The sequence below is a fragment of the Mustela nivalis genome (genome assembly GCF_964662115.1).
Source record: "Mustela nivalis genome assembly, chromosome: 18".
Lineage (NCBI taxonomy): Eukaryota > Metazoa > Chordata > Mammalia > Carnivora > Mustelidae > Mustela > Mustela nivalis.
Genome location: NC_139037.1, coordinates 41862518 through 42000898, shown reverse-complemented (window position 1 = coordinate 42000898; position 138381 = coordinate 41862518). Strand labels below are relative to the sequence as shown.

The window sequence follows — 138381 nt, the reverse complement described above, 5'->3', positions numbered from 1 at the left end:
TGGGGTGAGAATAAAACTGGGGACAGGATGAGGTATGGGGGTGGAGGGCAATGGTGGACCATATAGGGCTGTGGAGCAGAGGGGAGACAACTGAGTGAGTGGGTGGGGATCTTGATTGGGTGTAGAGGGTGGGGCATCCTGGGTGAGGTCCAGGGCTCTGGGCTCCGGAGCAGACCTTGAAATGCAGATGTCAGAGAAGGCACAACTCTGGGGGAAATGTTGATAACAATGTGGGACCCTGTGGGTGTGAGGAGTCAGAGAGACATCCAAGGGTTGGCTGAGCCTTTGGCCCAGGGAGAAAGGGACCATGGGATTACCATTAAGATAGCAAATTTGGCGAGATAGCTTCAAGTGTTTCATAAGGGCTGAAAAGCATAAGAAGGTGCCATGGGCTGCTGTAATCCAGGTGGCTTTCCTGGAAGAAAGAACAGCTGCTATTCCACAGTGCCTAATTCTCAAAAGGTGCCATTTTGCTCAAACATTGTCACCCTTCTGCCGTTTGTGGGGTGTTTTGCTGTTAAAAACCAAAATCAGTGGGCCAGCATGTCTGCCATTGGTCTATGAGCCTTTTGAGACTCACAGCACTGGCTGTTACGAGAATGATGAGACAAATCACAGACTGGCAGAAATACTTGCAAAACACATAACTGATGGTGGACTTATATCTAAAATATACAAAGAACTCTTAAAACCCAACCATAAGAAAACAATCTGCTTAAACATGGACAAAAATTATGAACAGATTTCTCACTGAAGAAGATGTACAGATGGCAAATAAGCGTGAAAAGTTGCTAACCATAATGTCATTAGGGAATTGCAAATTAAAACAACAATGGAATACTTCTATACACCTATTAGAATGTCTAAAATCCAAAAAAAAAAAAAAATGACACCAAATGCTGTTGAGGATGTGGAACAACAGGAACTGTCCTTCATTGCTGGTGGGAGTACAAAATGATACAGCCATTTTGGAAGACAATCTGAAAAGGCAGTAAACTCTCTGACCACAAATATATGGCATTCTAGGAGAAGCCAAACTATAGAGACCAGTAAAAAGATCAGTGGTTGCCAAGAGATCATGAGATGGGGGTAGGGATGGAAAGGTGAAACTATTTTGTGTGGTATTGTAATGGTGGATACATGACATGATGCATTTATAAAAAGCCATAGAACTGTACAGTACAGAGTGAGCCTTAGTGTAAAATATGGACTCTAGTTAGTAATAACATTTCACTATTGGTCATCAATTGTAACAAAGGTACCATACTCCTGCAAGATGGTAATAATAGGGGAAAATGGGTGTGGAGGTACAGGAAGTATATGAGAATTTCCTTGACTTTTTGTGTACCTTTCTGTAAACATAAAGCTGCTCATGAAAAATAAAATCTATTAAAAAAATAATTGGTTGAGGGCCCTGGGTGGCTCAGTGGGTTAAAGCCTCTGCCTTCGGCTCAGGTCATGATCCCAGGGTCCTAGGATTGAGCCCTGCATTGGGCTCTCTGCTCAGCAGGGAGGCTGCTTCCCCCACTCTCTCTGACCGCCTCTCTGCCTACTTGTGATCTCTGTCTGTCAAATAAATAAATAAAATCTTTTAAAAAATTGGTTGAAAGTTGAAATATTTTTTAATGAACTATCTACAACCATAATGTAATGACAACTGATCAGATGCACCGTGACTGAAACTGTAACATAAAAAGATTCTCAAAGATTTGGAAGAAAAGCTAAAGCCAAATAAGAGGTAGCTGCTACCAGTTTCCCCTCTAACTCTAAAATTTTTAAAAAGCCACCCAGAGGTTATGAGACACATGCATTCAAGGTGCCTCTGCTTGAGAGCAGAGCTGCTCATGTTTCCATCTCCCCAGCGGCCACTGACGGATCTTCTCTCCACTCTCCTCCAGTCTCTGTGCATGGCTTTGTCATGTATCGGCTTGACTAGGCTGAATGAACTATATCTTAGAATTACCTTCTCCTTATGCGTTCGGTTAGGACAGACCAATAGAGATTCTTGGGCAAGATGTGGAGGGCAGAAGTGAAGCAGCTGCCATTTTATAGATCACACAGGTTGTCGCTGGCTGGCTGCTGGCTCGTCAGGTTTGCATAGGGCAGCAGCGAGGCCCGCAACTGTTTCACCTTTTTCTGGATCTTCTCAACTTCTCCAGCTCTGGGCCAGGTGTGTGTCTGGCTCCATGACGAAGGATGCCAGTTTCTCCCATGGATGCTCATACCACCAAAGGCAGAGGCCAGCTTATACCAGCTTGTCCTAGCTTCTCCCCACTTTACATCTGTTTTCTCTTCCTAACTGCCTACCCTCCGTACTTCGAGTGTCGGCATCTGACACTAAGACCACAATGTTAGGAACTGCTTCATAACTCCTGACTGCATAAGGTTAAATCCAAGCTCATCCATCCATCCATCTATCCATCTATCTATCTGCCTGCCTGCCTGTCTGTCTGTCTGTCTGTCTATCTATCTATCTTCGATCTCCCCTAGTGGTTCAGCCTCTCAGATGGAGCCCTGATACACTCCGTAAGCAGAGACTCTTGGTGTCTGTGGAGTTATTGTTACCTCAAGCTGCTGTTCATGGAGGAAGTTGCAGTGGGTTTCCTGTTCCTCTCCCGCATAAGAAGAGGATGTTTTCTTCTCCATTCCCCAAAAGGCTGACGCAAAAATGTGAGATTGGCATCTTATTCACAGAAAGAACAAGTAGAAGTCATATTTGTACCCCTACCATGTTCAGTCTGTTCAATCTACAAATGACAAAATGATTATCATCCCCAAACTGAGACCGTTAACCTGTATTCTGCTCCTGACCCCTGTTTGACAAGCTTCAAGCTCTCACATGATGCCTGTAATTTGCTGCTTAAAGGTGTTCAAGGATCAGCATCCAGGGGCTTGCTAGAAATGCAGAATCCCTTGCCCCTCCACTCCTGGACTTACTGAATCAAAACATGCATTTTGACCAAATCTGTCAGTGATTCGTATGCATATTGAAGTTTAAGAAGGTGCCATCTACATGACTTTGGGGGGATAAAACCTTTATTAGCATTAATACCCAGAGATGGATTCTTATCACTGGCTTCTTGGATATACAGTTTTAAAATTTATGATGACTATCTGGCACATTTTAGACTATCCTGCTCTAATTTCCTCATAACATTTGGCCTTTTTATGACCATGTTAACTGAAACATGAACTGGGCCAGCTGAGAGACCCAGAAGGTGAGTCTTAGAAAGTGAAGAGCTGGAAAGATGTGGCAGAGGTCACTAAGGATGCTTCAACACCCAAAGCAACAACTCTGTACCAAGTGTGTCCACATATACTAAGAGTAGGAAGTACACACAGGATTGATTTACAGCATCATGAGTTTGGTGGTTTTAGGAATGGAGAGCAGGAAGAAGGAACAGAAGGGGGAAGGGTTTAATTTGCTTCTACAACATTTTATTTCTAAAAAGAAGAGATCTGGTGCAAGTATAGTTAACTGTTTTCATCTGGGAAATGTAGGTGGCACATGGGGGTCTCTTAGACTTATTTCTGCACAATCTGTAGATTTGAAACCTTTATCTAAATTAAGAAATTAGGGGCGCCTGGGTGGCTCAGTGGGTTAAGCCGCTGCCTTCGGCTCAGGTCATGATCCGAGGGTCCTGGGATTGAGCACTGCATCGGGCTCTCTGCTCAGCAGGGAGCTTGCTTCCCTTCCTCTCTTTCTGTCTGCCTCTCTGTCTACTTGTAATCTCTGTCTGTCAAATAAATAAATAAAATCTTAAAAAAAGAAATTAAGAAATTAAACATTTAAAACAGTGTGGGGAGGTACATTCTCGGTGTCTTGTGGGTGGATGATAGGAGGAGACAGGCCACAGCAGGGAACCAGGACAGGTGATGACAGAGTTGAGCAGGGGGCGGTGGGAGAGATGATCTAGTAGAGTGGAGGATGCTTATCCCTCAATTAAGCCCTTTCCAGAGAGGAAAGCAGTGTTCTCATTGGGACATGACATGTCAAGGTTCCCTCTCTCCCACCTCTGGGATTTTCTTCCTCCTCTGTCCCCTACCTCCATCACCCTTCTTCATTATCTTAAATGGCTACCTCCTCCTCCTTCTTTACATTTTACCTCAGATGTGCCCTTCTATGCAAGCCTTCTCTGACCACCCCCCCCCCCACCCCCCGTCTCCAGGTTGGTTGGATTAACTTCTCTGGACTCTCAAAGGTAAGCCGCTCTCTGATGAAAAATGCCCTACGCCTGGGTGGCTCAGTGCGTTAAGCCTCTGCCTTCGGCTCACATCATGGTCTTAGGTTCCTGGGATCGAGCCCCACATTGGGCCCTCTGCTCCACGGGGAGCCTGCTCCTGCCTCCTTGTGACCTCGCTCTCTTTCTCTGTCAAATAAATAAATAAAATATTTTAAAAATGCCCTAAACCCAAAGTAGTGTTTTTTCCTCCCAAACAAAAAAATATCTTGGCACATGTGATTTAGAAAGTGTTCTGGTTGGGGGCACCTGGGTGGCTCAGTGGGCTGGGCCTCTGCCTTCGGCTCAGGTCATGATCTCGGCGTCCTGGGATCGGCCCCCACATTGGGCTCTCTGCTTAGCAGGGAGCCTGCTTCCCCCTCTCTCTCTGCCTGCCTCTCTGCCTACTTGTGATCTCTCTCTGTCAAATAAATAAATAAAATCTTAAAAAAAAAAAAAAGAAAGTGTTCTGGTTTATCCTGATTCAGGTGACGTATGATCCAGAAGCTCAAACACTGGAAGGCAATTATTTTGAGCAAAGACTCTGCAGTCTGACTCAATGGGTTTGAATCCTCATTCCGTCACTCAGGCTAAATGATCTAGAGCAAGTTTCTCATTCTCTGCAGCCTCAGTTTCCTCATTTACGAATTAGGCACAATAATAATACCTGTTTTCAGTATTGTTGTGGGGTCTAAATGAGACGATATGGATAAAATCCTTAAAGAGTGCCTGCACACAAGTTGACACTCAGTGATTGTCATGATGGTGATGATGGTGGTATCACTGGGGACCCAGTGTCTGGCTCCCCTTCCTAGCACTTGGTTCTATTTTGGCTTCTCTTTCATCCTAGCAGTTCCAGGCTCTTTTGCCTGGTGGCAAAACGACTTACCCTCCACCATTTGAAGGGGAGAAAGATGTGGATTTAGAGGGTAACGTAGAAGAGAGGGGGCTTTCTTTCTTTACCAAAAGCTCCAGAAACCATTTATCCAAGTCTCATTTTCTCAGATGGGGTCACATGCCCACTCTGAGCCAGCCTGTAGCCAGAACATGGCTCCCAAATCTTAGAATGACCACTATACCGTGCCTCCCCAGACTAGTTTCTTTCCCACTTCCCCAGATCACACAAGGGCAACTCTGTGATTCCACGTCCTGAGGCCAAAATTCCCTCTCTCTCTTACACCTACATCATGTATCAGCAATTCCTGTTTACTTGTCAAATTCATCAAGGCATTTCCTTTCTTCCCCACTCTGCTCTAATATACCATCACCTCCCATTAGGAAAATCACAGCAGTCTCCCTACTGTCATCTCTTCACCAGATGTCGACTCTCCTCCAGGGTCCTAAAGAGCCCGTTAACACCTGAGCTGGCACATGTCACTTATCTGTTCAATGTCTGTTCATGGCACTTGAAGTAAAGTATGCTCCCTTTGATCTTGCCTCTGTTACTTCCCTGACTTCATCTCTAACCATTTCCTACCTTATTTCGCTTCAGCTATACTAGCCTCCTTACTATCGCTCAGAAATATCAGATGGGCTTCTCCCTCCAGGCCTTTGCACTAGCAGTTCCATCTGCCCGAGACTCTCACCACAGATATATGTTTGGTTTCCTCTCTTAAGTCCTGCAAGCCTTTGCTCAAAAGTCAGATCCTAATTGGGGCATTACCTGCCTCTCTATTGAAATTATAGCTCTTCGCCCATCTCTAATACTTTTTTTTATTTTAAGATTTTATTAATTTATTTGACAGAGAGAGATCACAAGTAGGCAGAGAGGCAGGCAGAGAGAGGAGGAAGCAGGCTCCCTGCTGAGCAGAGAGCCCGATGTGGGGCTCGATCCCAGAACCCTGGGATCATGACCTGAGCCGAAGGCAGAGCTAAAGCACTGAGCCACCCAGGCGCCCCTCTAATACTTCTGATCACCCTTGCCATGCTTTACTTTTTTCTACAGTACTCTTTTTTTTTTTTAAAAGATCTTATTTATTTATTTGAAAGAGAGAGAGAGAGATCACAGGTAGGCAGAGAGGCAGACAGAGAGAGAGTGAGAAGCAGGCGCCCCACCGAGCAGACAGCCTGACACAGGACTCAATCCCAGGACCGTGAGATCATGACCTGAGCTGAAGGAGGAGGTTTAGCCCGCTGAGCTACTAAGGCGCCCCTTCCACAGTACTCTTAATATGTTTCTTACTTAAGTTTATCATCTTTCACATGGCACCAGAATGGCACTGCAGGAGACACACAATAAAACTTTGCTGAATGAAAGAATAAATGAAAGGACAGCTCACAGTTCCATCTGGTGGTGAGCCTGTCTTCTCCATTGGACTGAGGATGTCCCAAGGACAGGGACAGGTTCTGTATTGGTCACTGTTGTGTCACCCAGTGCAAAGCCAGGCATGGAGGGGGTTGGAGGTCCTAAAGATAGACTGCAAAAGATGTCTACAAAAGATTCCTGTGAGTAGATCTTTGTCAGATGAAGGTAAAGACATGTTGGATTTTTGGGTGCTTGGGTGGCTCAGTGGGTTAAGCCTCTGCCTTCAGCTCCAGTCATGATCTCAGGGTCTTGGGATTGAGCCCCACATCGGTGTCTCTGCTCAGCAGGGAGCCTGCTCCCCACCCACTCTCTGCCTGCCTCTCTGCCTACTTGTGATTTCTCTGTCAAATAAATAAATAAATAAATAAATAAATAAATAAATAAATCTTAAAAAAAAAAAAAAGAAGTGTTGTATTTTCTTTTCAGGAGAGCTGGAAAGCACCTACAAGAGTTCTCACAGGGAGGAGAGAACCCCACCTGCTTTGGAGTGTGGGAGAGTGTGACATTACTGACTGCCACATTGGCTTCCTTTTTGTTCTTTGTGATTGCCATTCTCACTCTGGGCACCCTGTTCTCATTGTTCTTGGAACTCTGACACTTGGGCCTCCATGTTTCAGCTCAAAGAACATCTTAGAAAGGCTTGCTTTTTTTCCTTCCTTCCCCTCTCTCTCTCTGCCTTTATATATATTTTTTAAAATTTTATTTATTTATTTGACAGAGAGAGAGAGAGAGACAGCGAGAGAGGGAACACAGCGGGAGAGTGGGAGAGGGAGAAGCAGACTCCCCACTGAGCAGAGAGCCTGATGCGGGGCTTGATCCCAAGACCCTGAGATCATGACCTGAGCCAAAGGCAGACGCTTAATGACTGAGCCACCCAGGAGCCCCTCTTTCTCTGCCTTTCTGATTAATTTATTTGAGAGAGTGAGAGCACTTCAGCAGGAGCAGGGTAAGGAGGAGCAGAGGGAGAGGGAGAGGCAGGCTCCCTGCTGAGCAGGGAGCCCAATGCAGGACTCAATCCCAGGATGCTGGCATCATGACCTGAGCTGAAGGTAGACACTCAACTGACTGAGTCACCCAGGGGCCCCTTAGAAAGGGTTTCTGTGGCAAAGCCAGCTAGTGTCAGCCAGTCTGAGACTACATTTTCCAGAAGTCCTTGCAACCAGTTGAAGTCACGAGACTAATTCTGTCCAATGGACTCTGAATAAGAGATGTATATCATTTAGGGCCAAAACTCTATTAAAAAAATCCTCTTGGATTACTGAGGTATAATTGATGAAAAATATAAGCTATTTAAAGTGTACAACATGATTATTTCTTATATGTATATATTGTGAAATTATTACCACAGCCAAGTTAACTAATACATCCATTACCTCACATAGTTGCCTTTCCCCCACTTTTTTGGTGAGAGCATGTAATGTATACTCTCTTAGAAATTTTTTTTTAAAGATTATTTATTTATTTGACAGAGAGAGAGAGAGAGAGAGAGATCACAGGTAGGCAGAGAGGCAGGCAGAGACAGAGAGGGAAGCAGACTTCCTGCTGAGCAGAGAGCCCAATGCAGGGCTCAATCCTAGGACCCTGAGATCATGACCTGAGCCAAAGGCAGAGGCTTAACTCCCCGAGCCACCCAGGTGCCCCACTCTTAGAAAATTTTAAGTACGGTACAGTATTATTCATCATAGTCATCATGTTATACATTAGATCCTAAGATCTTACTCATCTTATATAACTGAGTGTTTGAATCCTTTTAAAAGCCTGTCCCCATTTCCCCAGTCCCTGGCAACCATCATTCTACTTTCTGTTTCTGTGAGTTTGGCTTTTTTAGATTTCATATATAAGTGATACCACCCAGTGTTTGTCTTTCTCTAGCGGACTTATCTCACTTGCATGATGGCCTCAAGGTCTATCTGTGTTGTTGCAAATGGCAGGATTGCATGTTTCTCATGGTTTAATAATATTTCTTTATATATAAAGAAATATAGTGTGTACACACACACACACACTATCATTTCATTCATTGGTACACACTTGGGTTATTTCCATATCTTGGATATTGTGAATAATGCTGCTGTAATTATGAGAATATGGATGTCTCTGAGATGTGATCCCCCCCCTTTGGATATATTCCTAGCAGCAGGATTGCTAGGTCATGTGGTAGTTCTACTTTTAATTTTTTGAGGAACCCCCATCTCATATTTCATAGTGGCTGTACCAATTTACATTTCCATCCAAGAGTATATAAGGATTCAGTTTTGGGCTGAGGATTTTAGGAAGCAAGTGGGGGTTCTCCAGTCTCTCATTTGGAGTCCTTCAGAAGACTCCAGGCATTTTAGGAGATGGTGGAATCACCAAGTGGAAGGAGGCTGGATTCCTAACTTAATATATGGGCAAAAAGAAATGCCCACTTTGAGAGGTTCTGTGAATGTGAAATAAACAATTTTGTGAGTACTGAAATGGTGGGGTTTATTTGTTATAGCCGCTATTATGACTCTAAACAGTATACTTCTAGACCTCATTGCCCACTAGCTCACTGTACCTCAGACTATTTGTGGTTGTGCAGTAGGACTCATTTTTTAATCTCTCCAATCTGTCCAATCTCTGTCCAACAAGAGAAGTCTTGTTGATATTGATTATATTCAATAATTATATTCAAGAATCAAGAATATTGGTTTTATTCTTGGATGTCCTGGCCATGTCAAATTTCTGTGAGTTTTGTAATGCTTATTGGCAATCTCTGCACTTTTCTTGTTGCAGACCATTAACATCAGTGGACCAGTAGTGATACTGCTTTAGCTTATTACCCTGTGTTATGTCTCTCCTTACCATTTACCACTCCCTATGATTATCTTGTTTATTTAGAGGTCTATTTGCTTATGGTATTCTTCCCAGTAGAACGTAAGCTCCTTCAGAAAGGAGTTGTACTTATCTTGCTCTGTTGAGTTTCCAGCTCCTAGTATTTTGCCTGGTAGATCCTACATGCTCAGAAATTCTGTGTTGAATAATGAATAAATTACAAACTTTGGTGGTGAGGGGGAGGAGAGGCAACCATACCTGTAATAGATGTTCTCTTCAATTGTAACTTGACCTGAATTCCTATCAGTTTACTGACAACTGCTTCACTCCCTGGCTTTCTGGTAGACCATAAGTACCCAAGATTAGATCTGGTCTCTTATAACTCTCCTCTCTAAGTTTCCCCTACTGGAGATTAGACCACACTAGACTGTCACTGCTTGGTGATATGTCTGTCTTCACCTGGTTTATAAGTCCAGAGAGGGTGTGGTGAATCTGAAGTGGTCACTGATATATCCCCAGTGTCATAGCACAGCCAAGGCCCTTGGTATGAACAGACTTATGGCATGAATGTATGATGTGAACAGGAAGAAGATTCCCTGAGGAAACAGTGCCCTACCATGCCTCCACAGCCCCTATCTCCTGGCAGGATCCTAGGGTTGATCCTGAACTTTGGTCCAGTGGACTGCCCAGCTCCCCCTTTCTTACTCCATCAACTACCTCAAGATGCTGGCTCAGGCTCAACATTTAGCAGTCCAGACATTTAAAGGTTTTCCCATTTGGCCCAAATGGATACTTAGAGCCAAGGTAAGTATCACTGTTGTATATATTTGGTAGTTTGCTGAAAAGGAAGTTAACGAGGAAATAAGTCCATCATGAGGAGTATCAAGATGGTGAGGGTGATGAGGCTTCCTAAAACAATCCCCAAGACTGCAATGTAGTAGGTTTGGTGGGAGGTCTCGGCTGCCAAGGCTCTGTTATTCCACATGTTGCTGTGCCTTGTCTGGTTAGAGGGAAGAGTCAGGGCAGGAATAGTTGGCCTTTAATGGGTTATTGTAATGGCTGAGCTATGGGACTGAAAGGACCCAGGGTGGGGACTTGAACCCACAGGAGGGACAAAAGAAAGAATTTGAGTCAAGGTCAAGGCCAGGATGAAAAGGGAGTACAGGAGGAGAGGATTGGCATGATACGGTTTCCCACCTGGACAGAGAAGATCAAGGCTACAATGCCTATGGGAAAACACAGGAGGAAGGCGCAAATCGATAGGCACATGTGGTCTTTGGGGGGCTTGTCCCGAAAAATTTCAAATGCCTGTGGGCGGGGAGTGGGTCATGGCTCAGTATGGATTTTGGACTGTGCTGTCCCCTCTAACTCTTTTTCATGATAACCTGGCTCCTATAAATTCTTTGTTGACCTCCTTTAAAACTCATACTGACTCCCTCTAATTCCTATCATGTCCCCTGTAACCTGTCATTATTGCCTTTATTTAATACCTCCTTCTACCCTGGATCTCCCAGCCCCCTCCACTCCTATGCTCTATAATGCCTGCCTGTGCCCAGTAGCCCTTTCCCTGTCTCCTATAACCTCCTCCCTGTCTTCTAGAACTGCCTTGCTGGTCTCTACAGCATGTCTCACTTGGCCCCTAACACCACCCCCACAAAATCCCTTGCTGACTCTGATGACTCTCACTACCCTCCCTGGAGCCACAACTGAGCCACTATCACACCTTGTTCCTGTAACACCGTCATGGTCCCCAAAAGCAGCCTTTTGCCCCTATAAAACACCTACAAAGAACAACACTTGAACACTGCTTTCCATCTATAGAACCTTGTTCCATCATAAAGCTCTCACCCTATAAAACTGTGTGCCTACAGTACCACTCTCTTGATCTCATTTGCTGTCTCTCTCACTCTGTCCCGATGGACCATTGTCTGTTATGAGCCTACTGTTTACCCATGAACCCCCCCCCCCCATGGCCTCTCTGTTGGCTCCTCTAAGACCTTCCTTGACCAACTCTAAATTCTAAGTCCTCTCCATGTCCCTTTGTGGCCTCTTCTCTGTCCCCTTATAAAGGCCTGTCCTTTCTCCCTTTGCCACCTTCTCCCAACCTCTGAAACTAGCGTCTTGATCCTCTGAACCCTTCTTTCCTCCACTCATAGCAGCTTCCCGGTTCTCCTAAAGCTGTGTTCCCTCTAAATAGTTCTTATAACACCCTGTCTCCTCTTGAGACCCTTCTTTCCCCCTCATTCTGCCATTCCTCACGCTTTCTTCCTCCCACCCTATCCCCCCATAAGTTCCCTGCCCCTTCAAACACCCCCATTAAGGCATCTGGGTCTGGGTACAAGGAGCTTCTTCCTCATTCCAACGTGCCAGGGGTTACCGCGGAGACCATGCAGGCTCCGCCTCCTAGCCTGTCTTTCTATTATTATTGGCTGATTGAGCTTGCATGTGATAGGGTGGGGAATCCAATACTCACATGGCTGCTGATTGGTCTGAAGGAGTTCAGACTCTTCCTACTCTCTTAGGTGACTGGTCAATTCCGGGAGTTGTTTTTATTAGTTTAGTTTCGAAGGCCGTTTATATGTTTTGGATACAAGTCCTTTCTCAGATATGAGATTCGCAATTGTTTTCTCTGGGTCTGTTGTTATCTTTTTAATTTTCTAACAGTGTCATGTGCAGAGGAAAGTTTTTAATTAGTATTAAACTCAATTTTTTCTTTTATGGATGTGCTTTTATTGTTATGTCTAAGAGTTTCTCTGCTTAATCCAGTGTAAGGAAGATCTTCTATGTTTTCTTCTAAATATGTGATAGACTTACATTTTACATTTAAATATGTGATCCATACTGAGTTCATTATTGTATAAGGGGTAGGGTTTTCTTTTTTAAAAGATTTTATTTATTTGACAGACAGAGATCACAAGTAGGCAGAGAGGCAGGCAGAGAAGCGGGGTGGGGGGTTTGGGGGGTTGGGAAGCAGGCTTCCGGCTGAGCAGACAGCCCAATGTGAGGCTCGTTCCTAGGACCCTGGGATCATGACCTGAGCCGAAGGCAGAGGCTTTAACCCACTGAGCCACCCAGGCGCCCCTATGGATGATCATTTTTGATAGGTATAATTTTATTTATTTCAATGTATTTATTTTTAATTAATTAATTAATTAATTAGACACAGAAATCACAAGTAGACAAAGACGCAGGCAGAGAGAGAGAGGGGGAAGCAGGCTCCCCGATGAGCAGAGAGCCTGGTTCGGGGCTTGATCCCAAGACCCTGAGATCATGACCTGAGCTGAAGGCAGAGGCTTTAACCCACTGAGCCACCCAGGCACCCCAATAAATAAAATTTTTAATAAAAAAATTTCCTATGGCTCAAAAAAGAAATCAAAGGAAAATTAAAAAGCATTTTGAGGGTCGCCTGGGTGGCTCCGTGGGTTAAAGCTTATGCCTTTGGCCCAGGTCGTGATCCCAGGGTCCTGGGATCCAGCCTCACATCGGGCTCTGCTCAGTGGGGAGCCTGCTTCCCCTGCTCTCTCTGCCGGCCTCTCTGCCTACTTGTGATCTCTGTCTGTCAAATAAATAAATAAAATCTTTAAAAACAAAGCATTTTGAGCTGCATATAAGTGAAGACACAAAATGTAAAAATATATGTGAGTTTGTCAAAGCAGTCATTAAAGGGAAATTTATAGCAATAAATGGCTATTTTAGAAAAGAACAGTGTCAGTTCACTCAGGTTGCTATAACAAAATGCCACAGCCTGGGTAGCTTATAAACAACAGAAATGTATTTCCTACAGTTCTGGAGACTGGGAAGTCCAAGATCAAAGAACTGGCATATTCAGCATCTGGTAAGAGCCTCACCTTCCTCCTAGACAAGAGTCTTCTTAGTGTAATCTCATGGTGGATGTGGCAAGGGATTTCCCTCAGGCCTCTTTTATATTGGCACTAATCCCTACATGAGGGTTCTGCCGTCATGATATAATCACCTCTCAAGGCTCTACTTCTAAGTACCATTATGTTAGGGATGAAGCTTAAGTGAATTTTGTTGAGACACAAACATTCAATTTATAGCAAACCATCTAAAATTAAGGCTGTCTGCTTTCTCTTTAAGCATCTGGAAAAAAGAAGAGAAAATTACCCTAAAAGTAAGCACAAGGGTCTTTTTCAACAAATGGTGCCAGGAAAGCTGGATATACACATTGTAAGAGAATGAAGTTCAATCCTTACCTAATCCCATCAAAATTAACTCAAAGTGGATCAAGAAAATATTTGCTAATCATATATCTGATAAAAGGTTAATATTGGAATACACAGGGACGGCTTGGGTGGCTTAGTCTGTTAAGCTACTGCCTTCAGCTCGGGTCATGATCCCAGCGTCCTGGGATGGAGTCCCACATCGGGCTCCTTGCTCAGCAGGGAGCCTGCTTCTCCCTCTGCCTCTGCCTGCCTCTCTGCTTGCCTGTGCTCGAGCGCTCTCTCTCTCTCACAAATAAGTAAATAAATAAATAAATCTTTTAAAAAATTTAGAATATATAAAAACTCTTGCTACTTAACAAAAACAAAAATAACCTGACTTAAAAATGGGCAAAGGACTTGATTAGACATTTCTTCAAAGAAGATATGCAAATGACCAATAAGCATTTGATCAGCATCACTAATCATTAGGGAAATGACAATCAAAATCACAATGAGATGTCACCTCATACCCATCAAGATAGCTATTATTAAAAAAAAAAAAACCAGAAAATGGCAAGTGTGAAGAAGGTTGTGCAGAGAAATTGGAACAGCAGTGCATCATTGGTGGGAAAACAAACTGGTATAGCTGCTATGGAAAAATCTATGGTGGTTCCTGAAAAATAAAAAATAGAATTACATATGATGCAGCAATTCCACTTTTAGGTATATACCCAAAAGAATTGAAAACAGGGTCTGTAAGAGGTATTTGTACCTCCCTATTTTTACTGCAGAATTATTCACAATAGTCAAAAGGTGATACTAACCCAAGTGCCCGTTGGTGGATGGATAAATAAAATGTGATTGAGTTTCTTTGATTTGCTTCCCTCTTTCTTTCCCCCCCCTTCCCATATGTTCATCTATTTTCTTAATTTCCACATATGAGTGAAACCATATGGTATTTGTCTTTCTCTGACAGACTTATTTCACTTAGCGTAATACACTCTAGCTCCATTCATGTCGTTGCAAATGGCAAGATTTTATTCTTTTTGATGGCTGAGTAATATATATATATATATATATATATATATATATATATATATATACCACATCCTCTTTATCCATTCATCAGTTGATGGACACTTGGGCTCTTTCCATAATATGGCTTTTGTTGATAATGCTGTTATAAACATTGGGGTGCATGTATCCCTTTGTATCTGTATTTTTGTACCCTTTGGGTAAATACCTAGTAGTTCAATTGCTGAGTCTGAGGGTACTTTATTTTTAACTTTCTGAGGACCCTTCATACTGTTTCCCAGAGTGGCTGCACCAGTTTCCATTCCCATCAGCATTGTAAGGTGAATCACTAAATTCTACTCTTTTTAAAAAAATATTTTATTTATTTATTTGACAGACAGAGATCACAAGTAGGCAGAGCAGCAGGCAGAGAGAGAGGGAGAGGCAGGCTCCCCGCCGAGCAGAGAGCCTGATGTGGGGCTCGATCCTAGGACCCTGGGATCATGACCCAAGCCAAAGGGAGAGGCTTTAACCCACTGAGCCACCCAGGTGCCCCAACTAAATTCTACTCTTGAAACCAATATTACACTATATGTTAACTACCTAGAATTTAAGTAAAAATTTGAAAGAGACAAAAAAAAAATGATATCCTTAAAAAGGAAGGAAATTCTGATACATGCTATGACATGAATGGACCTTGTGTACATTATGCTAAGAAAAATAAATGTCACCAAAAGACACTATATGATCCCACTTATATAAGGAACCTAGAGTAGTCAAATTCATAGAGACAGAAAGTAGAATGGTGGTTGTCAAGGGCTGGGGGGAGGAAGGGAATGGAGAGTTGTGTTTATTTTATTTTTGAGATTTTATTTATTTATTAGAGAGGGAGAGAATGAGCAGGCAGGGCAGCAGGCAGAGGGAGAGGGAGAAGCAGGTTTCTGGCTGAGCAGAGAGCCATTCCTGGGGCTCAATCCCAGGACCCTGGGATCAGGACCTGACAGAAGGCAGATGCTTAACTGACTGAGCCAACCAGGTTCCTCAGGAGTTGTGTTTAATGAGTATGGAGTTTAGTTTTACAAGATGAAAAGGCTTCTGGAGATTGGTTGAAAATATGAAAGGTACTTTATAATACTGAACTTCAAAGATTTTAGAATGGTAAGTTTTGTATTATGTGTATTTCACCACAATTTCTAAAATGCCATTTATAATAGGGTCAAAAATATTAAATATTTCAGGATAAATCTGACAAAAGGCATGTAAGATTTGTACATTGAAAACTACAAAACATTGCAAAGAGATTTTTAAAAAAGATTTTATTTATTAATTTTATAGAGAGAGACATAGTGAGAGAGGAAACACAAGCAGGGGGAGTGGGAGAGGGAGAGGCAGGCTCCCCACTGAGCAGGGACCCAGGACCCTGGGATCACAACCTGAGCCCAAGGCAGACGCCCAAAAACTGAGCCACCCAGGTACCACTGCAAAGAGATTTTAAAGATGTCTTGAGTAGGGGCGCCTGGGTGGCTCAGTGGGTTAAGCCGCTGCCTTCAGCTCAGGTCATGATCCCAGGGTTCTGGGATCGAGCCCCGCATCGGGCTCTCTGCTCAGCAGGGAGCCTGCTTCCTCCTCTCTCTCTGCCTGCCTCTCTGCGTGTTTGTGATCTCTCTCTGTCAAATAAATAAATAAAATCTTAAAAAAAGAAAAAGATGTCTTGAGTAAATGGAGAGATGTGCCATGTTCACGAATTGGAAGACACAAAATATTGTTAAGATGTCAATTCACAAATTGATTTATAGAGTCAGTGTAGTCCCAATGCAGGCTTTTTCTTTTAAAATAAATTTATAGGCTTATCCCTAAATTCAGATGGAAATTAAAAAGAACTAGAATAGTCAAAACAACTTTGAAAAGGAAGAGAGGGAAGAACTCACACTGTTTCACTTCAAGACCTGTTATAAGTCAGAAATTAAGACAGTGTGGTATTGATCAAGAAAGACAAATAGAGGGGCGCCTGGGTGGCTCAGTGGTTTGGGCTGCTGCCTTTGGCTCGGGTCATGATCTCAGGGTCCTGGGATCGAGCCCCGCATCAGGCTCCCTGCTCCGCAGGAAGCCTGCTTCCCTCTCTCTCTCTGCCTGCCTCTCTGCCTACTTGTGATCTCCGTCTTTCAAATAAATAAATAAAATTAAAAAAAAAAAGAAAGACAAATAGATCATGGAAAAGGGTAGCCTATTCTTAGTTCAAAGATAGATCTTAACATATGTAAGCATTTGAGGTTTTTAAAATGTGCAAAAACAATAGAGTGAAGAAGGCTAGTGTTTTCAACAGATGTCCTGGGATTAATTAACTATTCATATGCAGAAGAACACACTTAGATGCATACCTTATGCCAATAAAAATGACCTCAGCATGAATCCTAGATCTAAATGTAAAACCACAACCATAAAACTTCTAGAGAGAACATAAGAGAAAACTCGAGTTAATCAAAGATTTCTGAGATTCAACAACAAAAGCATGATCTGTTAAGGGCAAAATTGGCCTCATCAAAGTTAAAACTTCTGCTCTTCAAAAAATACTGTTAAGGGGCGCCTGGGTGGTACAGTCATTAATGTCTAACTCTTGGTTTTGGCTCAGGGGTTGTGATCTCAGGGTCATGAGTTTGAGCCCGATGTTGGGCTCTGCACTCAGCACAGAGTCCGCTTTAAATTCTCTCTCCTTATCCTTTTGCCCCTCCCATTTGCACGCTCTCTCTCAAATAAATAAATAGATACTTTTAAAAAGACACTGTTAAGAGAATTAAAAGACAAGCTACACACTGGAAAATATGATAAAGGACTTGATTCCAAAATAGATTGGGGACTCTCAAAATTCAATAATAAGCCAAACTGATAAAAATTGGCAAAAGACTTGAACAAAAACTTTACCAAATATGTATATAAATGGTAGATAAGTCCTTGGAAAGGTACTATCATTAGCCTTAGGGAAATGCATATTAAAATCATAGCGAGATACCACTGCATTCTAATTATGGCTAAAATTGTAAAAAGTAATCATACAAGTGTTGGCAAATATTTGGAGCGATTGGAACTCTCATACCTGGCTGATATGAATGTAAAATGGTACACCCACTTTGGAAAAACTTTTTGGCAGTTTCATAAATGTTAAACATACATCTACCATATGATTCAGGCATCCCACTCCTAGTTATTTATCTAAAAGGGATGAAAGCATATATGCATACAAGAACTTGTCTATGAGTGTTCACAGCAGCCTTGTGTGTGTGTGTGTTTGTGTGTAACTTCCTGGAAGTGTCCTAAAGGACAGGTCCACTTTCCCTTCCTCTGTCTCACTGCCTTGGATGCACATGTGATGGCTTGAGCAGCCATTTTGGGCTTTGTGGATGAGTGCCCCAGATTAGAGAACAGGAACAGATGGATGGAAGGAGCCTTACCTTGACATTCTGAGAGGCCTTCAGGCCAGTCCTAATCACCAAACTCAAGACTTTTATGTGAGAGGGAAATGCCTCTACCTTGTGAAAGTGTATCTGTGGTTTCCCGCCTGGCCCCCTGCTCTGTTACTTGCTGCTGAGCCTCAACCTAATTAACAGTTCATCTCACTGTTTTTCTGGTGAATGAGCCTGGGTCATCAGTGTTGCTCCTAAAAGAAAAAAGCCACCTATTTTTACCAGAAAATGAGTTTTTTCATTAATAGCAGGGGAATTGCAATTCGGGACAAGCAAACTATGGTGAATCTTAGGCCAGTCCTGAGAGCTGGTTGGGGGGGACAGGGGTTTACTTTTATAAGAGAAAGGGGGAAGCTGGGAAGGGCTGTTTTCCTGAGTTCTCATTGGCTGGGCTTCTGGGAGTGGTAGGAGCAACTCTTCTCTCCATTCCTCCCCCGCTGCTGGGATATTAAGGCAAGCTTCTTCCTGTTGGGGAATGAATATTTGCTTCTTATGGCAAGTGGCAGCCAGTGACAGCCTTCTTTTTAGGGCCTCCCAACTCCGTTTAAAATACTTGTTTTTCACATCGGCATCATTTTTTTTTTTTAACACTTGTCAGAGAGAGAAAGAGAGAGAGAGAGAGTGCACAGCAGGGGGAGCAGCAGGCAGAAGGAGAAGCAGCCTCCCTACTGAACTAGGAGGCTGACAGAGGACTCTATTGCAGAACCCTGGGATCATGACCTGAGCCAAAGGCAGACACTTAACTGACTGAGCCACCCGGGTGTCCATTCACATCAGCATCAGAAGTTGTGGGGTTAACAATCAAAACCAGTCAAAAGGCCGTGCAGTTCTGAAGTCTCGGGGGTTTGCTCTGAATTGTAGGGAAAGCATGGGCTCTGTTCATCCTCACAGCACTCCCTGCGGGTTCCGTCCTACAGGTGAGAAACCCGAAGCACAGGAAAGTTAATTAGCTTCAGCACCAGGTCCTGACTCTGGCTTGAACTCAGGCAGGCTGGCTCCAGCGTCCATATGCCTGACCCCATCTGTGTCCAGGAAAGGCCTGGCTGCTCCAGCAGGTCCCATCCTGGGAGGCCCCTGGAACCCGGCCTAGAGCTGGGGCACTGACCAGGCAGAGCAGCATACAGCCCTCCCTTTGCACTTCATTCTCTTACCAGCCCTCAAGCCGGCTAATACAGACAGTTCTCCTTCCTTGGGCTAAGGATCCTGGGTTGGGGATGAAAAGGGTGCTGAGGTCACCTTAGGAGGGGTGTCCCTTCCCTTGGGAGAGGCCCTTTGTCCCGGACTCTTGTTTCACGCTAATAGAAGGTCTGAGGGCCTCCCCAAGGACAGGGAGGTGAGTGGGAGGCCCTGGAGATCTTTGTGTTAGCTGGTCCCTGTCCATGACCGCTGCGGAAAACTGTCAAGAGCAAATTGATGAAAGCGGTGTGTGTAGTGGTGGCAATGGGGGACAGAATGGGCTTGAAACAGAGGGTGGCTCGAGGGGTGCATCACAGAGTCTTCCCAGGGATGAGAGTGTTGGTCCTGAGGCTGGGCCTCAGTAGGTGGGGTGGGCTGTGAAAATTTGGAGAGAGAGGAGCCAAGCCAGAATGCCAGTGGGTCTTAAAGATAAGTGAGGTGACAGAAGAGTGTAGGTCATCTTCACCCTGAGACTGTCACTGCATTGTCAACATCTATGTGGGCTCTCTGTCACTCTCTACAGAATTTTGCAACTGGGCTCCCTCTCAGGGTCTGCAAAATATCAATGGCTCTGTCTGGGGTCTTCATACCAGAGGCCCCTAGATCCACTGGAAGCCATGGTACTAGTTCTGTCCAATCGACCGAGCACAAAAGTGATATATGTTGCTATAAGGCCAAAACTCTATTTTTAGAAAAGGATTTTTTTACTGTATTACTGAGATATAATTGACAAAACTCTAATATATTTAAAGTGTACAACATGGTAATTTGGTGTATATATACCAATATATAATATAATTATATAATATAATATAATATAATATAATATAATATAATATAATTTTGAAATTATTACCACAGTCAAGTTCATGAACACACCCATCACTTCATAGTTACCTTTTCGTGAGAACACTTTATAGACTCCAGCATATTTTAAGTATACAGCCCAATATTGTTAACTGTAATCACCATGTTATATATTATGTCCTCCCATATTATTCATCTTATAACCAAAAGTTGGTACTCTTTTCCCAGGCTGTCCTCATTATCTTCTTTATTCATTCATCCATTGCTGGACAGTTGGGTTGTTTCCAATCTTGGCTATTGTGAATAATGGTGCAGTCATCACAGGTTGCAGATATCTCATTGATTTTATTTCCTTTGGATATGTATCCAGAAGTGGGATTGCTGGATCATGTGGTACTTCTAGTTTTAATTTTTGGAGGCATCTTCATGCTGTTTCCTATAGTGGCTGTCAAAATTTACATCCCCACCAGGAGTACAAAGGGTTCAGTCTCTCACCTTCTGCCTCAATCAAAACACTCTGAGTCATTAGAAGATGGTGGAATCACCAAGTGGAAGGGGCCTGGATGGTTGACTTAGTATGTGGGCTACCAGAGATGCCCACACTGGGAGGATCTGTGAGCATGAAACAAAGTTCTGTTGTGTGAGCTATAGAATTGGTAGTTTGTTATAGCTGCTAGCCTGACCCTCAACAATATACCTTCTAGAACTCATCATCCACTAGCCTAGAGCATCTCGAACTATTTGTGGTTGTAGATATCTCCAGTCTGTCATGGATAGATTTTTGGTCCATACTCCATTGGACAAGACAAGTTTATTGATCATATACTTGGATGTCTTGGCAATGCCAAATTGCTGTTAGTTTCAAAGTAACTACTCGCAATCTCTATAGTTACTTTGTTGCAGATCATTGAGAGTTGGTTATAATACTAAGGTCAACCAGAAAGGGGTCTTATCTTGGTGTGCTGAGATCCCAGTTCCTGGCTCCTGGTACAGTGCCTGTTACATCTTAGGTGCTCAGAAAGTATTTGTTGACTTATGAATAAATCACAAACATTATGGGTGGTGGTTGGAGAGGGTATTAAAAAAAACACTCATAGCCTTACCTGAATTCTAACTTGTTCACTGATAGCGGCTTAACTCCCTGGTTTTCTGGTAGACCACAAGTACTTCAGAGCAGGTCTCCCTTCTTACATTCCCATTACTTTGTTTTCTCCTCTTGAAGATTGGACTACTCTGGACTGTCACTGTCTGGTGATATATGTGTCTTTTACCCTGGTTTATAAATTCTGAGAGGGTATGGAAGGATGTGAAGTTGTCACTGTTAGGTCCCTAGAATCGGGCAGCACAGCCAAGGCCTTTGACAGCATAAATAGAGTTAGGGCATGAATATATGAATGTGGGCAGAGGGATGCTATCCTGGGGAACCAGTGCCCCACCCTGTATCCCATGACCCTCATGCCTTGACAGGATCCCAGTGTTGGTCTTGGGCCCAGGTCCAATAGGTTGTCTTGAGTGACCACTTCTTTCCCCCATTAACCACCTCAAGTTGCTGGCTTGGGCTATCCATACTGGGCAGTCCAGACATTGGCGAGGTTGTCCCATTTGGCCCAAATGTATACTTAGAGTGAAGGTGACTGACACTGTTATATATTTGATGGTTTGTTCATGAGCTGAAAAGGAGGTTACCGAGCAAATACAGTCATCATGATCACAATCCAGGTGTTGAGTATACCGATGCATCCCAAAGAAATTGCTATGACTGAGAGTACGAAGGTTGTCTCAGAGGTCTCAGCTGCCAATTCTGGCTCATCCCTATAGTTATGGCGCCTTGTCTGGTTTGAGGGGAGAAGAGAAATGGGAATAGTTGGGCTGAAAGGGTTATTTAAGCCCTTTTGTAAGGAAGGGTGTAAGGAACCAGGATGGGGGCCTGAACCAACAGGAGGTTAGATCACGGACATAACTGGTTCAGGGTCAGGGCCAGGGTGGAGAGGGAGGAGAGGGCAGGAATGGTTTGACACAGATTCCCACCTGGGAAGAGTAGTACATGGCTGCACTGCCTATGGGACAACACAGCAAGTAGGCCAGGATCGCCAGCACAAGGTAGTCCTTTGGGGGCTCATCAGACATAATTTCAAATGCCTGGGGACAGGGGATAGGTTATCTCTCAGAATGACTTCTGGACTCTCTTGTCCCCTCTGACTACCTCCTGTTTCATGCTAACACATGGCTTCTTGGCTTCTATAAATCTTCATTGACTCCCTTTAAAACTCATACTGATCCCCTCTAATTCCTATCATGTCCCCTGTAACCGTCATTATTGCCTTTGATACCTCCTTCTACCCTGGATCTCCCAGCCCCCTCCACTCCTATGCTCTATAATGCCTGCCTGTGCCCAGTAGCCCTTTCCCTGTCTCCTATAACCTCCTCCCTGTCTTCTAGAACTGCCTTGCAGGTCTCTACAGCATGTCTCACTTGGCCCCTAACACCGCCCCCGCAAAATCCCTTGCTGACTCTGATGACTCTCACTGCCCTCCCTGGAGCCACAACTGAGCCACTATCACACTTTGTTCCTGTAACACCATCATGGTTCCCAAAAGCAGCCTTTTGCCCCTATAAAACACCTACAAAGAAGACCCTACTCAACACTTGAACACTTCTTTCCATCTATAGAACCTTGTTCCATCATAAAGCTCTCACCCTATAAAACTGTGTGTGCCTACAGTACCGCTCTCTTGATCTCATTTGCTGTCTCTCTCACTCTGTCCCGATGGACCATTGTCTGTTATGAGCCTTACTGTTTACCCATGAACTCTCCCCCCCCCATGGCCTCTCTGTTGGCTCCTCTAAGACCTTCCTTGACCAACTCTAAATTCTAAGTCCTCTCCATGTCCCTTTGTGGCCTCTTCTCTGTCCCCTTATAAAGGCCTGACCTTTCTCCCTCTGCCACCTTCTCCCAACCTCTGAAACTAGCGTCTTGATCCTCTGAACCCTTCTTTCCTCCACTCATAGCAGCCTCCCGGTTCTCCTAAAGCCGTGTTCCCTCTAAATAGTTCTTATAACACCCTGTCTCCTCTTGAGACCCTTCTTTCCCCCTCATTCTGCCATTACTCACGCTTTCTTCCTCCCACCCTATCCCCCCATAAATTCCCTCCCTGCCCCTTCAGACACCTCATTAGGGAATCTGGATCACTCACTACCAAGGCTATGGGGAGCCTCTCCCTCACCCAACAGGCAGGAATTACCATAGAGACCATGCAGGTTCCGCCTCCTATTCTATCTTTCTATTATTATTGGCTGATTGAGGTTGCATGTGATAGGGTGGGGAATCCAATACTCACATGGCTGCTGATTGGTGAAGGAGTTCAAACTCTTCTACTCTCTCAGGTGATTGGTGATGTCAAACCGGAGTCTTGTGGGGGCGGGGCGGGGAGGGAAGTACCACTTGGCTGCAAGAAGGATGTAGGCCTAGGAGTCTTGGGTTGCTTCCAGCATCTTGAGAGTGGTCATTTAACAGCTTGGAGTCAGGTTCTTTAGCAATAGGGGGAAACTGTGAGAATTAACATCGTTTCATGTGCATATTTTCTACTGGTATATCCTCTTTGGTGAAGTGTCAGTTCAAATCTTTTTCTCATTAAAAAAAATTGGTTTGTTGTCATTACGGTAAAATAGGGGGTCACTTACATATTTCAGATACAAGTCTTTGTCAGATGTGTGATATACAATATTTTCTCTGGCTCTGTAGCTTATCTTTTCATTTTTGAACAGTTTCATTTGGAGAACAAAGGTTTTTACTTTGAATTGAGTCTTTTTTTTTTTTCTTTTTTACTTTTATGAATGTACTTTTGGTGTAATATCTAAGAAGTCTGCTTAATCCAGGGTCAGGAAGATATTCTCTTAATGTTTGACAGATTTACATTTTACATTTAGATAGATGATCCATATTGAGTTAATATTTGTATAAGATGTGTAGTTTTAGTGGGGATTAATTATGTTTTGCAGATGGTGGTCTAATTAATCTAACACCATTGAAAGAACCCCTGTTCTTTCTTCTATAAATTGCATTTTGATTTATTTTATAATAAACTGATCATATTAATGTGGGTCTCTTTCTACACTCCTTATTCTGTTTTGTTGATCTGGTGTCTATCCATTTGCAGATACCACACTATGTTATTAATGTAGTTTTACAGTGATTCTGAAAATCGGGTAACATGAGTACTCCAACTTTGTTGATCTTTTTCAGAATTGCTTGACTATATTTGTGTAGATCTAGAAATCTTGTTGGTCTTTTAATAGGAATTGCATTAGTGATTCAGATCAGTTTGGGAGAGACATGGAGTTTCCATTTCACCAGCAGGGGAAGCCTCTCCATTTAAGCCTTTTCCTTCCTTCATAAGCAGTTGTAGTTCAACCACAGAGCTGAAACACGTAATAGGTTTAGATTTATACTCAACTTCTTGCTTTGTGAGAACTATTGCATATGATACTATGATGATCATTTTTGATAGCTGTTATTCTATTTATTTATTATTTTGTACAGAAGTATAATTAACATACAGTGTTATGTTAGTTTCACGAGCACAACATAATGATTCAGCAATTCTATGTATTACTCAGTGCTCATCAAGATAGGTGTACTCTTAATCCCCTTTACTTATTTAAATAAATTTGATCAGATTGTTCACTGTTAGCATAAGGAAACACATTGGATTTTTGTGTGTTGATATTACAATCTGTGATCCTGCTTAAACTCATTTTATCCATTCCTGGAGGGGTTTTGTTTTTGTTTTTGTTTCCTGGATTTTTTGTAGATTCCTTGGGGTTTTCTACATAGACAAACATGTCATCTACAAAAAGGGCAGTTTTATTTCTTCCTTCAAATCCCTATGACCTTTTTTTTTCTGACTTGTTGTACAGACTAGGACTTCCAGTCTGATGTGGAAATAGGAGTGATGTGGGAGAGGCCATGCTTGCCTTGTTGCCAGTTTTAGAGAGAAAACCTTCCCCTTTATCATGACATAGGATGTTCGCTATAGGTTTTTTGTAGATGCCCTTTATCAGGATGAAGAAGTTCCCTGTTAGTCCTGGTGTGCTGAGTTTTTATTGTGAATTGATGCTGAACACTCCCAAGTGCCTTTTCTGCACCATCTGATGATGTGGTTTTCCTTCTTGAGATGGTTAATATGGTTTGATTGCATTGGTTGATTTTCTTTTTTTTTTTTTTTTAAGATTTTATTTATTTATTTGTAAGAGACAGAGGGAGAGAGAGCAAGCGAGCACAGGCAGACAAAGAGGCAGGCAGAGGCAGAGGGAGAAGCAGGCTCCCTGCCGAGCAAGGAGCCCGATGTGGGACTCGATCCCAGGACCCTGGGATCATGACCTGAGCTGAAGGCAGCTGCTTAACCAACTGAGCCACCTAGGCGTCCCGGTTGATTTTCTAATATTGAGCCAGCATGGCATTCCTGGGAGAAACCCCTGGTGGTGATGGTTTATATTCTATTCATATACTTTGTAATAGTCCCTTATTTTCTCTTTAGTGTCTTCAAGAGCCTCTAGATGTATTTCCTCCTTGTTTTCTGTTATTGGTCATTTTATCTTCTGTCTTATTTTGTCAGTCTTATGAGAGGTTTATCAATTTTATCTGTTATTTTCAAGAACCAGCTTTTGGTTTCATTAATTTTCTCCATGGTTTCATTGTTTTCCCTTGTCAATTTCATTGATTTTTTTTTTCTTCACTCCTTTTTTTTTAATATATATTCTTAAATTTATTTTTTATTTATTTTCGGCATAACAGTATTCATTATTGTTTCACCACACCCAGTGTTCCATGCAATCCGTGCCCTCTATAATACCCACCTCCTGGTACCCCAACCTCCCAACCACCTGCCAATTCAAACCCCTCAGATTGTTTTTTAGAGTCCATAGTCTCTCATGGTTTACCTCCCCTTCCAATTTCCCCCAACTCCCTTCTCCTCTCTAACTCCCCATGTCCTCCATGCTATTTGTTATGCTCCACAAATAAGTGATTCTCTCTTCTTTCTTCTGTTTGTTTTGGTGGGGAGGGAATTATTTTGCTCTCTTTTTTTTAGTATCTTAAGTTGGAAGCTAAGATCATTAATTTGAGACATTTCTTCTTTTCTTTTCTAAAAAAGATTTTATTTATTTATTTGACAGAGAGAGATCACAGGTAGGCAGAGAGTCAGGCAGAGAGAGAGAGAGAGAGAGAGAGAGAGGAGGAAGCAGGCTCCCTGCCATGCAGAGAGCTCAATGCAGGGCTCAATCCCAGATCATGACCCAAGCTGAAGGCAGAGGCTTATCCCACTGAGCCACCCAGGCAACCCAAGACATTCCTTATTTTCTCATACGAGTATTTGAGGTTGTACATTTCCTTTTAAGCACTGCTTTAGCTGTACCCCACATATTTTGGTATGTTATTTACTTCAATTTTGATCAGTTAAAAGCATTTTCTAATTGCCATTGACAGATGAATTACTTGCTTTTATGTTTTTCCCCCAAGTGTTGGGATGTTTTCCTATTATCTTTCTCCTGTTGGTCCCTACTTTACTTTTATGATGGCCAACATGATAGTTTTCTATTTCTATTTAACAAATCACCATACACTCAGTAACTTAAAAAAACAGCCATTCATTATTGCACTGTTCTATAGGTGAGAAATCCAGAACCTGTATGGCCAAGTTCTCTGCTCAGGTTTTCACAAGGCTGAAATGAATGTGTCTGCTGAAATGTGTTCTCATATGGAGCTCTGGATGCTCTTCTAAGCTCTTGGGGTTGTGGCAGATCGGTTCTTTGAGGGTTTGGGACTGAGGCCATTGTCTTTTCCTTGCTATCAACCAAGATCTATTCTCAGTTCCTAAAATCACATGCATACCTGCATGTGGTCCTGTTCATCTCAAAGCCAGCAAGGGTGAATCTCCCTCCATCAAAGTCTGTCTCACACTTTGAGTCTCTGACTTCCACTGTCTTTGACCTCTAGACCCAGATAAAGACCTCATGTATTTAGGGTTAGGTCCACTGAGATGTCCTTTTCTTAGAGTCAGCTGTGCCATATAACCTAACTTCATCACGGAAGAGATATAGCATCATATTGATGGTTGGGGATTATATAGGCTTATACCCCGGGGCAGGAATATTGGTGGGGGGGCATATTAGAATTCTCCTACCATAGTCAGATAATATGACTTTGTATGTATGGGTTGTTTTGTGTGCTTTCATATGCTTTTTATAATTTTAATTCTTGGGAATTTGTTAGAAGTTTGTTTAATGAGCACAGATATGTTCTATTCTGATGAAGTTCCATGTGCATTTGAAAAGAATATGTATCTGCTGGGGCACCTGGGTGGCTCAGTGGCTTAAACCTCTGCCTTCAGCTCAGATCATGATCTCAGGGCTCTCTGCTCAGCGGGGAGCCTGCTTCCCTGCCCCCACCCCCTGCCCCGTCTCTGCCTGCCTCCCTGCCTACTTGTGATCTCTGTCTGTCAAATAAATAAAATAAAATCTTAAAAAGGAAAGAAAATACCAAATCTGTTTATAAATTCACCTATTGATGAACATTGGATTGTTTTTAGTTTTTGCCTGTTACAAAGAAACCTTTTATAAACATTCATGTACAAGTTTTTATGTGAATGTGCATTTCATTTCTCAGATAGAAATACCCAATAGCGCAATTGCTGGGTTTCATTTTGTTTTTTTTTTTTAAGATTATTTGAGAGAGAGAGGGAGTCGGGAGAGGGGGCAGAGAGAGTCCCAGGCAGACTGCACTGAGTGCAGAGCTGGTCACAGAGCTTGATCTCATGACCCTGAGCCAAAACCAAGGGTTGGATGCTTACCTGACTACGCCACCCAGGCACCCTGCATATTCAGTTTTATAAGTAACTGTTAAATTGCTTTCCAGACTAGGTGTGCCATCTCACACCGTCACCAGCTATGTATGAGGGATCAGGTTTCTCTGTACCTTTGCTGGTATTTGATGTTATCACTACTTTTTGTAAATCTGAGCCACTCTGGCAGATTTGTAGTGATATCGCAGTGTGCTTTTAATTTGCATTACCTTGATGGCTAATGATACTTAGCATCTTTTTATGTGTTTACTTGCCATCTGTATATCTTCTTTGGTAGAAGGATGGGCATGTTGTTGTCCGTTTTCTAATTGGATTTTTAAAATATTTGGTTTTGGTGCACTTTTTATATTTTTAATACAATATTGTCTGCCATATCCAAACACAGTTATACTGGGAGTTAGGGTTTCAGTATATCAATTTTTTAAAAAAAATTTGTTTATTTATTTGGCAGACAGAGATTATAAGTAGGCATAGAGGCAGGCAGAGAGAGAGAGAGAGGAGGAAGCAGGCTCCTAGCCGAGCAGAGAGCCCCATGTGGGGCTCGATCCCAAGACCCTAGGATCATGACATAAGCCAAAGACAGAGGCTTTAACCCACTGAGCCACCCAGGCACCCCTCAATATATCAATTTTGTAGAATTACCTTACGATCTAGCACACACCACTGGATACCTACCCCCAAAGTCAAAAACTAATTCAAAGGGCTCCATGCACATCTGTGTGTGTGTTTTTTTTAAAGATTTTATTTATTTATTTGACAGAGATAGATCACAAGTAGGCAGAGAGGCAGGCAGAGAGAGAGAGAGGAGGAAGCAGGCTCCTCGCTGAGCAGAGAGCCCGATGTGGGACTCGATCCCAGGACCCTGAGATCATGACCTGAGCCGGAGGCAGCGGCTTAACCCACTGAGCCACCCAGGCGCCCCACATCTGTGTTTTTTTGCAGCATTATTTACAATCACCACATTGTGGAAGTAACCCGTGCTTATCGATAGATGAGTGGATAAAGAAATTTTAAAGAATATGTCGTATATATATACAACACACACATACTGGAATATTATTCAGCCATAAATAGAATGAAATCTTGCCATTTGCAACAACATGGATGGAGCTAGAGAGTATTGTGTTAAGTGAAATAAGTCAGTCAGGGAAAGAAAATTACCATACATTTTCACTCATATGTTGAATTTACAAAACAAATGAGCAAAGGGAAAATAGAGAGAGAGAGAGAAACAAACCAAGAAACAGATTCTGAACTATACCCAGTTTTGGAGGGACACAATTCAGTCCATAGCAATGCTCAAATTCACTACTCATCAGAGAAATGTCAATTAAAGCAATAAGGAGCTATCACTTCTCACTCATCAAAGTGACAGAAATTCATAGGATTGAGGATATCATGTGCTGCCAAGAAGGCAAAGAATGATTCTTTCAAACACTGGGGCTGAGGTGTGATTTGATAAAGCCTTTGCAGAAGTCATCATGGTATTAACCACTGAAGCCAAACTGAGTTAAAATATTAGTCCAGCCAGAGTATGTAATCAACATCATGGCCTAGTAAAGGAGCATACTTAGATAGGCATAATGAAATGGAGAGCCTACAAATTGAGTTAAAAAATACTGTTATGCTGAAAATAAAAAATAAATTAAAAAATAAATAAATAAATAAATAAATAAATAAAAAAAAAAACTGAAAAGTGAAAAAAAAAATTGTGATGTTTAGTATTAGGGAGAGAGAATAGTGGGTAAGATTGTTAAATATGCATGTTTCATTATGGTAATTCAACTGATGATGTTTTAAGATACAAGACTATAAACATTGTTTGGTTTTATAATTACATGATGGTAAAAACTATGTAATGCCTGAGAGTGGAATACAGCTTTGGGCGAGTCAGAGAGCCAAAACAGAGAAGATTGACTGGCTTTCCAAGTTTCCTAGCATCATGTGACTTTTTTGGACCTGGCTGTTCATGCTGAAATGGGCCATTCTGACTCCACAGGGCTTTGTAGCTGAATGTGACAGGCCCAGCTTTCTGGGCTGATCTGAGGAGGGACAGGGATGACTGACCCTCAAGACCCACTAACACAGCAGACAACCCAGCATAATCCCCTCTCCAAGTACATTCATAACAATGAGCATTGTCCCATAAGCACATGTAATCTATGAAGATACCCAGGATCATGGAGGAGAGAGACACAGCATCATGTCAGCTAAGATTAAGGTTAACTCTGGACTAAGATCTTTCTTTGTTGTTTCCTTCACTCATTATTTCCTCTAAACTGCCCAACAAGATGGGTCTGTTGGGCATGAATTTCAAGTAAAAACCCCAGATGTACAAGAAATGTAACTCCATTTTCCAGCATCTTCACTGGTTAGGGCAGATTGAATTATAGAATAGATAGACCAGACACATGTCACAATACATACTTTCTGCTCAACCATGGGAGGCAGTTTGGGAAAAAGAGTGACTGTTCCTAGAGTGGTTCAGAGACCAAGGCTGATGGGAGTTCTTCTTGTGACATGTGGCCTTCAAATCACCATGCGTGTCACTTGGCCAGTTGGCTAGGGGTGGAAGAGTGTGGGAGAGAGTGCCCATGGGGGTATTTAAAGACCAGAGTGGGTTGTGGCACACATCACTTCTGATTACATTCCACAGAGCCAAAGACCATCTCATGGCCACACAGGGGAACCTAGGACATGTGGCTGAGTAATGCTCCCAGGGAGAAGAGTTGAGCTTTGGTAGAGTTAGCAGTCTTTTCCACAGCTCCTCAACCTCCTTTTTATTGATAATCCCTGTTCTTCTTGGCTATAGAAACTTAATTCTGCTAAGTCTAGGGTTTCTGGGTCTGAATTTGGGTTTGTTCATGAAGTTAAGGTACCAGTAAGAACCCCTGGGTGTTTTTTGTCCATGATGTCAGTCCAGATTTCTGTTTTCCTTAATTCTGGATGGCTCCCGTGTTATCCCTGGCTCCTCTCAGATAGTCACTCCCACCCTGGCACTTGGCAATCCTGTAGACTCCACCTCCTTTTCACCAAGCTGGGATATGGGCTATCCTACTTGGCTGTCTAGGGCCATTTCTTCCTAGACCACACCATGCAGCACATTTTCTTTGTGATCTTGGAACCTCTGTAGGACTTATTTGTAAAGAAATAATACAAGTGGTATCTGGGATCTTTGACACCTCACCCCTTCCTTAGACACAGACCTTAGGGACCTCCTTAGGGATACACTTGCATCTAATCTCTCTTTCTCTACTTCCCCTATTCCATGAATAGGGTTCCATTTACATTTGACTGGGAGAGAGGTGGTCCTCATCAGCTCTCCCACTAAATCTATTGTTTATTTCTTGAAGTATTTCCATTTCCCCCCAACAGTTTGACTTTGGGATTCCCAAAGCTGGAGGAGATTTCTGTTTTCCTAGAAAAAGCAGAGATAAACACAGAGCCCCAGCATAACATAAGCGCTGACTCAGAAACACGCACATGCACCCATATGAGAAGCTGAAACATCCCCTTCATTTTTATTGGTTTAAATAAATATTTTTCTGAAAGAGAAGCCCAGCATCAAAGAGTAAGGCACATCCAGAGCATGAAAGTGAGGATCCCCAAGGTGGATGAAGATGGCTCTGGAGGCCAAGATGATGAAGTAGTATGATGTCCCTAGGCTAGTGGGTTGCTCAGATGTTGAGTTCCTTGGCTGATAAGTTTCTTGGCTAGAAGATGTCTCAGCTGTTGATTTCTTGCATGGCGGCTGATTTGGCTGGTGTCTTGGTGGGTGGGTCTTATTTGGGGTGGACCTATGGACTACTGGCCTGACCTTCACATAAATAGGGCATAGATATAAATGATGCCTAAACCGATGAGTATGGCGAATACATCCAACCAACCAGTTCGGCCTGAGTTGATGTAAGCGTCTTCCCACTGGCTGTTCTTGTTGGCCTGCCAGGTCTGTAGGGATAGGAGCTTTAGATGTGGCTTCCTGAGTCCAGCCTTGTGACACCCTTGGGGAAGGGCTGGAGACCAATGGGCACTGAGGGGAAACCCCTACCCGGGTCCCAGGATGGAAGCAGGTGCAAGGGGCTTGCAAGAGGGCAGGATGGGCCATGGCACAGGTATTGTTTTACCTTGTAAGTGAAGAATACAGCTATTAATCCCAGGGGAGGGAAAAGAAGTACAGCCAGGATGGTCAAACATAGGTAATTCGGGGCATAAAATGCCATTTCTTCAGGAGTCTGTGGTTCCTTTGGCGGCTTCTCAGGGGTCTCCGTAGCCGGTTTGGCCCCTGCAGCTGGTGGGGCCCCTGCAGCTGGTGGGGCCCCTGCAGCTGGTGGGGCCCCTGCAGCCGGTGGGGCCCCTGCATCGGCTGGGGCTTGTTTTGGGGGCATGATCTTTCCACCCAGACAAAGACAGATCCCGAGTGTCTTGAAAACAGAGAGCCAAACCCACTCTACCTCCCCTCGTTCTAACCCAAGACTCCAGCATCCCAAGACTCCAGTGGTTAAAGGCCACTTCTTCACAATGGAGAAACCAGCACCTCAAGTTCTGATTGGCTGTCTGCGTAACGGGGCGTGGTCTCACTATTCTCTCATTCTCCAGGACTTGCTTAGAGCTGGTTCTATCCTCTATCAGGAGATTGACTCCACCCGCCCTGATAGGGATTGGTTGGGAGCCATCGTGAGAACTGATCCTGGCTCCTCCTTGCTGGGGAACCCTATCTGTGGGCCTCACAGGAGGGCAGTACCCCAGTTGCCTCTCATAGAATGGGGGAGAGAGGAAGTAGACAAGGCCCGTAAGAAAACTAGGAGATTTCACAATCAGAAGGGGAGGAAAAGGAATAGTGTCAATAATAGATTACAAAATATTGAATTAGAAAAGAATTCTTTAGTTCATACTGACTGAAAGAGAAAGGAGGTGAAAAAGAGAACGTGTTTTTTTTTTTTTTTTTTTTTTTTTTTTAAGTAGAATGCCATCTAGTAAGTGTGGATGGAATGATGGAAATGGGAATTCAACATGGTGGTAGGCAGAATTCTAAGATGGCCCCAAGAGTCCTGCTCCCTGGTGTACACACACATGTTCCCTGTTATTCATTCAAGTACTAATCTATGTGCTGCTGTGGAGGGGTTTGGTTCTTGGAGTTAAGTTCCCATCAGTTAACTTTAAGACAGTGAAAGTATCCTCCATGGGACAACCATAATCCAGTGAGTTCTTCAGTGGGACTGGGTCTTACAGGCAAAAATGACTCAAGGCCTGTGATGGAGTGCAGTCAAGGGAGATTCTCCATTCCTAGCTTGAAGATGGAGGAAGCCACATGGCAAGGAATGCAGGCAGCCCCTAGCTGAAGTGGCTCCCAACTGATACCCAGCAAGGAAACAGGACCTATTTTATATCTGTAAGAGCAAGGATCTGAATTCTGTCATAACCATATTTGTTTGGAAGAGGATCCTAGCTCCTGAGACTGGCCAACACCTACCTGGATTTTAGCCTTGTGAGATTCTGAATGTTCTAGAGAACACAGACATTCTGACTTAGAGAACTGTGAGTTAATAAATAAATTTGAGGGCATTTGTTATCCATCATTAGAAAACTAACATCTGGGGGTGCCTGGGTGGCTCAGTGGGTTAAAGCCTCTGCTTTCAGCTCAGGTCATGATCCCAGGGTCCTGGGATTAAGCCCCACATCAGGCTCTCTGCTTAGCAGGGAGCCTGCTTCCCTCTCTCTCTGCCTGCTTTTCTGCCTACTTGTGATCTCTGTCAAATGGATAAATAAATCTTAAAAAAAAAGAAAGAAAAAGAAAACTGGCAGCCATTTCAAACACCTTAGTCATTACTGATTCAGGGAAGAACTATCAATGGATGCTAATGCCACTGGGTTTTAGCTGATATTTCCCTTCGCTGGCTGTTTCAAGGGAGTGGAGGGTGTGAGAAGCCAATCTGTAGAGACTTGTAAGTGGGTAGGAGATGACACAGTGAAGTCCACAAATACAGATTCCAGGGTGATTTGTCAAAGACACAATCATATTGAAGCCCAGGCGTGGACTTAGAAGCACGAAGAACAGCCCAAGGGACACACACTCCAGGGGCCAGGGAAGTCTTCAGGGAATGTCTTCATGTGCAGAGTCTTTCAACCTATGCCTGCCACAGAAGAATAGGCCTTGGGCGTGGAACATTGTCTGACCAAGAGCTAAAAAGCCCACACAGCCTGCAGGGTTCCTCACCTCATGTGGGAATATCTCTCCCTATTTCAGGATCATCGTGTATTCCTTTGTTCTGCTTAAGTGCCTGTGTCCTCAGGCCTGACCCCAGCTTTTAGTATTTCAGACTCCATGAAGGAGGGATCAGGGTTCTTCTGCTGTGGCCCAAGAGGATTTCATAAAGGCCAATTGCACATGCTGCCCAGACACCCACTGTTGGAGCTGGTCCTGTGCTGTCTCTTCTTCACGTGAGCAGAAGTGTCTCCTCCAGTGCTGGACTGTATTGTGTCTTCCTTGGAAACTCTGAGACCAAGATTCAGTGGGCAGAAGTGTTTGGACTTGTATTTCTGACATTGTGATGATCTTTGCTACCCTCCATGTATTTTGAGCCCTCTCCTTTTATTGGTAACTAGTGCATGGTGATCTGCTTGACAGAATAAGTAATTAGCTCAGAGCATTTTAAAAGGGGCAAGCTGGATATTCCAAGGCAAAAAATAAGAGGTGAGGGGAGACAGAACTCAAAGTTGGGTGGGATGAAGAATGCAGATTGGTTTCTGGCAGGTCCCAAGGATGGTGGGAACATTGGATTGGGGATGAGGTGTTCTTGACTAGTGAATCTTTTGTCTGAGGTGGCTTTGATATGGTAACTTGATATGGTATTTCTGAGCTCAGGAATCCCTCATGAGCTGAATCTCTTGACTACTGTGATCTTTAGCTGGTGTGTCCCTTGGCTGGAAGGTTAGCTAACAAGATATTGAAAATAGAAGGTGTATTTATGTGCACGTAATAGCAGGTAAACTCGGGAAAAGCATTTGACCTGAATATGTCCTTGCTGTGTAACAGTTTGCTTCCCAGTTGGCTTTCTTGATCTATTAGGGGATGACGGTGGAAAGAATGAGTGGCTTTGTAGAATGAATTGAGAGTACTATTCAGGATCTCCATCAAGATAAGAACTAGGACATCTTCCACTTCTAGTGCTCATTTCTGGGCAGAAATAGATACAAGAGTGGGGATGGGTTGTATATTCTGGAGGTTAGATCTTGAGCAGTGATGACAGTGCCCAGGCTTCAGAGTGTAGACAGCAGCTGGGATTAACCTGGGAAAGTTATGACGACTAAAGACAGTGGACAGATTTGATGAATATTACCTCTTTACTGTGTATCTATTGTTTCTTGTTCTTTTTCTATTTCATTCTTTTACTTTTTTGGGGGGTAGGAAAAGAATAAATGAAACAACTGGGATGGGGAGGGAGACAAACCATAAGAGATGCTTAATTTCACAAAACAAACTAAGGGTTGCCAGAGGGAGGGGGGTAGGGAGAGGGTGGTTGGGTTATGGACATTGGGGAGGGTATGTGCTATGGTGAGTGCTGGGAAGTGTGTAAACCTGACAATTCACAGACATGTACTCCTGGGGCTAATAATACATTACATGTTAATAAAAAAATAAAAAAAATAAAGAATTCAGTCAAGCCAACAGACACCATAGGTATTTGCAAAAGAGGGGATTTGAAACAGAGGTTGGCCACACAGGGATTAGAATCCTGTAAGAGCAAAAGAAAAAGACTAAGGTAACTCCATTCCTCCTACTCCTAGAGCTGGGAGGACACAACGAAGAGGTGGTGTTACAGGACTTAGAGAAGGGGGAGCTGGGTGGCTGATGCCCAGATCTCTGAAGATAAGGTACGTCCCAGTCAGTAGGTATTAAGGCCACGAGCAGGTGATTCCCTGCAGTTCCTCCGACCTCCAGTGTGTGGCACTGATGGCAGGCAAGGGAGCCTGGAAGCGGGATGCCACCAAGTGCTGATGACGACCCTGAAACATCAGTTCTCAAACTCTTTGGTTTCAAGACCTCTTTCACTCTTAAGTTTTTTGAGGACCCTCAAAAAGCTTTCGCTTATGTGAGTTGTATCTACTGGCATTTTCTATTTCGGGGTTAAAGCTGGAAAAATTAACTTTATTAATTTTAAAATAACAGTAAAAAATATTTGCATGCTAATACAAGTAACAGTGTTGTCATGAAAATAACTCTATGTTCCAAAACATTTGAGAGCAGAGTGGCATTGTTTTACATTTTTGCAAATTTCTTTAATGTCTCGCGGAATTGAAGATAACTAGATTCTCACACCTGCTTCTGCATTCAGTCTGTTGCTGTGTATCACACAGCATGTAGCTCTTGCAAAACTATACGCATGAGAAAATGAGAGTGAAAAAACCAAATTAACATCTGTGTAAGGAAAATCCCAGTATTTCTTTCTGTTTGCCTCCTTTACTACTCATACAGAATACTCCACTTCTGACGCTTATGTTCACCAAATGTGTAGGGATCTTTCTGACAGCAAGCAGTTCGGTGGTGCTAGCTGGATGTCCTGTGATTTAATTTGGTCACTGTCTACCTGGACATAGTATCAGATCTCACAGGTTAAAGGCTCAGTCCCTGAAGACTGCTGCTCTTTGCACACCAATTGCAAGTAGTAGTAGTTTTGCCCAAAACTTCTGCCTGACTTGGCACACAAATTGGAGGTTCTTATGATTTCTTCCCCCTTAGGACCTCTGCACATAAAACTATATAACATCAGTGAAAAATATTAGAGAAGACCCAAATATAAGGAAGGATTAGACCATGTTCATGGATTAGAAACTGTACAATAAAGATATCAACTCTCCCAACTGATGTATATAACCATTTTTTTTTTTTTGGTGGACATTGTTATACTAATTCTAAAATATATATGGAAATCCAGAGTCCTAAGAAGAGGCAAGGCAATCTTTTTTTTTTTTTTTTTTTTTTTTAAGATTTTATTTATTGCCCGACCCATAAGGTCCTGGGCCGGAAGCTTCACTTTCTTTTCCTGTTCTCCACCATGGCGCAGGATCAAGGTGAAAAGGAGAACCCCATGCGGGAACTTCGCATCCGCAAGCTCTGCCTCAACATCTGCTTGGGGGAGAGTGGAGACAGACTGACCCGGGCAGCCAAGGTGTTGGAGCAGCTCACAGGCCAGACCCCCGTGTTCTCCAAAGCTAGATACACGGTTAGATCCTTTGGTATCAGGAGAAATGAAAAGATTGCTGTCCACTGCACAGTCCGTGGGGCCAAGGCAGAAGAAATCCTGGAGAAAAGTCTAAAGGCTCGAGAGTATGAGTTAAGAAAAAATAACTTCTCTGATACTGGAAACTTTGGCTTTGGGATCCAGGAGCACATCGATCTGGGTATCAAGTATGACCCAAGCATTGGGATCTACGGCCTGGACTTCTATGTGGTGCTGGGTAGGCCAGGTTTCAGCATCGCAGACAAGAAGCGCAGGACAGGCTGCATTGGGGCCAAACACAGAATCAGCAAAGAGGAGGCCATGCGCTGGTTCCAGCAGAAGTATGATGGGATCATCCTTCCTGGCAAATAAATTCCCGTTTCTATCCAAAAGGCCAATAAAAACTTTTCAGTGAAATGTAAAAAAAAAAAAAAGAAAAGAAAAAAAAAGATTTTATTTATTTATTTGACAGAGAGAGATCACAGGTAGGCAGAGAGGCTGGCAGAGAGAGAGAGAGAAGCAGGCTCCCCTCTGAGCAGAGAGCCCGATGTGGGACTCGATCCCAGGACCCTGAGATCATGACCTGAGCCGAAGGCAGTGGCTTAACCCCCTGAGCCACCCAGGCGCCCCGAGGCAAGGCAATCTTGAGGAGGAAACACAAAGTTGGGAGACTTACAGTAACAAATAACCAGTCTTACTAGAATTTTATAGTAACTAAGACATTGTGGTCTTGGTGTTGAGTATAGACATGTTGGTTAATGCAACAGAGTCTAGAAACAGACCCAAATATATGTGGTCATTTGATTTATGGTAGAAGTGGCACTGTAGTTTAGTAGGTAGAGGATATAATTTTCAATAAATGGTGCAGGTTGAATTGCATATCCATATAGAAATAATTTATTTTTTTAATTTTTAAAAAATTTTGTTTATTTGAGAGAGAGAGAGAGAGAGAACACAAGCAGGAGGAGGGGCAGAAGCAGAGGGAGAAGCAGGCTCTTTGCTGAGCAGGGAGCCTGATGCCAGACTTGATCCTAGGATCATGAGATCATGACCTGAGCTGAAGGCAGACGCTTAATGACTGAGCCACCCAGGCGCCCCCTACCCCCTGCCCCATTATAGTCTCTTAACACAAAGGACAATGCTGTTTTCAGAGAGGAAAAAACCTGTCATCTATAATGAAAAAGAATCAGATTGGCATTGGACTTAGCACTACTGCATATTAGATCAAGAGTCAGATCAAGAGTCACTTAACTGACTGAGCCACCCAGGCACCCCTGGAAATAATTTAATCTAGAGCCAATCTCACACTGTATACAGAAATAAATTCCAGAATGCTCACAGATCTGAATGTGGAATATGAAGCAGTTGAACTTCTAGAAGATAGCACAGAAGACAATTTCATGGTTTTAGACAAAGCACAGGTATCCTAAATAGGACACAAAACTAAACATGAGGAAAATGTTTGCAAATTGGACTACATTAAAATGAATAACTTCTATTCGTCCCAAAATACCATTAAGAGAGTAAAAAAGGAAAGTCACAGCATAGGAAAATATACTTGTGCTATGTATACGAAGTGCCAATGCTTATACCTAAAAAAAATGTAGAATATCTATACCTTACAAACAAAAAGATATTTGGGGTGCCTGGCTGGCTCAGTCAGTGGAGTGTGCAATTCTTAATCTCAGGGTTCTGAATTCAAGTCCCACACTGGGCAGAGACCTTATTTAAAAAAAATATTCAACAATTAGACATAAAACCTGTTTTTGAATAAGCAAAGGATTTCAATAGACATTTCTCCAAAGAAGATATACAAATGGCCAATAAGCACATGAAAAGATGTGCAACATCATCAGTCATTGGAGAACTGCAGATCAGAGCCACAATGGCATATCACTTCACAGTCACTAGGATGGCTATAATAATGCTTTTTTTTTCTTTTAAGAAAAATAGGGGAGGAGTCAAGATGGCGGAGAAGTAGCAAGCTGAGACTGCTTCAGCTAGCCGGAGATCAGCTAGATAGCTTATCTAAAGATTGCAAACACCTGAAAATCCATCGGCAGACCGAAGAGAAGAAGAAGAGCAATTCTGGAAACAGAAAAACAACCACTTTCTGAAAGGTAGGACCGGCGGAGAAGTGAATCCAAAGCGACGGGAAGATAGACCCCGGGGGGAGGGGCCGGCTCCCGGCAAGCGGCGGAGCAACCGCGCACAAAATCAGGACTTTTAAAAGTCTGTTCCGCTGAGGGACATCAGTCCAGAGGCTAAACCGGGGCGAAGCCCACGCGGGGTCAGCGTGGCCTCAGGTCCCGCAGGGTCACAGAAGGATCGGGGGTGTCTGAGTGTCGCAGAGCTTGCGGGTATTGGAATGGGAAAGCCGGCTACAGAAACAGAGCCGACAGTAAGCTCACAGCTCGGTGTTACCTTGAACCGATCGCAGGCTCGGTGAGCTCGGAGCGCGGCCAGAGGTCAGGCAGACGGGAGTAACTGGGCGCTGTTCTCTGAGGGCGCACTGAGGAGTGGGGCCCTGGGCTCTCGGCTCCTCCGGGCCGGAGACCAGGAGGCCGCCATTTGTGTTCCCGTCCTCCGGAACTCTACGGAAAGCGCTCAGGGAACAAAAGCTCCTGAAAGCAAACCCGAGCGGATTACTCACCCCGGCCCCGGGTAAGGGCGGTGTAATTCCGCCTGGGGCAAAGACACTTGAGAATCACTACAACAGGCCCCTCCCCCAGAAGATCAACAAGAAATCCAGCCGAGACCAAGTTCACCTACCAAGGAGTGCGGTTTCAATACCAAGGAGAGCAGCAGAATTCCAGAGGAGGAGAAAGCCAAGCACGGAACTCATGGCTTTTTTCCTGTGATTTTTTTTTAGTCTTGCAGTTAATTTAATTTTTTCTTTTTCATTTTTTTTTTCTTTTTTTCTTTTTCTTCTCGCCTTCGGGTAAAATTTTTTTTTTTTTTAACTGTTACCTTTTTCTTTTTTAACGATTTTTTACTAGTTTATCTAATATATATATTTTTTCTTTTTTACATTTTTCTCAGGTGTTTTCTTTCTTAAAAAAAATTTTTTTTCTTTTCTTTTTTTTTCTTTCTTCCTTTTTGAACCTCTTTTTATCCCCTTTCTCCCCACTCACGATTTTGGATCTCTTCTAATTTAGTTAAAGCATATTTTCCTGGGGTTGTTGCCACCTTTTTAGTATTTTACTTGCCCCTTCATTTACTCTTATCTGGCCAAAATGACAAGACGTAAAAATTCAACGCAAAAAAAAGAACAAGAGGCAGTACCAAAGGCTAGGGACCTAATCAATACAGACATCGGTAATATGTCAGATCTAGAGTTCAGAATGACAATTCTCAAGGTTCTAGCCGGGCTCGAAAAAGGCATGGAAGATATTAGAGAAACCCTCTCGAGAGATATAAAAGCCCTTTCTGGAGAAATAAAAGAACTAAAATCTAACCAAGTTGAAATCAAAAAAGCTATTAATGAGGTGCAATCAAAAATGGAGGCTCTCACTGCTAGGATAAATGAGGCAGAAGAAAGAATTAGTGATATAGAAGACCAAATGACAGAGAATAAAGAAGCTGAGCAAAAGAGGGACAAACAGCTACTGGACCACGAGGGGAGAATTCGAGAATTAAGTGACACCATAAGACGAAACAACATTAGAATAATTGGGATTCCAGAAGAAGAAGAAAGAGAGAGGGGAGCAGAAGGTATACTGGAGAGAATTATTGGGGAGAATTTCCCCAATATGGCAAAGGGAACGAGCATCAAAATTCAGGAGGTTCAGAGAACGCCCCTCAAGATCAATAAGAATAGGCCCACACCCCGTCACCTAATAGTAAAATTTACAAGTCTCAGTGACAAAGAGAAAATCCTGAAAGCAGCCCGGGAAAAGAAGTCTGTAACATACAATGGTAAAAATATTAGATTGGCAGCTGACTTATCCACAGAGACCTGGCAGGCCAGAAAGAGCTGGCATGATATTTTTAGAGCACTAAACGAGAAAAACATGCAGCCCAGAATACTATATCCAGCTAGGCTATCATTGAAAATAGAAGGAGAGATTAAAAGCTTCCAGGACAAACAACAACTGAAAGAATTTGCAAATACCAAACCAGCTCTACAGGAAATATTGAAAGGGGTCCTCTAAGCAAAGAGAGAGCCTACAAGTGGTAGATCAGAAAGGAACAGAGACCATATACAATAACAGTCACCTTACAGGCAATACAATGGCACTAAATTCATATCTCTCAATAGTTACCCTGAATGTGAATGGGCTAAATGCCCCTGTCAAAAGACACAGGGTATCAGAATGGATAAAAAAACAAAACCCATCTATATGTTGCCTCCAAGAAACTCATTTTAAGCCCGAAGACACCTCCAGATTTAAAGTGAGGGGGTGGAAAAGAATTTACCATGCTAATGGACATCAGAAGAAAGCAGGAGTGGCAATCCTTATATCAGATCAATTAGATTTTAAGCCAAAGACTATAATAAGAGATGAGGAAGGACACTATATCATACTCAAAGGGTCTGTCCAACAAGAAGATTTAACAATTTTAAATATCTATGCCCCCAACGTGGGAGCAGCCAACTATATAAACCAATTAATAACAAAATCAAAGAAACACATCAACAACAATACAATAATAGTAGGGGACTTTAACACTCCCCTCACTGAAATGGACAGGTCATCCAAGCAAAAGATCAGCAAGGAAATAAAGGCCTTAAACGACACACTGGACCAGATGGACATCACAGATATATTCAGAATATTTCATCCCAAAGCAACAGAATACACATTCTTCTCTAGTGCACATGGAACATTCTCCAGAATAGATCACATCCTTGGTCCTAAATCAGGACTCAACCGGTATCAAAAGATTGGGATCATTCCCTGCATATTTTCAGACCACAATGCTCTAAAGCTAGAACTCAACCACAAAAGGAAGTTTGGAAAGAACCCAAATACATGGAGACTAAACAGTATCCTTCTAAAGAATGAATGGGTCAACCGGGAAATTAAAGAAGAATTGAAAAAAATCATGGAAACAAATGATAATGAAAATACAACAGTTCAAAATCTGTGGGACACAATAAAGGCAGTCCTGAGAGGAAAATATATAGCGGTACAAGCCTTTCTCAAGAAACAAGAAAGGTCTCAGGTACACAACCTAACCCTACACCTAAAGGAGCTAGAGAAAGAACAAGAAAGAAACCCTAAGCCCAGCAGGAGAAGAGAAATCATAAAGATCAGAGCAGAAATCAATGAAATAGAAACCAAAAAAACAATAGAAAAAATCAACGAAAGTAGGAGCTGGTTCTTTGAAAGAATTAATAAAATTGATAAACCCCTGGCCCGACTTATCAAAAAGAAAAGAGAAAGGACCCAAATAAATAAAATCATGAATGAAAGAGGAGAGATCACAACTAACACCAAAGAAATACAAACTATTATAAGAACATACTATGAGCAACTCTACGGCAATAAATTTGACAATCTGGAAGAAATGGATGCATTCCTAGAAACATATAAACTACCACAACTGAACCAGGAAGAAATAGAAAGCCTGAACAGACCCATAACCAGTAAGGAGATTGAAACAGTCATTAAAAATCTCCAAACAAACAAAAGCCCAGGGCCAGATGGCTTCCCGGGGGAATTCTACCAAACATTTAAAGAAGAACTAATTCCTATTCTCCTAAAACTGTTCCAAAAAATAGAAATGGAAGGAAAACTTCCAAACTCATTTTATGAGGCCAGCATCACCTTGATCCCAAAACCAGACAAGGATCCCACCAAAAAAGAGAGCTATAGACCGATATCCTTGATGAACACAGATGCGAAAATACTCAACAAAATACTAGCCAATAGGATTCAACAGTACATTAAAAAGATTATTCACCACGACCAAGTGGGATTTATTCCAGGGCTGCAAGGTTGGTTCAACATCCGCAAATCAGTCAATGTGATACAACACATCAATAAAAGAAAGAACAAGAACCATATGATACTTTCAATAGATGCTGAAAAAGCATTTGACAAAGTACAGCATCCCTTCCTGATCAAAACTCTTCAAAGTGTAGGGATAGAGGGCACATACCTCAATATCATCAAAGCCATCTATGAAAAACCCACCGCAAATATCATTCTCAATGGAGAAAAACTGAAAGCTTTTCCACTAAGGTCAGGAACACGGCAGGGATGTCCATTATCACCACTGCTATTCAACATAGTACTAGAGGTCCTAGCCTCAGCAATCAGACAACAAAAGGAAATTAAAGGCATCCAAATCGGCAAAGAAGAAGTCAAATTATCACTCTTCGCAGATGATATGATACTATATGTGGAAAACCCAAAAGACTCCACTCCAAAACTGCTAGAACTTATACAGGAATTCAGTAAAGTGTCAGGATATAAAATCAATGCACAGAAATCAGTTGCATTTCTCTACACCAACAGCAAGACAGAAGAAAGAGATATTAAGGAGTCAATCCCATTTACAATTGCATCCAAAACCATAAGATACCTAGGAATAAACCTAACCAAAGAGACACAGAATCTATACTCAGAAAACTATAAAGTACTCATGAAAGAAATTGAGGAAGACACAAAGAAATGGAAAAATGTTCCATGCTCCTGGATTGGAAGAATAAATATTGTGAAAATGTCTATGCTACCTAAAGCAATCTACACATTTAATGCAATTCCTATCAAAGTACCATCCATCTTTTTCAAAGAAATGGAACAAATAATGCTAAAATTTATATGGAACCAGAAAAGACCTCGAATAGCCAAAGGGATATTGAAAAAGAAAGCCAACGTTGGTGGCATCACAATTCCGGACTTCAAGCTCTATTACAAAGCTGTCATCATCAAGACAGCATGGTACTGGCACAAAAACAGACACATAGATCAATGGAACAGAATAGAGAGCCCAGAAATAGACCCTCAAATCTATGGTCAACTCATCTTCGACAAAGCAGGAAAGAATGTCCAATGGAAAAAAGACAGCCTCTTCAATAAATGGTGCTGGGAAAATTGGACAGCCACATGCAGAAAAATGAAATTGGACCATTTCCTTACACCACACACAAAAATAGACTCAAAATGGATGAAGGACCTCAATGTGCGAAAGGAATCCATCAAAATCCTTGAGGAGAACACAGGCAGCAACCTCTTCGACCTCTGCCGCAGCAACATCTTCCTAGGAACAACGCAAAAGGCAAGGGAAGCAAGGGAAAAAATGAACTATTGGGATTTCATCAAGATCAAAAGCTTTTGCACAGCAAAGGAAACAGTTAACAAAATCAAAAGACAACTGACAGAATGGGAGAAGATATTTGCAAACGACATATCAGATAAAGGACTAGTGTCCAGAATCTATAAAGAACTTAGCAAACTCAACACCCAAAGAACAAATAATCCAATCAAGAAATGGGCAGAGGACATGAACAGATATTTCTGCAAAGAAGACATCCAGATGGCCAACAGACACATGAAAAAGTGCTCCATATCACTCGGCATCAGGGAAATACAAATCAAAACCACAATGAGATATCACCTCACACCAGTCAGAATGGCTAAAATCAACAAGTCAGGAAATGACAGATGCTGGCGAGGATGTGGAGAAAGGGGAACCCTCCTACACTGTTGGTGGGAATGCAAGCTGGTGCAGCCACTCTGGAAAACAGCATGGAGGTTCCTCAGAATGTTGAAAATAGAACTGCCCTATGACCCAGCAATTGCACTATTGGGTATTTACCCTAAAGATACAAATGTAGTGATCCAAAGGGGCACATGCACCCGAATGTTTATAGCAGCAATGTCCACAATAGCCAAACTATGGAAAGAACCTAGATGTCCATCCACAGATGAATGGATCAAGAAGATGTGGTATATATACACAATGGAACACTATGCAGCCATCAAAAGAAATGAAATCTTGCCATTTGCGACAACATGGATGGAACTAGAGCGTATCATGCTTAGCGAAATAAGTCAAGCAGAGAAAGACAACTATCATATGATCTCCCTGATATGAGGAAGTGGTGATGCAACATGGAGGCTTAAGTGGGTAGGAGAAGAATAAATGAAACAAGATGGGATTGGGAGGGAGACAAACCATAAGTGACTCTTAATCTCACAAAACAAACTGAGGGTTGCTGGGGGGAGGGGGTTTGGGAGAAGGGGGTGGGATTATGGACATTGCGGAGGGTATGTGCTTTGGTGAGTGCTGTGAAGTGTGTAAACCTGGTGATTCACAGACCTGTACCCCTGGGGATAAAAATATATGTTTATAAAAAAAAAAAAAAAAAAAAAAAAAAAAAAAAAAAAAAGAATAATAACAAGTGTAGGTAAAGATATGGAAAAATTAGAACTCTTATTCACTGCTGGTAGAAATGAAATGGTACAGCTTCTTTTAAAATGTAGGCTTTAGGGGCACCTGGGTGGCTCAGTGGGTTAAGCCACTGCCTTCGGCTCAGGTCATGATCTCAGGGTCTTGGGATCGAGTCCCGCATCGGGCTCTCTGCTCAGCAGGGAGCCTGCTTCCCTTCCTCTCTCTCTGCCTGCCTCTCCATCTACTTGTGATTTCTCTCTGTCAAATAAATAAATAAAATCTTTAAGAAAAAAAAAAAAAGAAAAATAACAAGTGTAGGTAAAGATATGGAAAAATTAGAACTCTTATTCACTGCTGGTAGAAATGAAATGGTACAGCTTCTTTTAAAATATAGGCTTTAGGGGCACCTGGGTAGCTCAACTGGTTAAGCATCTGCCTTCAACTCAGGTCTTGATCCTTGGGTCCTGGGATCAAGCCCCATGTTGGGCTCTCTGCTCAGCCTCCCTCTGCTCTGCCCCTCCCCCTGCTTGTGCTCTCTCATTCTCTCTCTCTCTCTCTGTCAAATAAATAAAATCTTTTAAAAAATAAATAAAATGTAGGCTTTATTATTATTCAGGCATGGCAAGGCCAACAGATCAGGAGATGACTGCCATCGAAAAGATGGATCCTTACTCATAGTTCCTAAGAGGAAGGGGCACGCCACGCTGTGCAGAGCAACAGAAGTGCCAAGGTTAGCCAGGACACAGAGGAGGCGAGGGGCTGACCTGAGGAAAATGCCTTTCTAGTGGTTTTGGCAGGAAAGGCATGCCAAAGCAGGGCAAGCAGGCTAAAGACTGACTTGTCTGAATAATACCAGTGGGCTCTGGATGTGGAGGCTGTCTCTAGTCGTCTGGATTTACCCCCCTCCTCCCTCGTCTGTCAGCAGGGCTAGTGAAGAGCTGAGCCTTCACAGGGTGCAATTTCCAGTTAGAAGGTAAATAAGTTCTGGGGACATCATGTACAACATAGTGATTATATGTTATATTTATATTATGTTACATTATCTATCATATACTTGAAAGTTGCTGAAAGAGTGGATCTTAAATGTTCTCACCAAAAACAACATAGTAATTATATGACATGATGATGTCAGCCTTTGGCTAGGGTAATCATCTCAGGGTCCTGGGATCAAGCCCTGAACTGGGCTCCCTGTTCAGCGGGGTGTTATGCTTAAATACCTGACTTTAACACCGAGGTCATTAAAAACAAGTGAGAAACTCTTACCGACCAGAGGAGGCCTAGGAGACATGACAGTTAAGTATAAAGTAAGGTATGATAACAGAGCAAATATGTACAAGATGTACAAAGCAGTATCTCCCCAAAAAGTGATTCTGCTAAGTTTGTATCTTGCCCGGCTCATACTCTTAATTTAATATGCAAAAATCCTGCTTCAGGTGCGCCTGGGTGGCTCAGTGTAAAAACACATATGGATACTCAGTGACTTTCAAGATCAAAAGAAATCAAGGCACTGCACAAAAATTAAATTCGTTAAAAGATAGGAGATCAGATGACAAAATATATTATGCTGAAATCAGGAACATTTTGGTGCAAATAGATTACTAGTATTTATGCTATCTATCTGTACAGGAAAATCTATTGAACAGGTAGAAAAGTGAGTAAAGTTCCATACTTTGTAAAAGATGTCTGTATATAAAGCTCTACACTTAACAGAAGGTCGAATCCTTTGCTTACAATAAATGAAAGTTACTTTAAAAATACGTTAGATGAACAGCAAGAGATATGAACAGATGTGCCAAATTTGAATATAAACAAAAAAAGCAATGTAAAAAAATTGAAAATGTATTAATCACTAGAGATTATCATAGTGCTCATCACTTTTATAAGGTAATTAATCGGTGCACCTGGGTGGCTCAGTGGGTTAAAGCCTCTGCCTTCAGCTCAGGTCATGAACCCAGGGTCCTGGGATCGAGCCCGCATCGGGCTCTCTGCTCAGCAGAGAGCCTGCTTCCCCCCTCTCTCTCTGCCTGCCTCTCTGCCTACTTGTGATCTCTGTCAAAAAAAACCTGTAATGTAATTAATCAATACAAATTAAGTAGATTATAGACATCCTAGCTTTACATTGAAGTGGAGATATGAAAAATTAAATTATCTTAATTTTTCTTTAAAAATTGTTTATTAGAGAGGGAGAGGGTGTGCATGAGCAGGAGGAGGGGCAGAGGGACAAGCAGACTCCCCTCTGGGGGCAAGCCCAATCCAGGGCTTGGTCCTAGGACCCTGGGATCATGACCTGAGTGGAAGGCAGATGCTGAACCTACTGTGTCTTAAGATTTAAAATTTTTACCCACAGAAAAATTAATCTTCTGGTAAGTTGGATCTTAAATATTCTGGTGCTTCAAGTAGTGTGACATTTAATCTGAAATAGTTGTAAGCAGTACGGTTATATTTTTTATTTTTTATTTTTTTAAAGATTTTATTTATTTATTTGTCAGAGAGAGAGGGAGAGAGAGCAAGCACAGGCGGACAGAATGGCAGGCAGAGGCAGAGGGAGAAGCAGGCTCCCCGCTGAGCAAGGAGCCCAATGTGGGACTCAATCCCAGGATGCTGGGATCATGACCTGAGCTGAAGGTAGCTGCTTAACCAACTGAGCCACCCAGGCATCCCAGCAGTATGGTATATAAATAACTTGTCTTATCAGTGTCAGGTTTGGATCTTCTAAACCCCATTCACAAATTTTGCTTAGTACAATCTTATCCAAATTCGAAAGTGAACTTGAGAGTTTTTTTTTTTTTTTTTTTAACAATACACTGATGTCTTATAAAAGTAGTTTCAGGGGATGCCTGGGTGGCTCAGTCTGTTATGAGTCTGCCTTTGGCTCAGGTCATGATCTTGGGGTCCTGGGATCGAGCACCGCGTTGGGCTTCCTGCTCAGTGAGAAGCCTGCTTCTCCTTCTGCCGCACCCCCTGCTTGTGCTCTCTCACCTGCTCTGTCTCTCAAATAAATAAGCAAAATCTTTAAAAAAAAAAAAAGATGTTTTAGTAAGCTGAAGTCATTTTAAAATTATTTATTTATTCAAAGGAAATTGTCAATTTGGCAATTCTCTCAGTTAAAATCAAGATAAAGATATTTTGAAAATATTATTGATGAGTTTGCTTTCATTAAAGCTAGGAAAGTAAGATTATAACAAATTAGTTATAAGAGTATAAGTAAAATATGTAAACTTAAAAATAACTGTTTTTTTTTTTAAAAAGATCTTATTTATTTATTTGACAGCAGAGATCACAAGTAGGCAGAGAGGCAGACAGAGAGAGAGGAAGGGAAGCAGGTTCCCTGCTGAGCAGAGAGCCCGATGTGAGGCTCGATCCCAAGACCCTGGGATCATGACTTGAGCCGAAGGCAGAGGCTTTAACCCACTGAGCCACCCAGGCGCCCCAACTGTATGTTTTAATATAACTGCTTTTCTTTAAATATATTTTTAGCTACTTTCATTTTCTGAAAAAAACTAACTGGTTAAAAACATGTACATAATAGGGTGCATATTTTTCCTTTTGCACCTGGCTCCAATGGCAAGGCAAGACACTGTTTCAGGGGACTTTGGTTTGGGGTAAAGTGAGTCAGAGAAGAGAGGGTAGAGCTGAGGTTTGTGAGGTCTGCAGAGGACTGGTGATACAGATTTGTATAAGGTAGGGGAAGAAGTGTGTCCTGGTGACTCTTTTTTTTTTAAATTTTAATTTTTTAAGATTTTATTTATATATTTGACAGAGAGAGATCACAAGTAGGCAGAGAGGCGGGCAGAGAGAGAGAGAGAGAAGCAGGCTCCCCTCTGAGCAGAGAGCCCGATGCAGGACTTGATCCCAGGACCCTGAGATCATGACCCGAGCCGAAGGCAGCGGCTTAACCTACTGAGCCACCCAGGCGCCCCTGTCCTGGTGACTCTTAAGACCCCAGGATAAGAGTTGAGAGGACTTTGCTTTTCCTGGATCTACACCAAAGTCGGTTGAGCAGGGCAGGAAAGGGACCCAGATTAGCTGGAAATTGGACAGACCATAGCCAGTCATGCCTTATCTCAGAGAATGCTCTTGTGAAGGTTGGAAGTGAGGGCACCTTCCTGGCACCTGCTCTGCTCACCCCTTGATGCAGCTTCTGCTTTGTGAGGGTTTGAGGCTCCTGGCAAATGAGGAACCTACTGCCTCCCACTTTTCATTCTGTTCAAGGCAGCCAGAGCTTCTTCACAATCTAAATCATATCTCATCTCTCCCAGATTTACAGCCTCTCGGACGTTCCTGAGGCTCTTAGGATCAAATCCAAACCCCCAATCAGATGTCCAAACCCTGCCTAGTCTACTTTCTACTCTCCCTCACATCCTCCCCTCATGATTCCCCCACTCCAACCACAGGCTTTTTTTTCCTGCTTCTGGAACCCACAAAACTCCCTCCCACCTCAGGACCTTTGTACCTGCTGCCCTCCTGCCAGAAACTCTCATTTCCCCAGATCTGCTCTTGGCTAGCTCATCCTGCACATCTGAGCTCAAATGGTCCCTCCCTCTTCTGTCAGGCCTCCCTCCTTCCTTCTATTACCATCATAGCCACTGGTCTATTCTGAAGTTCTCTGAGTTATCAGGCTGTTTATCTTCCATCTCTCCCATGAATTGTTAACCCCAGAAGAACCATGGCCTTTCCTTGTTTGCTTTGGTCACCACTCTTCGCTGGTGACTGAGCTCGGGACCTGACACACAGTAGGCTCCTAATTAAAATATGTTTAATGAATTAATAAATCCTGTCCTCTGTATGCATGGAACCAATCAGAAGTTCAATCACGAATATACCTGGTGGTGAGGGAGACCCACATATTTTACACGTTGAACCAATCAGAGGAGTTCAGGCTGGAGGATAAATGCAAATAACTAAAGCCCCACCCAATTCTTTCAGCGGAAGAGGTTTTCCTAGGTGTCAGCCTCACTTTCAAGGGAAAGAAGCAGAGGTCCGAACTGAACACTTTGGACTCCACCCTTTCTATTTTAACAGCCAATTGCAACGAGGAAATAAGGGCAAAGGAAGTGAGCATAGAGACCACGCCCCATGACGTCACTCCCCAACGTGGCAACTTCCAGGCCTGAGGGACTGGGGGCTCAGCCCTAGTTCCTTAGTGAGGTTAAGAGGAGCGTTATCGGAAAAGAGGGGAAGTTGAAGACCAGGGTAGGACCGTGTGTGGACAGAGAGGGGGTGAGGAAGAAAGAGAGCTAGTTAGAGGATAAAGAAAGGAGACTGGTAGGGGACCAGGGTCAAATTAAGGAAGGACAGAGAAGGGGTGATGGGGGGAATGGGAGAGGGTCATAGGAGGACTGGGAGAGCTTATAGGGGACACATTGCAGGGTAAATGGGGGAGCTTTTGTAGAGGGATAAAGAGTGTGTATGGGGTGTTACCAGGAGACAGTGTCATCATAATGGCAAAAGGCAAAGTCATAAGGAGACATGAAAAAATTATAGGAAGATTTAAATGAGAACAGAGAACATTCACTGGGACAGAAACAGTGTTATGGAGGATAGGGAGAGAGCCTTTGGGTGTCAGGGAGAGTTGATGGGGACAGGAAGGATAAATCAAGAAGGGAGGGAAATCAGGAAACTCTAGATAGAGGACAGTAAGGAAACATACTGGGGCAGTGGGGTGGTGTAGGGGCCAGGCTGCCCCTCCTTTCAGGGCTCCTCTGACCTGCAGAGTTGGTTCAGCCTGGTCTCCATTCACTGGTGTCTCTGATGTCCATTCTTCTTGCCATTGTGCTGAGACCCTTTCCCTGGCCATGGTCATCCTCAGTCTGCTGCCCTTTAGGTCGTGTAGGTCATGCCCCAGAACCCTGGTGGTGATTTGTCCCTGGATCCCTGAATTTGGTACCCTTGGTACACCAAAACTGACCATAGATGCATGGGTTTATTTCAATCTCAGTTCTCCTGCAGTGATCAATATGTCTACCCTTAGGCCAGTGCAGTACTCTTTGGAATTACTGTAGCTGTAATCAAAGCTTTGAAAGCAGGAAATGGGAATCCTCCAACTTTCTTTTTCAAGAGTGTTTTTGTTATTTGTGGTCCCCTGCATTTCTGTATGATTTTTAGATTTAGTTTGTCCATTTCTGCGAAGAAGGCAGTTGAGGGGCCCCTGAGTGGCTCAGTGTGTTAAGTGCCTTCGGCTCAGGTCATGATCCTGGGGTCCTGGGACAGAGTCCCACATCCAGCTCTCTGCTCAGTGGGGAACCTCTTTCTCCCTCTGTCCCTCTCCCCTGCTCATGCTCTTTCTCAATAAATAAAATCTTTTAAAAAGTTAAAAAAAAAAGGAAGTTGAAATTTTGGTAGAGATTGCACTGAACCTGTAGAATACTTGGGAGAGTATTAGCATCTGAAAAATACTAAGGCTTGGAATCAATGAACGCAAGAGATCTGAGTTATTTTAGGCCTTCTTCAGTTTTTTTAAGAGATGTTTTATAGGGGCACCTGGGTGGCTCAGTGGGTTAAGCCGCTGCCTTCGGCTCGGGTCATGATCTCAGGGTCCTGGGATCGAGTCCCGCATCGGGCTCTCTGCTCAACGGGGAGCCTGCGGCTCTCTGCTCAACGGGGAGCCTGCTTCCTCCTCTCTCTCTCTCTGCCGCCTCTCTGCCTACTTGTGATCTCTCTCTGTCAAATAAATAAATAAAATCTTAAAAAAAAAAAGAGATGTTTTATAGTTTTTAGGGTGCAAGTCTTGTACCTCCTTTGATTAAATTTATTTCTAAGTATTCTTTTTGATGGTTTTGTAAATGGGATGGTTTTCTTAATCTCATTTTCAGATTGTTCATTGCTAGTGTACTAAAATATAATTGATATTTACATGTTGATCTTAGTTATTGTGCAACTTCGCTGAAATAATTTAATAACTATTACAGGTTTTGTGTGTGTGTGCGTGTGTATGTATTCTTCAGAACTTTTCTAAGCATAGGATCATGTCATCTGTGAACAGAAATTGTTAAAGATTCCTCCTTTCCAATTTGGGTGATTTTTATTTCTTTTCCTTGCCAAATTGCCCCAGCTAGAACTATTCAGTGTTGAATAGTAGTGGTAGGAGCAGATGTCCTTGTCTTGTTCCTGATCTTAGTGGGAAGGGCATCAAGTCTTTTATCATTAAATATGATATTAACTGTGGGATTTCCCTAGATGCCCTTTGTCAGGCTGAGCTAGTTTCCCTCTATTTCTAACATTCTGATTGTTTTTTTTTTTTTTAATCATGAAGGGATATTCAATTTTGTCAAGCACTTTTTCTTTCCCAGTTGAGATAATCCTGTTTTTTTTCCCCTTCTTTCTATTAATGTGGTGTATTACCTGGTTGAGTTTTCTATGTTAAACCACCTTGCATTCCTGGGCTGAATCCCACTTGCTTATGGGGTATAATCCTTTTGCCATGCTGCTGGATTTGGTTGGCTAGTATTTTGCTGAGGATCTTTGCCTTTGTATTCATAAGGGATATTGGTCTGTTCTTCTTTTCTCCTGATATCTTTGTATGGGTTTTGTTGTTTGTTTGTTTAAGATTTTATGTATTTATTTGACAGTGATCACAAATAGGCAGAGAGGCAGGCAGAGAGAGAGGGGGAAGCTGAGCAGAGGAAAGCTGTGGGGCTCGATTCCAGGACCCTGAGACCATGACCTTGAGCCGAAGGCAGAGGCTTAACCCACTGAGCCATCAGGTGCCCCACTTTGTATGGCTTGCTATCAGGATACCATTGATCCCATGGAATAAGTTAGGAAGTATTCTGTCCTCTTCTCTTTTTTGCAAGAGTTTGAAAAGGATTCATTTTTATTCTTTACACATTTGATAGAATTCACCAGTGAAGTTTTCTGGGTCTGGGATTTTCTCTGTTGGAAGTTTTTGTTGTTGTCCTTTGGTTTGGCGTGGTTTTAAACTGATTTACTCTCTACTTGTTATTGGTTAACTCAGAATGTCTGTTTTCTTTATGAGTCAGTTTTGGTAGTTTATGGCTTTCCAGGAATTTGTGCATTTCATTTAGGTTATCTAATTTGTTGGTGTATAATTGTTCATAGTGTTCTCTTATAATTCTTTTTATTTCTTTAAGGTTGGTGGTGATGTCTTCACTTTTGAAAGTATTTCTGATTTTAGTAATTTGGGTCTTCTCCTTTTCTTGGCCAGTCTAGCTTAAAGTTTGCCAATTTTGTTGTTCTTTTCAAAGAACTACTTCAGTTTCATTGATTTTCTCTGTTTATTCTCGGTTTCATTTATTGCCTCTGCAATTTTTAGTATTTCTTTCCCTCTGCTTGCTTCTGGTTGAGTTTTTTCTTGTTTTTATAGTTCCTTAAGATGGAAGGTTAGGTTGTTGATTTGAAATATTTCTTCATTTTTTAAAAAAAGATTTTATTTGTTTATTTGACAGAGAGAGATCACAGGTAAGCAAAGAGGCAGTCAGAGAGAGAGGGAAGCAGGCTCCCTTCTGAGCAGAGAGCCCAACTCGGGGCTCGATGCAGGGCTTGATCCCAGGACCCTGAGATCATGACCTGAGCTGAAGGCAGAGGCTTAATCCACTGAGCCACCCAGGCACCCTGAGGGGTGTATGTGTGTGTGTGTGTGTGTATACGCACATATATACATAATTAATATAAGTATTATCATTATTATTATTTGAAGTATTATTTCACATAGCCCAGTCCTAATTGTTGGGCTGTCTGGTTTCCTTCACTTCTGTTTTTGCCTCATATATTATGGAACTCTGTGTTAGATGAATATATGTTTATGACTGGTATATCTTTGATGGATTGTCTCTTTTATCATTACATAATGTCCTTTTTTTTTTTAAGATTTTATTTGTCAGAGAGAGAGAAAGAGCACACAAGCAGGCAGCAATGGAGAGAGAAGCAGGCTCCCTGCTGAGCAAGGAGCCTGATGCAGGACTTGATCCCAGGACTCTGGCATCATGACCCGAGCCGAAGGCAGCAGCTTAACCAACTGAGCCACCCAGGCATCCGTATAATGTCCTTTTTTATCTCATAATAATTTTTGTTTTAGGGTCTATTTTTCTTTTTTTTTCTCCAAGATTTTATTTACTTATTTGACAGAGAGAGATCACAAGTAGGCAGAGAGAGAGGGAGAAGCAGGCTCCCCACCGAGCAGAGAGTCTGATGTGGGGCTTGATCCCAGGACCCTGGGATCATGACCTGAGCCAAAGGCAGAGGCTTAGCCCACTGAGCCACCCAGGTACCCCGGGGGTCTATTTTTTTTGATATTAGGGTAGTGACTTCAGCTCTCTTTTGCTTACTATTTGTATGGAACATATTTTCCCGTCCTTTCACTTTCAACCTATTTATGTCTTTGGCTCTGAAGTGTAGACAGTATATATTTGGAGCATTTTTTTGGAGTATTTTTTTAAAAAGATTTTATTTATTTAATTTATTTATAGAGCGCAAGTGGGAGAGGGGCAGAGGGTGAGAGAATCTCAAGCAGACTCCCCCCCCCACTCTTTCTCCCCCACCACCTATAAAAAAAAAACTTAATAAATTAGGAAAGTTTTTTGGCTATTATTTCTTCAAATATTCTTCATGCACTTTTCTTTTTTTCCATTTTATAAAATTTTTATTAACATATAATGTATTATTAGCCCCAGGGGTACAGGTCTGTGAATCACCAGGTTTACACACTTCCCAGCACTCACCGTAGCACATACCCTCCCCAATGTCCATATCACTCACTTTTCTTTCTCTCCTCTCCCTCTGATACTCCTGTTATGCATGTATTGATGCATTTGATGGGGTCCCACAGGTGTCTTAGGTGATGTTCATTTTTCTTCATAATTTTCTCTTTCTGTTTTTCAGCCAGGTAATCTCAAGTGATCTATTTCAAGTTCACGGATCATTTCTTCTGTTTGCTCAATTCTGCGTTTGCATCTTTCTACTGAATTTTTCATTTCAGATAATGTCTTTTTTAACTCCCAAACTTCTATTTGGTTCCTTTTTATGATTTCTCTGTATCGATTTTATGTATTTCACATTCTTATGGTTTCCTATCGTTCTTTGAGTCTATTTTAAATAGTTGATTTAAAAATCTCTAGCTGATAAATCTAATGTCTGAATCTCCTCAGGGATGTGTCTATTAATTTTTTTCAAGAGAGTGAGAGCATGTGTGGATGCTTGCACAATGTGGGGAAGAGGGCAGAGGGAGAGAGAATCTTAAGCAGGCTCTGCGCCCAGTGGACAAACATGTAGACTGGTATATTCCCAGAAATATGTGGGAGCTTTTCTACCCCCTTGTTTCCCAAGCATCTCATTCCCCACCTTTTCCTCTAAAGCTCTTTGGTTTGTCTGTGGTTTGCCCCAACTGTTTTCCCTCTAGCCTAGTTGTCCAACTTGCCTTGGATACCTCCCCCACCTCTAGCAGCTGCCTCATCCCTAAGATTGTTCTCAGTTAGAGGAAATAAAGGCAAGTCTTTTGAGCTGGTCTTTAAGGGGGCCACCAGACAGGTCAAAGCAACAACCATGATTCTTTGAGAATGAATTTTATATCTAGTACCTAGGATAGGTACTAAGAACTTGTACTGGGAATGAGGGCTGTTGTCTTCAAGGCTACAAGTGATGTGGGGAATGGGAGATGGTTCCAGAATAAGGTAAAACACCACAAAGCTCCCTTACTGACACTGGGGGTTTCATTTTCACCTAATTAAGCATTTGCCTGATTGCTATAAACCCTTGATTCTGATAAAGTTGATTTTGACAGTTTTTGTTGGTTTATTCACTCCTTTCATGGGGGGATGGGATTTTGAAATTCCTTACTCATGGACATCACTCTTAGTATATAACCTTTTGAAAGTGGCTTCTCTCCCTCAGCCTAATGCCTCTGAGATGTATCCAAGTTGTTGAGTATATCACCAGTCTGTTCCATGTAATTTCTGAGTAATATTCCAATGTATCAGTCTGTACAATTTATTTATCCACCCCCTCATTGAGGTACCTTTGAATTGTTTCCACTTTGGGAGATTGCGAATAGGGTATTTGTAAATATTCTCATAAAACTTTATGTGAACATGTTTTCATTTATCTAGGGTAAATACCCAGCAGTGGGGTTGCTGGGTCATAGGATAAATGTGTGTTTAACTTTATAGGAAGCTTCCAATCTGTTTTTGCAGAACACTATACCATTTTTCACTCCTGCCAGCAGTGAATGAGGGTTCCAGGTCTCCACGTCTTCACAAGCGCTTGATATTGTTACCCTTTTTGACTTGAACTATTCTTTTTTTTTTTTTTTAAAGATTTTATTTATTTATCAGAGAGAGAGGGGGGGAGAGAGCGAGCACAGGCAGACAGAATGGCAGGCAGAGGGAGAAGCAGGCTCCCCGCCGAGCAAGGAGCCCAATGTGGGACTCGATCCCAGGACGCTGGGACCATGACCTGAGCTGAGGGCAGCTGCTTAACCAACTGAGCCACCCAGGCGTCCCGACTTGAACTATTCTAAAAGTTTTAATATTCATTTCCCTAATACCTAATGATTTTGAAAAATTTTCCTGTGCATATTTGATGTTCTTATAGTCTCTTTAGTGAAGGATCTGTTCAAATATTTTCTCCCATTTTTAAATTGTGTTGTTGGTTTCCGTCTTGTAATTCTTTTTTTTTTTTTTTTTAACTTTTTATTTTTTATAAACATATATTTTTATCCCCAGGGGTACAGGTCTGTGAATCACCAGGTTTACACACTTCACAGCACTCACCAAAGCACATACCCTCCCCAATGTCCATAATCCCACCCCCTTCTCCCAAACCCCCTCCCCCCAGCAACCCTCAGTTTGTTTTGTGAGATTAAGAGTCACTTATGGTTAGTCTCCCTCCCAATCCCATCTTGTTTCATTTATTCTTCTTCTACCCACTTAAGCCTCCATGTTGCATCACCACTTCCTCATATCAGGGAGATCATATGATAGTTGTCTTTCTCTGCTTGACTTATTTCGCTAAGCATGATACGCTCTAGTTCCATCCATGTTGTTGCAAATGGCAAGATTTCATTTCTTTTGATGGCTGCATAGTATTCCATTGTGTATATATACCACATCTTCTTGATCCATTCATCTGTGGATGGACATCTAGGTTCTTTCCATAGTTTGGCTATTGTGGACATTGCTGCTATAAACATTCGGGTGCATGTGCCCCTTTGGATCACTACATTTGTATCTTTAGGGTAAATACCCAATAGTGCAATTGCTGGGTCATAGGGCAGTTCTATTTTCAACATTCTGAGGAACCTCCACGCTGTTTTCCAGAGTGGCTGCACCAGCTTGCATTCCCACCAACAGTGTAGGAGGGTTCCCCTTTCTCCACATCCTCGCCAGCATCTGTCATTTCCTGACTTGTTGATTTTAGCCATTCTGACTGGCGTGAGGTGATATCTCATTGTGGTTTTGATTTGTATTTCCCTGATGCCGAGTGATGTGGAGCACTTTTTCATGTGTCTGTTGGCCATCTGGATGTCTTCTTTGCAGAAATGTCTGTTCATGTCCTCTGCCCATTTCTTGATTGGATTATTTGTTCTTTGGGCATTGAGTTTGCTAAGTTCTTTATAGATTCTGGACACTAGTCCTTTATCTGATATGTCGTTTGCAAATATCTTCTCCCATTCTGTCAGTTGTCTTTTGGTTTTGTTAACTGTTTCCTTTGCTGTGCAAAAGCTTTTGATCTTGATGAAATCCCAGTAGTTCATTTTTTCCCTTGCTTCCCTTGCTTTTTGCGTTGTTCCTAGGAAGATGTTGCTGCGGCAGAGGTCGAAGAGGTTGCTGCCTGTGTTCTCAAGGATTTTGATGGATTCCTTTCGCACATTGAGGTCCTTCATCCATTTTGAGTCTATTTTTGTGTGTGGTGTAAGGAAATGGTCCAATTTCATTTTTCTGCATGTGGCTGTCCAATTTTCCCAGCACCATTTATTGAAGAGGCTGTCTTTTTTCCATTGGACATTCTTTCCTGCTTTGTCGAAGATGAGTTGACCATAGATTTGAGGGTCTATTTCTGGGCTCTCTATTCTGTTCCATTGATCTATGTGTCTGTTTTTGTGCCAGTACCATGCTGTCTTGATGATGACAGCTTTGTAATAGAGCTTGAAGTCCGGAATTGTGATGCCACCAACGTTGGCTTTCTTTTTCAATATCCCTTTGGCTATTCGAGGTCTTTTCTGGTTCCATATAAATTTTAGGATTATTTGTTCCATTTCTTTGAAAAAGATGGATGGTACTTTGATAGGAATTGCATTAAATGTGTAGATTGCTTTAGGTAGCATAGACATTTTCACAATATTTATTCTTCCAATCCAGGAGCATGGAACATTTTTCCATTTCTTTGTGTCTTCCTCAATTTCTTTCATGAGTACTTTATAGTTTTCTGAGTATAGATTCTGTATCTCTTTGGTTAGGTTTATTCCTAGGTATCTTATGGTTTTGGATGCAATTGTAAATGGGATTGACTCCTTAATATCTCTTTCTTCTGTCTTGCTGTTGGTGTAGAGAAATGCAACTGATTTCTGTGCATTGATTTTATATCCTGACACTTTAGTGAATTCCTGTATAAGTTCTAGCAGTTTTGGAGTGGAGTCTTTTGGGTTTTCCACATATAGTATCATATCATCTGCGAAGAGTGATAATTTGACTTCTTCTTTGCCAATTTGGATGCCTTTAATTTCCTTTTGTTGTCTGATTGCTGAGGCTAGGACCTCTAGTACTATGTTGAATAGCAGTGGTGATAATGGACATCCCTGCCGTGTTCCTGACCTTAGCGGAAAAGCTTTCAGTTTTTCTCCATTGAGAATGATATTTGCGGTGGGTTTTTCATAGATGGCTTTGATGATATTGAGGTATGTGCCCTCTATCCCTACACTTTGAAGAGTTTTGATCAGGAAGGGATGCTGTACTTTGTCAAATGCTTTTTCAGCATCTATTGAAAGTATCATATGGTTCTTGTTCTTTCTTTTATTGATGTGTTGTATCACATTGACTGATTTGCGGATGTTGAACCAACCTTGCAGCCCTGGAATAAATCCCACTTGGTCGTGGTGAATAATCTTTTTAATGTACTGTTGAATCCTATTGGCTAGTATTTTGTTGAGTATTTTTGCATCTGTGTTCATCAAGGATATCGGTCTATAGCTCTCTTTTTTGGTGGGATCCTTGTCTGGTTTTGGGATCAAGGTGATGCTGGCCTCATAAAATGAGTTTGGAAGTTTTCCTTCCATTTCTATTTTTTGGAACAGTTTCAGGAGAATAGGAATTAGTTCTTCTTTAAATGTTTGGTAGAATTCCCCCGGGAAGCCATCTGGCCCTGGGCTTTTGTTTGTTTGGAGATTTTTAATGACTGTTTCAATCTCCTTACTGGTTATGGGTCTGTTCAGGCTTTCTATTTCTTCCTGGTTCAGTTGTGGTAGTTTATATGTTTCTAGGAATGCATCCATTTCTCCCAGATTGTCAAATTTATTGCCGTAGAGTTGCTCATAGTATGTTCTTATAATAGTTTGTATTTCTTTGGTGTTAGTTGTGATCTCTCCTCTTTCATTCATGATTTTATTTATTTGGGTCCTTTCTCTTTTCTTTTTGATAAGTCGGGCCAGGGGTTTATCAATTTTATTAATTCTTTCAAAGAACCAGCTCCTAGTTTCGTTGATTTGTTCTATTGTTTTTTTGGTTTCTATTTCATTGATTTCTGCTCTGATCTTTATGATTTCTCTTCTCCTGCTGGGCTTAGGGTTTCTTTCTTGTTCTTTCTCTAGCTCCTTTAGGTGTAGGGTTAGGTTGTGTACCTGGGACCTTTCTTGTTTCTTGAGAAAGGCTTGTACCGCTATATATTTTCCTCTCAGGACTGCCTTTATTGTGTCCCACAGATTTTGAACCGTTGTATTTTCATTATCATTTGTTTCCATGATTTTTTTCAATTCTTCTTTAATTTCCCAGTTGACCCATTCATTCTTTAGAAGGATACTGTTTAGTCTCCATGTATTTGGGTTCTTTCCAAACTTCCTTTTGTGGTTGAGTTCTAGCTTTAGAGCATTGTGGTCTGAAAATATGCAGGGAATGATCCCAATCTTTTGATACCGGTTGAGTCCTGATTTAGGACCGAGGATGTGATCTATTCTGGAGAATGTTCCATGTGCACTAGAGAAGAATGTGTATTCTGTTGCTTTGGGATGAAATGTTCTGAATATATCTGTGATGTCCATCTGGTCCAGTGTGTCGTTTAAGGCCTTTATTTCCTTGCTGATCTTTTGCTTGGATGACCTGTCCATTTCAGTGAGGGGAGTGTTAAAGTCCCCTACTATTATTGTATTGTTGTTGATGTGTTTCTTTGATTTCGTTATTAATTGGTTTATATAGTTGGCTGCTCCCACGTTGGGGGCATAGATATTTAAAATTGTTAAATCTTCTTGTTGGACAGACCCTTTGAGTATGATATAGTGTCCTTCCTCATCTCTTATTATAGTCTTTGGCTTAAAATCTAATTGATCTGATATAAGGATTGCCACTCCTGCTTTCTTCTGATGTCCATTAGCATGGTAAATTCTTTTCCACCCCCTCACTTTAAGTCTGGAGGTGTCTTCAGGCTTAAAATGAGTTTCTTGGAGGCAACATATAGATGGGTTTTGTTTTTTTATCCATTCTGATATCCTGTGTCTTTTGACAGGGGCATTTAGCCCATTCACATTCAGGGTAATTATTGAGAGATATGAATTTAGGGCCATTGTATTGCCTGTAAGGTGACTGTTATTGTATAAGGTCTCTGTTCCTTTCTGATCTACCACTTGTAGGCTCTCTCTTTGCTTAGAGGACCCCTTTCAATATTTCCTGTAGAGCTGGTTTGGTATTTGCAAATTCTTTCAGTTGTTGTTTGTCCTGGAAGCTTTTAATCTCTCCTTCTATTTTCAATGTTAGCCTAGCTGGATATAGTATTCTGGGCTGCATGTTTTTCTCGTTTAGTGCTCTAAAAATATCATGCCAGCTCTTTCTGGCCTGCCAGGTCTCTGTGGATAAGTCAGCTGCCAATCTAATATTTTTACCATTGTATGTTACAGACTTCTTTTCCCGGGCTGCTTTCAGGATTTTCTCTTTGTCACTGAGACTTGTAAGTTTTACTATTAGGTGACGGGGTGTGGGCCTATTCTTATTGATTTTGAGGGGCGTTCTCTGAACCTCCTGAATTTTGATGCTCATTCCCTTTGCCATATTGGGGAAATTCTCCCCAATAATTCTCTCCAGTATACCTTCTGCTCCCCTCTCTCTTTCTTCTTCTTCTGGAATCCCAATTATTCTAATGTTGTTTCGTCTTATGGTGTCACTTAATTCTCGAATTCTCCCCTCGTGGTCCAGTAGCTGTTTGTCCCTCTTTTGCTCAGCTTCTTTATTCTCTGTCATTTGGTCTTCTATATCACTAATTCTTTCTTCTGCCTCATTTATCCTAGCAGTTAGAGCCTCCATTTTTGATTGCACCTCATTAATAGCTTTTTGGATTTCAACTTGGTTAGATTTTAGTTCTTTTATTTCTCCAGAAAGGGCTTTTATATCTCTCGAGAGGGTTTCTCTAATATCTTCCATGCCTTTTTCGAGCCCGGCTAGAACCTTGAGAATTGTCATTCTGAACTCTAGATCTGACATATTACTGATGTCTGTATTGATTAGGTCCCTAGCCTTCGGTACTGCCTCTTGTTCTTTTTTTTGCGTTGAGTTTTTACGTCTTGTCATTTTGGCCAGATAAGAGTAAATGAAGGGGCAAGTAAAATACTAAAAGGGTGGCAACAACCCCAGGAAAATATGCTTTAACCAAATTAGAAGAGATCCAAAATCGTGAGTGGGGAGAAAGGGGATAAAAAGAGGTTCAAAAAGAAAGAAAGAAAAAAAAAGAAAAAAGAAAAAAAAAAAAAAGAAAAGAAAAAAAAAATTTTTTTTTTTTTTAAAAAGAAAACACCTTTCAGAAAGTGGTTGTTTTTCTGTTTCCAGAATTGCTGTTCTTCTTCTCTTCGATCTGCCGATGGATTTTCAGGTGTTTGCAATCTTTAGATAAGCTATCTAGCTGATCTCCGGCTAGCTGAAGCAGTCTCAGCTTGCTACTTCTCCGCCATCTCGACTCCTCTTCTTTTTTTTTTTTTTAAAGATTTTAAAGGCAGCAGCTTAACCACCTGAGCCACCCAGGCATCCCAAGAACTGACTCCAATTCTGAAGGAAGTTCTACTCTGGTTAAAATGCTGTCAGTCAGCATCACATGCTGCAGAGAAATCATCCATGAAGTACAGCACACTTCAGTTTGTCTTACTTTCAGAGATTGCCAGTTATGTCAACTTTCAGCAGCCACCATCCTGGTTAGTCAGCAGCCATGGACATGGAGACAAGATTCTCCACCAGCAAAAGAGTTACGACTTACTGAAAGCTCAAATGATGGTAGCATCTTTTAGCAATAAAGTATTTTTAAAATTTAAGCAATAAAGTATCTTAAAGTTAAGGTGTGTGCCTCATTTTTTTCAGATATCGTGCTGTTGCACACTAAATAGGCGACAGTATAGCGTAATCATAACTTTCATATGCTCTCGGAAACCAAACAATTCATTTGACTTGCTTTATTGTGATACTGACTTTATTGTAGTGGCCTGGAACCCAACCTGCAGTATCTCCGAGGGTTATGACTGTAATTTATGAGAATGTCTCTTAGTTTGTGAATAGGAATATTTCTAAGTCTCCTTTTTGTTTACTTCTGATTTTTTTTGTTTTTGTTTTTGTTTCAGGAACTCCACATTCTGAAATTTCTATTTGCAGCCAGGTTCTTGATGAATTTGTAAATATTTCTTTATTTATCTCTATATCAAAAAAATATTCTTTGATATAACTAAAGAAGGTGTGGTAATTAGGGCACAGCTTTCTAAATAACTCTGTAATTGTACTTACTAGTTAAATTCTTCAAATCCTGTATGTATTTTTGCATTCTTTTTCTACTTCATTTTCAAATTTTCTAAGAGGCATATTTAGATCTCACACTAAGGTTGTGGTTTTAGATATTTCTCCTTGTATTTCTAGTGGGCTTATAAAAATTTCTTGTTTGTTTCTTTCATTTTCATGATGTAGATGATATGTAGCTCACTACATAAGTATTTGTGACAGTTACCTTGTCTTTCATGCATAGCACACATGCCCTCTTCCTTCTCATTTTAGTTATTCCTTGGAGCCCTTGGTTCTCCCTTAAATTGTTTCGTTTATCTATTTGGGTGTTTTCCCTCTTTCTATCTCATTGGCTGTGGATTCCAGGAGAGCTGTGATCTTGTCGACTGTAGTCACCACCTGGTCCTCCAAGCCCCGCGTGGGCCATGCATACAGTAGGCTCCTTGTGGGACTACCAGTAAATTTGCCCATTGCACTTAGATCCAGTCTAGAAGTGGGACCCACACACTATATGTTGAACCAGTCAGGAGTTCAGACTGGGGTCAACAACAAAAAAGGTTTAACCCAGTTCACTGAATTGATTAAGAAGGTGAGAAGAAAAGGCAGTGGCTACATAACCCCCCCCCTTACACACACTGAGCCAATCAGAAGCTGGGTCTGAGCGCTTGAGACACATCTAACCTGAGCCCCTCATCTTAATGAGTGGTGGCCAGTAGAGAAGCCCACGCCCCATGACAGAAATCACCTGGACATTCTCGGGAACTGAGAAGCCCAGGGAAATCCTAGGGCCGTTATCTAGTTTTGAGATGGGATAATCAGAAAAGAGTGGTGAGTTTAAGTGTATGTGCATGGAGTGGGGTGGGGAGAGTTTAGAAGACGAAAGTGAACCAGTTGGAGGAAGACATGGAGGGTGTAATGAGGGTACAGAGAGGAATTATGAGAGGGTAGAGGAGGGTTGAATTTTTCATAGGCCAGTAAAACTATTATACAGGAACACGGAGGTGTAGTGGGTTCTGGCTTGGGGCAGTGTCTGTTTTCAGTGTCTTTCTAGGCAGAGGGGATGGTTTAGCTGATCTTCATTTCTTGGAAATGTAGATGTTCCCTGTCTGGGACCCATTTCCCGTCTGCAGATTCTGCCCACCCAGCATCTCCTCCTCAGACCAAGGTCCATGGCTATGACTGAGCCCAGGAACCTGGAGTTCAAGGTCACATCAATGCAGCCAGTCGTGCTGATATCCTTGAGTCCCCCCGAAAAGGTTATTTATTTCTCTCCATCCTTTCCTTCTTCTTCATTCTGCTGGCAATCCCGGCCCTCCTCTTCTCCCTCAAGGTGAGTACTGTTTGGCTACCACCAATTCCCGTTGTTCCCAAATGTGCCTCCTCCCTCCCTCCCCACTCCTCTCTCTTCCTCCCTAGGGACCTCTTCGTGTTCCTCCTGGAGAATTTACTCCCTCCTTCACCATCTAGCTGCCCTTGTTCCTCCCCAGGATCCCCCTCACTGCTCCTCTTCCTTTACCCGCTGGGGGACTGAGCCCTGCCCTTACCTCCCTCACACCCCCATTCCTGGTCTTGAACTCCCCACCTTCCCCTGGGATGTCCTTGCTTTATCTCCCTCTTCCCTTGGAAACACTCCCACCAGCTTGCCTTCATCCCCACAGACCAGGCAAGGCCACTTTCATGGGAATCAGAGGAAAGCACGGATCAGTTCCAGACTGGCCATGGGCTTCAGCAACTCAAGCATCTTAGTGCGCTAGGATCATTTGCTCCATTATAGTTGGAGTCCTGGAATGTAAAGTATGAGATCGTATTGAAAGCTCACCTCCCTCAAAGAGTCATAAACTGCACTTTCTGGAGCCTTTGAATTTGGACATTAATAACCTGCCTCTACTGGAGGAAGTCTCCTCTCCATTAGCATTTGTTAAGAGCAGTAAAGTTTATGAGGTGGCTTCTGCTTTCTGTTCAACGCACATGTGTTCGAATGCTTTTGTGTGCCCACAGTTGCTGAGTACCACAGGGCATATCAGTGGTACTGATATTCAGTGAACATTTATAGAGCAACTGCTGTCGGGTGTGACCTTAGTGGTTCGGTGCTGATGGATAAATGAGATATTTGCGCCTATAAAACTTATGGTATATTAAGAGGACACAGGAAAAAAGGCCAAATGTAAAGCAACAAGGTAGTTGTAGGTCAGTGATGTCTAACAGAACTTTCAGCACTGGGAGAAATGTTCTTTCAGCCATTCTATCCGATGCGGATAGGGGAAGTGTGGTGAAAGGTAGTGGATCTTCCATACCCTCTCTGAGCATGTGACGTTTCCCGAATCTCTCTGTATTCACCAACCCAGAAGCTCTCTGACCTTGGCCTTTTGGGGTTTTATGGAGGCTTTATGACACAGCTGTGATTTGACGTTGCCTTTTGGTGATTGGTTCAACTTCCAGCCTCTCCCCTCCCTGGAGGTTGAGGGGAGGTACTGAAGGTCCAACTCTAATCACAGAATTGCTTCCCCTGCAACCAACCCCCACCCTTAGGCCACCTAAGAGCTTGCCAAAAGTCACCTTATGAACATAGCAAAAGACACCTTGATTGCTTTTATCATAGGAAACTCCTTGGGTTTTAGGAGCTCAGAGCCAGGAATGGGTGGAAGACCCAAGATTTTTCTTGTCTTTTCTTTTTAAAAAGGTTTTATTTATTTGACCGAGAAAGACACAGTGAAAGGGGGAACACAAGCATGGGGAGTGGGAGAGGGAGAAGCAGGCTTCCCGCTGAGCAGGGAGCCCCGACCAGGACCCCAGGATCTTGACCTGAGCCAAAGGCAGATGCTTAACAACTGAGTCACCCAGGTGTCCCAAGATTTTTCTTATTGTAAATCACAATATAATATCACAGTCTCCTACCATAATAGCTAGGAGGGAAAAGGAGAAACAAAAAATTCTTATCTTTTAAAGACAGCAAACAGCTGGGGATGCATATAAGTCTAAAGGAACTGCATTCCAGAACTTAGGAACCCTTCTTGCTTAAGTGATGTGAAAATTAATAAAAGGAGACTTCATTTTATTTTATTTTATTTAAAGATTTTATTTATTTATTTGACAGACAGAGATCACAAGTAGGCAGAGAGGCAGGCAGAGAGGAGGAAGCAGGCTCCCCGCTGAGGGGAGAGCCCGATGGATGGGGGGAGGGGGGCTCCATCCCAGGACTCTGAGATCATGACTTGAGTGGAAGGCAGGGGCTTTAACCCACTGAGCCACCCAGGCACTCAGGCGCCCCAGGAGACTTCATTTTAAATGGAGTTGGGGCGCCTGGGTGGCTCAGTGGGTGAAGCATCTGCCTTTGGCTCATCATAATCCCAGGGTCCCGGGATTCAGTCAGGCTCCTTGCTCAGGGGGAACTGCTTCTCCCTCTGCCTGCCTCTTCCCATGCTTGTGTGCTCTCTCTCTTGCTGACAAATAAATAAACAAATAAATAAAATCTTTAAAAAAGAAAGAGAGAGAAGGAAGGGAGGGAAGGAAAGGAAGGATAGAAAGGAAGGGAGAAAGAAAGGGAGGAAGGGAAGGAGAAAGGAAGGAAGGAAACCAAGGGCCTTTAGCCTAGGAACTTGACCTGGGTGGAAGCCACTGGTTCAGCCCGTTCATTTTGTTCTCTTTTTGTGATTGGCTGACAGAGACCAGGGGTCCTGCTTAGTTCCACCATCTTGATTAGGCTGGCTTCCCTGCCCAACCCCGTCCCTTCTTTTAACCAACTGGCTGACAGCAGATAGAGACCTTCTTACTTTCTTGATTGGGTTGGTCCAATCTTGATTCTGCCTTTGTAATTGGCTGGAAGTTGGAATAAACTTTGTCTGAAGAAGTTACCCCTCAACCCCCTCACCTATGAATTTTGGCTCCTAGATTAGATGACCAACCACATCAAGAGGCCTATACCCCTTGTTAAGCTTAAAAATAAAATATTATTTTACCAAAGCCAATGGGTTATTCAGGAATAACAGAGAATTATGATTTGGGGAAAAAATAGGCAAATCTGGCAATCAAAGGAAAGGACCTTATTTTATAGAGAGGGAGGAAGCTGGGAGGGGTTGTGTGTTTTGTTTCGTTTTGTTTTGGGAGAGAAACTGGGCACCTGTGGTGGGGGGAGGGGCAGAATGAGAACAAGAGAGAAAATATTTTTTTTAAAAAAGATTTTATTTATTTATTTGACAGAGATCACAAGTAGGCAGAGAGGCAAGCAGAGAGAGAGAGAGAGAGAGAGAGAGAGAGGAGGAAGCAGCCACCTAAGTACCCCAAGAGAGAAAATCTTAAGCAGGCTCCTCGCCCAAGCCAGAGCCCAAAGCTGCGCTTGATCTCACAATCTTGAGATGAACACCTGAGCAGAAACCAAGAGTCCCATGCTTCAGAGCCACCCAAGTGGTTCAACCCCTGGAGGGGTTGTTTTGAACCAGAGTCCACTGGAAAAAAGGCATGAGTCCAGGGTGATGTTGGTTTCTCATTGACTGAGTTGCAGGGGAGGGGGGGTGATTTCTAGTAAGAGATGCAACCTACATTCTTTCCCCCTTGACCCCTGTAGTTGATGATTCTTTCCTATTAAGAAGTCTTTCCTTGGGGTCTGAACTTGACAGGACTTCCTGTAATTAACCTGGAGCTGTACAGCAGGAGAGCTCCCCCTTCTGGCCTACCATGTTATGTTATGTTATGTTATGTTATGTTATGTTATGTTATGTTGTTATGTTATGTTGTGTTGTGTTATGTTATGTTATGTTGTGTTATGTTATGTTATGGAGAATAAGAGAGGGGGAGAACATGAGAAGGGGGAGGGTCAGAGGGAGAAGCAGACTCCCAGCTGATCCTGGGACTCCAGGATCATGATCTGAGCTGAAGGTAGTTGCTCAACCAACTGAGCTACCCAGGCACCCAGGCCTACCATTTTAAATGAAGTTTCCCTTGATTACCTTTCATACCCTCATACTTGGTTTTTGAGCCCTGTTCTGAGCTTTTGCATACGTCTCCATCCAAGGATACCTTTTCTTTTCTTTTCTTTTTTTTTTTTTTAAAGATTTTGTTTATTTATTTATTTGACAGACAGAGATCACAAGTAGGCAGAGAGGCAGGCAGAGAGAGAGGAGGAAGCAGGCTCTTTGCCGAGCAGAGAGCCCGATGCGGGGCTCGATCCCAGGACTCTGGGATCATGACCTGAGCCGAAGGCAGAGGCTTTAACCCATTGAGCCACCCAGGCGCCCCCCAAGGATACCTTTTCTAACTCCATTTTTCTCAAGCTTCCCTGACAGAGGTGGGGAGTGGGGGAGATGGCCTGCCCTAGGCATCAAATGAGGCCCTGGAGGCCTCAGGGTTTGTATCTAAGTGAGTTTTGCCTTCAACTGGCCCATGTGTGCCCTCATTCAGCAGAAAGTGAACCAGCTGCTGTGTGCTAGGCTCTGTGCTGGGCACGGGGGTCACTCAGGAATGCTGAACTAAACCACAGCTGAACCCAACCACAGCTGAACCCATCCTCCTTCTTGAGGCTCCCTTTTCCTTTGCCTCCTGACCCCCCTACCACCCACCCCTTCCTGGTTCTTCCTCTACCTTTCATATTGTGCTTTTTATCTCTTTAATAAGCACTGGCTCCCCTCCTAGCTCTTCTCCTCACCCTTGCCAGAGGCTGTCCCACCTCCCCTACCTCAGTCTACCCTTTCCACACTAACAAGGCCCTCATCACAGTAATGAATTCCATCTTCTTCCAGAAGCTTCAAGACCCAGTTGTCCCATAGCTTCCGGGTCCCCCATTTCCTATGTAGGCTTTAGCCCTTCTTCAAACCTACCCCTCCTCCTGGGTCCCATCCCAGGGGAGCACCCCCCCCCCACCCCGCACCAGGCCAGACACCTCCTGCCCCAGCCCATGTCCACATAGGAGATCTCCTGAGCTTCCCTCGCCCAGCCTCCTTCCCAGGAGGAAGCTTTTAATCTCAGCCTCCCTTGAGTGTCCTCCACATGGCAGGCAGTGGGGACATCTTTCAGACTCAGTCCTGACCATGCCCCTCTTCTGATCAAACCTCAAATGCCTTCTGCTGCTCCTAGACTAAAATCCGAACTCCTCCCCCTGGTCCACAAGGTCCCACATAAACTGACCCCCACCCTCATGTTGTGCCGCCCTCCCCTCACTGACCTCACCCAGCCTTTCCACCACCGCTCCTGGCTGACTCTTACTGTCACCCTGTTCCCAGCCCTTTTCCCAACTGGTTGGGTTGTGTTCTCTCTGTTCCTTTCCCTATATCATTTATTCCTGACTGTCTCCTCATCCTCAAAGCCTCAGCTCAGGTGTTACTTCCTCAGAGCCCCTTGCTTGATAACCTAGTCTATCAGCTTCCTCCCCTCTGCCTCTCTCCTCCAGGACCCTGTGATTTGCCTTAGTGCTCTTATCTGCCAGTGAAGATTCATTGGTTTGATTACTCCAGGAGAGTGGAGTGTAAGCAGGACCATGACTGTTTTGTTCCCTGCAAATCCCGGGGCTCAACAAAAAGCTTGGCGCATAGCAGATGCTCCAACAACATTCCGTAAGTCATGGAACAGAGTGCAGTTTTAATTGGAGGTCTCTTTATGAAATGGTGTCTGGCGTGATTCTGTGTACCCACAGTGGAAGACTTTCTAGCCTGGCTGCTTGGGTTCAAATCTTGTCTCTGCCCCTTACTAGCTGTGTGACCTTAGGCAAGTAGGATAACCTCTCTGGGCCTCAGTTTCTTCACAGTAAAATTTCAGTACCTTCCTTATAAGGTTGTTGGGAGGATGAAATGGGCTCACATAAGTGACACACTCACCCGGGGCCCGAGGGCAGTGAGTTCTTAGTGAGCGTCATTCTTATCACAGGCTTCCTGTCATTGTGGCTGTTTGAGCCTGTCCCTCTGCTTTAGGTTGGGGAAGTGTGTCTTTGGGGAGCCAAGTGCATCACCCAAAGGCAGGACCATGTGTCCACGTCAGTTTTTGCGGCTACAATTGCTGCTGCATGTTGTGGAGTGTCTCGGGGACCCTGAGATTTATTTCTTCCAACCAAAGTTTCTTGAGTGCCTATTATTTGCCATTTGACATCAGTCCGGAAAAACAAAAAACAAAAAACAGGCAAAAATCCCTGCCCTCGTGGAGCTCATATTCTGTCAGGGGGATTCAGAAAACACACAAGGAACCTGACAGATGAGAGCAATGACCCAGTGCACGAGAAGATAAAGGGGACAGAGGTGCAGGGGAACTGCAAGTCACAATGTGAATTCGGCCTGTCAGGGAGCTCACACTGGGACGGCATCATTTGTGCAGACCTTTGAGGGGGAGAGGGAGCCATGCAGGCGTTGGGAGGAGAGCATTCCAAGAGGAGGGCAAGGGCACAGGCAGAGGCAGGAGGCTGTTTGCGGTGTCTGAGGCAGAGCAGGGAGCCAGTGTGGCTGCAGAGGAAGGGGGCAGGTCTGGGAGGCCAAGGCCAGACCGTTGGCTCTGGGCACCAGCGTGCAGACTTCCTTTCAAGAGTTCAGTGGAGCTAAGGGAGGGTCAGCCTGGAGAGCCCAGACTCCAGGGGTTCACAGGCTGCCTCTGGCTCTGGGTGGGGGGCAGGTGGGGCAGGGACGGGAGCAGGGAGACTGGGGAAGAGGCTGCTCTGGTGTGCAGGCAGAAAGGGACAGAGGTGGAACCAGCACGGGAGCTGGGAAGGGAGAGATGGTTGGGTTCTGGATATGATTTTAAGATCCCAGATGAGGACAGCCATGCAAATCTCTTGAGGGTGATTGACATTTCCACATCTGAAAAAGCTGGTAGAGGAACAGAACACAGGAGACCTGGCTGCCAGCTTAGCCAGGCTGGGGCCAGACTTTGTCCCTGACTTGTTGACCCACTGCTTGCTCCTATACCAGCCTGAAAGGGAGGGAGAAGCAAGGTTCCTTCCGGCTTTGCCCCTCTCTTCAGTCTTCCCAGGGCCTGGAGATGGCGGGGGATGGGTGACCTGCCCAGGAGGCGAAGGGCATTGCTGAATGCACTATCTTATCAGAGAATCCAAACACAAACCAAAAGTCACGGTCACAATGAGTTCTTTCAGTCAGCAAACACTCCCCAGACTGGGTGATACAGGGCACGCGGGGGCGACTGAGACATCCTGGGTCCCGTCCACAGGCGTCCTGGGGTCCAATGAGACATCATCACATGGTGACCGCCCAGAGCCTGTGATGGAGGAATTACGGGTCAGAGGGGTCGGGGCTGGGATAGGGAAGCCTAGGGGCTCTGGGAACCCAGGGGAGGTACCTGCCCCAGCTGGTACATAGGTGGTCCCGGGAGGTTCCCTGGATAAAGCAAAAGATGGGGAGTAGCTGAAGGTAGGGAGGGCGCAGGGTGAGTGTTTTAGGCAGAGGAAGCTTCACGGGCCAAGATCTTAAAATAATAGTTTTGATAAACAGAAGGACTGCAAGGGCTTTATCCCAAAGCATGAAAGGGGAAGGCATGGAGAAGGAGGCATGGCCAGACCTTGTAGGGGGCTGAGTTATGTCTGGCCATGATTCCAAAACACTCTTGTTCTGATTCCCCTGCAAAACCCATTCAATATTCACCAGCCATTGAAGAGTCTGTCCTCTGCCCTATCTTTCTCAGGAAAAAGAAAAACTCAATTCTGACCATTAATTTTCTTTTTATTTTTTCTTTTTAGGATTTTATTTATTCATTTGAGAGAGGGAAAGAGAGAGCATGAGTGGGGGGGAGGGAGAAGCAGACTCCCCATGGAGCAGGAAGCCGGTGGCAGGGTTCGATCCCAGGACCCCGAGATCATGATCTGAGCAGAAGGTAGATGCTTAATTGACTGAGCCACCTAGGCGCCCCTGTGACAGCGTTTTAAATAGAAAATAAAGAGATCACTGAATAGCCCTCTAGTCATTCCTTAAGCCTCCAAATGTGCTCCCCATTCCAGACAGCCTGAAGACTAAAAAATGAGGCCCATCCTGCCGAGAAGGTCTGAGAAGGGCGCACATCACTGCCGCCTTCCTGCCCAGTGCACAAGACCTGAATCTGATCCTGAACTGAGCCAAACTGAGGGGAATTCTGCAACACAACTGACTGATGCTTTTCCAAAATTTCAAGGTCATGAAAGACAAGGAAAGAGTAAAGAAATGTCACAGATTGGAGGAGACCAAGGAGACATGACAGCTAGGTGCGAAGTGTGATCTTGGACCAGGAAAAGGACACAACTTGGAAAATGTGAAGTTCAAATATATTCTCTGGATTACTTCTTAATGTGAATGTCCTGGATTTGACCACCGGACTGTGGTTATGTAAGAGAGTGTCCTTATTCACGGGAGACCCACACCGACGTGTTCATGGGGAAACAAGCATCCCGTCTCAAACTCACTCTCAAGTGGGCCAGCCTGAGCTTTAAAAAAAAAAAAAAGAATCTCTTCTTTCCCTCATCTCTTGTCTATGTAGAAACTACAATATGGGAAAATTATTCAATTTAGCTGAAGGTTAGGCAGGTCTTGGTTTTACTATCCCTGTCACTTGGGGGTCTGAAATATTTAAAGTAAACCATTGAAAATTAACGTAATAAAACTAAGAAATTTAAAAAAGGGGGGTGGGCCACAAATGGGGCAGAGAATAGAGAAGGATAGTCCGATTTTGACAGATGTCTGCCCATGTAGAGGGTCAGTCACCTGCTGCTGGTGACGGTGCCCCAGTCTCCCCACTGTGACTTAGGTTGCTCCTGAATCTGTGCAGACACAGTCCCATATTTGCCCCAGGCTCTGGATGCTTTCAGGGATGGTGGTCATGGTGGAAGAGCTAGAGAGAGCCACAGGCACTGGAGGAACTCCCAACGGCTGAGACTTCCTGGGGGCCTGGCCAGAGCACTAGGTTTGTTAGTGACTAGTTGGCACCCAGCAGTGTCAACTGACCATCGACAGTGTGTCTAGGGAACTGGTCTGGGTGCTGTGCACACAACAGCAAATACAACCAAGTCTCAGTCTTCCTTCTAGTGTGGCAAGGTTGATACCAAACAAATGAAAATAAAATACAGTGTTACGTTGGGACAAGGGGTATAGGTAAAACAGGGTAAGGGAGGTGGGGCCTGAGGGGGTTCCCATATTAGAAGTGAGGACTCTCTGAAGAGATGACATTTGAACTGAGGGCCTCACAGCAAGAAAGAGCCGTGCAGGTATCTAAAGAAGAGAGCATCAGGCAGAAGGGATCACATGTGCAAAGGCCCTGGGGCAGGAATGACCTTGGCCTGTAGGAAGCGCAGCAAGAAGGCCAGTGCCAGGGGAATTGTCATAGAGACTGGGCCAGGGGTGGTGAGACTGGGCTAGATCTTGCAGGAATGGTTGTGGAGTTTATTCTGTGGGAGAATGGATGCCTCTGGATGGTTGTAAGCAGGGGAGTGACGGGACACACGGCGTTTCACATGTACAGTTCAGAGAGGCAGACTCATTGTCGGTGTGACTTCACCCCACCTGCTTCCTCTCTGGGGGTCCCCGGTAGTGGGCTGGGGTGACCAGCTTGGTGGCTCTGGGGAGGAGGTTGGGCTGCTCAGCAGCTTAGCCTTTCCCAGGTGACCTGCCCCAGGAGAGAAGGACATCGCCCTAGCAATTATCTTATCGGACACATTGACTCTGTGCAGCCCACACGGGAGATACCGAGAACCTGCCATTCCAGCGGTCCAGCCCCTCACTGCGGCCCACAGAGTTCCCTGCATGGGGGACCTCAACCCTGGCACCAATACCAAGATCGAGCCCAGGAACCTTGTATACCTCTTTTCCCCTACTTTGCACCTTTGTTTCCCCATCTGGGAAGTTTGGGGTGGAGATGGGAATGACAGAGCTGTGATGGCTACAGCTGGAAGTGTGGGGCACCGCTAGGACCCTTCCTGAGCCCCTCCAAGCCTCGGTTACCCTCTGTGTGCAATGGGAGTGATAGTGCCACCAACACAGTTGTGGTGGCACACGCTGGGGGTCACAGTGTGCAGCGCCTGGTCTGTTATCACCGTGGCTGCTGTGAGGTCTGGGCTCTCTCGTCAGTGGCCCCATGGGAGAACTAGGCTCTGGGGTCAGACCTGGGCTAGAACCCTCTCCTGACACTTAGTCACCACAACTTTATTTATTTATTATTATTATTTTTTTAAATTTTATTTATTTATTTCACAGAGAGAGAGAGAGATCACAAATAGAGAGGCAGGCAGAGAGAGTAGGGGAAGCAGGCTCCCCCCGCCCCCGAGCAGAGAGCTGATGCGGGGCCTGATCCCAGGATCCTGAGATCATGACCCGAGCTGAAGGCAGAGGCTCAACCCACTGAGCCACCCAGGTGCCCCTATTTATTTATTATTTTAATAAAGATTTTATTTATTTGAGAGAGAGCGCGAGCGTAAGCGGGGTTGAGGAGGGGCAGAGGGAGAGGGAGAAAAGCAGACTTGCTGCTGAGCAGGCAGGCCAATGCGGGACTTGACTCCAAGACCCTGAGATCATGACCTGAACTGAAAGCACAAACATCCCTGGGCAGACCCGCGACACGGGAAGTCCTCCCTAAAGAACAGCCGCTACAGCCACTGTTGTGAGCACCTTCCCCCTCCAGGAGTCGGACATGGGCAGTGTGGTCTGGAAGAGGACACTGCAGCCCCGCTACCTGGTTCTGAGTCCTGACTCTTTCCCATCCTAGCTTAGGGCCAACCAGCGAGTGACTTAATTTCCCTGTGCCTCAGTTTCCCCATCCCTATGGTAGGGGGAGGTAAGAATGGTACGCGCCTCAGAGGGTTGTTGGGAGGTTCCATTAGTTACTACAGGAAAGCCCCCAGCCCAGTGCTTGGCACACAATGAGCACCATATGCTTGATATTCTTGTTGTTGTTACCATGGACCTACTCAGAGATCCCCTGATCTCAGTGGCAGGTAGAGATGGGTCTGGGCACGTTGGGGCAGCCTAGTAGTTAATGCCCGAGCTGCTTAGGCCTGGAGGTCACCCCAAGGAGCCCCGCAATCAGTTCTAATTGGGCCTGTCTTGCTCCACCCTCTCCCTCCTGGGTATATCAGGGCTGGTCCAGACCCTAGGCTCTGTCTGAGCAAAGGAGGGTGGCTGCCCCGGGCACCATGGGGAAGGCAGTGAGTGGGGCCCAGAGTCAGGGGTCGGGGGGATGGAGGCTGGAGGCAGGAGTTGCAGTGGGATCTGATGCCTCCCCCCTCCTCCCATCCCCCAGGAGAATTACGAGATGTACTCGGTAGAGCTGGGTCCTGGCCCTGGTGGGGACATGGCCGCCAAGATGAGCAAGAAGAAGGCAGGCAAGGAAGGAGGCAAGAAGAAGGACAAGCTGGAGAACATGAAGAAGGAGATGGAGATCGTGAGCGTGGGGCCGGGGGCCTGGGCGGGGGACCGGAGCGTGGCTGGTGAGAGCTGGACAGTGAGTGTCCTGCCCCTCCCCACAGAACGACCACCAGCTGTCAGTGGCAGAGTTGGAACAGAAATATCAGACCAGTGCAACCAAGGTGAGCTGGGTGCAGAGGGAGGGGGGCGTGCAGAGAAGGGGAGAGAGGGAGAGAGAGAGGGAGAAAAGGGAGAAATGCATTAGAGAGAAAGGGAAAGGACCACAGAGAGAGAGAGAGATGGAGTAGGAGAAGCAGATAAAAAGAGGCAGAGAGACAGGGACAGGTAAAAGAGAGAAACAGAGCGGAGACAACAGGAGGAGAGAGCCAGGCAGAAAGATGAGAAAGACACAGCGGAGGGCAGGGGGAAGGGGCAGGACGGAGGTGAGGATGGACACAGAAATGAAGAAGAGAAACAAGACAGACGGTGGGGGGGGGCAGCAGGGGGGAAAGGAGGCAGAAGAGCTCCCCTCACGGAGGAGCGTGTGGTGAAAGGAAAGCCCTTAGCAGCCACCATGACCGCCTGCCCCATCCCCAGGGCCTGTCTGCTGGCCTGGCCGCTGAGCTGCTGTTGCGGGATGGGCCCAATGCTCTGAGGCCGCCGCGGGGCACCCCTGAGTACGTCAAGTTCGCGCGGCAGCTGGCAGGTGGTCTGCAGTGCCTCATGTGGGTGGCTGCCGCCATCTGCCTCATCGCCTTTGGCATCCAGGCCAGCGAGGGTGACCTCACCACCGACGACAATGTGAGTGGCAGATGCTGCGGGCTGATATGGGACACAGGGACCTGGAGGAGAGAGGATACTGGGCATAGACTCAGGATGCAAGGGACACAGGATGGGGATATGGAGATGTGGAAATTCAGTCAAGACATGGGTCATGGGCGCTGAAGGACACTGAGGTGTGGGGCAGCCCCAATGACCCAGGTCACGGGGGACCTGGAGAATGTGTCTCAGATATGATGGACACAGGTGGGGATACAAAGACATGGAAATGTGATCCTTAAGATAGGAGACTGGGAAACAGATGACATGTGACAGACCAAGGGCACAGGGGACATGGGACTCAGACATGGGACACAAGGGCATGGGGACATTGGACTCAGGAGAGACAGAGCACAGATAAGGAAGCACAGAGATAGAGAATACTGAGACGCAGGACAAGAGGTCGGAATAAGGGACATGGGGACTTAAAGTCATGTGGCATTGGACAGGCATTTGAAAGTGACAGGGTAGGGGCACCTGGGTGGCTCAGTGGGTTAAAGCCTCTGCCTTTGGCTCAGGTCATGATCCCAGGGTCCTGGGTCCTGGGTCCAGGGTCCTGGGATCGAGCCCCGCATTGGGCTCTCTGCTCAGCAGGGAGCCTGCTTCCTCCTCTCTCTCTGACTGCCTCTCTGCCTACTTGTGATCTCTGTCTGTCCAATAAATAAATAAAATCTTTAAAAAAAAAGAAAGTGACAGGACATATGACACAGGATGGAGACTTAGAGGTACACAGACATGGGGAGACACTGGACATAGGGACTTGGAATGTGGAACATGATCGTGGAGTCTACAGGGTATGCACCGTAAGATCGACAGCACACAAACATGGAAATGGGGACACAGCCTAAGGCACCCAGAGGACAGCGAGCAGATGATGACCACACAGAGTACAAAAGCTGGAGCACAGGGTACAGGGCATGAGAAATATGAGACAAAGGATAGTGACATGCGGAGCACAAGACTTGGAGGACACAGGAAAAGGTGAATTGTGCCACCGCAAAGCCACAGGATATGGGGACACAGGGGAGGTAGGATCCGGGATGCAAAGAATATGGGACGCAGGGGACAAGGATACAGGACACTGAGAATACAGGGAAGCTGAGAAAGGGACATGAAGAGACCCCAGGAACAGCACATGTGACTTTCTAGCAGAGCAGGGAAAACCCCCAGGTGAGCCCAAGAATACCAGTGGACAGGGAGCAGGCAGGGGCCCTTGTGCGGGGAGCTTCGGCCCCCTTCTCATCCGCCCGGCCCCCTTCCCTCCTCTACCCAGCTGTACCTGGCCCTGGCCCTCATTGCCGTGGTCGTGGTCACCGGCTGCTTTGGCTACTACCAGGAGTTTAAGAGCACCAACATCATCGCCAGCTTCAAGAACCTGGTGCCCCAGGTGGGTGCTGCAGCCCCGTCACGTCAGTTCTGGGTCTGCACTTGGGGGAGGAGGCACAGTAAGGCTCCTGGCATCTGTGTGGGCCCTCCCACCAGGCCCAAGCTGCTCTGCACCCGTGGCCTCTGGCTTGCCCCTTGGGTTCTCAACACTCCCCCTTTGCCCCTCCCCACCTCCCCCTGCACTCTGCAACCTCCACCCCCATCCCCTGCCCAGCTCAACTCTGTGCCCCTGCCCCACAGCAAGCAACTGTGATCCGAGATGGGGACAAGTTCCAGATCAACGCGGATCAGCTTGTGGTGGGCGACCTAGTGGAGATGAAAGGCGGGGACCGAGTGCCTGCAGACATCAGGATCCTCCAGGCGCAGGGCTGCAAGGTGGACAACTCCTCACTGACCGGAGAGTCTGAGCCGCAGACCCGCTCGCCCGAGTGTACACACGAGAGCCCACTGGAGACCCGCAACATCGCCTTCTTCTCCACCATGTGCCTTGAGGGTCCGTGAGGCCCCGGCCTGCCTCCCCCAGCTGACCATGCTGTCTGCCCTGCCCCTCTTCACCCCATACTGAGCCACACCGCCTCCCCGCCTTCCCCCACCCCCGACCCGGCTTCAGTTCCCACGATGCACACAGCCCTGCTGCCACCTGCCAGGCCCTGAGGCGCCCTCTCGACCCCCCTGCAGGCACAGCACAAGGCCTGGTGGTGAACACGGGTGACCGCACCATCATCGGGCGCATTGCGTCCCTGGCATCGGGAGTGGAAAATGAGAAGACGCCCATCGCTATTGAAATCGAACATTTTGTGGACATCATCGCGGGCCTGGCCATCCTCTTCGGCGCCACATTTTTTGTGGTGGCCATGTGCATTGGCTACACATTCCTGAGGGCCATGGTCTTCTTCATGGCCATCGTGGTAGCCTATGTGCCCGAGGGGCTGCTGGCCACTGTCACGGTGAGTGGGGGAGACAGAAGAGAGGCGCAGAGAGCCAAAAGGCTCATCCATCCTTCTGTGTGTTCTCCCAGGATTGCCTCCATCATCTCCAGGTGGTCCCCACCCACTCACCTGCCGGCCTGTGCCTTCCCTCAGCCACCCTCCCCCCTCCCCTGCTCTCCACCTTTTCGCCCACTCAGCCATCACTCACTGAGGCCCCTCTGGGCCACACCCTAGACTGAATGCCGAGGACTCACAGGTGAACAGGCCTTGTCCTTGAGGAGAGGAGGCTGAGACCCAACGGGGGCAGCCCTCCACAGTCAGCACCCAGGGCAAGACCAGCCCCAGAGAAGGCTCGGAGGATGTTTGTTTTCTCAGTGTGGTTGTGTTGATGAGAGAACTTAGAGAACCTCAGCTCCGGCAGCTTAGTGAGGGGCCTAGTGAGCTACCTTCATCCGGGCCCACTGGGGAGGCATCCCAGGTGGCAAGCACAGGCTGGGAAGAAGGCTGAGGCAAGAAAAGCATGGGTTTTGCGGAGGGATGCTGTGTACATAGTATGGTGGCTGGGGTCAAGGCTCCCTGCACTGTGGGAGAAGGGAAGGAGGACCAGAAGCAAGGACTGCGCCCCCTAACCGTTACTCGCCCCTTCTGACAGGTCTGCTTGTCCCTGACAGCCAAACGGCTGGCCAGCAAGAACTGTGTCGTCAAGAACCTGGAAGCCGTGGAGACACTGGGCTCCACGTCAGTGATCTGCTCGGACAAGACAGGGACCCTCACTCAGAACCGCATGACCGTGTCCCATCTCTGGTTTGACAACCACATTCACACTGCGGACACTACGGAAGACCAGTCAGGTGTGGCGGTGGGCGGAGACCCGGCTGGGCCAGGATCTGGTAGAGGGCAGACTGGGAAGGGAACTCTGGGGAGGGCTCTGCCTGGATGGAGAGGGGCTCCTTCCCGATCAGGGACAGGGTCTATGAAGCTGCAGGTCTGCAAAGCGGCATGGTATCAGAGGTCCTAGGAAATTCAATACTGGCTCTGGAGACAAGAGCCCCGGGGTGTGAGAAGAGGTTTGGGTCCCACCAGGTCTGGGAGGGGACCTTCTCATGAGTCTAGAGGGAGAGGCTCGCTTCTGGTATGGGAGAATGCTGCTCCGGGCTTGGGGCCCACCCCGCTTGGTCCCAGCCTGGATGCCTGGCCTCCAGGGCAGACATTTGACCAGTCTTCAGAGACTTGGCGGGCGCTATGCCGCGTGCTCACCCTGTGCAACCGCGCTGCCTTCAAGTCCGGCCAGGACGCGGTGCCGGTGCCCAAGGTGAGATCCCCGGGGACTCCGGGAAAACCTGGGAGATGGTGCAGCCAGGCTCGCCCCTGACACCAGCCCCCGCTTCCAGCGCATCGTGATCGGGGACGCGTCCGAGACGGCGCTGCTTAAGTTCTCGGAGCTGACGCTGGGCAATGCCATGGGGTACCGCGAGCGCTTCCCCAAAGTCTGCGAGATCCCCTTCAACTCCACCAACAAGTTCCAGGTGAGCGCCCGCCGCACCCCACCCCGCCCACGGGGCGGCCCCGCCCACCGCAGGCCCCACCCACACTCGGGGCTGACCTATCGCGGGTCTTCTCTCTGTTTTCTCCCTCTCCACGCACCCACACTCCGGCTCTTCCCACAGCCGCTGCCCACTTGCGCTCAGGGGACTCTCACAGTCCCTTAGCTGGGGCTCTTAGGCCTTCCGCGGGGTGGCTCGCAATCCACATCCCGCCCCAGCCCAACTCCGACCCTAATTCTGCCCAATCCCAGCCCCCAGGCTTCTTACTGCGCCCCTAACCCTCAATCCCCACCAAAGCCATGCTCAGCACGCTAGCGCCTCACCCCAGCCACACAGCACCCTCTATACCCTCGGCACCTTCTAGCCGTCAGCCCCGTCCCTCTACCAAGCCCCGCCCCCGGCCCGCCTCCTAGCCATCGGTCCCTTCCTCGCCTGCAGCTGTCCATCCACACACTGGAGGACCCGCGGGACCCCCGGCACGTGCTGGTGATGAAGGGCGCCCCCGAGCGCGTGCTGGAACGCTGTAGCTCCATCCTCATCAAGGGCCAGGAACTGCCGCTGGACGAGCAATGGCGCGAGGCTTTTCAGACTGCCTACCTTAGCCTGGGAGGCCTGGGTGAACGTGTGCTTGGTGAGACCCCCAGGGCTCGGTCAGCCCCCACAGTAGATGGTAAACCTGTGGGTGAGGAGGAGCTAGCACAGAACCTGCCCGACCTTCCTGGCCCAGCCCTGACCATGACCTTTGAGGTCCCCTGACAGCTAACCTGTCCAAGTGCACACACTCACATTTGACTTTCCCTGTCTCAGGGCTGACCCTTTCCCATCCTCAATTTCTACCTTGACCCAGGCCCTCCCCACATGTCCTTTCCCTGGGACCTTCCTTATCCTGACCTGACATCCCTTGATTTTTCCCAGCTCTTGCCCCAGCTTTGACCTGTCATCACTTTTACTTCCACCTTTCAATGTCCTCCTCTTGACCCTTTATTCCTCCCCAGTCCCAGCCTCAACTCAAGACTCTCCAGTCCTTGTCCTGACCTCTGACCTCCCTGAACATTTTGTCCGGACCGCTAAACTTCCCTAACCACTGCCTCGACCCTGGGAGGCGCAAACCTGTGGTTCAGTTCTGGATCTTTCATCTTACTTGCTGTGGGACCGCTGGCAAGGATTGTTCCCTCTCTAGACCTCAGTTTCCCTATCTGCAACATGAGCATGCTAATAGCCTCCTTGGCTGGTGGTGAGGACAGACTGATCATGTGAAGGATTCAGGACAGGGTCAGGTATCTGTAGGTGCTTGGTGTGAGGGGCCTGGTGATTCTGCCCATCACCTGGCCATGCTAGGCAAGTGTCTGCTCAGGACTTCTCTTTGACTTCCCTGTTTTCTGGTCAGGCTTCTGCCAGCTATACCTGAGTGAGAAGGACTACCCGCCTGGCTATGCCTTCGACGTGGAGGCAATGAACTTTCCAAGTAGTGGCCTGTGCTTTGCGGGACTTGTATCCATGATAGACCCGCCCCGGGCCACCGTCCCTGACGCGGTGCTCAAGTGTCGCACGGCAGGCATCCGGGTATGCAACCAGGGAAAGGAGGGGGCAGGGGTGAGAACAGATAATGACAGTATCTGGGGGCAAGGAACCCTGTGACAGAAAACTCCCTGAAAGTCATTTGAACCAAAAAAGGGATATACTGATTCACAAAACTGAAAAGTTCTGGGGACTGAAGCTTCAGGTATAGCTGGATCTAGGAGTTGAGTGTCATTAGGAATTTGCCTTTCTCCATGTTTTGGTTCTCCTTTTCTCTCTGGTGGCTTTATTCTCAAGTAGTTCCTTTATTTGGGTGGAGAAAGATGATCATCCCCCAGAAGCTCCAACCTACATCCCACCTATTTAGCCACTCCACAGAAAAGAGCACCTCTTCTGCTGTTGTCCCAGATTGGTGCCCGGGTTCCTTTCTGAACCCAGTCACTGTGGCTGGGAGGATGGGGATACCTTAGTTGACCAGCTCTGGGCTTACTTGCCCATTCTTGGCCAGAGACTGACCTTTAACCCTGGGGGAAGGGGGTGGTCCCTGATAGACAAATCAAGAGTTGTGGAGCCAAGATTGGGCAAACAACACCCACGTCCTCCCCATGGTCTCTAAGCCCTATAAGGGTTGGGTCCTGTTACCTTTCTAAGCTGGTTCCTTAGCCCCCCACCTCTCATTTACTGCTCTCCAGTGTACTGGCCTCCCCGCTGTTGCTCCAACAGTTCACTCATGTTCACACCCCAGGCCTTCACCTTGGCTGTTCCTGTTGCCAGGAACACTCTTCCCTCCATTTGTCATGTGGCCAAATCTCTCACCTCTTTCATACCTCCGCTCAGTTGTCACCTTCTCAATGAGGCTTTCCCTGGACATACTGAAAATTGACACCACTTTCTCCACCCAACATTGACCATCTCCTTTACTCAGCTTCCTTTCCTCCTCTCCTAACATGCTGTATCATTTGTCCCCTTAATTTGTGTCTCTTCTGTCTCCCGCACAAGAGGGTCAGCTCCACAAGAACAGAGATTTTCGTCTCTTTTGTCCCTGACTTTCAGTGGTTGAATGAGCGAATGGGTCATCAGTAGAGGTCCGCCAGGGAGGGCTGGGAGTGGGCTGCACCGAAGGCATCAGGGGTCTGATGGTCCCCTCCCCAACAGGTGATCATGGTGACGGGTGACCACCCCATCACAGCCAAGGCCATCGCGGCCAGTGTGGGTATCATTTCGGAAGGAAGCGAGACTGTGGAGGACATCGCTGCCCGCCTCCGTGTGCCTGTGGACCAAGTTAATAAGAAGTAAGGACGCTGCTGCCCTCCCCGTGGTTCTTCCCACAGCCCGCGTAGATGGTGACTCTGGTGATACCCCCCTTTCCCAGGGATGCCCGTGCCTGCGTCATCAATGGCATGCAGCTGAAGGACATGGACCCGTCAGAGCTGGTCGAGGCACTGCGCACTCACCCCGAGATGGTGTTTGCTCGTACCAGTCCCCAGCAGAAGCTGGTGATCGTGGAGAGCTGCCAGCGCCTGGTACGGCTCTGCAGAGGGAGGCAGCCTAGTGGGCTAGGCTGGCCCTCCATGGGCCTCTCCCTGACTCCCCGCCCCCGCCCCACAGGGTGCCATTGTGGCTGTGACGGGGGATGGTGTGAATGACTCCCCAGCCCTGAAGAAGGCTGACATCGGTGTGGCCATGGGCATTGCGGGCTCGGACGCTGCCAAAAATGCAGCAGACATGATCCTGCTGGATGACAACTTTGCCTCCATTGTGACGGGCGTGGAGCAGGGTCTGTGTCAGGGTGGAGATGGGGGCCAAGGGGAGGCGACGTGGGCGCAGGAGGCGGTGGGTGGCGAGGAGGCTGAGGTGCCTGCTCTTTCCCCCAACTCCCCTGCACAGGCCGACTGATCTTTGATAACCTGAAAAAGTCTATCGCCTACACACTGACCAAGAACATCCCTGAGCTGACCCCGTACCTCATCTACATCACCGTCAGCGTGCCCCTGCCCCTTGGCTGCATCACCATCCTCTTCATAGAACTCTGCACCGACATCGTGAGTCTCCCGACCCCCCAACCCTGCTTGGGGCCCACGGACCCCTGACTGCCCACAGACGTCATAGATGATGCCCTTGGACACAGTGTGCAAAGACAGCCAGACGGGGACACGCAGGCAGGCTGGCGGGTGGTCCCAGACAAAATTACACACATGGACGCGCAGGTGGACACTCAGGTCAGCACAGACCTATGGACTCAGATAAGGACCCTCACACACACACACACACACATATCTCTGGTGACACTTGGATCACAGCAGACATCCCTCAACAGCCGTGGACAGATGCTGTCAGGCCCCAGGGCAGACAGACAGACAGACAGAGAACGATAGATACAGGCACGAATGCAGCTGGGGACGTGGCCATGTTGACTTTCTTACTCAGCAGCACTCGCCTAGTGTCTTCTCTGGGCCAGGCTGGCATTAATTTCCTTAATTTTGTCCTCAGAAACACTCTATGGAGCAGCTTTATTTATTTGTCATCACCATTTTACCAACGAGCGAAATGAGGCACAGACAGGTTGAGCGGCTGGTCCCACAGCAAATAAGTTGCACGCTGGGGTTGGAGCCCAGGCAGTCTGGGGCCCCAGGGCCTCTGCTCTTGACCAGGCCACACTGTGGCCACTCTGCTGTGATGGATAGATGGGGTGGGGGATGGGGAGGACAGTGTGGGGGAGCACAGAGATGGAAGAGATGCAGAGAGAGTGACAGGGAGAGACAGGACACAGGGTTACAAAAGCAGAGACAGTCACAGAGAAAGAGACAAGCGACAAGGACAAAAAAACAGTAGGGGAGGAAGGGGTGGGTAGTGGCAGATGTTCTGATGGAGATGGACAGCTGGTCAGATGTGGACACAGCTGTGGAGGGACATGGCAACATGGACTTGTTGGGGGCGAGCTGGTCTGTGCTGTCTGGGCAGGTGTGCCTGCACGGCCACCTGCTTCCCAAGCTCAGTCCTGTCTCTCTCCACTGGGGTGGGGGGTTGCCCTGGTGGAGGGCACTTGGACACATAGGGGATGGGCAAACCCATAATCCCAACACTTTCCGCTCCCGGCCAGTTCCCATCCGTGTCCCTGGCATATGAGAAGGCAGAGAGTGACATTATGCATCTCCGTCCCCGGAACCCAAAGCGCGACCGGCTGGTCAACGAGCCCCTGGCTGCCTACTCCTACTTCCAGATCGGTGAGTGTCCGTGGGGCCAGGGACCCCCGGGTTTCCTACAGGGCTTCTTACCTGCCCTGGAGTCTCTAACCAGAGCTGTGGCTTGTTCTGGATCATGGGGTTGGCATTCAATCCTGGTTCCCTGTTGTTTCCTGAGTCTGTCTGCTGTGATCCCCGTGTCCCTTCTCTGTCTCTCTCTGCCTTGTCTCTTCCATCCCCTGTTGATCACTCTTGGGATCCTTGTCTCTGTGTCTCTCTGTGTCTGGCACTGTCTGTCTGTGATCCTGTGTCCTTGACCCTCTCTCTGTGGCATCTGTGTCCCTGTCTTTCCATGTCCCTGTCTGGGTCTCCATCTCTGTCTCCCCATGTCACTTCTCCTGCCCCTCAGGTGCCATCCAGTCATTTGCTGGCTTCACTGACTACTTCACGGCCATGGCCCAGGAGGGCTGGTTCCCACTGCTGTGTGTGGGGCTGCGACCATACTGGGAGAACCACCACCTACAAGATCTGCAGGACAGCTACGGCCAGGAGTGGGTGAGCCCCAGCCCCTCATCCCTGTCCCATGGCTCCCTCATTTCCAGTTGTCCACTCGTGACGGAGCTCAGCCGGGGCATCCCAGGTACCCAGACTCTGTGTGGGTTCCTGGGGCCTCTCCCACCACTGTCTTGAGCTCCGCCCTCCTGCTGCTGATGGTCACAGCAGCCCCTCACCTGGCAGTGGCCTGTCATCTCTGGGATGGACAGCATCCTGATGCTGTCACTGTGACTGCGGCATCACTTACAGAGTATTCGCCTGCGTGGCCGCCTTTAATGAAGGTTTGGAGCCTGGAGAGTCGAGATCTGGCTAGCAGGGGTTGTTAGTTTGCCCTGTGCTGTGACAGTTCAGGATGTTCCCCTTAAACATTGACGATCACAGTTGGGAATGCGGACCTTGGGAGCCAGGCTGCCTGGATTCATGGCCTGCCAGCATTCTTCACCAGCTGTGTGACCCTGGGCAAGTTGCTCTGCCTCTCTGTGCCTTGGTTTTCCCATCTGTAAGTGGAGATGCTCTCTGCCTCCGTGACCTCGCAGTGCGGGCCTCACACCAGCAGCAACAGCATCACCTGGGAACTTGTTTGAAAGGCTAATCCTCAGCTCCCACCGCAGACCTCTGGGCATGGGGCCTGGATGGCTGTGTTTTAGCTAGCCCTTCCAAGAATGCTGAGGAAACTGTAGTCTGGGCCCCCCCCCCCCCCCGCCGGATCTTCCTTGTAGGATTTTGCGGGGGGGGGGGGATTCAGTGCGGTAATCCATGTGTAACACGTGGGGCCTGAAGCATAGTGTGTGTTCCTCACAATTAGCTGGTATTCTAAACAGTTACATTGAAGAAATGGTCGGAGTAGTGGTTGCTCTTTTTAAATGGGGCGTGCGTCCTGTTCCCCAAAGGCCCTTCTGGCCCACATCACTCATTTTGGCCATCTGCCTGGGCATCAGAGCCACTGGACTTTGCAAATTCCGCCATAGGAGTCTGACTCTATTTTCCCAGGTGCCTTCCCGTGTGCGGGAAAGGCTGTAGTGCTTCTTCATTGTGAGAGCGACTGGCCTGAGCTCCCATGTGCCCAGGTGTGATCTTTAATATCTGCAAGGTCATGATCTCCAGCCACCCTCCCCCCTCCGCCCGCCAACTTCCAGGGTCCAGCAAACCTGGGAGAGACATCGTCTCCCTCCTCTCCCCTACACCAGCCTCTGATGGGAGGGCTTCACGGCCACAGGCCATCTCCATCCCAGCTCAGGCTGCTTCTGCTCCCCTCTGGCTGCAGACGTTCGGGCAGCGCCTGTACCAGCAGTACACCTGTTACACCGTGTTCTTCATCAGCATCGAGATGTGCCAGATAGCTGATGTCCTCATCCGCAAGACGCGCCGTCTCTCCGCCTTCCAGCAGGGCTTCTTCAGGTGTCCCCAGCTGGCCCGCCCCCGCCCCGGCACTCCTATCCCAGCCCTGCTCCAGCTCCCACCACCTGCCTCCGCAGCTCCCGGCCCCTCCGTTTTTAATTCACCAAGGGGGAGATGGGACAGGACCCGAGGCCACTGTTGAAGCATCTCCCTACTTTCCCTGCTGCTGATGACATGTGGTCCCCGCTCCTTGCAGCCTGTCCTTGTCCTGAACCCCCCGGTCTGAGCCTGTCCCACCCCACCCGCCCACAGGAACAAGATCCTGGTGATCGCCATCGTGTTCCAGGTCTGCATCGGCTGCTTCCTCTGCTACTGCCCCGGAATGCCCAACATCTTCAACTTCATGCCCATCCGGTGAGGGGCTGGGAGCTGCGAGTAGGGGGATGGGCACAGGGACAGACTTGAGCTTAGCCTTCACCTTGTCATCTCGCCTGGACCTTCAGGTACCAGTGGTGGCTGGTCCCCATGCCCTTTGGCCTCCTCATCTTCGTCTATGATGAGCTTCGGAAACTGGGAGTTCGCTGTTGCCCAGGAAGTGAGTATGGAGACCAAGGGCCTGGGGCTGGGGGTGCTGGGAGAGCCTCAGAACAGCTGCCCTTAACCTTTGACCTCCAAGCCCTTGACTCTCCATTGATCCATACCTCTGAGCCCTTGGTGCCTCTGACCCACATCTCGCAGCCCTGAGTCCTCTCTCTCTCTCTCTCCCAGGCTGGTGGGATCAGGAGCTGTACTATTAGAGGGACTGCCGCGTTCAAGCCACCCTTGCACCCCCGACAGCAGAGGTGGGGGGACCCTCTGGGCAGCCACCCAAACATCTAAGCGATCAAGAGCCCCAGCACCACCTGTGTCTGCTCCCATGGCCCACAGCACCCCAACCTTGGAGAGACCGTCCCACTCCCTTTCCCCATCCACAGAGAGCACCCTGCACCACCTGGCAGAGCCATCCCGGGCCCGGTGCTCTGGGGGGGTGGGCAGAGGGTGGGAGCTCCCTGCCTGGGGCTCTTCACACACACACACACACTTGTGCTGTGTCGTAGTAATAAACCTGCTCACACGAACCAGGCTTTCATTTGGTGCCAGCGCCTGTCCAAGTGTCTTTCCTGATCCCCCTTCGTCTCCCACAGTCCTCCAGCTCAGGAGCTGTTTGCTCAGAGCTGCAGCTCAGTTCCTAAACACAGCCTCGTGCAGAGTAGGGACGCTCGGCACCTTCCTTGGCAGAATGAATTCCCATTCCTTTGCCTGGGGTGACAGCGTTCACAGTGAGCTCACAAGCCACCTCGATCTTATTCTAGCCAATTCTTGTTTCACCGGAAAAGCCAGGCCTGCTCTCTGACCTCAAGGCCTTTACACAGGATTTACTACCAGGATTTTCCTCCTGCCCCCAAAGCTCATCAGGTCTCCCAAAGCTCCCATCTCCTTTTCCAGGGAACTCCTCCTACCCCCAGCCCAGCCCTGATATGGCCTTTGCTCCCCCCACTTCAGCCCCGGCCGCTCTGGTCTCCCCACATAAACTGGGATTATTGCACACAGCCAACAACAGGGGCTCCGGATCAGAGTCCCTGCTCAGCAAAGAGTTGAAATCATTTCTGCAACCTTCACTTGTCCCTATACTGGTCCGAGGCTAGGCAGGGGATGGGATGGAGGTGTGGGAGCGCAATCCTATCACAGGTCCACCCCACTGGACTGGGGGAGTGCAGTATTCTCCATGACCATTCAATCGCTCGCCTCCCCACCCCTCCCCCAGGACTCCTGGGGACTGCTTCTCTGGGACACAGGAATAAGGGTGCAGGGCTAAGTGGTGGCTGCCCCACCTGAGGGCAAACGCGCTCTCTGAACACACCAAGACTCACAGCACAGCTGTGCTCCGTGCCTTCCTAGCCCAGGATTAAGCAACAGTGTGGCAGGACCTGCCAGCCAGAGGGACGGAGGGAGCGGGCACTTGCCCTATTGCAGGTGCCTTGGGAGATCCATCAGGGCTGGGGCGCTCCTTCCTGGGTGGGCATAAACATGACATTCAAAGCCCTGCTTCTGACCCATGTCCCTCAGGGAGGGGGAGGGAATGGGGCAGGCAGCTGGCTCCACTGGGGAAAGGCTGGGGTGATACTGGAGCTGGAGAGCCTGTGAACGTGACAGGTTGACCTGAGCTGGGAGGCTCCTCACCCCCTTAGTCCTGGGAATGTGCATTCTCCTGCCCCTCCCAGATGCTGGACATGGCCTTGAGATAGCGATGCAGTATTAGACGGTGTGTATGACTGAACCCAGTTAAGGCCCCGATCTAAACTTTTAAAATTTGGAAGGTGGGTGCAGAGATCTAGGTGTCTTGCAACCCAAAGAAAAGCCTTGAAAAGTTCCCTTGCTTCTTAAACCCGCCACCTACCAACCTGGAGTGGCTGCCTTTCTCCCCTCTGCCCTCTGCCTAATGGGGGCAGTTTCTGATTGCACCTGAGAAGCTCCCAAAGAGTTTGTGAAACAAGAGGTAGGGAGGGCAACATTTGGGACAATATCCAAGTTGCTGGGCTCAGCTACCGTGCTAGTCGGCCGCAGTGGTGTCCGTACCCCACCCTGAGGAGACTCCAGCCAGGACTGGATGGGAGGGCTACAGACCCAAAGCATGGAAGAGCTCGGAATCACGGATGTCTGCTCTCAAAAGCGAACCCGAGTGTGCAGGTGGCTGGACTGTTCAGTGCGCAATGGGGGGTCTCAGATGGTTGTAGACAAGGAGGGTCACTAATAAAACTGGGATTTCAGACAGATCTCTTTGGCTGCCATATGAAGGGTGGGTCAGAAGAGGAGAGCAGGACTGAGAGCCCCAGAGGAAAGCAGCCAGGGAAGGGCCACATTAAGGCTGACAGGAAAAGCCTCCAAGAACTGTATTCCTGGATTCTGGCTCCCTTATATCACCTGTTGCCCCAGAGCCCTGGTCTCTGCAGCAGCTCAAAGATGACCCCTCTACTCTAAGCTCTTCTATTCGGGGAAAACAAGGAGCTGGGGAACCACTGCAGAACACAGAACCAACCAGTGTTGGCTAGTTTCCAGCCTGTCTACCTGGCTTCAAAGCCAGAACAAGGGCCTCTAGAACCCAATGTGCGTGGTACTGGTAGATCGTTCTAGAGACAGAGATGAAGGCAGAAACAATGTTCCAAATACTGTTTACTTCACTGAAACCTGGAGGCAGAGAAAGAGTATGTGAATGCCTGGGGCACCAAGCCTAGGAGTGCACGTTGACAACGGCGACATAGAGGGCCAGGGTGCTGAGGGCCAGCAGCCCTGTCACTACTGCCCGGGCCAGCAGTGCTGTCCAGCTGCCCAGGGAACAGAGGTGGACGAAGGTCCTGTGGGGAAACATCATCATGAGAGGAGAACAGATAATCCACCCCCACTGGCACCCAACCTCAAACCCCATGCAGCTCACTCCATGACAAAGGCCTTGTAGACGCTAAGGAACATCAGTAGGAGTACCGCGGGCCGAAAAGTGTGGTAGAGGTCATAGCGTGTTATCATCCAGACCTGGGCAGATGCGACGATATAATGGACCTGCAGGGAGGCAGGAAGTCAGGGCCAGGCCTTGAGGGAGAGCACAGCCACTGGCAAGGAGGTGTGTGGGAGAGCGAGACTTCGTACCAGACTGATGTTGGAGTCAATGCTCATCTGGATGTACTTCCAATCAAACTCAATGCCCCGGGCTCCAACCCAGAGGGGGATGCAGCTGAGGAAGGCAAAGGGAGGGATTCTCCAGCATCCAAACACCCTTAGATCCAAACACACTCAGAATCTGAGCCCCCGCCCTCCAGCACCTCCCTAGAACCCAGGTGTCTTTTCTCAGGATTCTGGGCTCCAGGATGCTGCACACACCGGGACATAATGAGCTCGGCGGTGGCCCAGCCCAGGGCAGCAACCATGATCTTGTACTCCCCCTTGCCTGCATTCCGGGACATGACAAGGTTTAGGCCTATCAGGTCTGCCACATCCACGCTGGCCTTCATGAACTCCTGTGGGTCAGGTTGAGGTTTGAGTGAGCACAGGTGCCAGGGGGCCCCACTCCTGTACTCCCTCCCCCTCCCTTGCCCCACTCACCCCAATGAAGTCATAGATGCCGCCTTCCCAGGTGGGGAAAAAAGTGGCCAGGAACAGCATCTGAGAACAGGAAACAGAGAGATCACTGCAGGGGAAGAGAATAAACCAAGTGGAATATGTAGGAAATCAGTGTGGATGTGGAGGGTAAGGCTCTGAGATTTAGGGGACCCTTGTGGAGAGAGACCATCAGAAGGGGGGACGAGATTATAGGATCGGGGAGACAGAGGATAGGGGTCTCAAGTTTGGGTTCTGTGGTGATCCCAGGCCATCGGGTAAGGCATGCAGGTGCCAGGGCTAGCTACCCCAGCAGTGTCAGCAGCACCGAGTGGACCCTGGGGTTCCTTCGCACTCCCTAAAAGTACAAAACGCTCCACCACACAACTGAGTTTTCTCCATTTTACTAAGATGCTATACAAAAGTTGCTCGGGGACCTCTCCCCAGTTCCACCCCTTCCGGAGCACGTCTTCCTGGGTATTTTCGGGGGTACCCAGGCGTCCTCACCTTGCACAGCTGCACGAAGAGGTAGGTGACCCCGGCCTGCACGCACTTCCAGAAGGCGTTGTACTCAGACCTGCAGGAGCGGGCGGTGAGGCTTAGCCCGGGCCCGCGCCCTCCCGCCCGCGGACACCCCGCACTCACAGGCCGCTGCATTTGTAGGTGATGAAGTAGGGGAAGTACGCCAGGGCGAAGCAGTTCCCGAAGTGGAACAGGGTCATGGCGCCAGCCGCCCGGGCCCGCCGGAGCGCGGGTCTCTGCCTCCGCCTGCCTGGCGCCCGAGCCCGGGTCCGCCGCCCACCTGCCTCCGCCGCGACCCGCGCGGCCTTCTGGGAACCCGAGGCCGGTGGCGCGGCGCACTGACGTCACGGCCCGCGGCCGGCCCCCGGAGCCTGAGGAGCCCCAGTGCGCCCGCGCGAAGCTAGGCTCGGAGGTGGGGCGCGGTGGCTAGCGGGCGCAGGTAGAGCGCGGTTAAGTGCCGGGCGTGCCGTGACCCCGTAGTGACCCGCGCAGAGACAGGGGTGCGGCTGTGACACTCTGTGTTTTTATTTCTACAGCGGGGCGCTCTCCTTTCCCCAGGGAGGCGAGAGTGGGGACGGGAGGTAAGGGTTCCAGGGCCCGGAACCCGGGGAAGCGGAGGAGGGGCCATCCTGCTTCACTTGTTGCGGCTGAACATATAGCGGAGGAGATCCACCACCCGGTGGCTGTACCCGTATTCGTTGTCGTACCTGGGGAGGGAGGCGGCGGGTTGGTCATCCCTCCCGACCGCTCCTGGTCCGCCCCCCACGCCCGGGGATTCCTTTCCCCTCACCAGGAAATTAGCTTCACGAAGTTGTCGTTGAGCGCGATGCCAGCCTTAGCGTCGAAGATGGACGAGTGGGTGTTGCCCACAAAGTCCGTGGAGACGACCTGGGCGTCCGAATTTCAAAGATAAGTGTGGGTCGTGGAGCAAGGCCTTCCAGGAGCCCAGGCTCTGACTCTTAGTTACATGGGCCATCCCTTCACCTACAAAATCTGGTGGAGCCCTGTTGTGCCCAGGTTCTGGGGACGGCGAGAGGAAGGCACGCAGGGGCTTTGTCTGCAGCCAGAGGACAAAGACCACAGACCCCTTGATGCTGCACCAGTACACATCACTTCTGGCAGTGATGCAGGCCTTCACCATTATAGGGGGCCAGGATAGAGGCCCTCTCTGAGGGCACACGGGGAGGCTGGGTCTGGATGTCTAGGAGGATCTAGTCACCTCAGGCCCTCCGCAGTGGCTGAGGTGGAAGGAGCTACAGCACAGAGGCCCTCAGGGTTTGGCCCTAGTGATGTAGTGTAAGGCCCCAGAGGAAATTTGTCAGCAGTGGGAGGATGTGATCTGCTTTCCTTAAAAACCTTAAAACCAGAGATCCTGGTGGCTGTGTGAGAGGGGAGCTGTAGGAGGTCCAGGGACATCGCGGCTGCCAGCAAATGCACGGTGACATCCTTTCTTCACAGGGAAGGCCCCTGGCCATGGCCTGCCCTGAACAAGTGTTGAAAAAGAGGAGCCACTGTCTTGTTCACTAAGCTCACACTGAGCACCTGCTGAGGTGGCTGGCCCTGGGATGATGGCTAGAGCCATGGAGTCCCAAAGTCCCTGCTTTCTTGTGCACATGCTAGCAGGGCCAACAGTGACTATAAAATGAAATTTCAGGTAAGGGAAAGGGTCAGAAAGAGACTATCTTACTGAGGACAGGGATTGAAGTAGAGATTTGGAAGAGCTGAGGGCAGACTATGTGGTCACCTGGAAGAAAAGCTACCCAGTCCAAAGCAACAGCAAGTGCAAAGACGCTGAGGCAGCAAGAGCAGACCTTCCCAGCCCTACAGTCCCTGTCTTGATACATTGTAACAGCTCTTTGGCAAGTGGAAAATCACATTTTCTCCCCAGAGGGCTCCACCCAGGGTCTCTCTCCTCAGTCCCTACCTCATCCTCAGTGTAGGCGAGGATGCCCACCATAGGCCCCTTGGCTGCTGTTTTTATGGCATCTTTGATGGCCTCATACGAGGTAGGCTGGGCCAGGCGGCAAGTCAGGTCCACAACAGATACATCTGGGGTTGGCACCCGGAACGCCATTCCTGTCAGCTTCCTGGAGAATCCCACATTAGAGATGGGAGTCAACCCAGGACCTTTCCATCCATCCCACATCGTCTCTACTTTCCCCTCAACAGACACTTCAGGGATTGGGAGCCAGTCCAGTCCTCCTGGGGTGTATCCCCAACCCTGGTTGCAGCTTTCTGCCCTCATACCCTTTGAGGTCTGGGATGACTTTTCCAACAGCCTTGGCAGCCCCTGTGGAGGCTGGGATGATGTTCTGATGGGCACCCCGCCCATCTCGCCAGGATTTCTTTGATGGCCCGTCCACTGTCTTCTGGGTGGCAGTGTAGGAATGAACTGTGGTCTTGGGGAAGAAGAAAGCTGAGGTGAGCCCTTCCTCCTAAGCTCCCCTGCCTCTTTTTCTCAGACCTGAGGTGGTGACCCAGGTGTGGAGGCTGGTGGGACCATCCCCACAGACCACAAGAGGACCATGTGCAGGCCAGGGTCCAGACTGGTCTGCAAGTTACCCGGTGTTTTTTTTTTTTTTTTTTTTTTTTTTAAAGATTTTATTTATTTGTCCAAGAGAGAGAGAGAGAGCACACTGGCAGATGGAGGCAGAGGGAGAAGCAGGCTCCCTGCCGAGCAAGGAGCTGGATGTGGGACTCGATCCCAGGACCCTGGGATCATGACCCGAGCTGAAGGCAGCTGCTTAACCAACTGAGCCACCCAGGCGTCCCAAGTTGCCCCATGTTTTAAGAGACTTCACCACTTCCAACCAAAACTATCTCTCCCTGTTCACCCCACACACTAAGCAATACTGGGAAGAAGAGGTAAGAGTTTTTCTGCCACCCCTCCTGCCTCAGGCCCTCTCCCCAACTCACCATCAGCCCTTCCACGATCCCGAATTGCTCATGGATGACCTTGGCAAGGGGGGCCAGGCAGTTGGTGGTGCAGGAGGCATTGCTGAAAGGGTGCGGGTGTGAGGGGGCACCGTGAGGGGAGTCGCAGAGCCAGCCCTGCACCTTCCCCTCCCTCCTGGCTGATGCACAGGGGCCTGGTTTTGTGGAAGTCAGGATAGAGATGAGAGGGGTCAATGGGGGTGCCCCAGAGGTATGGTTTGGGAAGCTCCCCAAGTATGTTCTCCAGGAGTCCTGCTGTTCTAACAGCCAGGCATTAAGGCTTTGGGAAGGGAGGTGTGAAGACAGCCCCAGGGGTCTACTGCGGGTGGGGGTGAGGAGGGTGAGGCTGGCATGTCCTCTGGATGCTGACCACACTCTTGAAAATGTTGGCTGCCTGTTACCTGACAACTTTCATGGAGCCAGGATCATAGTCCTTCTCATTTACCCCCATGACAAATATGGGCGCATTGGGTGAGGGTGCAGAGATGACCACACGTGTGGCACCTGCCTCGATGTGGTCCTAGAGGAGCAGCACAGGTGTCAGGGGGGGCCCTTTGAGCACCACCTCCACGCCCCCCCCACTGCCCAGCCCTAGGCACCTGTCCCCCACTTACTGAAGCTTCCTCTAAGGACAGGTACACGCCTGTGGACTCCACCACAAAGGGGTTCCCGACGGACTTCCAGGGAATATCTCGGGGCTGCATGCTGTGGAGGGGTGGCGGCGCCCAAGTCAGTCTCTTTCTGCATGCCCTGGCCTTTGCAGTTGTGGCCTTCACTGTGCCAGAGGCCTTTGCTGTGCCGGACGCCTTCCTGCCTGGTCTGCAACCATCTCTTCCCCCCAAGCCCAACATCCTCACTGTCCCGATGCGGTCCACCCTGCTGGGCTCCCCTTCCATCACTGACTCCACCTTGCAGGCCAGTTTTCTTGACCCCTCAGGGGGAACCATCCGGACTGCTCCCAGCCAGCTCAGGCCCATTCCTCCCGTGCTGCCCAGAATGCACTCCAGGAAGGTGAGGCCGGCTGGCTGCTTCTGATACCCGGCCCTGGCAACCTCCCCACGGCCCCTCCTTACCCCTCCTTACCACATGGCTCCCGCTGCCAGAGGCTGGGCAGCTCTCTGAAGACACACTGCATCCCAGAGAGCAGCTCCAGGGTTGGGGGGGAGGACTGAAGCCTGAGGCAGCCCCGGGGCCAGCAGTGGCTAGTGGTTTACATTAGAAAGGGAAAGGAGGGCCCCCTGGGTGGTCAATTCTTGGTTGGGATCTCAGGATCTCGGGATCATGGATGGAACCCTGTGTCGGGCTCCTTTCTTTCTCCCTACCTCCTGCTCTCTTTCTCTCTCTCAAATCTTAAAAAAAAAGAAAAGATTTTGTTTCCTGTTTGAGAAGATCACATTTCTACTTGATATCAAATGTTTATATTTGAAACATTAAACATCTACTAGATGTTGCCATTTTCTACTTGGCTTTAGCCAACAAGCGATGAATAAAGAAACCGTATACTGGTTTCTCCCCCTCACGGGGCTTATCCCAACGGTGGTGTTTTCTTCTGTGATGATTTGTTAACATCTATCTTGTCCTCTAGACCACTCTACACCACTGAGCCTGGCGGGGTTCAATCAATGTGGGTTTTGATAACCATTCTACACGTTTATTGATTACCTGCCACGTGCTCATGTTTTAAGTGCTCTTACCTGTATTGACCCCGTGAACCCTGGTGACCTGGGGAGTAAGTACCAATCCTGGCATTTCTCAGAGCCAGCCAGCCCCAGGGCAGGGAGAAGGGGAGAAGCTGGCGCCCCAGAAGACCCCGGCCCCTTGTCTAGTTTGTCCTGGGCCCTGCCCTTCTGCCCAGAGGGCTGGCTGGTTTGAAGATTGCGTTCATTCATTCTTAAGGAAGTACAGAGTCTACCCAGAGTCACGGCCTGTGTCTGTGATGGAGACGTGAAGCAAGCGGGGGCCCTCCAACGATGAAGCTGTGGCTTTGCGGGGAGATGCCCTTCCTGGTGTCCCCACACACCTTTTACCTCCGACTGTGCTCCCCGCTCCCGCTCTGGGGGCTGTGATCATCATGCCCATCAGATGCCCTATGAAACAGGCTAGGGCAAGTTCAATCTCTTGCCCAAAGTCACCCAAGTAGGAAGGGGTGAGGTGGGAGTAAAGTGTGCAAGCAACCTGGCTTGTGCCAAGTGCCCAGAGAACACGGCCTAGGGGTGGAGTAGGGCAGATGGGAAACGCTGCTGGAGTCACCAGAGAGGGCAGCACCTGGTGCTGTTGAGGGGACAGCTGTGTGGGGACCAGGAAGACAGGGAGAGTGCCCTGCGTGGCAGCAGTGCCGGGCCGAGTAAGGAAAGGACACCGGATGGCTGGACAGCGACTCCTCTGCTGGAACTGTGTTTGGTGTTAAGATTTCAAAGTTGGGTCAGGCAGCTTCTCATCGGCACCAAGTCTCCAGTTCCCGCCTCCACCCACCCTCCTACTCCCACACCCAGAGGCCAAGCACCTTAGCACAAGCTCTCCTACCCACAGGTACAAGCCCCGAGGCTGGGAGAGGCTGCACCCCAGAGCTGGTGCACGAAGCCAGAGCAAAGGGAAAATCTCATGCCTTGGAGCGGCCCACGGAGGCTGCTAGTTCACAGTAGAAAGGCAGGGTATGGGGGCACCTGGGTGGCTCAGTGGGTTAAAGGCTCTGCCTTTGGCTCAGGTCATGGTGTCAGGGTTCTGGGATGGAGCCCTGCATCGTGCTCTCTGCTCAGCGGGGAACCTGCTTCCTCTTCTCTCTCTGCCTGCGTCTCTGACTACTTGTAATCTCTGTCTATCAAATAAACAAATAAAATCTTAAAAAAAAAAAAAGACAGCGTATGGTTCTGTGGACAGCTGGAGCAGTTGGGATAATGAGAAAAGGCAGTGGGGCAGTGCATAGTGTTGGGGCCCTCCCGTAGGAGCTGGGATTTTATTCGTGGGGGGATGGGAAGCCATTGGAGGGTTTGAGTGCGGGAATTACCAGGTCCTTTGATGTTTGTAAGACCTCTGTGGCTGCTGAGCTGGAACCAAGTGGAAAGGGTTGGCTAGATGGCCGTGCCATTTCCTGGGGAGGGAGGTGACTAGGTTTGGGGGTTGAAGGAGAATCAGAAGTTGAGTGTTATACTTACTGAGCTGACACGCCTGTGAGGAAACATGTAGATGTGTGTTACATAAAAAGTATTTTGAGTAGAGTGGGACACCTTTCTAGATTAGTGCTTTTTAACCATTTTAGGGGTCAGGGACTTCTCTGAGACCCCTCTCTGACCCAGGACCCAGAGGCATGCACACACATATTTTGGGAGGTTTTGGAGCCCAACTGAGAGGTTGGAATCCTATTCCAGGCCCCCCACAGCCCTGGTATTAATATGCTACGGGTAGGCGCCAGCCAGCTGTGCTTACCACTGGAAGACGCTGATCTCCTGCTTGTCTACCACCAGCTTTCCATTCCTGTACTCCACACTCCCCTTGTACTGACCATGGGTGGAGTCATATTTAAACATGTACACCTGCGGGGGACAGGACGGTTCCCAGTCTTGGGTGGCAAGGGTAGAGGTGCGAGCATCCCAAGGGAGTCCCTACCTTGGTGAAGGTTCCACATGGCATCTGGGAGCCTTCCAGGAAGCTCTCCTCCCCACCCGTGTCCCACCTTTCCCGGGTCTCCGCCTTGCCCGCTGCTCACCATGTATTCCGGGTCAATGAACGGATCATTCACCGCCACCACCTTCACATCCTTCTCCATGCAGGCGCGGAGCACCAGGCGACCGATGCGTCCAAATCTGTTCAGGGACAAGGCTGGTGGGGTTGTGCTCAGAATCCTACCCACCAGCAGGCAGAGGAGGGGATGGGAGAGAAAGGGATGATAGAGGAGGTGCGCTCTATGGGGCTGGGTGGGACTCCTCAGTCTGGGGAAAGAAGGCAAAGTGTGGACACTGTCCTCTCTTGCCCAGATGTCCTCTCCAGGCTCTTAACTGCTTTTCCTGCTTCCTCTAGTCATCCATCGCTCCCTCGCATTCCTGACCTTGTAGCTGGATGGATCCTCTAGAACTTCAGGTCAGGGTGTATCACTTGGCCTGAACACCTCTATGGCTCTCAATCAGTAAAACCAGATCCGGACTGCTTACCGTGGCTGCCAGGCCCCTGCCAGCTTCCCACCTCTCTTCCCCTTCCTCCCTTGCTTGCTCCACACACCGACTTCTTAGCGCACTGAGCCCAGATCTGGCTGTCGCTGCACTCCCCAGTCTCAATGTAACCGACTTCCACACTGTTCACAACATGCGTCACTGAACTGTCGTGTTCCTTCTTTCATTGCTGTCTTTCCTCTGGAATGTGAACTCTCTGAGGGTGGAGCCCTTTCCCCTGTGTTTCCTAAGGGTGGGCAGAAGGAAGGCACTGACGGTGAGAAATGGGGAAACGTCCCAGGCAGCAACCAGAGGAAAGACTGGGCCCTAAGACTTCAGGCATGGCTCGGGCGGGGGCCAACTTACCCATTGATGCCCACGGTCAGCTTCTGAACCACAGAAGGCTTCTTAGGTTGAGGAGGTGGGGGTTCCTCCTTGACTGGCTCAGGCTCTGGCTCAGGCTGGGGCTCTGGCTCAGCCTCAGGTTGGGGCTCTGGCTCGGCCTCAGGCTGGGGCTCTGGCTCGGCTTCAACCTTGGGCTCTGGCGGGGGTGGTGCTCTGGTCACTGTTGGGGTTTAGATGGGGGGAATGAGCTGCGCCATCACGGTGGGAGAGAACGAACCATTTTGACCAACCAGAACCCATTGCTGGCTCCTGGCCCCTGGCAGCTAACCATCTAGCTGTTTCCCCAAATACCTGATCCAAACAATGAGCAGGGGCTGGGCTTGCTTTAAAATACCAATGCCAGGGCCCCTTCCCCGGAGAGTCTAACTCAGTGCACATGTCTTTTTAACAATTACTTGGGGTGATATTGTCTGTGCCTCAGTTTCCTCCTCTGTAAAAGGAAGATGATGGTACTTCTGAGAGTCACTCTGATGACGAAGGGAGGTGATGTAATGCTTATGAGAGTGTCTAGGAAAGAGTCCACTTACATGAGTATTTCAAAGATTGTTTCCCAAACTCATCTGATAATTGCTCCAATTCAGCAGAGCACAAGTTGTTATGATAAGAACCCCAGGGTAGACCTCTTCCCAGGGAAATCTGACTCAGAGGTCCAGGAATCCTGGCTCTAAAAGCACTCCAGATGATTCTTATCCTCAGAGTAGGAAATAGAGGTGAAACGGCTGGAAACACACGCAGCGTCCACCTCTGCAAATGCACACCCCCCCCCCCATTCCTATACTGCGTTTGAAAAACCCCGTGCTCGGATGTGTGTGAGCCTGGTTGCCGAGAAGGAGGAGAGGTGGGCAGATGTGGAGGCAGCAGTCGGGTTGGCAGAGGTTTCCAGCTGGGGAGTCAGGCCTGACTCTCATGCCCTGCCCAGCCGCCTGCCAGCTGTGTAGTCTTGAGCAAGTTAATGACCTCTCTTGCCTGTTTGCTGGGGCCACATCTGACCTTCTGCCTGGGGGCTACTGTGAGGACTCAGATCTCACCACCCGGTAGGTGCTGGCATCAACAGAGGGAGGAAATTGCTACTAAGGGTATTTGTGAGGAAAGGAAGTGAGAAGAGGTTGGAGTGGGACTGGAAGAGGAAGGTGGCCCTTGTTCTTGGCACCAGAGTCAAAGGCACTGGGAGAAGGTGGGCTGGAAACCACGGGCCAGCTGGCCTGTGGGGCCCCCTGACCTCTAGGGGCTGCTGCAGACCATGTGGTCTGAGCCTGCGCTGTGGATTTCCTATGGCAATACCAGTTCCTAAAGATATTATGAGTGTTTATTTGCAGCAATGACCCTGTGGTTTTGGTGACCCTAGGATGTTTGCATTCCTAGGGGTTCTGCTTCCACAATCACTAAAGGGGAAGATCTGTCCATGGGATTGAGTGGGAATCCAAGCCCACTCCTCTCGACCTTTCAAAAGAAAATTTGGGTGGTTCTCCTCTCCCATCTTCCCCCAGGCTTCCTCTCCTCCTCTCCTCTCCAGGGGTGGGGTGCCTGGGTGGGAGGAAAGCTGCTGCACTAGGAAGGAAGAGCCTGAAGGAGCTTCAGTGATGAAGCGTCACCTGGTAGGTGAAACAAGGACAAGGGCGCGCGCTCTCCTAATTAGGATGACGCTCGCACTTCCTGGGCGCTGCCACGGGCTAGGCAATGTGCTGAGCCCTTGCGCGCACCAGCTCACTGAGCGCTGTAAGGCGTGCGCTATAAACTACTTTATGGAGGGGAAACCGAGGCCCGAGGTCACAGAGCGAGTGCTGAGCAAGGGAGGAGGTTCGAAGCCGGCAGCAGAGAACCTGTCCCGGCAGGCGCTGCTTCTTGGGGGGTCCCTCCCACCGCCCTGACCTTGACGTCCGTCCCGCCCACCCCGGCCCTGCCCGCCAGTGCGGAGGCAGCGAGGGAATGCGTGTTGCCCTGCGGACCGACCTGGGTTCATCCGGCTGGAGTGTGTGTGCAACTCTGGCTGGATGGGTAGGGCTGCCCAGAGGGGGCGAGCAGGGGACTCTGAGTGTCAACTTTGCTATTCCGGTGCTGAGAGCCCTGGGGAGGCGACTTGCGCCCTCTTACCTCTGTGGTCGCTCCGTGAGTGGCGACAGTAAACACACTGGCCTCCCCGGGGGGTTGTGAGGCTTCAGTGCGCGCACGCGTGCAAAGTGCTTGGCGCGGCCCCGGCAGGTTGCTAGCGCCCAAGAGGACAAAGCCCACCAAACCCCAAGCGGCCCTTTGGCGCTGGGCGACCGGAGCGTTCATCCCCAGAAACGCGCGCAGGGAGGCGCGGCTCCGGCCCGAATTCCACCCTTCCACCGCTTGCTAGCGGCGCCAAGACAGGTGGGGACCCTCTTCCTGGCCCGCCACCATCGCTATAGAAACCACTCCACCGGCAGGGCAGGGGTAGGGAGGGTGGGGCAGGAGAGCGGGAGGGAAGGGACGCCGCAGCCGGCCTCCTGCCCGCTCCCTCCTGCACACAGCGAGGCGGACACGAGCGCCGCAGGGGCTCCCGACTGCCCTGTCTCCCCTTCCCTGAGGCCGCCCCGTTGCCTCCCTCACCCCGGCATGGCTGTCGCAGCAGCTGGACAACGGTGACATTGGTGAGGACGATGTCGCGTTTCGACATGGTCTAAGGTTTCATGACCTAGGCGCCTGGGGACCGCCGCGATGTTACTGCGGTGCGGGGGCGCCCGGGCTAGTGGGGCAGAAGCTTCTCGCTGTAACGTCACAGTGCCCAATGACTTCACAGAGGCGGAGGCGAAGCACGTGATGAGCGCATGTCGAGCCCCACGGTCCCCAGGCCACCCCCGACGTCCAGCATAGAATCCAGCTTTTTACACTGGGCTTCAAAGCCCTTTTCTCTCCCCCTTACCTTCCGTCTCCCTGGCTCTGTGTTGCTCTTTTACCCTCCTCTTGATACTTATCTACCCTAGCTGTTTTCTCTTGCCTGGAAAGCCCTGACAAGTCCTTGCTCCCGGCTCCTGGTTTCCCTCAGGTGCAGCCTTTGAAATCCCCATGTAACGTTCTCTCCTCCCTCAGTCACCATAGCCCTCACCCTCTCAACCCGCTCATCTTCCAGAAGCCTCCTCTGACTTTGCTTGATGGGAGAGATGCTCCAGTGTGCAAAGCTACTCCACGGCTACCCTCTCTATATTTTTTGTTTTCCTCATAGCATATGTCTCTCTCTCAAAATCATCCTGTTTATACGTTTTCTTGCCAGTTTTCTGCCCAATGGACTGTACACTCTTCGGAGGGCAGACTGCTGGTCTACCTTCGCTTTTGTATCCCATTGGTTAGAAGGGTTGGCACCTGCAGGTGCCAGAATGCATATGTAAATATCACTGCCTCCCATTCCTTCTGACTCTCAATCTTTAAGTGACCTCCAAGCCAGATCCCCTCACTGCACCCCGTTCTTCTCCTCGGGGCTTTTCATGTAGCTTTGTCATGATCTAGTTACTGATTTACTTGTTCACTGTGTCCTGTTGTTCACCATGGGGCCTTCTGCCACCACCTAGAACTCTGCCTGGCACAAAGCAGCTTCTGGGAAAGAAGAGGACAGGTGGCTCTTTCCTCTAACGCCCTGGGGGTGGGCACTCATTTGCACACCTGTGATTCACAGATACGCGCCTTCACCTGCAGGGCTGGCTGACACAGCTGTGACCAAGATTTAGGGGGTGTGTGGGTTTGGGCCAGGAAGGAGTCATCCCAGATAGAGGTGTGGAAGCAAGAAGGGGCAGAATGACATAACCTCTTCCTTCCCTGAGTCTTCACAGGAACTCAGTTCGCCAAGCACCTGCTGTGGGACAGGGTAAGGGCAAGGCTCTCCTCCTTGGATGGTCCAGGGAGGTGGAACTGAAAATAAATCCAGTGTACAGATGGGGAATTTCAATGACCCAAGGCCAAAATGCAGGTATTAATTAAACAAAGGGGACAAATTTAACACACGTGATGGAGGTTGTGTGGAGGCGGGGTGTGGAAGTTCACACAAATAAAAACAGGACTGAAAAGGGGTCAATTTCGTACAACTTTACAATAATAGATATGAGAAGCTAGATGCAATTAAAATTTCTCTTATAAAATATAAAGGCTCAACCCTGCTTCAAACAGAAATGTCAAATGTCAGCAGGCAAATAACAAGAGAAGAATTGGAGCTATGATCTCTTCTCCCCAAGGCTGATTCAGATCCAGATCCAGATGACTTTATCGGCAGGATTTGCCAAAAAGCATTGGGAACAAATGTCTGCTAGCCAGTGGGAACTGGTGCGGATCCCAACCAGAGTAGGGAAGTCAGGTGGCAGCTCTGCAAGGTGAGGCTCTGGGCATGGCACGTGCTCTGAGGCCCCCAGGCCCCAGGGCCACACAGACCCGCCCGCACTCTTCCCTGGAGCGCTCTGCAGTGCTCTGCGGGAGGGCTGTGACGATGGGCCATGGAAATCTCCTCCACTTGCTCTGGCAAAGCAGCAGGCTCACATTCCCCAAACCAGCCGAGGGCAGCAAACAAGGGACAATTCCAGGCCAATCTCTTACGGGGACAGATGCCAAAGTTCTGAATCAATTAGTGGCAAATGGGAATGGGACCAGCAGGGATTGGGGCTGATGGAAGATGGTGGGATGGGCAGAGAGAGGGGTGGAAAGAGAAGATGGGAATACATTTCAAAAGGAGAAACCCCACCTCTCCATCTCAGGGTGGACTGGGATTCTGCGGCTCACCGCCCACCCTTCCCCACCCTGCAATCTCCTGGCATGGGAAACTCCCTCATTTAGGCACTGGACAAGGGCAGAAGAGCCACGCCTGAGGTTGCCCAGGGATCTGGCTTTGTCCCTGGAGCGTGAAACTGGGAAACAGATTTAATGAGCTCAAGCTTGGAGAGACGGCCTGATTAGTCACCCTCTATAGGCAGTGCCTAGAAATGGCAGAAGCTCCTGGGTCTCTGGGCCTGGGTGTCCAGGACCCAGGGTGGAAGCGTGGGTCCTCCGAGGGGAGTGGGCCTGGTCACCCTTATTTGAGCAAAGCCTGAAACCACGTGCAGATTCTCACCACACCCAGGCGCCCACACACATAACTCTGCCACCCCACCAGCTCACACCCTACACATTCCTTCCCACCAGCCTGCCCGCCCGCAATCCCACCTCCACCCCCTCTCTATCTCTCCCCTTGGCACCAAAACCCAAATATCTTGCACCCCTGCACCCAACTTACCCACCCACTGGCTCTTGCCCCTCTGGTCTTGGCCAGCCTCTAAGCTAGTCCCAGATTGCTATGCTGCCACAGATCTCCCAGCTACCACCTGCCCTTCTGATGACCCTCTTCATGCCCAGGCTAGACTCCCAGCTGTTCCCCTCCAACCCGTGCCACCATGTCAATGCTTGGAGCTTTAGGTTGGGACTGAGGAGGTCCCAGGGGGAGGAGGGAAGGATGAGCCCCTGGCCTCCAGCCCAGGTTCTGGCTGACAGTCTCCTGCTGCCGCAGGTCTTAGGCCCCTCCCCGTGGCTGCCTCAACCGGCTTTTCAGGAGACACTGCGTCCTGTCCCAGCTCATGGCAATTGGTCCTCTGCCCTCGCCCAAGGGCTGGGAAGCGGGAGGCCAAGGTTCTGTTATGAGAATGTGTCCCAGCTCCAAAATCTATAAGCCTCCCCAAGGGGCCCCAGGCTTCTCTGGGGGCCCAGGCACCCTTCTCTCCAGCACCCTCTGAGACTCAGGCTGAGGCCTGACTGGTCTTCCCTGGGCTTCCCTTAGCAATCATACTATGTGCACTTACATCGCATACCTTTTGGGAGTGCTTTTTTTTAATCCATCCATTTGTTCAATATATAAATATTTACTGAACCCCAGGCTATGTTCTAAAAATTGGGGATATAGCAATGACCAACACAAAAGCCCTGTCCTCTGGAAGTTTACAATCCAATAGGTGAGGCACATGGTATAAAAGATAATTTCGGATTGTGGTAAGTGCTTGTAAAAACAAAAGGATGATATCACCCAGTATAACTGAGGGATGGCCAGGGAAGGGTTTTTCTGAGGTGACATTTGAACCAAGAACAGAATAAGAAAGAACCCACAATGTAAAGATGTGAGTTCTATCTTCCATGCTCATAACATGTGCAAAGACCATGAGGCAGGAATGAGCCTGGTGTGTCTGAGAACCAAGGAGAAGAAGACCTGTGGGGCTGGGATGTGGTAAGCATAGGGGGGAGTCAAGGAGAACAGAAAGAGCAAGGTCTGATGACGCCCTCAACTCCCCAGGAATGCCCTCCCTCCCCTGACTGAGCACCCCCATCTTCCAAGACTCTTGCTGATGGGGAAACTGGATCCTTCGATCCCCTGAGAGGAGTGGAGAAGCAGGCCTGGGTCCTGGAGATGGGGGTTATTGAAGGTGGGGTTGGGAGAGAGGAGGCCTGGAGAGTGGGTGAGGAATGAAAAGAGGAGGTGATTGGAAGAGCAGACATCTGGGCTTTGGGGTGGAGGGCCTGAGCTGGGCAAGGAGCAAAGATGCCACGTGAGTGTTCTCCATTCATGACTCACCTTCACTTCCTCCTCCTCTTCGTTGCTCAACTCAAAGCTCCCTGGGAAATACCTCCCTGACTGGGGACCAAGTCAGTGCCTCACAGGGGTAATTGAGTCATGAGGGGTGGAGATGGGAGGGAGTTAGAGTATAAATAGCAGCTTTGCTTCCCTTGCACCTCTCTGCATCCTCCCCACCCTGCCAACAACATGCACCTTGCCAGTTTGGTCAGCTCCTGCTCCCTCCTACTGCTATTGGGGGCCCTTCCTGGATGGGCAGCCAATGATGACCCCATTGAGAAGGTCATTGAAGGAATCAACCGAGGGCTGAGCAATGCAGAGAGAGAGGTGGGCAAGGCCCTGGAAGGCATCAATAATGGAATCACTCACGCTGGAAGGGAAGTGGAGAAAGTTTTTAATGGACTTAGCCACATGGGGAGCCAGGCCGGCAAGGAACTGGACAAAGGCGTCCAGGGGCTCAACAACGGCTTGGACAAGGTAGCCCATGGGATCAACAATGGCGTCGGACAAGCAGGAAAGGAGGCAGAGAAGTTTGCTCATGGGGTCAACCACGCTGCTGGACAGGTTGGGAAGGAGGCAGACAAAGTGATCCAGGGGGTCCATCATGGGGTGAACCAGGCGGGAAGTGAAGCAGGGAGGTTTGGCCAAGGGGTCCACCATGCTGCTGGGCAGGCTGGGAATGGGGCAGAGAAGTTTGGTCAGGGGGTCCATCATGGGGTGAACCAGGCTGGGAACGAGGCAGAGAAGTTTGGCCATGGGATCCACCACGGGGTTAACCAGGCTGGGAACGAGGCAGAGAAGTTTGGCCATGGGATCCACCACGGGGTTAACCAGGCTGGGAACGAGGCAGAGAAGTTTGGCCATGGGATCCATCACGGGGTGAACCAGGCTGGGAATGAGGCAGAGAAGTTTGGCCATGGGATCCATCATGGGGTGAACCAGGCTGGGAACGAGGCAGAGAAGTTTGGCCATGGGATCCATCATGGGGTGAACCAGGCTGGGAAGGAAGCAGAGAAGTTTGGTCAGGGGGTCCATCATGGGGTGAACCAGGCTGGGAAGGAAGCAGAGAAGTTTGGCCATGGGATCCATCATGGAGTGAACCAGGCTGGGAAGGAGGCAGAGAAGTTTGGTCAGGGGGTCCATCATGGGGTGAGCCAGGCTGGGAAGGAGGCAGAGAAGTTTGGTCAGGGGGTCCATCATGGGGTGAGCCAGGCTGGGAAGGAGGCAGAGAAGTTTGGTCAGGGGGTCCATCATGGGGTGAGCCAGGCTGGGAAGGAGGCAGAGAAGTTTGGCCATGGGATCCATCATGGGGTGAATCAGGCTGGGAAGGAGGCAGAGAAGTTTGGTCAGGGGGTCCATCATGGGGTGAACCAGGCGGGAAATGAGGCAGGGAGGTTTGGCCAAGGGGTCCACCATGCTGCTGGGCAGGCTGGGAACGAGGCAGAGAAATTTGGTCAGGGGATCCATCATGGGGTTAGCCAGGCTGGGAAGGAGGCAGAGAAGTTTGGTCAGGGGATCCACCATGCTGGTGGGCAGGTTGGGAAAGAGGGAGAAAAAATAATCCAAGGGGTCCATCATGGGGTTAGCCAAGCTGGGAAAGAGGTGGAGAAATTTGGCCAGGGGATCCACCATGCTGCTGGGCAGGCTGGGAAGGAGGGAGACAAAATAGTCCAAGGAGTCCACCATGCAGTTAACCAGGCTGGGAAGGAGGCAGAGAAGTTTGGCCATGATGTTAATTATGCTGCAGGGCAGACTGGGGCAGAGGGAGACAAAATAGTCCAGGGGATCCATCCTGGGGTCAACCAGGCTGGGAAGGAGGTGGAGCACATTGGCCAGGGAGTTCACCATGCCGTTGAACAGGCTGGAAAGGAGGCAGACAAGGTGGTCCAAGGGGTCCATGATGGGGTCAACCAGGCCGGGAAGGAGGCAGAGAAGTTTGGCCAAGGGGTCAACCACGCTGCTGGCCAGGCTGGAAAGGAAGCGGAGAAACTTGGCCAAGGTGTCCACCATGCTGCTGGCCAGGCCGGGAAGGAGGTGGAAAGGTTGCAGCAGAATGTTCATAATGGGGTCAACCAAGCCGGCAAGGAGGCCAACCAGCTGCTGAATGTAGGTGAACAGAGGTGGGGAAATGGGGAGAAGGGGCTGGGGGAGGGAGAGGTTAAGCCCCTGGGACATTTGGGTTGTCCATGTAGGCTTCATTCCGTGAAAGAAGCTTGGGGAGCTCTATGACCACATTCTCTTTTTTCCTCTCCATCTCCTCACAAAGGAGCTGGTGCTCAGCCGGTCAGATGGATCAAACCATCTCGTCCGCAAAGCCCTAGATCAGACAGCAAGAACCTTCACGCTTCAGGGAGCTGCCCTCCTAGTTGAGGAGGTGTAAAGAGAGGAACGTGAAGCCTCTCTTGGGGAACAGGAAACGATTACTGAGTCAAGATCTTGCGCAGTGCAAACAGAGTGAGTGTTGAGAAAATCCAGAGCATCAGAGTAAGCATGAGGAATGGCTCTGGGAGATAAGCCCTGTTTGGTTTAATTTTCATAACAAGCCTCTGAGGTAGTCAGGGTGAGGAGGCTGACTCCCTGATTCTCAGATAAGGAGACAGAAGCTCAGTGAGGTTTTAAGGGGATTTGCCAAGGTCAGGTGGCTAGTGCGCAGGTCTGGCGAATCATAAGTCAGGGTTCTTTCTCTTACTCTATACTGCCCCTTCGGGGGAGGTCTCCTGGAGGATTTCTGTAGAGAAAACATCTTTCTAAAGGGAACAAATACTGGAGGCCAGGGGGAAGCAAGGGTCACAGCAGACCGGGCTGGGGGCTTGGGGAATAGGAAAAGGCTGACCTCTGCCTGCCTCAGTCCCCACTCTCCAATCTCCATGAGGAGTCTTTGGGACACCATCTTGAAGACCAGCCCAGACCTGGAAGCTGATAGCCACATGGGCTGCAGGCAGGGACCCAGGGATGGGTGAGTGCGGAGGCAGAGACTCCACAGAAAGTGTACCCAGTAGAGGAGTGGACAGTCTTCACTGGGAAGGGGTTAGGAGGGGGAGGTTTGTTATGGGATTCAGAGCTGGCCACAGCAGGAGCAGAGGCATGGCTGAGTATCTGGGCGTAAAACGAGGACAGGGATCAACGGATGGATGTTAGGGACCAGGCCAGAGGGGGTACAGGAGGGGTAGAGCTGAGGTCGGGGCTGAGGTTAAACTATGGTCCTAGGATTTGCTTGGGTCCCCTGGGTTCCCTTTCCAGTTTCCAGTCAGGCCCTTTTCAGCGACTGAGGGCATTTCATTCACCGACATAAAAGGGAATTGGGGGAAGATTAGTCAGTAGGGGCAGACATCCTTCCTTCCAGGATTTTCCTTCCATCTCACAGAATTCCCACAGCGACATGGGCTTTGGGTTTCTTTCTGCATAATGAGGGGGTAGAGGGTTAGCCTCTGCCTCCACCCCGGCCCCAGCCACCCTAGAGGATGGCAGGTCACCTGGGAAGAGGAACTTTCTAGGGATTTAAGAGGGGAAAGAGACCCTCAAGGGCCGGGGGGGGGGTGGTTAATGACAGTCTGGGCTTCGTCCGCAGGGCGCTCATCCAGGCGTTTCCACCGGCCAGCACGGAGGGGGCGCAACCACAACAGCAACATCTGGAGTAAGTCTCCGGAGCGGAGCGCAGCCAGGGCTCGGTGGGGGGAGGGGAGCCCTCCTAGGATTGCGGGGATGGATGCTGGTGACCGACCCTCTTGTTCTTGAATTCCAGGCCTCGGTCAACAAGCCCTTCATCAACTTTCCAGCTCTGTGGAAGGTGAGTGCCCAGGAGGTTTTAACTTTCTGCTTCCTGTCTCTGGAGATGGTCTCACACTCCCTTCCTGCTGCGTGTTCATGGACAACTTCGTTGGGGACAGACTCTCGGCCTTGCAGAAACCCTCCAACCTGTTTCCCAGCTCTGGCCTTCCCTGTTCTTTGTCCCTGACACCCTGCTTTCCTCTTCTGCCTGCTTTCCGTTCCTGCTGAGGCAAATGCAAGCTGGCGAACAGACCCCCAGGGGCCAGAGAGAGAGGCGCTGCTGAGCCCATCCCTCTGTGTGCTCGTCATGTCTCATCACCCCCCACCCCCCGCCCCGAGTCTCTCCCTACCTCAACCCACTATGAGGCCCTCTGCTGCCTTACAGCAGTACGCTGGGGTAGGAACCTGAGGCTCTGGGCTTCTCCTGGCTCACAGGAGCCCGCAGTAGAAAGCCTCCTGGGAAACCCTGGTCCCTACTCTGGGCCCAAAGCAAAGTCCTAGTTTTGCTTTTATCTCTTTGCATGTAGCATATGGCAGAGGATGAGGGTGTGGAACAGCCCCGTGGACTGTGCCCTGAACCCAAAGGCACAGCCTTGTTTATTCCTGGGCAATGGGCATGCCAGGGGACCCTCGGAGGCAAAACAGACAAGGCTTCTTGGCTCCTCCACAGGCCCCTGACACTCTCCTAAGACATTCCGCAGAACATAAGCAATTTCTAGGTCTGAGAAGCTCATGTCAATGTCCCCCTCATTTCTCTCGCGGACGTGAGGGCAGAGGTCTGGGTCCCCTCAGGGCTGTGTCTCCTGCATTCATTCCCTCTTTCCTCTCTTCCAGAGCGTCGCCAACATCATTCCCTAAACTGACGCACTGGCCACACTCAGCAGACAGCCATTCCTGTTATCATACTAGCTGAAATGACCCGGAGGAGCTGGGGGCGGGGGGAGGGTGGGTGGGTGGGCAGATTACCTAAGTCCCGGAAGTGGGCTGTACTGGGATTTGTGAATAAATATGACATATTATACTCTCATCATGGTCCCCTGTGCTCCCCGAGGAGGGGTGGGTGGGGGGAGGCTACTCTTTCCTTGCTATTTTGCAGAAGGAGCTGGGAGCTGATGCACAGAGGTGCTGAGCTGGAGACTTCAGGCAGGTCAGATGTAAGAGGGCGTTCAGGGGGACAAGTCAGGCTTCGCTAGCAGTCAAAATCCATGCGTGCTCAGCACTGTGCAGAGAAGGCCACCTCAGGCCAGCAGTCGGGGCAAAGCACTAGTGAAGAGAATGGCCAGAACCTACCTAGGTGGAGCCCAATGGGGTAGCATCCTCGTTGGGGGGTGTTTGGCATGAAAGGAATAACAATGGTAACTTGTATTTATTGTGCAATGCTGGGCTCCCTGCTGGGTGCTTTCCATGCATGACATCACTGAATCCTCCCAACCCCCTGGTTAGGTATCGCCCCTTCTATAGAGAAGCACATGGAGGTTCCCGCAGGTTAAGAAACATGACCAAGGTCACATAATCAGGAAGTGGAGGATAAGCGACTTAAGAGCTACAAAACATTCTGAAAATACAGTCTTTTCCTGTTTGGTATCAAGTAGTGGGGAGTCATGCAGAGGAGAGGAAAGGGATGCGTGTGGGAGGTCCTTGCACGGGAGAAGCACCAAAGGCTCAGGGGGAAGGCACCCTGGTGACAGGAGGGTGGGCCTCTTTACAACGACAAGAATGGGGACACAGAAGTCCTAGTTTTCAGATGTGTGATAGCTGAGACTGTTCACTATGCACTAGCTAGCTTCCAGGACTGTGTGAAGAGCTAAAACCATTTAAGCCTCCCATAACCCAAAGGCAGAAGTCCTCTTGTGATCCCCATTGTATGGATGGGGAAACAGGCTTAGAGGGGTCAGGGTCCTGGCTGTCCACTGCCAGAAACTGACCTTTCAGAGTTGCCTAAAAAGTCTCTAGAAGGTTTGCCATGTACTGGCCTGGGTGTGGGGAGACGTGACTTCCTAGTAGGACCATGTACCTGTGGGCAGCTCCCTTCCCTTCTGGGGGCCACAATTTCCTTCTATATATTGGGGGGGGGGGTATGTCTGCAGAGAAGGGACAACAAACACGACTTCCAGCACCAAAATCCCATCAATTGTGGGGTCAAAAATAAAAGACCAAAAATTGCCCTTGGGGAATTTACAGGCTTCCTGTGGATACAAGGTACATAAACAGAATATGAAAACAAATACGAAGCAATGCATCAGTAAGAACTAGATGCTACCAGGAACGGTCTGGGGGGGGTGTGTGTGCTGTGTGTGTACAATAAAGGTGACATCCCTGCCACTTCATGGTCACTGCCTTTTTCCTGATTTGTAGACTATCATCATTTTATGACCTGTGGTCCTTTCCTTCCTTTACGATATTTTAATTTGAAAATGTTGCAAATGCATCATAAAGATGAGTTTCATAGTGAATACCTATGTAGCCACCACTCACAGTCTTCCATTAACATTTTACTCTCCTTGCTTTATCACACATCCGTCTGTCACATACCTATACATCAAACCATGCATCAATATATTTTTGATGTGTTTCAAAGTAAATGGCAATCACCTGTTTATTTGCCCGTTTTCAAGTGTGGAAAGAGGCATGGATCACTTCTGCCTTGAGGTCTGGTGTGTCCCTCCCTCTGCCAGGAATATTCCCCCATGTCCCTCTTGTGCCCTGCGCTGTCGCCTCCTGACCCTGCAGGTGTTGGTAGTACCTGTCCTGGAGCTGAGCTTCAAATCCTGACTTCTCCCTTTACTAGCTGTGATCTTAACCTTGACCACACCACCTGAACAGAGGGCTGCCTTTGCTACTCTCTGGCCTGGCACACTGATCTTTTCCTTCACGGCACTTATGACGATGTGTAATTAGGTATTTACTCATTTAACGTCCATTTACACCCTAGAATAACATGTTCAAGAGGAGAGGTTGAGGCCAGGCACAGATGGCCGGCAGCTAACAGGGGGGAGTCTGCTGCCTTGTGCGGACTTGGTTTTCCCATTGGCATGGAGTAAGTGGGAGCAGGAAGCAGGCATCTGAGACAGACAGGCAGAGGCAGGCTAGGGGTGAGGAGAGGAGGGGCCAGTTTGTGCAGAAGTGGAAGAACAGGGAGGGGAGTTGGGGCGGGACCCTCACAGCCCTCTTTTATTGGGGCTGACTACGTCTGTGCCGAGCACTTTCAGACATGATTCATTCTACCCGCCCGAGCTCCCGGTGAGGCAGGCACCATGATGGTCCCCCTCCCAGACTGAGGACGCCCAGCTAGTGAGTGGTGATGGCCCTGGCTCCTCCTAGTCACGAGCATTTCCCTGCTGCTGGTCTCTGCTGCTGAGGGGGCCTGCCTCCCGGGGACCCTTGGGGGAGTGAGAAGGAGCTACTTCAAAATAAGTCCTCTTTAAAATTAAGTTTCTGCCTTCAGGAGGTACGTGCATGCCTGTGTATGTGTCTCACAGTTAAACTGCCAAAAAACCACTCCAACAATCCCAACATGCCCACCACTAGCAAGAATACAGAGCGCGTGCATGCGAGTGTGCCAGACACCATTCTGGGCACCCCACCAGGACTCCCTCCCTTCACCCTCACATTCCTGCCTCTGACAGTCAAGGAAACTGCTGCACAGGTTAAGATCACAGCTAGTAACGGGGGGTATCAGGATCTGAAGCTGGGCTCCAGGACAGGTACTGCACACAGGTGGATCAGCAGATGCTAGCTGGAAGCTCAGGACACCATGGAGGGGAGCAGAGACAGCACCCAGACCCAAAGCCTCATCTCCTTTCTCTGCTTGAGTCCAGCCTCTCTCCTCCCCCCACTGAACCCTCCTCCCTGGTCTCTGTACCCACCTCCTGCCCCTTGCCCCCCAGTCTGTTCCTCAGAGGGATCCTGTTAACACTGAGTCAGACAACAGCCCTCCTCCATCAAAACCCACCACTCTTTCTACCTCATTCAGAGTAAGGGTCCGAGTCCTCACAATGGCCCCAAGTCCTCCTGTCTGGGTCCATTTCTCTTTGACTTCAACACTTCCCATTTTTCCCCCTGCTCCTGTCAGTGGTCCTCAAATAGAGTAAGTAGGTCCCTGCCCCAGGGCCTTTGCACTGCCGTCCCTCTGCTTGGGATACTCTATCCCCAGACATCCTTATGGCTCACTCTCTCACTTCCTTTGGGTGTCAATTCATAAGTCACATCTCAAAAAGCCTTTCCTGATTGCCCGATTTAAAATACTCACTGTATTTTTCATTAGTGCTCACCACCTGCTATGTTAATTGTCCAACATCCTCACAATGAATGTGAGCTCCCTAAGGGGAGAGATTTAGATGATCTCCCACGCTGTATCCTCTGTGCCTAGAACAGGTCTGACACACAGAAGGTACTCAATAAATACTTAGCAGAATGAATGAATTAGTGACTTAGGAAAGCTGAAATCAGAGGGTCTTGGATGTGAGGTCGTGTAGGTTAGATTTGTGGATGCCATTCGGTACAGGCACAAAGGAGTCATGGGGATGAGGTAGGAAAAGCTGGTTGGAGTCAGACAGACCTGGGTCATATTTGGACACCACCATTTTACCACCATATTTTCAAAATACCTCTTATATGTGTATTGACCAGCCCTGGGCCTCAGTTACCTCACCTGCAAAATGGGAATGTCTACTCCCCCTGCCCCGAGGTTGTTGAAAGGATTGAATGAGATCATGCATATGGAAGCACTTAGCCTTCTATTTGGTTCACAACAGGCATTTCATAAATATGCCTGCAGACCTTGTGAGTTGACCTCTCGGGTCCAGAGATGCCTGAGGGCAGTTTCCCCCAGAAGGCAGAACATGGGAGCACAGGGGAGAATCCAGCTGGTTCAGGAACATGGCTTTGAGTAAGCCTGAATTACTCAGTGAGAGCCCTGCCCTTTTCTCAATTTTCCCTCAAGCTTTCTGTTTATGTTAGAGAGGAAGACTCAAGTTCTGTGCTCCTGTGCCTTGACTACCTCCCTCAGACTTGCCAGTCTCCTTTTTTAACACAGGAGCCATGGCCAGCTCTCATGTAACACCACTGTGTACTTCTCAATATGTTTTATGTTACTTTCTATTTGTGGACAAGTGATCCTGGCTTTCTGTTTACAGTAGCAACGTAAAATATACTTAAGAAAGTAAGCTGGCTTAAAGAAAAATATTAATAACAGAGATGGTCAGGAGGCAGATATATACCACGGTGAAGGCGGTGGCCCATGAGGGAAGTGTGGGAAGGAGTCTCTGAGGCAGGGAGTGTTCTACCCCCAGCCCCGTGGTCCTGTCCTCGGACGTGGAAGCAGCTGGCTCAGGGGCTTAGGTGTCCATCAGCAATCCGGAGGCCTCAGATTTACTCTTGCCCCCTGTCCTCTGCCTTCCATTAGGCCCCAGGGCAAAACTGCCACCAATTCCATCCAGAGAAGAATGAAGGTTTTGACAAGCAGCGGGAGGTCTGAGACGGAGGATGACAGAATGTGCTGGGAGCAGAGTTTAGGAGTGGGACAGGCCTGGGCTTGGCTTTGGCTCTACCACACACCACCATTCCCCTCTGAGCCCCAAATTCTCTGTCTCTAAATGGGGTAATTCTAAGACTATCTCCCAGGGCTGTGAGAGCCTTAAAGTGCTTAGTCCGGCACTGGGCACCCAGAGCTATGGATAGACTGGACCCGTGGTGAAAATTACGATGATGATTACCACTACCACCATTATCACTCTCATTAAAGGGAGATGGAATAACAGGGAGGTGGGAGGCGCCCAGGACAGACAGGGATTGTGTTTACGCGGTGAGAGGTGCTGGATATTACAAGCTGGGGTGCGGATGCTGGGGTGGAGAGAGACTGACTGAAAGACATTGAGAAAGGTGGATGGAAACCAGCCCCTCCTAAGTCGGTGATGAGTTCCAGTGATACAAGGCTGGCGACAAGTGGGAGGCCCCAAGGCCCTGGGAGCAGAGAAGTGGACGGGTGCTGGACAGGGGTGAGATGGGTTAGATGACTGAGCTCTGTGTCCTGAGCTGGGACAGGGAGAGGGCCACGCTGCTGACAGAGGGCCCTGGAAGGGGGCAGGGTGGGGGGCTTGTGCTGTCTCCTCCTCCCCTGCCGCCAGGTCCTGGGGAGACTGGGGGTGGGGTGGGGCAAGCGGCAGTCCCAGTCCTCTCAGGAGGCTCTGAGCTCACACACGTGCCCCTGTGGGCCAGGTAAACAGGATGGGTGCCTGGGTCAGCTGCTCCCTCCCACTCATTCCCTGGGGGTGGCTGGCCCGCCCAGTTCCCTGCTCCGCACCCAGCTTTCTCAGCCAAGAGCAGCCCGAGTGCTGAGACGCCCTGATGACCACTCTGGCTACTTCCTACCTCCATACCTGGGGTCCCCACTGAGGGCAGTCTCACAACTCCCAGAGTTTCTGTGGAGTGGAAAGCATGAAAGAGTGTGAGGACAGTCACCTTTAGGCGGCAGCATGGGAGGGAAGAGAGATGGAAGAGGAAAAGGTCACCAAAACTGAGAGAGTAAGACCGAGAAAGCAGCTGCCTCTCATCCCAGTGCCCCTAATCCAGGCTGGGTTACACCTTGGGTGGGTCTCGCCCTATCGGGTTCCCTATGCTTGCCTCCTGGTTGGGTCCTGCCTGTGGTTCCTTTCTCTTGAGTCCCCTCCATCTACCACCTCTAGGAGACATCAACCACCTATCTCCTCAGATGCCCCCATCCCCACCCTGCGCCCCAAATTCCTGGGGTTGGGAAATCAGAACACCTTTGCACCTGCCTCATCCCATTTCTTCCTCCCTGATGCTCGGGCTCCCTCTCTGTTTCAACACAGACTCTCAGACTCACAATTACAGCTCATTACCCTATCGGTGGCTGGCCCTGAGTCATGAGGGAGGGACTCTGGGCTCCCTAGCCCCGTCACCTTCTCCCAGGCCACAGTATAAGGAGTAGCGGCAGGGAGGAGGACTCTGGGAAGGCAGGGGAGTCTGGGAAAGGAGAGAGAAGGCTGCGGACTTAGAGGAACGGGGAGTGAGTCAGGAGGAAGAACACAGAGAAAGGCACACGCAGACACGGGGGTAGAGGAAGGACAAAGAGAAGAAAACTTGGGTCAGAAGAAAATAGGAGGGAAAGGAGTGAGGCAGAGATGAAGTCACAGGGCTCCCTGGCCTGCCTCCTGCTGGCCCTGTGCCTGGGCAGTGGGGAGGCTGGCCCACTGCTGCGAGGAGGGGAGAGGGCTGCAGCAGGTGCTGGGGATGCCTTGGGACATGGGGTAGGACATGCCATTGGACAAGGGGTGGGAGATGCTATTAGCCATGGAGTCGAAGAGGCTGTTGGCCAAGGGGCTGGAGAGGCAGCTGGCTCTGTAGCCAGAGAAGTCATGGGTCATGGCATGGGGGAGGCAGCCCGTGCCCTTGGAAATACTGGGGGCGAGGCTGGCAGACAGGCTGAGAACATCATTCGACGTGGAGAAGATGCTCTCCACAGCTCCTGGCAGGGGATGCCTGGCAGCAACGGTGCTTGGGTGAGTAGCGGGCAGCTGGCTGTGGAAATGGAAGGCTGTGGGCAGTTGGGTTGAGAATCTTGGAAATCAGTTGGAAGGATGACTGGGTCTCTTATTTGTGGCTGTGTTTTCCTTCCATGGGATGATGCCTCCTTCTTCCACCATGCTGGGGTCTCCCTCTACCTGCCTCTGCCTATGTCCTGCTGTGCCTGCCCTCCCTTATCACGGAGGGGGAAGGGCACACACACTCAGTGCAGGTGTGTGTTGTTCTTGCAGGGAACCGGTGGCCAGCCTCCATCCGGAGGCCATGGCATCTTTGGCTCCCAGGGTGGCTCTGGAGTCCACAGCCAAGGCAATTCTGGAGGTCCAGGGACTCCCTGGGGCCAGGGGTATCCCAGAGGTCCAGATGGCAGCTTTGGAACCCACTCTCAGGGAGGCTCCTGGGGCCAAGGAGGCAACGGAGGGTCTTTCAGCTCAGGCACCAACGCTCAGGTACAGTAACCACCCGAGCCCTGAGGCTTTCCACCTCCTGCCCTTCAAGCCCGTGCTCTCCACGCCTCCCTCATCTTACTGTCGGTACCCACACTCGGCTTCCTCCTCTCTGCAGGGGACTGTGGTCCAACCTGGTTACGGGTCAGTGAGAGGCAGCAACTCACATACAGAGGTAAGGGAAAGAGTATGGGGAGGAAGAGGGTGTCCAGGTGCGTGTGCCAGAAAGCAGGAGAGACGAAGAGGAAAGAAAGGCTGGGGGGTCAAGGTACAAGGCAGATTGGACAGGAAAGAGATGGGCTAGATGAGGGGGCCAGGAAGAGGGGGAGGGAAGTGGGATGGGTGTGGGGCAAAAACAGGTGGGGAAAGAAGGCCAAGCCACAGGAAACAGGAGAGCCCTGCCTGTGGCCATGGCTTTCACTGAAGTCTGGAAACTCACCTGTCCCTGGAAACTTTCCTCTGCAGTGCACCAACCCCCCACCATCCGGCTCAGGCGGAAGCTCTAGCAACTTCGGGGTAAGGGGATGGGCCGTCGGAGCATGTTGTGCAGGGAGTAGACAGAACATCGGCTCCCCTCAGACCGTGCTGTGGGGAATATGCTAGAGCCAGAGAGGGAGGGGAGGGAGGGAAGCAAACACTCCTGATATTCTCACTCTGGTCCCTTCCTGCCCCTTAGGGAGGCAGTGGTGGCAGCAGTGGCAGTGACAGTGGCAGCGGCAGCGGTGGCAGCGGTGGAGGCAATGGCCATGGTGGCAGCAGTGGCAGTGGTAGCAGCGGCAGCGGTAGCAGCGGTGGCAGCAACAGCGGCAGCAGTGGTGGCAGCAACAGCGGCAGCAGTGGTGGCAGCAACAGCGGCGGCAGCAGTGGCAGCAACAGCGGTGGAGGCAGCAGCGGTGGCAGCAACAGCGGCGGCAGCAGTTATGGACCCAGCTGGGTGAGTTCTACTCTGCTGCTCACCATCCCAGGTCTCCTCAGCTCCTGCTCCCCACCTTTGCAGCCCCCCAGGCAGGCTTCCTTACACAGCCGGCTCTCTGGGGCCTCAGCAGAGGTGCCCCCGCTGCTGCATCTGCTCACTCGGTTCCCTTCTGCCCAGCGCGGGTGGCGATGCCCTGCCTCCTGTCTAACCCACTCCTGCGGCCGCGCCCGCTTGGTGGATAGGTCTAGAGCTGGGGGTGGCAGAGGGGAGAAGAGAGGTGGATGCAGGAAACGGGCTTGGGAAGCTCCCAAGAGAACGGTGGCAGGCCCGTCGCACACACGGAGACAAGGACACGTACAGAGCTGGGGTGATAAATACAGGGCCCCTCTCAAAGGGCTGAGGGGACTGGGGGAAGAGCGGACTATAGCCTGGCAGCTGGCTTAGGGTGACTCTCCCAGAGGAGTCCTGCAAAAGCGGGAGCACAGTTGGCTCCCCCGGGTATCTGGGAAAGGTCTGAGGCAAGAAGGGGTAAGTAAGGAGAACAAGCCAGGTCACATAAGCTGCTTTAACTTACTGCTCCATATACTATCTGTTTTCCCTCCCAATCTAGGACCGTCCCTTAGAAAATTCTAGGAATTTTCAAAGCGGCTACTCAGGTTCACAGGTAAGGACTCTTGGGGTCCCTTCCTCTGCCTATGTTCCAGGAGAGGGAGGGGTAAGGAGAAGAAGGGGGAGGACAGGACAAGCCCTTAGGTGCCAGGATCAAGGCTCTTAAGATGTTAGGCTCCAAAGGCTTTTTGGCTTCTGGCATGTGGTAGGGGGAGAGGACGACAGCTCAAAATCCCCAAACTGTCCTGCATTTCCGAATACACTTGGTCATACCTGTCCTTTGTGCTCTGAATAACTTCCTTCACTGGCCAGCTGGCTCAAGATGGGAAGAGATGGAGGTTGGCAGAGGGGAGTAAAACAAATTATAATGTCCAGACAACGATCTGGTTCCCACTGAATCCTTTTAAGACCCTGTGTGGACTCATGTTCCCCTCGTAGGGATACAATACCGGCTCTTCCTGGGGTAGCAGTGGTGGCGGAAGTGGCAGTGGAAATAAACCTGGGGTGAGTGTCTGCTGAGTGCACTCGTGCACAGATCTGCCTCCTCTTCCTGGAGGGGAGGGGAGATAACAGGTGCTGAGGCTCCTTGGATGATGGGAGAGCTGGGAGAGCGCTGGCCAGAGCTGAGAATGGGGCCGAGGTGGGGTGGCTGCTGGCTAGCCTCAGGGTTAACTGATTCATGTGTGCTGCAGTGTGGGGGCTGCCCCTGGTGTCTAGGCGGCAACAGAGGGAAAGCTGTCTCTCTCTCTCTCACAGTGTGACAACCCAGGGAATGAAGTCCGCATATCCGGAGGATCTGGGGGTCAGGTGAGAGCCAAACTTGGGACTGTGCCCACTCCTGCTTGGCGCCACTCCTAAGGCTAACCTTCATCCCAGCCCTGTCCGTGGGAAAGAAACCAAACGCATACTCCTACAAATATTAAAAATCTCCAAAGTAATAATTAATTGCAAATCCTTACATGATATGCCTCACTTTATACCATGGAGGAGGCTATGAAAAATCACATAGAAACCAGTCCTTCTAGAAACATAATCACTTCAAGTGACCTACACCCACCCGGCCAGTAAACAGAAGGCCTGAACAGAATGCCATGACCTCTTCGACAGCATCTGGAAACTGGGTTTGGAATGCACAGACTTTCCTCCTAGTTATTCTGGAAATCTGGGCTTTCTGTCAGCATCTACAGCACTGACAAGAGGAAGTGTTGCACTAAGATCCCCACAAAGAGCCTAGAGATCTTGTGAAAACACAGGTTCTGAGTCAGCAGGCCTGGGGTGGGGCTGAGATTTTGGTTTCTACCAGGTTCTGGCAAGGCCGATGTGCACTGGTGTGAGCACAGCCGATGGGGAGAAGGCTCCCTGAATATTAGGCTCCTCGGATATTAAGGATAGTAATATGGGTAGGTAGGTGTTAGTTTCTTTTTTTTTTTTTTTAAAGATTTTATTTATTTATTTGACAGAGAGAAATCACAAGTAGATGGAGAGGCAGGCAGAGAGAGAGAGAGGAGGAAGCAGGCTCCCTGCCAAGCAGAGAGCCCGATGCGGGACTCGATCCCAGGACCCTGAGATCATGACCTGAGCTGAAGGCAGCGGCTTAACCCATTGAGCCACCCAGGTGCCCCTAGGTGTTAGTTTCTTAACTAACGATTCTTAACTAATGATTTCCTAACTAACTAACTTCCCGGCTTGTAACTGTTTCTAGCTCTTTGCATACCAAAGTCTTAAATATGTAGTCAAATATACCAGTCTCTTCTATGGTTTCTGCTCTTGAAAAGAAAAAGGCCTCGATTTTCTTCTAGAACTACTAATACATCTATACTTTCATTTTTTATATTTAACTCTTTAATCTACCAGGGCTTTACTTTGCTATATACAATCTAGTCCCATTCCTCAGTTCGGCTAGACTTGCCCCACATTTTGGATCAGAGCTGCGTGCTCTCTTATGAAGGGAAAACCAGATAAAAACAGAAGGGGGGTACCAGCTAGGTATAACTTGTGCCCCTTGAACCCTCCAAATATTTACCTGGTGTTGCCAGCCACACACATTGAATTGTTTACACCATTGATGTAAAATGTCACTTGTAAATACCTTCATACTTTGGGTTCTATCTGGTCAAACTGACTCCATCTGTTCCGTGACAAGGCTTTCTTTATGGTACATTAATATCCGCCAGTATAGGTCATCCAGTGTTTTTTCACCTATCATTTTCTTTTAACATTTTAAAAACATTTTATTTATTTATTTGATACACAAAGAGAGAGAGATCACAAGTAGGCAGAGAGGCAGGCAGATAGAGGGGGAAGCAAGCTCCCTGCTGAGCAGTGAGCCCGATGTGGGGCTTGATCCCAGGACCCTGAGATCATGACCTGAGCCCGAGGCAGAGGCTTAACCCACTGAGCCACCCAGGCACCCTCACCTATTCTTAAACATTTATTCTTCCAGATGAATTCCAAGATTATTTTGGCCAATTCCAAAAGAGAACTCCATGAGGACTATTAGAGGAACTGTACTAAATCAATACAGAAAGGTGCAGGGAGGGACCTAAGATCTAAAACAATGATCTCTGTTGCACTGTCTCATCCCTCAGGGCTTTGGAGGACAGGGAGGTTCCGGCGGCTATGGCGACATCAGGGTAAGGAGATGACCGGCACTGAGAGTAGAGACCGGTGGCGGGAGATGGGATGGAGGTCTCCTTTGCAACAGCAATGCTAACAGAGCTGATAGTCTTGCACCCAAGCTGGTCTTGATCTTAGCTCAGGGAATTCATCTCAGCACCGGGAAAGTGGGACTGAAGAAGTGCCTCCCTCTAACTTAGGAGGAGAGGAACTAGAGGACTTCTGTGCCACTAGGCTCCCACTGACTCTCCAGCCAGTGGCCCCTTTCTGACCAATGTGACACATCTGCCCAGACCATGGCTTACAGTTTGCATCAGTTTAGTCCAACAGTCTGGCTGGCTTCTGCCTCAAAACCAGGGGACAGTTCAGATACTTTGGTGGCAAAGGCCCTTCCCGTTAGATTTTGGGAAGTTGCGGAAGTGAATATAAAGAGATGGTTATGTTGCCAATTGAGTAATAACCCAATCCACAGGAAGTTGAAGCAAGATTTTCCAGGGAGAAGAGCCTCTCTTGGGGATCTGGGAAATCTGCTGGGTTTGTGCCCTGATTCAGGAGGCCCTTGCCCACATCCTGCTATCTTGCCCTCTCATCCTACATGAGCCCTCCACAGACTCTCTTCCATTTTCTCTCTGTAGGAAATAAGCAAAGAGGGCAGTCGTCTAGTTGGGGGTCCCCAAGACAATTATCAGGTGAGCACAGATGGTTTTAGGAGAAGGGCTGGTAAAGTGTGGGGACAGAACACTAAGGAATGGGGAAAAGAAAGAGAAACATCAGTACCTTCTTGCAAGCTGCCCTGACTCTGTGTTGAGTGACCACCAGGAGACTAGACAGGGGTCTGTGATCCCCGTCTCCTTGGTTCATCCATTCCTCTCCCTTCTACAAACTACGATCATCACTGTGTATTATCACTGAGAGGGAAACACAGCCAAAAGTAACAGGAGAATGGTCAAGGGGCTATTTTTGGAAACCATACTTTAGAAGTGTTAACCTCTGAGTTAGAAAGCAGTGACCTCTCAGTTAGAAGACGGGGCTTCAGAGGACAGCTGTCCCACCTGTCTGTCGTCTGTGCATCTTCAGGCAGGGTAGTTGGCCTCTCTGAGCCTGGGCTTCCTCTCGGGTAAAATGGGGATGGCAAAACCTAACTAGCTCCACGCCACAGTTACTGCAGAGCTTTCTGCATCGTGACCAGAGCAAAGTGATTCAGGATCTGGACACGGGAGTCCGACAAGGAAAAAGAACCTGAGGCATGAGGCTGGACAGCTCTGAGTTTGCTTCGCTCCTCTGTTAAGTGGAGACGTCTCCACACAGGAATATGGCAGGATAAGGCACTGTGCTAGGCACGTGATGGGACTACACATGAGCTCCCAGCAGTCTTTTTGGGACAGGCTTTGGGGGGAGGCAGAATAAGAATATGATTCAAAGGAATGGGCAGGGCTATTCTAGAAAAAAGTGGCAGAACATTCCAAGAAGGTGGGAATTCCTATTGCTGTGTGAGAAAAGAGAGGAGGTGACTTTACCCAGAGTACACAGAGCCTGAGCAAAGGCAGAGCTGGTGGGCCCGGAGCAGGCTAATAGCGGGCATGCGTGACAGGAGGCACAGGCCTTGAACAGTAGTCCCCCCTTCCTACCCAGTGGCAAGGGCCCAGCGGAAGAGGTGAAGCTGTCAGTGGGATCAATACCTTGGTGAGTGGAGGCATAACCCCACCTTTGGCCGGGACCATGGCATCAAGTGATCCCTTGCCTCCCCTCCGGACCCTCAGAGCACCCGCCCCTGCCTCTTGCTCACAGGGTGGGTTCCTACTCTTATCCCCTTTCTCTTTGGTTCCTTAGAACTCTCAGTCATCTCCTGGGATCTTCAATTTTGACACTTTCTGGAAGGTGAGTTCAACAAGATCTCTCTAGCCACTCTCTCGAGGAAAATCGAAGTTCTGTCCCTCTGCCCTGTGGGCTTGAAGCCCTCTTTAAAGAAAGACCGACTGTCAGTGGTGGTCCTTGACCTCTTGCCCTGAGGTCCTGAGACAACATTACATCACATTACAACTCAATTTGCCATTTTCCTCTTTTTTTTTTTTTTTAAATCTCTGCAGAATTTTAAATCCAAGCTGGGTTTCATTAACTGGGATGCCATAAACAAGGTAAGGGCTAGAAGGCCGTGTCATTCGATCTTTGTGGGAGAGGGAAAGAGAGAAGAAAGCGAACTGCTACCCCCTAACCTGGGGAGCTGGGGAAGTGACGATGGCAGTGGAAGGGGCGTTCTGTCCAGGGCTTAAAAAAAAGGACAAAAACAAAGAGGAAGGAGGCAGAGGCAAGAAGAGGGTAGTTTGGAAACAGCTAGGAGTCCGGGAAGAGGAAGGAATGGGCCTCTTTTATGTCTCAACACACAAACTGAACAGGTGTCAACCTCAGTTTCTCCTTTGAGACCTGGAAGGTTAAGGGGAGAGTGAGGAAGCCTAGTCCTTGCAGGGGAAGGACTTAACAGTCCGGAGGAGCTAGAGGCCCCAGGAGGAATGACACTGAGAAAGAAGGGAAGGAAAATGATTATGTGCCCAGTGCCTGCTGGGTGCCAGGTATTCTGGGCCCTGGGTGTGCATAGGTTGAAGAGGCACTTGGAGCCCAGAACCCTCTTCTCCTTCCCCCCTGCCCATCCCTTCCACATTCAGGGATCCCTTGGCCAGGCTGATCTGACGCCTAAATAGCAGACATGCCTCCAGAGCAGAGGCAGGCCGATAATCCGAACAAACTCCAAAGGCAGAAGTTGCAAGTGACAGCCAACGGATGTGCTTTGTTTGAGCCACTGTTCTGTTTTTGTTTTTGTTTTTTAATTTTAAAAACACTATGAATTAGTTGCCAAAGTTTAAAAATTGAGAGGTTCTACAAAGTGACTTGAAATTCTGACTTCTCTTGGAAAATGAGGCAACACTGGGCCCCTCTTTCCTCGAGCTCTAATGGACAGCTGCTCTAATGAATAGCGGCTGTTTCTCTCCTGCAGCCACATGCCTGCTGCCCAGCAGTCACCCCAGCAGCTGAGCTTCTGACCCTTACAGTAGAAGAAGGAAGACAAGGATCCCTGCCCTCTAAAACTCGTGGGGGATACTGGTGGTGGTAGGCAGGGAGGTGAAGAGAAAGCCCCAAACTCAGGCAAGGCCAAGTCTGCGCCTTGGGGAAGAAGGTGGGAGAGCGAAAGATGTGGGAGGCAGAAGTTCCCAGGTGCAGGGCAGTGCAGTTTTGGATGAACTAAAAGAGCCAAATGGACTTTTCTGTTTTAAAGGAAACGGTGTCTGAGAGGGGCAAGACTCCTTACTGTGGATCTCGGGGAGACCAGGCCCCCAAACATGAGGAGCTTAGGGTCAGAGGCACAGATGGATACTTCCCCAGGGGCCAGAAAGGCAGTGAACATTGGGGGGCGGGCGGTGGGCAGTAAAGGGAGTGCTCACAGTTAGGCAGGATCCATTTGGGGCAGCTTCCCCAGAAGCAGATCTAAGAAGGGGAGCAGGACAGAGATTGGCAGAGAGGAGAACAGAAGGCCCATCTCCTTAACAGGGAGGGAGCTGAGCACTGGGGCCAGACTGAGCAGTGACAACAGGGAGACTATACGTAACAGTTCTTGGCAAGTAAGAGTTGTTCCATCCCAAACTGGAATTTCTGGATTTGGCTGGATGACAGCCACCCTGGGCAAAAAGATCCTTGCCGATTTCGGGAGCAAAGGCCTGATCCACCCGACTTGGCCCATTAGGTCCTGAATTCTTACTCCTTGAGCTTCCTCTTAGAACTTATTTCTTTGCCCAGGACGAGAGCTTTCGCACCCCATGACTTCCAGACAAGGAGCTACCAGATGGATGGAAGCCCCCAACCCCTTCTTAAAACCCCACTACTCCACCACTAATCTCAATCCTTATCCTTGAAATAAACCGTAGCTGCCCCACACTCCTGGTCTCTGGTCCTTTCTTACGTCTCCATTGTCATTCCAGGGGGGTTGGAAGGGTCATCCACAGCCCTGCAGCTTTGGGCAATGGGCTGGGGGTCCTGGTCCTGTCCTGAGGTTTGGCTGCAGTGAGGTTCTGTCAGAGGCTGGGGAAGCAGGGAGAGTGAAGAGCGTGGTGTGTGTAGGGGGGAGGGGGGCTGGTTAGCGGCTACCGAGATCTAGTCTCTCTTTCCCGCTCTGCTTCCAAAAGCAATTTACTAGTGTTCCTAAGACACCCCAGCTTCCCTCCAAACCTTAGTCATGATGAAATTCTGAAGGCTGAGTGATGGTGGTAGCGGGAATAGGGGTATAGGTGAGCAGGAGGCCAAGCTCCCTGCTCACCCCTACCCCACCTTTCCTCCACAGGGCCAAGTCCCACGCCCCAGCACACGCGCCCTGCTCTACTTCAGCCGACTCTGGGAGGTAGGAGATCTCTCACTTTTCAGAGAACTGGGGATCTGGTCATCTGTCCCTTTCCCCACCTCCCTCAAGCTCCAGCCCACCTGTCACAAAATTCGCCCTTTTTTTCCTTGTGAGATGGGCAAACTCGCCCAAATACCATCAGAAGTGCTAACACCCTCAAGCTCCAGTATGCTTATCTTCATCTAACCCCAAACCACACCCAGGTGCCAAAACCCATTCTTGCACCTTTCCAACAAGCTGCCATACTCCTCGCTCTGAGCCCTACTCACCTCTTCTCCTCCCTCTAGGATTTCAAACACAACACCCCTTTCCTGAACTGGAAAGCCATTATTGAGGTAAGGGTGGCAGAACTGCTCATTCTGGAAGCCCAGCTCTGGGGACATGGGACCTGGGCTCTTGGCAATGGCTTGCATTCAGTCCCTTTCGCTTACCTTCCCTGCTGAGGGAGCTCCTCCCTCTCTTCCCACTCTCCTCCCTTTCTGCTAAGTGGGGGTGGGGTAGGAGAGAGAAGCTAGTGAGTCACTGCTGAAGGAGTAGGGTGGGCGGTCCTCCTTGGGATAAAAACTGAAGCCAAGGACAGGGGCCTTCACAGGCGCAGGAACATGAAGCCCGCCACCCTCTCTGCTCTGCTGCTGTTCCTGCTGGGCGTGGCCTGGCTCAGGGGGAGCCACAGCTGGGTGGGTACTGCAGGGTGAGCAGGGGAGGGGATGTGAGGTGGGGAAGAGAGAGGGGCCTGGAGCTGGGGCCAACTCTCAGGACTGGAAAAGGGGTGTTAAGGAGGAAAGCTGAAAGGAAACAGGAGGCATGAGGGGAGCAGGTCAGGCAGTGGTCAAGTGTGAGCAGGTGCAGAAGGTCTGAATATATGGGTTCTCGGAAGGAGGGGTCCTGCAGAAGGCCGCATCTTGATTCTTCCTGGCCAGTGGCCTTTGGGCACAGAGGTTAAGGTTGCCCACTCACTCATCCGTGTGGGCCAGGTACCCGAGGCTGGACAGGTGGGGCCATGCAAAGGGGGAGGTCAGGGCCCTCCAGGTGCGTGTTGTCATGCACTCATGAATGACCAGTGTGCCTCGTTGTCTGAGGGAAATCTAAATTTAGGTATTCACAACTATTTAAAAATGCAGACCATGCAAAAAATCCCTGGAGGCCTGTGGTCAAGCCGTTTGTGGTCAAGACCTCGGTGTTAGGGCTAAGAGTGGGGCTACAATTCAGTAGGAGTTAAGTTGGAGTTAGGAGGAACACCCTAACTCTGTGGGGGAGGGGGAGGGTGGGAGTGGGGGTTCCAAGTGTGAGAGGTGGTAATCACAGAAGCTAAACTTCTCTCCTGCTGCTGAGAATTTTCCTCTTGCCTCGACTGCAGAGGGGAAGGGCCCATGCACCTGCGCTGTGTCTCACGTGGCCTCATGGGTTTTCTTGCATTTCTCCCCTTTCGCTCTCCTTTGGCTCAGTGTGAATCTAATCACCTCACTCTGCCTCTGTTTGCTGAGGATAGCATCCCATTCTTCCAGGAGCCCTGTGGGAACAGTGTTTGTGAATAGGAATTACAGGGCTAAGGAGGGAGCAGGGTTTGGTGTCGGTAGAAGGTGGGTTGGGGCTGAGGGGCCGTGTCTGCCCCAAAGCTGCCTACGTAGGCACTGCTCACTTGCCATTCCTGCTCTGTCCGAGGCTGGCCTGCCAGAGCTCCAAGTGCGTGGGTGGGGGCAATTGCCTCGCTCCCCCACACTGAGTGTAGAAATCTGTCCTGTATCTATTGGGGTCATCAGTGTCCTCAGGCTCACTGGCTTCTCTGGAAGCACTGCTGATCCTGGACCATGGAGAGGGGTGCAGCGGGATGCGTGGGGGTTGGTGCTTGTGCGGGAGGACAGGGCCTGAGTGACAGGCTGCTGGAGCCCTGCGAGTCGGGCAGGGCTCCAGGGACCTTGGACAAAGACCCCTTCATGGAGACTCTCTCCCTTCAAGGGTGCCGATGCATCGCTCCAGAAGAGGTCGGGCGGTGCCGGTCAGGTGAGTCTCTCTGCCCTCAGACTGACGTTGACGGTCCCAGGTCCCTCTCAGTCTGGTTCTCGGGGCTGGCCAATCTGAAATTCTCTCTCCTCCACACCCCCATGCTGTTGTTTTCTCAGTCTGGCGGAGGATGGCAAGAAGTGGCCGCTGTGACTTCTAAGGTAAGACATCTGCCACCGGACCACCTGATTCAAACCACGCTCATTTCCCTGGTCTCCTGCCTTCACTTCCCAAAGTGATACTTGAGGAGATGCGAGAGGTACCAGGGAAGGAGGAGGCAGGGCCACTCACACTATAAGGGAGGTGAGGCTATGGGCTCTGGCTGGCTGAAGGAGATTCTATAGAAAAAAAATGCATGACACAAGGAAGGAAGGCAGGGTTTGGAAACAGGTCTGGTCCAGGCCAAGAACCGGTGTGTTTATTCCACAGCAAAATGCCCTCATCCCTTCTCTCTCTACCCCCGTGCTTTCTTCCACAGAATACCTATAACCAGCAGGCATACCCTACTTCTTCTGGTGGACAGTACTCAGCCAAGATCCCCTCTAAGGTAAGACTCCCAACTGCCTTATTTCCCCACTGGGGTCTCTGCATGGGGTGGGGGGGGGCATTGAGGGGCTTTCATGGCCAGGCTGAGCTGAGGCCGAGGCAGAATCCTGTTCATTTTGACAGTCATGTCTCTCCGCCCCTGCGTAGGGAGACTCAGGCTCCTTGAGAGCCATTTGGAAGTGGAGGGTGGGAGGTTCAATGTTCTTCACTCCCACCCACTCAGAAAAGGTTACAAGGGGGCAGCAGCTGTGTCGCATGCCCTGGAGAAAACTGGGAACCAGCATCCTCTCAAAGAGGGATATACAGCTCTAAAAAAACCTCACATGACACACAGCAAAACAAGTAGCCTTCCCATGTAGTAGAGTCTGCTCCCTCTGCCTCTGTAACTGCTGACATTTGTTCATGGGATGCGTGGAAGGCGAGAGGAGGGCACACTAACACTTAGGGGAGGCTTGCCCAGAAACTTGTGGTTGGTGGGAAAATTAATGTTTTGTTCCACAAAGGGAATAACAGGGAAAAAAAAAAAAAACCCAACCCTGAGAATTTTGTTTCATTCAGATGCAAAGAAAGCAACCTTATATATTCAATAAATGAACACGCTAAATACTAATTAGACTGGTGAAGAAAAAACAGGTGCTATTTCCCGCCATCTCTCAGAACAAGGAGAACAAGGAAGCCCCTGGCCTCAGGGACGGGACTTATACTGAGAGATCAGGAGTCACCTCCTGACTGGGAATGGGTGAAGTAGTAGTTAATGCTGTCCGTGGGTATCCACTCGCTAATTTCCATCCATCTATCTCCCTATCTACCTTCTGTTCACTCTGCTTGGCCAGTGTGTGCTCATCTTGGGTAAATGTACTTAGGATGATAAATCTGCCTTGAAAAGAAGTCCATGGGCTGAATGTCCACAGTCAGACCCAAGGGCCTCCGAGATAAACTGGGTCTGAGCCTGCCCCTGCCATCGGGTCCCTCCTGGGCCCCGAGAACAAGGCAGAGGTCACTGTAGCCCCACATCACCTCCTCTGATCTCTTTCCAGGGGATAACCACGCCTTCTTCCTCGGTGAGTAGTGAGGCCGAGAAAATCGGGCTCCTGGGTGCCTGGGTGGCTCAGTGGGTTGAGCCGCTGCCTTCGGCTCAGGTCGTGATCTCAGGGTCCTGGGATCGAGTCCCGCATTGGGCTTTCTGCTCAGCAGGGAGCCTGCTTCCCTCTCTCTCTCTCTGCCTGCCTCTCTGTCTACTGTGATCTCTGTCTGTCAGATAAACAAATAAAATCTTTAAAAAAAAAAAGAAAAGAAAAAAAGAAAATTGGGCTCCTGAGAGAAGGGATCTGGGTCCAGAGGGCATGCAGGGCCAGGGTCAGGGCCATGACCACTCAAATGTTCTCTATGTCCCACAGGCTTCCCGGGTGCGCCCTGGCCTGCTGCAGTGGGTGAAGTTCTGGTAGGTGAGTGTCAGAGCAAGTGGTGCAGGCCTCCATCCAGGAGCTGAGAAGCAGCCACCCCAGGGGGCAGGGCTGGGGTCTTGGCATTTGCTTTGCTTTGGGTGGATGCTCTAAAGGCATGGAGAAGGAGACCCCAACGGAGAAAGACTCATTAGGAAACCAGTGAGGACACTCGGAAAGCACCCTCTGAGTACCGATGGAAGGCCCGCCAGAGGCCCCTGCCGTGCAGGGACAGCCAGAGGGAAGGTGGAGGGGAGGGACGGGACAGAAGGTTCTGGGAGAACTGCAGGAGGAAGTGAGTAGCCAGTGGGGAAGGGCAATAGATTAGCTTGGCAGAACCACAAAATCTGTTTCAGGGAGGAGCAAGAGTAAGGGGCCACGCAGGTGAAACAGATAGGACACCAAAAAACTGGGAGAGCAGAGGCTGGATGAAAGGATACCTGGTTTCAGCACGTTCAGGAATAGCTGAATTCTACCATTTGGTCTTGTCTTTTCTTCTAGAAAATTACTTCCAATCAGGACCGATGCCCTGAACATCAGCTGTCAAGGAGACCATCTGTGCCCTGCCCCCAACTCTCTCCCTGTGTCAGACCTGGCCTGGGTGCTGACACCTGCTTTTTCTAGGTTGGGGACTTGGTCTGTCTGTCCCTCGTTTCTTCTAACTGTGAGGTCTCCTTGTCCAGCAACCTCATCGGATAAACCTGCCACTTTGTTCACCTACTCCGTTTTGTGACCTCAAGTCACTGAAACAATTCTTCAGGAGAAGCTTCCTACTTTTGAGTTTCTTTGTGGAAATAAAATATGAATCTTGTTTCCTTACAATTTCCCACACTGTGTTCTTTAATGTTAGGCTGATGGCCTGATCAGGGAGAATGGAAGTGATCTGGGGGCAGATAATTTGCCTTCCTGCTGAGAGAGGTAAACCAAAGGGGGGAATTGAGAGAGGTAAGACCTGGGTGGTCCTGACAAGCAGTAGTTAGCTGCTCTCCCTGTGCCTCAGTTTCTTCATTGTAAGACATCATCTCGGCCCAGCCTACATCCGAATGCCATGCCCCCCCGCTGAGGCGTTCAAAGGTGTTCTGCTAGCCTGAAAAGGCAAGAGGGGAGTCATCCACATCAGGAAGTGGAAGTAAAGAGGGTTTTCAAGTGAGGAGGCCAGTCCCAGAGGGTCAGGAAGGTGCAAGAACAGAGGCCAGGGGCTAGCACAGCACATGCCCCAGCCTTGTAAACACATGGAGGTGTGGATGAGACTGTGTGCTTAGGAAGATGTGGGCAAGTGGCTCATAACCAGCCCAGTGCCTTGTTGTATGCAGTGGCTCTGCGTCTCTGGAATACAGAGGGGGTGGCGGAGACTTCTACTCTATGAATGTGCCAAGGAAACAGGCAGAGGTTCTTGGCACAGGCTGAGCCCAGGCTTATCCCAAGCCTAGCAACGCTGCAGACAGGCCTGGAGAGTCCGCACTGAGAGTCTCCGAGTCAAAATCCCGTCAAGGCCATAAAATGTCTCCAAATTAGGGAGTCCCCATCACTCATCCCCGACATCCCTGCAGGGACCCAGGAAGAAAAAGGAGGACAGAAAGCACCCTGCCAGCCTAGGCGATTCTCTCTGAGATTGCAGGTTCCCCGAGGGCACAGCTCCTGTCTGCCTTGGTCATCATCGCTCCATCCTCAGCACTGACCACAGTACCTGACAAAGGGTGGGCCTCAAATAGTTGGTGAATAAGTGAAAAAAACATGTTCCAAAATGAACTTGGGGAAACTGTCTTGATTAAACCCATCTGGGCGAGAGAAAGATGAAGACCATTCCTTTACCCTGCATCCCCCTTTCAGTTTTGTCCTTAAATTGGGGCTACCACTTCGTGGACATACCTCCATTTTATTGTGCTTTGCTCTATTGCATTTTGTGGATATTAACGTCTTTTACAAACTGAAGGTTTGTGGCAACCCTGCAACAGGCAAGTCTATTAGCACCAGTTTTCCAATAGTATTTGCTTGCTTCGTGTCTCTGTGTTACATTTTGGTAATTGTCTCAATATTTCAAACTTTATTATTATTATATCTGTTACGGTGGTCTGCGGTCCCTGATCTTTGATGTTACTATTGTAATTATTGTGGGGCACCACCTTATATATCCATATAAGGACGGCCTTATATGCCATCTATATAAGATAGCAAACTTCATCCATAGATGTTGTGTGTGTTGAATATTCCACTGACTGGATGTTCTCCCATCTTTCTCCTCTCCTTGGGCCTCTCTAGTCCCTGAGACAACAATATTGAAATTAGGCCAAATTGAAATTGGGGTGTCTGGGTGATGCAGCTGCTTAAGCATCCGACTCTTGGTTTTGGCTTGGATCCCCATTTCAGCGTCGGGAGATGGAGCCCCCTGTCGGCTTCCATGCTCAGCAGGGAGTCTGCTAAGGATTCTCTCTCCCTCTCCCTCTGCTCCTCCCACCTCTAATTTTTTTTTTTAAGAAAGGACATTAGGCTAATTAATAACCCTACACTGGCCCTCTAAGTGTTTAAGTGAAAGGAAGATTTGTGTGTCTCTCACTCTAAATCAAGAGCTATAAATGATTAAGCTTGGTGAGGAAAACATGTGGAAAGCTGAGACAGGCCATTTGAGAATGCAAAAGAAAAGTAAATGAAGGAAATGAAAAGTGCTACTTTAGTAAGCACATGATTGATCAGAAAGCAAACAGCCTTGATGCTGATAGGGAAAACATTTCAGTGGTCTGGATGGAAGTTCAAACCAGCTGCAACATTCCCTTCAGCCAAAGCCTGATCCAGAGTTAGGCCATGGCTCTCTCCAATTCTGTGAAGGCTGAGAGAGGTAAGGAAGGTGCAGAAGAAAAGCTGCTAGCAAAGTGGGGGTTCATGAGGCTTAAGGAGAGAAGCCATCACCATGACATAACAAAATCGTAAAGTAAAGTAGCAAGTGCTAATGTAGAAGCTGTAACCAGTGACCCAGAAGATCGAGCCAAGGCCGTTCCTGTAGGACTTAAGCAACAGATTTTCAGTACAGATGAAACAGCCATCTATTGGAAGGGGATGCCGTCTAAGACTTGGAAAGCTGGCGACAAGTCAATGCCTGACTTCTCAGCTTCAAAGCACAGGCTGACCCTCTTGTTAGGGGCGAATGCAGCTGGTAACTGAGTTGAAGCCACTGTTCACTGACCATTCTGAAAATCCTAGGGCTCAAAAGAATTATGCTCCATTTACTCTGCTTGTGCTCTATACCTGGAATCACAAAGCCTGGATGGCAGCACATCTGTTTACAGCACGGTCTGCAGAATGTTTTAAGACCACTGCTGAGACCTGCTGCCCAGAAAAAAAAATTTTTTTTCAAAATATTACTGCTCATGTACAAGGCACCTGGTCACCCAAGATCTCTGATGGAGGTGGACAGTGAGATTAGGGTTTCCTGACTGCTGACACAACACCCATTCTGCAGCCCAAGGATCAAGGAGTCATTGTGACTTTCAAGGCTTATTATTTAAGAAATCCATTTTGTAAGGCAATGGCTGCCATAGATAATGGTTCCTCTGATGGAGCTGGGCAAAATAAATTGAAAACTTTTTGAAGAGATGCGCTGCTCTACATACCATTAAGAATATTTGTGATTCATGGGAGGAGGTCAAAATATGAACATGTGAGGAGTTAGGAAGCCTGTGATTCCAGCCCTCGAGGATAACTTTGAGGGGTTCAGGACTTCAGTGGAGGAAGTCACTGCAGATGTGGGGGAAATAGCAAGAGAACTCGAATTAGAAGTGGAGCTTGAGCATTGGGCTGAATTGCTGTGACTTTATGATTGAACTGAAGGGATAAGGGGCTGCTTCTCATGAATGAGCAAAGAAAGCGGTTTCTTGGGATGGAATCTACTCCTGGTGAAGATGCTGTGAAGACTGTTGAAATGACAACAAAAGATTTAGACCATGACATAGACTTATAGTTGATAAAGCAGCAACAGAATCTGAGAGGCCTGACTCCAGTTCTAAAGGAAGTTCTACTGTGGGTAAAATGCTACCTGACAGCATCACATATTACAGAGAAACTGTTCATGAAAGGAAGAGTCAACTGATGTGGCAAACTTCAGCTTGTCTTAAGAAACTTCCACAGTCATCCCAGCCTTCAGCAACTACCATCCTGATCAGTGAGCAGCCATGGACATTGAGGTGAGACCGTCCACCAGCAAAAAGATTACACTTTGCCGAAAGCTCACTTGATGGTGAGCATTCTTTAGCAATAAAGTGGTTTTTTAAACATATTTTTAAAAAATATTCTATTTATTTAGTTGACAGAGACAGAGCACAAGCAGGGGGAGCGGCAGAGAAGGGTGGAAAAGCAGGCTTCCCATTGAGTAGGGAGCCCGTTATGCGGCTCAATCCCAGGACTCTAGGATCCCGACTTGAGCCAAAGGTAGATGCTTAACCGACTGAGCCACCCAGACGCCCAATAAAGTGTTGTACTTTTTTTTTTTTTTAAGGCATAGTGCTATTGCACACTTACTAGACAACAGGATAGTAATAAACATAATTTTTATGTGCACTGAGAAACCAAAAAATTCATTTGCCTCAATGGAGTGCCTGGTTGAGCATCTGATTCTTGGTTTCTGGCTCAGGTCATGATCTCAGGGACTGAGTCTCATGACAGGCTCCACCCTGAGCAGGGAGTCTGCTTGAGGATTCTGTCTTCCTCTCCTTCTGCCCCTCCCCATGCTTGTGCTTTCTCTTTCTCTCTTTAAAACAAGTAAGTAAATCTTTAAAAATTATTTAAAAAATAAACTAAAAAATTCACTGGACTTGCTTTATTGTGGTGGTCTGGAACCCAACCTGCCGTATCTCCAAGGTGTGCTCCTCCTTGTCCTGGGTTTCAGCTGTGTAGGGAGGGCCTTGCAGTACCTCCTGGAAGCCACAGGGAGGAGAACCAAGCTCTCCCAGGGCAGTCCGTCAATTCTATGGCTGACTGACAGCCGGTTGCCAAGAGTGTGGGTGATGAATCAAAAAGAGCTGGAACTCAGGTCTCCTGCAGCCTGTCCCTGAGGGACGGTGGGAGAAGCTGAGATGGTCAACATGGTTCTAGACTCTCAGGGTATTCCTGGTCTAAAGGGCTCGAACCAGCCCTTTAAAGTTCAAAGTGCCACTTGATGCAGGCAAAGGCCCTCTGGCGTAAAGGACTATTTAATAGAAGGGTAGGATGTCCCTTTCTCCTTCCTGGACTTCTGAGGCAGCCTCTGAATTTCATTTTTCCCTAAAATCCATTCTCCCACGCCACCCAGGAAGGATTCATGCTCAGAATCCTCCATAAGTTTTTTAGTAGCCCTAGAATCAAGTCCCAACTCCTCACTGTGGCTTGGGGATGATATGGCTCTGGCCTCCCTCTTCCTGTCAACTCAGACCTGTTGGGGAGACGCTCTCAAGGAATGCTGCTGCTTCCTGTCCCCGCAACTCAAGGTCTTCAGAAGACAGGAGCTTTAACTGCTTTCAGTCTACATTAAAATGTCCCCCCCAACAGCCAGTGGAACCAAGGATACCTACCTGATTGCAATCATATTGCACCTGTTTTATTTTCTCCCCACAACTTGCCCTTCTCTGAAGTTACAGTGTTCCCTATTTTTTTTTTTTTTTATTTAGACTATGATCTGTCTTCTCCACTGGAACACTAGTTCACAGGACAGGTACCTTATCAATCTTGAATGCCTAGAACCAAGAGCCAAAGTGGCTGCTCAATATTTGTGAATGAGAAAATGGGAGGAGGGATCAGAATTCAGTGGGATTGATCCAGGAAGTCTTCCTGGGAGAAGTTCAATAAGCAAAGGGTACATAGGGACAAAAAGTGGGTGGCAAAGGAAGAAACCAGACCTGCTGGACAACATGGCTGCTTTTTTGGGTGTGATAGCAACATTGGGAGAGGCACAGGAAAGGAAGGGACAGGATGTTCCGAATTCTGCCTCCCAATACCCCACACCCCAGCACCTTTTCTCTTCAAAGATTTTAGGCTTTCCACCTACGTGTTCACCAAGGTCCCAAGGCCCTGGTGTGCATCCCTTCAAATCCCACATTCCCTTTCTGAACCCAAGAGTCTGGCTCCTAGCCCCTAGGTGTGTCTGTAATGTAGCAATCAGGGCTGGGCCTTGTCTCCTACCCACACTCAAGTTCTGGCAAATATGGGGTGGGGTGGGGGCAGGCCTGTGGGAAAACAGGGGTTTACTGGTAGTCTCCGAGGAGGGACTAGAAGATCAACTGGGCTTGGAGATGGGTTGATGCAGAGCCAGGCTGTGTGACTCTGCCTGACACCATTAACCCTATGAGATGCATCCAACGCATTGCTGAAATCCAGTGATTCTCCTGCCACCCGTTACCCAAACTGCTGGGATGGTGAGACTCCCCTCTCCTTTTCTTCCCCTACTTGCCCAACCACGGGACCAGGCACTCGGGAAACCAATCCACTGAGGCAGCACAGAGATGCTACATTCTAAAGTTAGCACTTTAAGCATAAATCCTGTAAAGCCAAGATTGCCCTTGAGGGTCCATCAGGAAGGTACCAAGTGGAAACAAAGCTGTCGAGCACGGCCAGTTCTCTTCTCCAGCAGGAGAATGGATTTCTTCAGTTGTGCACATTGTATTCAGAGGCATTATACAGAAGTACTTATTTTTAAACACCCGAACTGTAAAGCCAGAACTGGAATGGGTCGGCGGTCTTTAAACACACACTTGGTGCACCAAGGTGCTCCTACTCCAAGAAGCACCTGGAGTCTGAGACAATTGCAGGTTCATTCTGGGGCATATGCTCGTGGAGGGCCATTAATCTCTTAATTTTCTGTGTTCATTCTGCCCTACATGTACAGGTTAACTTACTGAAATTAATGCATGTATGCAGGGAGCTGCCACCTCTGGCTATGCAGGCGGCATGCTGTGAAGGGACACCTGAGCCACGGGACGAATGGGGGCTAAGTGCAGCCTGCCCCCCAACTCTCAGGGCGTGGGCCTGACTCATGCAATGTGCTACGTGGGCTGGCGAGGTCCTTTGGAGGACACGACGCCACAGTACAGCATGGGTGCAATCCAGGTGCAGGCCCTAGAATCCCAGGGTTCTCATGCTGGCCTTGCCACACACAGGCTGTGTGACCTTGGGTGAGTCACTTAACCTTTCTACATGCTGCGGTTCCCCTGCCTACAGAATGTGGATAATTATAATATCTACCTCATAGAATCATTGTGCTATTTCAATGAGATCGTTCATGTAGAGCACTTAGCACAACGCCTGCCACATAATAACATATCAATAAATTGGCTAACATTATCAGCAGCATTAGCATTTGGTGGAGAGGAAAACACTGGGAAGTCAATTTGTTACAAAAGAACTCTAGAGCAAATCAGATGATGGTGTTTGGCTCATCTGGTGCTTTGGATCCTCCAGGCCAAAGTGCTCCCCCATTAGCATGCCTAAGTGGAGTGATTATACAGTATCCGTTCTCCTTTGTCCATTCTCCTCTCCTTCTGCTCCCAGAGCTGACCCTATGCTGACAGAATGGTGGCTAATGAGCTCCTTCAGCCACTGCTCATTAATCAGTTAGAATCCATTACACATAAAAACATTCCTCCAGAAAACCTTTTGAGAGGCACTCCACATACCTCGGGCATTTTGTCGCTCATCCCCTCCAGCAGCATGACAGCACGATAGCCCCTGCCACCTGGCCATTTGTGCTAGTGAGTGTTCCTCGAGCTCTGTCTCCTCAGGTAGCCCTCAGGTGCTGTTACAAAGACAGAGGAGGCTTCCTGAGCCAACAGAGGGGCCACATGTAGGGTGTGAGGGTAGCATGGGGAACTGAACGGAAGCACAAACTTCTGAAGTTCCCGAAGATTGTTCATGAGTGCCATCTAGTCCCTCCACCTCACGCCTGCCACCTGTGTGCACCGCATCAGGTCGGGGTAAAGAGGCCTGCTCTCAAGTAAGGTCTTGCTTTGTCCTGGCTGCTCCAGTCTACATCCCGGCCCCTCCCTATGACACCAGGAACCGGCTGGGCCACCTGAACCTCATGGTGGGGAAGGTGACTTGATTAGAATATTTTGTCACTTTGAGGTGAACCAACTCATGAGTTGGGGGATGGGGCAGAGGGTGGGATAAACTCCATGAAATGGAGAAGGCACTCAAAGTTCAGGACCTAGATCCTATCTCCACCCGGGCATCTCTAAGACCTGCTTTGTGTTTTTTGTGTAGTTTCCCCCTCCACCCTCATGTGCTCTATTCCTTGTCTTTGTAGTTCAAGACAATCATCTCTCTGAAGACCCAAGAGTAAAAGACGGGCAGCTGGAAAACGGGTGAGGTCCAGCCCCAAAGGAGGAAAGTGTACAACTTGGTGGAAGGATGTTCAAACCCTAACTTACCCAATCAAAAAAATACTCGCTCCACCTGCACTCTGTCTAAGGCAAAGTGTAGGGGCATATAAAGGTGATTAAGAGAGAGTTCTTGGGGGGCGCCTGGGTGGCTCAGTGGGTTAGGCCACTGCCTTTGGCTCGGGTCATGATCCCGGGATCCTGGGATTGAGTCCCGCATCAGGCTCTCTGCTCAGCAGGGAGCCTGCTTCCCTCTCTCTCTCTCTGCCTGCCTCTCCATCTACTT

General features: G+C 48.4%; 6 protein-coding genes, 3 long non-coding RNA genes and 1 pseudogene across 24 annotated transcripts in view; 6 read left to right on the top strand and 4 right to left on the bottom strand.

The window, feature by feature from the left end:
* Positions 1 to 4408, top strand: part of LOC309852355 — a 7087-nt gene extending 2679 nt beyond the window's left edge. For 2 of the 4 annotated variants that reach the window (XR_014305182.1, XR_014305183.1), the window contains exon 3: positions 2491 to 3773. This is a non-coding gene — a long non-coding RNA (uncharacterized lncRNA). Of the gene's footprint in view, positions 1 to 2490 lie in introns of all 4 variants that reach the window. The other 2 variants (XR_014305181.1, XR_014305184.1) reach the window with 2 other exon arrangements.
* Positions 4409 to 21580: 17172 nt separating this feature from the next.
* LOC309853852 lies at positions 21581 to 23165 on the bottom strand. Its single transcript, XR_014305996.1, has 3 exons — positions 23108 to 23165; positions 21968 to 22078; positions 21581 to 21771 (listed from the first exon to the last, which is right to left on the bottom strand). It is a non-coding gene; the product is annotated as an uncharacterized lncRNA (long non-coding RNA).
* Positions 23166 to 31527: 8362 nt separating this feature from the next.
* PMIS2 (PMIS2 transmembrane protein) lies at positions 31528 to 32282 on the bottom strand. Its single transcript, XM_082708743.1, has 2 exons — positions 31923 to 32282; positions 31528 to 31746 (listed from the first exon to the last, which is right to left on the bottom strand). Exons 1-2 carry the CDS (start codon positions 32181 to 32183, stop codon positions 31618 to 31620), a joined length of 390 nt encoding a protein of 129 aa, XP_082564869.1. The 5' UTR covers positions 32184 to 32282; the 3' UTR covers positions 31528 to 31617.
* A 4520-nt stretch (positions 32283 to 36802) lies between these two features.
* Positions 36803 to 37474, top strand: LOC309852353 (large ribosomal subunit protein uL5 pseudogene; annotated as a pseudogene). The gene has a single exon. The product of its transcript is annotated as a large ribosomal subunit protein uL5 pseudogene (transcript).
* A 13002-nt stretch (positions 37475 to 50476) lies between these two features.
* On the top strand, positions 50477 to 62834 carry LOC309852356. The gene is made up of 2 exons (XR_014305185.1): positions 50477 to 50555; positions 62490 to 62834. It is a non-coding gene; the product is annotated as an uncharacterized lncRNA (long non-coding RNA).
* Positions 62835 to 75341: 12507 nt separating this feature from the next.
* ATP4A (ATPase H+/K+ transporting subunit alpha) lies at positions 75342 to 87941 on the top strand (the record flags this gene model as incomplete). Of its 2 annotated transcripts, none has more annotated exons than XM_082712362.1 (22): positions 75342 to 75353; positions 75449 to 75589; positions 75675 to 75734; positions 76150 to 76353; positions 77645 to 77758; positions 77998 to 78250; positions 78436 to 78704; positions 79339 to 79537; positions 79889 to 79998; positions 80078 to 80212; positions 80669 to 80861; positions 81618 to 81793; positions 82904 to 83040; positions 83121 to 83244; positions 83357 to 83525; positions 83636 to 83790; positions 84849 to 84972; positions 85340 to 85485; positions 86750 to 86883; positions 87136 to 87237; positions 87327 to 87418; positions 87592 to 87941. In XM_082712362.1, the coding sequence occupies 22 exons, from the start codon at positions 75342 to 75344 to the stop codon at positions 87618 to 87620; spliced, it is 3078 nt and encodes a 1025-aa protein (XP_082568488.1). In that variant the 3' UTR covers positions 87621 to 87941. The 2 variants fall into 2 exon arrangements, with proteins under 2 accessions (XP_082568488.1, XP_082568487.1); XM_082712361.1 differs by having other exon boundaries at positions 83121 to 83271.
* Positions 87942 to 90015: 2074 nt separating this feature from the next.
* On the bottom strand, positions 90016 to 91786 carry TMEM147 (transmembrane protein 147). The gene is made up of 7 exons (XM_082708737.1): positions 91597 to 91786; positions 91459 to 91528; positions 90958 to 91017; positions 90736 to 90872; positions 90505 to 90589; positions 90296 to 90417; positions 90016 to 90215 (listed from the first exon to the last, which is right to left on the bottom strand). Exons 1-7 carry the CDS (start codon positions 91671 to 91673, stop codon positions 90092 to 90094), a joined length of 675 nt encoding a protein of 224 aa, XP_082564863.1. The 5' UTR covers positions 91674 to 91786; the 3' UTR covers positions 90016 to 90091.
* Positions 91787 to 91914: 128 nt separating this feature from the next.
* GAPDHS (glyceraldehyde-3-phosphate dehydrogenase, spermatogenic) lies at positions 91915 to 101680 on the bottom strand. 2 transcript variants are annotated; one of them, XM_082708736.1, is made up of 11 exons: positions 101526 to 101680; positions 98916 to 99090; positions 98111 to 98207; positions 97831 to 97937; positions 95022 to 95112; positions 94809 to 94927; positions 94390 to 94471; positions 93721 to 93872; positions 93398 to 93560; positions 92264 to 92361; positions 91915 to 92180 (listed from the first exon to the last, which is right to left on the bottom strand). In XM_082708736.1, the coding sequence occupies exons 1-11, from the start codon at positions 101590 to 101592 to the stop codon at positions 92108 to 92110; spliced, it is 1224 nt and encodes a 407-aa protein (XP_082564862.1). In that variant the 5' UTR covers positions 101593 to 101680; the 3' UTR covers positions 91915 to 92107. The 2 variants fall into 2 exon arrangements, with proteins under 2 accessions (XP_082564862.1, XP_082564861.1); XM_082708735.1 differs by having other exon boundaries at positions 91916 to 92180; positions 98916 to 99114.
* A 3974-nt stretch (positions 101681 to 105654) lies between these two features.
* SBSN (suprabasin) lies at positions 105655 to 110284 on the top strand. 4 transcript variants are annotated; one of them, XM_082708732.1, is made up of 5 exons: positions 105655 to 106053; positions 107350 to 107595; positions 109058 to 109123; positions 109232 to 109276; positions 110092 to 110284. In XM_082708732.1, exons 1-5 carry the CDS (start codon positions 105679 to 105681, stop codon positions 110113 to 110115), a joined length of 756 nt encoding a protein of 251 aa, XP_082564858.1. In that variant the 5' UTR covers positions 105655 to 105678; the 3' UTR covers positions 110116 to 110284. The 4 variants fall into 4 exon arrangements, with proteins under 4 accessions (XP_082564858.1, XP_082564860.1, XP_082564859.1 ...); XM_082708733.1 differs by having other exon boundaries at positions 105658 to 105966; XM_082708734.1 differs by lacking the exon at positions 107350 to 107595.
* A 5941-nt stretch (positions 110285 to 116225) lies between these two features.
* Positions 116226 to 130581, top strand: DMKN (dermokine). Of its 7 annotated transcripts, none has more exons than XM_082708728.1 (22): positions 116226 to 116777; positions 117033 to 117248; positions 117364 to 117420; positions 117711 to 117761; positions 117922 to 118027; positions 118130 to 118179; positions 118772 to 118825; positions 119209 to 119274; positions 119527 to 119577; positions 121359 to 121403; positions 122022 to 122075; positions 123019 to 123069; positions 123217 to 123264; positions 123474 to 123521; positions 125714 to 125770; positions 126058 to 126105; positions 127727 to 127771; positions 127891 to 127932; positions 128250 to 128318; positions 129355 to 129378; positions 129715 to 129762; positions 130261 to 130581. In XM_082708728.1, the coding sequence occupies exons 1-21, from the start codon at positions 116400 to 116402 to the stop codon at positions 129760 to 129762; spliced, it is 1608 nt and encodes a 535-aa protein (XP_082564854.1). In that variant the 5' UTR covers positions 116226 to 116399; the 3' UTR covers positions 130261 to 130581. The 7 variants fall into 7 exon arrangements, with proteins under 7 accessions (XP_082564854.1, XP_082564852.1, XP_082564850.1 ...); XM_082708726.1 differs by having other exon boundaries at positions 117922 to 118081; XM_082708724.1 differs by having other exon boundaries at positions 117922 to 118179.
* Positions 130582 to 138381: the final 7800 nt, after the last annotated feature.

Excerpts from the sequence above, each read along its gene's own strand:
- PMIS2 (XM_082708743.1), bottom strand. The coding sequence starts at position 32,183 with ATGCCCCCAAAACAAGCCCCAGCCGATGCAGGGGCCCCACCGGCTGCA. Across the intron at positions 31,747-31,922 it reads CTGTATTCTTCACTTACAAG|ACCTGGCAGGCCAACAAGAA; the intron begins GTAAAACAATAC and ends CTATCCCTACAG.
- TMEM147 (XM_082708737.1), bottom strand. The coding sequence starts at position 91,673 with ATGACCCTGTTCCACTTCGGGAACTGCTTCGCCCTGGCGTACTTCCCC. Across the intron at positions 90,590-90,735 it reads GCCGAGCTCATTATGTCCCG|CTGCATCCCCCTCTGGGTTG; the intron begins GTGTGTGCAGCA and ends TGCCTTCCTCAG. Across the intron at positions 90,418-90,504 it reads TTGACTCCAACATCAGTCTG|GTCCATTATATCGTCGCATC; the intron begins GTACGAAGTCTC and ends GCCTCCCTGCAG.
- GAPDHS (XM_082708735.1), bottom strand. The coding sequence starts at position 101,592 with ATGTCGAAACGCGACATCGTCCTCACCAATGTCACCGTTGTCCAGCTG. Across the intron at positions 99,115-101,525 it reads GCTGCGACAGCCATGCCGGG|TGACCAGAGCACCACCCCCG; the intron begins GTGAGGGAGGCA and ends AAACCCCAACAG. Across the intron at positions 93,561-93,720 it reads GTCATCCCAGACCTCAAAGG|GAAGCTGACAGGAATGGCGT; the intron begins GTATGAGGGCAG and ends GGGATTCTCCAG.
- SBSN (XM_082708731.1), top strand. The coding sequence starts at position 105,679 with ATGCACCTTGCCAGTTTGGTCAGCTCCTGCTCCCTCCTACTGCTATTG. Across the intron at positions 109,124-109,231 it reads CCACAACAGCAACATCTGGA|GCCTCGGTCAACAAGCCCTT; the intron begins GTAAGTCTCCGG and ends CTTGAATTCCAG. Across the intron at positions 109,277-110,091 it reads ACTTTCCAGCTCTGTGGAAG|AGCGTCGCCAACATCATTCC; the intron begins GTGAGTGCCCAG and ends CCTCTCTTCCAG.
- DMKN (XM_082708724.1), top strand. The coding sequence starts at position 116,400 with ATGAAGTCACAGGGCTCCCTGGCCTGCCTCCTGCTGGCCCTGTGCCTG. Across the intron at positions 121,404-122,021 it reads GCGGCTATGGCGACATCAGG|GAAATAAGCAAAGAGGGCAG; the intron begins GTAAGGAGATGA and ends TTCTCTCTGTAG. Across the intron at positions 128,319-129,354 it reads CAGCCAAGATCCCCTCTAAG|GGGATAACCACGCCTTCTTC; the intron begins GTAAGACTCCCA and ends ATCTCTTTCCAG.